The sequence below is a fragment of the Furipterus horrens genome, unplaced genomic scaffold (genome assembly GCF_987537825.1).
Source record: "Furipterus horrens unplaced genomic scaffold, mFurHor1.1.pri manual_scaffold_3, whole genome shotgun sequence".
NCBI lineage: Eukaryota > Metazoa > Chordata > Mammalia > Chiroptera > Furipteridae > Furipterus > Furipterus horrens.
This window is the reverse complement of record NW_028327173.1, coordinates 2,179,848-2,320,000: the sequence shown is the minus strand read 5'-3', so window position 1 is coordinate 2,320,000 and position 140,153 is coordinate 2,179,848. Positions and strand designations below refer to the sequence as shown.

General features: G+C 60.4%; 1 protein-coding gene across 1 annotated transcript; it reads right to left on the bottom strand.

Moving 5' to 3' along the window:
• Positions 1-18,889: 18,889 nt before the first annotated feature.
• AJAP1 (adherens junctions associated protein 1) lies at positions 18,890-103,476 on the bottom strand. The gene is made up of 6 exons (XM_090271446.1): positions 103,378-103,476; positions 62,074-62,879; positions 30,731-30,818; positions 28,455-28,697; positions 26,751-26,882; positions 18,890-20,050 (listed from the first exon to the last, which is right to left on the bottom strand). Exons 1-5 carry the CDS (start codon positions 103,404-103,406, stop codon positions 26,810-26,812), a joined length of 1,239 nt encoding a protein of 412 aa, XP_090127572.1. The 5' UTR covers positions 103,407-103,476; the 3' UTR covers positions 18,890-20,050; positions 26,751-26,809.
• Positions 103,477-140,153: the final 36,677 nt, after the last annotated feature.

Sequence of the window (140,153 nt, the reverse complement as noted above, 5' to 3'; positions counted from 1 at the left end):
AGGACTGTGCTACACCTCTGCCTCTGATGGCAGCTTTGGCCCACCACCAGCTCTCACCAGACGCAGGAAGTGGACTGCTATGTCTCATGTTCTCTGCCCTTATTCAAACCTGCTTCCTCCCTCATGACCACACAATCAGACCTCAGAGAACGTTTACACTGGTACATTGTAAGACGTTAGACTTGGATGCCAGCAGGAGCCTAGACAAGAAAAACCGTGGGATGAGTGAGAAAGAGTCACCAAAAATAAATGTCAAGCTGTGCTCTTTAAGACCGTGGGCGTGGTGCCCGGAGACCAGCATTTTCAACTGTTAGAGAAAAGGATGTGTTGCAGGGCTGAGCCCTACAAGCGGGAACCAGACGTCAGTACTCTTTGTCACTGAATCACCATTGCTTGTTTATGTTCCTGACAACATGATTCCGTCTCCAGACAGTGTCGCCCACAGCGGATGAATGTGTTTTAGAAACCCCCCGCCCCCCGACTATCGGCACGGATGAGTTGATCAGCATGTTAAAATTCTTCATCTCTTTTCAGCCTTCACTAAATCACATTTGTTTTAATTCATTGATTTAAATTAGAGATGGTTGCCCTTCGACAAGTCCCAATTTTACAGGGAAAGATAATTTGAAAAGTTATTTATCTTAATGTCAATTAAGACCAGCTAATTAGACATCACTTCAGCGGTTTTGACTTACTGAACTCCAGCCACGTGAGTCCAGCAATGCTGTTTATGACTTCGGAAGAGTTCTGAGGAAGAGGGGGAGGAAAAGGATAGGTTTTGTGGGTCCTGAGGACCCTCCCTCCCATCCAGGTCCACCACTTTGTGATGTGGTCATTTTGTCTCCTCTGCTCCCTGCCTGTGGTAATTTTAGCTGCGGTGACCATAAAATAATACCAAATATCAAGGTACAGACTTCTGGCCAAGATGGAGGCCTAGACAGACACGCTGCGTCTCCCCCCACAACTAAGAAGGAACAACTACCTCAAAACCAGAGACAACCAGAAGTTCCAGAAAATCAAAGTGCATGGAAGTCCAACAAACAAAGAAATAAAGAAGAAATGCTCACCCAGACAGGCAGGAGGGGCGGAGTCGGGGCAGAGAGGACTCGGTGTGGTGGTGGGAGCAGTGGTGGCAGTGGCAGGCTGGCAGAAAGTGCAGCCACACATTTTAAAAAGTCAGGAGGGACACCTGGGGAGCACTCCCAGCTCCTCACCAGACCGCACAGCTCACGGTCCCAGCGCCGGGGAAAATCAAGCCTCATTGCTTCTGCCTGTGCAGACCCGTGGGGGTTGGGGCGGAGGCAGAAACTCTGGTCTCTCAGCAGAGTCCGCTTGTTTAAAGGGCCCCCACGGTCATAGAACGTCCGCAGACCCACCCACTCTGGGAACGACGGCCAGGGCAGCAGCTAGAGGGGTGCCAGTCCCATACAGAAGTGAGAGAAGTACCTGGAAAAGGACGAGTGCTGGGCAGGCGGCATCGTTCCCCCTCAGACCCCTCCCCCCCCCCACAGCGCCGCAACGTGGTGAAACAGGTCGCCCTGTACTGACTAATCCCTAAGGCTCTGCCCCTTACAATGTAACAGGTGTGACAGCTCTGCCTGGGACATGGAGGCAAACACACGCAGGAGCCTGTCAGGATGAGGAGACAGAGAAGTGTGGCCCAAAAGGGGGAATGGATCAAGGTTCCAGTGGGAGAACTGCGTGATGAGGGGATAGCCAACCGCACAGACGAGGAGATGCCTTCTGGAAAGCACCCCCCCCCCCCGTGCCCTCCAACCAGGAGCTGGGACCTGAAGGTGCGGGAGTGGGGATTAGACCTTGACATGAGAACGTCTCCGTGCCTGCCCTGGAGTCAGGCTGCGGTGGGGGAGGGACATGGTTTGCCACAACAGAGCCCAGACCAGTGTGCGCTGAGTTCTTCCAAATGCAGGGCACAAAGATGGGGGGACAGGGGGTTCTGCACATCCCCTTGTGAAACAGAAGAGCCCAGGAACACCCCCCAGGGCCGTGCGTGCGGTTACAAACACCCCGACAAGTTGTCTTTGGGAAAACTGCAGAGTGGACTTCCCTAGAATTGCGTTTGTAAGACACAAAGCTGTAGCCCGGCTGCCGTCGGCGCCCCGTGGGGGGGAGGCGACACCCCCAAGAGCCCCGCCTTCCAGGACAACGGATGGCGTCTCGGTGGAGCCTGTGTAAACCCCGCGCAGCGTTCCCAGCCAAGACCACGCGCAGTCAGTCAGGGGGACAAACGAGGAACTAAACATGTCAGTGATAAAACCCATAAATCCGGCGCGTCACACCCGTGTCGCGTGGGATAATTCGATTACCGCGATGGGCTTCAATGTGACAAACAGCAGCGGTCGTAAAACGCCTTGATTTCTGGTTAATTTTTAAAATTCTTTCAGAATTATGGATCCCTCCCAGATGTCAAATCAGGAGAGGAAGCAGGAGCCTACTGGGAGCCGAACGCGCAGACGGGAAGAAAATACACTTGTCAGCCTTTTAAGATTTCAAGTGCATACGGTTTTTCTTTCTTTCACATTGTAAATAAATATTCACTCCAGCATCTAAGTTTGCATACATAGTTGTGTTTTAAATGCAGGAGGGCCCTAAAATTGTGTGTTTCTCGCCCCACATCTGGCTCGGCCTCTGCGGGGGAGGGCTCCCCGAGTTCCCCACCTCGGAAGGGAACCCCGCCTCTGCTCAGCCTCGGCTCTGCTGCCCGGCCGCGGTTGTCCGAGTCCAGGGCCCCAGTGGCGACCTGGGGCTCCCCCCACCCGCGCCCCTGAGGGAGGCGTGGCTGCGTGGTGTCTTTGAGGACGAGCTCTGGGGGGCGGGGTTCCTTTTAGGTTTGAATGGTGGGGGCCCTGGCAGCCAGGCGTCGTATTCTCCTTGGCAAAGCGGGTCTCTCCAGGCCCTGTCGGCCCCCGCCTCCCCCAGGCCCCAGCAGGGACCCTTGCGACAGGCAGGCGGAGCCCCGCGCTTACAGCCCGTTGTCTGTGGTCCCAAGCAGCTGACTCGCTCAAGCTGCCAGGTCCCGGGTCCTGACGCTCCACGCGCGCGCTCCGCGTCCCAGCGGCAGCTCTCCGGGTCAGAACCCCCCGCGCGCGCACACACTGAGCCACGTCCCCGTCCCCGCAGCAGCAAGTGCGCGTGCAGGCATCCCACCCCCGCACACCCTCGGGCGCTCGCGGGGTTCGTACCCCTGCAAACCGCCTTTGCCTTCGTCCCTCAGTGACGCCTCCTCAATCAGCAACTTTGTCACCAGGACGGCGCAGGAGCGATTCCGCCCGGCAGATGTCAGGCCCAGGTCTGCTCCCGACAGCAAGCAGCCCCTTCCTGAGTCCTCAAAGGGGAGACAGGGTGTCGTCTGGAAGACAGAGACGGAAGGCAGGCGCACGTGTCCGGGCGCTGGGCCCCAAGGCGGTGGTGGGCGGAGCCTGTGTTACCTGCACTCTTGCATGACTAAGTGACACACCTGGGGGCAGGGGGGGGGGCGGTTCCTCATGGGGTCGGGAGTGTTCAACCCCTTTCAAGGGACCGTCTGTGCACAGTGTGCGTGATAGGTGGACTCTGGGGGGGGATATCCTTGAAAGTTTGCACAAACCCCATTGGGGGTACCCATGTGCGTAAGGGGGGGTGTAAAGGTGCCACCAAGTCCACTGGGGGACATGCAGACTGTCCAGGGATCACTTCAAGGCGACAGCCAGCCTGCATGTGGAGCTCAGGCCCTCGGTCCTCCTGGGCATCCCTTGGGGTCCCTTGGAGCAGCCCCCTGGTCCCCACTGCGAGTCACTCACAGAGAGGGCTTGCAGCGGGACTTGGCCTGGAACACACGGGGGGCGGGCCTGAGCAGAAGGTCACCTGCCTGTTTCCGAAGGCGCCACTCTGCCGGTCGAGGCCCTCACTTTTCCAAATGATACGTTGTGGCTCTTAACATAGCCCAGACGGTCCTCTCTGCCTGAATGACCACGCTGAGGCTTGGATGACCACTCAGGGCAGCCAGTGTGGCTGTTCTCTGAGGGCGTTTGATTTTTGCTCAGACTTTATAATAAGCCAGGTGGCTTTACCCGTGTGGGCGAGACCCCTGTGGCCAAGGCCCCCCCGACTCAGGACTCAACTTCTGCCGCCACCGTCTGTGCTCTGGGGCCCAAGGGCCCTGGACAGCCCTGGAGGGCCCTTGAGTGTTTCTAGCATGAACCCCTAACTGTGAGTGAGCTGTCCCCTGTGACGTGCTCAGGACAGCGCCTGACCCAGGGTGCGCAGCTGCTTGGTGTTACTCTACATAAATTACAGAGGATTCCTCCCCCCACCCCACCCCCCACCCCAAATGAAGGGGCGCTTTCTCTCGCTCCTGTCCCGCGGTCACCAAGTCATTTGGACTCTTCATTTGAGTAAAAATCTATTCAAATCCAGCGGCATCCATTCCGGCCGACAGAGAGATGCTCTGAGAAGACAGCCAGAGTCACAGGGGCCGGGAGCCAGGGAGTCCCCGGCACGAGCTGCGTCAGTCACGGCAAAGTGACTCCCCAGTGGACTGCTCACAGGTGCTGTTCAGGCCCTTCCCACGTGGCCGGTTGAAGGTCTTTTGCTGGGACAGGTGGAGCTGCCATTAGCTAAGTCTGGGTTTGGTGATGCGGGCCTTAGCCTAAGTGACCCCACCTTGGCCCATCGTCTTATCTCGGACAGACGGAGGCCGGGGAGGATGTGGCTTCCCTGGAGGGTCTATCAGCCTGAGCCTCAGCTGGGTGGGTGGGGCGGTGGAGTCTGGGAAGCCCCTCCAAGTTGTGCATAATTCCGGGCTCTGTCACCTCCCAGGGGGAGGTCAGGGCCCGCTCTTGTCATGTTCACAGAAAGTCCACAGCACCCCGTGGCCACATCCCCATCCTGGCCCCCGAGGGCTTCAGCTTCTCCCGCTAGGCACGGAGTTCTGGTCTCACGCAGACGCAGGTGTGCTAATGGAGTCACACCGCCTCCGCCCGGAGCGTTGGCACAAGGTAATCCAGCAGGTTAGAAAGGAACCCGAGGGCCACCTCCGTCTGGAGCCCTCACTCCTCTTTTCTTCTCTCCCCCTCCCTCTTCTCTCCCTCTCCCCCTTCTCTCCCCCTCCCCCTTCTCTCCCCCTCCAATTCCTTCTCTCTCTCTCTCTATCTTACCCCCTCCCCAATACCCACATCCCTGCCTCATGGGCTCTTAAACCCCCCGTCCCAAAAACTAATAAGTAAATTTTCGTTGTTTAAACAGCCCAAATGGACTAAGATACTAGTCCTAGATGTTTTTCTCCCCTTCCAGGTAAAGTTTAGAATCAGCTGTCAATTTCAAAAACACGTCTGCTTGCATTTTGATTGAGAATGTATTGAATGTTGAGACCAACTTGGGGAGAATTCACATTTTTATAATGAGCCTTTCATTGCAGCCTTTGAACAAGATATTTCTCTCCATGTATGTAAGGTTCAAATTTCTGTTAACAATCTTCGGTAATTTTTCAGTGTTCACGTCTTGCATGTGTATGTGTATACATACACCCCCAAACATTTACAAACTTTATATAGCATGTTAGGTGTGCATAACTATACTGAGTAAATATCCTTAAATATTGTACTGTTCTGACACTCTCAGTGATATTAGTTTTTAATTTTAAATTTCCATTTGTTTATTGCTATCATATAGCGATAGAGTTGATTTTTGTATATTGACTTTGTATTCAGAGAACCTGATAAATTTGGTAATGCTTTGGGAGAGTCCTTACGCTTTTTCACATACATCCTCATGGCAGCTGTAAGTAGGACAGATTTACTGCTTTCCGTCCAATTCCCGTGCTTCTTATTCCGTTCTTTGCATCCCTGTCCTGGCCAGGACCTCAGTAAAACAGCGAAGAGAAGCAGAGGGAACAGATGCTCTTGCCACGTCCCTGTAGCCATTCGGGCGTTCACCTCTGTCGCCTCGGCGGGGTTTGGCAATGAACTTGGTCTCGGTTTTGTGGGTTTTTGGCTCTTGGATGCCCTTCATCAATGAGGACTCTTTCTACTTTGCTAAGAGTTCTTAACGTCATGAGTATTGGATTTTGTCAAATGCTTTCCTTAATCCACTGAGGTGATCATATCTTCTCCCTGTAATATTAAAACTACTTACCCTTCCAGCTGGTGTTAGCCTTTTTAATAAAAAGCTGCCTGTAGTAGCTGGATTTTATTTGGTAAAATTATATTGAGGATTTTAAAATCCTGTGTTAATGGGGGTATTGGTCTGTTGTGTTTTCGCTTGTCTGTGGGATTGTTTGTTTTTATAACATTTTTTGTTTGGGTTCTCGGCTCACGGAGGAGCTGGGAAGATCCCCCTCTTCCGGTCTGTGAGGGAGGCCGTGCAGGACAGGTGTCCCTCGTGCAAGCCTGGCGCTGTCCTCCAGGAGGGACAGTCCCGTGCTGCAGTGTCCATTGCAGAGTGGGTCTGGGTGGGACCCCCGTCGCTTTCACAGGCACGGAGCCGTCACAGTTCCTTCCTCCGTGGGTTTTAGTCATTTGTACCCTTTAAGCAATTGGCTCCCTTTATCCAAATTGCTGGAGTTACTCGCCTCAGGGGGTCCCCACTGTCCCCTTACTGCCCTTTATTATCTGAAGGGTCTGTGTTCCCCTTTCATTTTCATTCTGGTTTGGTGGCTGTTTTTTTGCGTTTTTGTTTGTTTTAGTCTAATGGGAGCTTATGATTTTCAGGGTGTTTTCAAAACCCCCGTTTTTCATTTCACTGACTTTTTCTCGTGTTTATTACTATTCTAGTTCATTGATTCCCACTTTCAGCTTTGTCTCCTCATTCTTACTTTTAGTTTTTCTCTTTTTTTTTCTAGATTCTTAACGTGGGATAAGGACATCCCTGGTCTTACAACGTTTTTTTTCTCATATTCACACTCAAATGCATAAATTCCCTCTCAGCACTGTTTTAGCGCATCACACAGAGTTTCCTGTTACATTTTCATTATCATGCAGTTCCGAATAGTCTAACTTTCTGTGATTCCTTCTTTATAGTTTTATTGTATTCAGCTTCAGTATTTTCTGATGTCTCTTTTAACTTCCTCTTTAAAGAAGAATGTTATTTAAATTCTAATGGTTTGGATGTAATTCAGATTTTTGCTTTGTATTTTTAATACATTTTTTTTTCAGATCAGAGCATATGCTACGTATGATTTCAATGTTTTAAATTTATTGAAACGCGGGGAGGGAGAACAAGGAGCCCCGCGGGAAGTGGGCGCGGAGGAGCTCCGGGCCAGGCCTGGGGTTGGGATGCGTGGCCGAGGCAGCAGCCGCCCTCGGTCCCGGCTCAGGCCGCCGCTGGCCGGCAGTGGCCGCACCTGTGGCTGAGCCTCCGCCCCTCCCCGCCGCCACCTGCCACGTCTGCAGAACTGGAGCCCAACCCGACTCTCCTTTGTATTCGGTTCACCTACTTACATTGCAAATCAATATTTATGTCCAGGAAAGTTAAAAATAAACACGGGAACTGGGTTAGGGCGCTGCCCCCTCAGCCGCCTCTCCGGAGCCCTGAGCCGAAACCACCAGGGGAGGCTGGACACGCAGGGCTGGTGGCCCATGGCGCGGCATCCCCGGGCCGCACGCAGTGTGCACACCAGTGCAGCAGATGAAGGCCAGCCATGGGAGGAGCGCCGTGTCGGGGCGCAGAGGCCCGGCTGCAGCGTCCACATGAGCTCCGAGAGGAGGCCAGAGACAGCGCCATGTTTGACCACCTTCTGGGGAGAAAAAGTGGACGGTGATGATTTGTAAGTGAAGCTGATTTATAAGTGAAGCATCTACCTCCTGGGAGGACAGGCAGGGACAGGAAGGTGGCCTGTGTCCACCCCTGACGTGGTCAGGGGCCAGTGGGACCCGCCTGATTCGGGCTGGGGTCTGATTCGGGCTGGGGTCTCCCACGTTTCCCCGCTGGCTCACCTCTGCGCGCGGCCCCAGGTGCACGCACCCCCTCAGCACGTCTAACGCCTGCTGACACTCAGAGGGAACTCCCAGGCCCCGCGCCTCCCCGGCCCTCTGCACGCCCCTCTGCACGCCCCTCTGCACACCCCTCCAGCCTGCCGTGGGCTGGGGCTTCAGGGGGGAAGACGGCAGAGGTGCTGTCCCCTCGCCCGCTCTCCCAGCATCACATTCCTCCAGGCCCATGTCCTGGGTCATCGATTCCAGAATATGCTCATCTGCTCTTTGAAAAGAACATTCGGAATGAGTCACGCCAGCCTCTTCCGCTCAGAGAAGCCCCCGAGGCTGGGGTGCAGCTCAGAGTCCTTCGGAGGAGCCCCACTCCCCGGGAAGGCCCGCCCCGTCCTCACCGCATTCTGCAGGCCCCTGTGCGCTGCCCCTTGGGTGGAAGTGAAGTGGCCCCACGGTGAGCAGCACCCCTCAGCGCCTCTCGTTACGTTCCTCTCGGCGTTATCCCCGGGCGGGCCTGGCTGCGGGACGCCCACGCCGCGGCCGTGACCCACGCCCTGCCTGCTGCCCAAGCCCAGCGGGGCCTGGCCTGGGTGGCCAGTGTGCGCCTCCTTCTGCAGCGACCGGGCACGACCGCTTTTCTCCCGGGAACATGGGAAGACAAAGCTGAGCCCGACACCCGTGTCAGGGCTTCATTATTACCCACCCCCCCCATGACCCGAGGTGACCTGGGAGGGGGTGGGGGTCCCCTGTGGGCGTGGGGAGGGTACGAGAGGACCCAGGTCGCAGAGTGAACCACCTCAACGCGGGACTCGAACAGATACAGGGAACTCATTCCCGTGGGGTGGGGGGGACACAGACGGGTGCCCTCGTCCTCGGCTGCTTTGGTGATGCCAGCGCCACCAGCCCCCTGGCACCAGTGGGACCAGACCTGTCACCGTCCCCCCGGCCAAGCTGATCCAGCCAAATTGGGACCCACTTTTTCTTTTCCTGCCTTCGGTCCAAAGGCAGGAGCTCCAAAGCCCCGGCCACTGGGTCCGGGAACCCCCAGCCCCGCTCCCTGACGAGCAAACTGAGTTCAGCTGAATGGTACCCAGGCTGGGGATTGTTTAAGTTACCTGAACGGCCGACGTGGCGTTGCCTTCGCTGCGTGTTAAAGACGTGGTGTAGCCCAGGCGCCCCGTGTCTCAGGACACTCAGCCCGTCACTGGTTCTGGTCTCTGGGGACCCAGCGGTCACCTCAGCCTCCGGCCCGCTCCCAGCCGCAGACACAAGTGTGAGAAGGAGCAGCAAAGGCAGCCCTCCAAGCCGAGACAGGACAGGAGCCCGCGCGTGACCGCAGGTCCCACGGGCCGGAACAGGCGGCAGGTGACCTGTCTATAGGTTGTGCGTGGGCGTGCAGAGGGGGGGCAGCTAATTAGGGGGGACAGCGCTCCCTGACGTTTGCGGGGGGCTCTAGCCCGGCCCTCCGGCGTCCACACGTCCGACCCCCGGGGTGCGTTTTCCTTCTCAGCACAGCTGGCTGGGACCTCGCTTCTCCCCTCCGCCCGCTGCGGGCCTTTGCTGGGGTCCCTACAGGCAGGGCGGCGCGGTCGGGCCCGCGGACCCCTGTCCTCCTGTCTTTCTGGTGCTGCCTGCTGGCCTCAGCAATGGCTACACTGAAGAAGGAGGGGCCGGGAAACGCAGCAGCAGGTTAACGGTGCCACAGACGGGTTTCTGAGGGGCGTGAGGTGGTGGTGGGGCTGGGGTGGGGGGACACGGTCGGGTGCCGGGTCCCGCTCGGCCCCACCCGTCCCGGGCTCAGGGCCCTTTACAAGCCAGGGGCCCTGGTGGGGTCTTGGTCTGTCCCGTCCGTTAAGTGGGACACGGGCGAGGTGTATGGCTTTGGGGGTTTGCTCAGGTTAATTCCACACGTGGGGGAGCACACCAGCCACGCTGGAAGGGGCTTTGCAGACAGGTGGCCGTGGTGCGTGGTGCTGGGCAGGCCTTGACCGAGCGAGGGGACAGGCCTGCTGTCCTTGCTGTCTTGGACTAAGCCCCTGAGCCCGCCCATCGAGGGACGGGGAGCCTCAGCCGCTGGGCGAAGGGTTTCTTTCACCCTGAAATCTGCATCCAGGTGAGAAAGCCCCTCCCTCCCACCGGCACCCCTGTCAAGGTAGAGAGCAGGCTTTCTCAGCCTTGGCACTGTTGACATTTGGGGGCCGGGTGATGCTTGGTTTCAGGTGGGCTCCCCGTGCATAGCAGCATCCCCACCTGCCACCCAGCGGAATCCAATAGCACCTGCTCCCCAGTGTGACACCTGAAAATGTCTCCTGACATGGCCAGATGTTGTCTAGGGGGCAAAACCTCCCTGGTTAAGGCTGCTGGGCTGGCAGCATGGCCATGTCACCTAGAATTAGCCTGACCTGAGCCTGCCTTTGCGCTCCGTAAATTCTGGGCCCCCCACCTGTCCCCTTGCTCCCGTGCGGGGCCCTCTGCCCTCTCTTGCTCAGCCCAGACACACAGTCATGAGCTATGGGCGCGTCCCCCCCCCCCCAGGGCCCGGGTTCCTCAGCAGGGTCTCTGCAGACCCTCCGTCTGCTCATAAAAGCATCCCAGGAGCCCCCAGGACTGCTAGGGACAGTGGTGGTCTCAAGTACACGTTGTGGGACCGTCCCAGCTAGCTCCGACTCAGTGACAACCAACCACAGGACCCGCCCACGGAGACGTGGAAATGTTTCCTTAGTTGTGAACCTGGGGAAGCCTTGGCTTGGTCACCACAGAGCCTTAGGGGGGGGGGGGCGTCAGGCTCTGGGACCGTGGCGCAGAGACACCAACACTCTTCCAGGAGTCTCAGGGACCATTGTTCAAAAACTCAGTAAACAAAAAACATTAAAAAAAAAAAAACATCCTCTGGAGGCTGCGGCCTGGACTCATGGTGATTCTTTTCTCTCTTTTTTTTTTTTTTTCATAATATGCTTTTTTTAATAACAATATCAGAGTACTAAAGATACACAGGAAAGTTAATATAGGTGTTGCATTTACAATTTTTCCAAATACATAGTTTTGAAGTACAGAAACAACTGTAAAAAATCTAGAATAAAGGTTCGGCTATACAGAAATTCCACCCCGCCCCACCCCGCCCCAATAGACCACGCCACCTCCCGTTATTACACACGGTCATGGTATGCATGTAAAGAAAAACAGAACAATAAACCACAGCAGGTCGACGCTTTTGAGAAGGCCTATAAATGTAGCGATGAGGACCTTAAGTGTTATCTGTCTAACACTTACAAAGAGAGACTTCCACTTTTCTGTTGAAAAATAACAAGTGCTCTGTGTAAACATAAATAAACAGTCAACAGTTTATTGGGTCAGAAAATAATTTACGGAAATCAGAATAAGCCCCGTTTCACTCCGTGTAAGTCAGGGAGGGAAGCTGAAATCCGCCTTACGACCTGTGAAAAGACGCCACTGCAGCCCTGGCCACGGGATTGCTTGTCCTGTGGGTCAGGTTCGTGGTCCGCAGGGGGGCGGGGGAGGGGGAGGGAGGAGGAGGAGGGGCTCCTGAATGCACAGAAGGGGACCTGGTGCGCTCACCGTGGCCCCGACACACTAGCAACACCGCACAGCCAACCAGGCCTTCCGTCCTGAGGCCCGCGACTCCCAGAGCGAGGCCCCGGGTGGAACATCCAGCCGGTAATTCAGACGCTTCGCTGAGCGTCCCGCTCCTGCTACCCCAGCGCCCAGATGTGCCCAGCGGCCCGTGTTTGATGGCGGCAAAGCAGCCCATTTGGATGACTGGCCGCCTTTTCCACTTCATCAAAGAGACAGTCTAACGGCCCGTGACGAGTTCAGTCAATGACAGACGGAACTGGCAAACAGGCACTCGAGAGCTAATTGGGCTTTAAAAAAAAATAAAGCCTACACTGTAGCCAGATTTATCAACTGTGCTAACCCTGGGGCCGTCTCCGCCTCTTGTCCTCACTGGGTCTGCATTTAACGCGCAGTTTCCACTGAACTAAACAATAATCAAAGGGCTGCTGACGTCTCCTTTCTGTCTGGTTATTGGTGTTTTCTAAATGTTTTCCAGTAAACACTTATTATCTTTAAAAACTGTGAAATTAAAAAGATAGCCAATGCTCGGCCTTACGCTTCCTCCGATGTCCGGCGTCACCCTGCCTGAGCCTAACTCACGTCCAAGGCGCCTCCCGCTCACGTGTCAATCCAAAGTGAAGCAAACCGAACCAACACGGCCATCCAAGTCCACGGGAGGCGCCATGGCTGTTCTGATGTTGATTCAAAGGATTTCAACGGAAGGGGACGCGCGTCCTGGGCTCTGGCCCTGCCATCTTGTTTCTCCAGGGAGGCGGAGAGGAGGAAGCGGTCCCAATGGACTTGCCAGAAAAAGAAGGGGGAAAACTACATTTTAAGAAAACAATTTTCTGGGGCCCCCAACTGGTCTCCTATTTCCCCCAAAGCACACATTTCATTCCCAAACTCAGCAAGTCCCCAGGCCTGCCCGCCCCTAGGACCCGTGCGCGCCTGCCTGGCTCTGTCTTCGCACAGATCAGCACAGCACGGTCGGGAGGGCTCTGGGGCGGCAGCTGGGCCTCACGCCGTTCCGGCTCCTCTGGGAGCGGAAATTCGTCTTTCACGATGAAACGTGCGGTCAGTGGACGGGCAGCCAGCTCTGCTCGGGGCCGTTCATCCTCCGGCTTCAGAGGAAGCAACTTGAATGCAAGTGAAAACCAACACAGACAGGATGTCCGTGCGTCGTGGCCGGTCCATTCCAGGGCCCGGGGCCTGCTGACCGCTCACAGCTGATACGCAAAGGTGGCATGAGGCTGCACGCGCCCTAGAGGGCCCCTCTCTTCAGAACTTCACGTGGGCTCAGGTGTAGTCACGGGACCATCAGGAAGAAAGGCTCTGTCACCTTGACCTTGAGTTGCTGGCAGCCTCATCACTTGGTAGAGGAAATCCATGTGCAGAAGCGAGAGGTGACACCGGCGGCGTGCCCAGCCCCAAGCAGACTGTGAGGCAGGAGGGGACCCGTCCTCCTGCGGCAGCCGCGATTGCACGGAACCTTGTCAAGGGCAGTGGAGTTGGCTTGCGGCGACCCCCACGTGGATGTCGGCAGCCTAAGGCGTCAGCAGGCCCCTTCCCTCCCGCTCCACTTTGTCCCCTGATGGTTGGAAATTGGGTGTGGCTGTCACAATGGCTTTGGAATTGTCCCCTTTGGCTTAGGATGATTGAAGAGGAGAGAGGGATGGGACAGTTCCCTTGGGAAATGGGATGGTGGCCTGGGAGGTCGGCACCGTAGCGTTCGCCTGTACGGTTGGCTGAGTAACGACTTGAATGATTACTGAGGGTCCTTGAAGGGTCCTCATCCTCAACTTCCTGCGGCTACAAGTCTTAATGACACCTGAGCACAAAGGAGGACTCAGGACCGCATCGTGTTCTTGCTCCTTCTCCTGCGGCCAGCGCTCTCCCCAGCTCTCCGGAAGCAGTAACTTGCCGAATTCAGTAAGGCCAGGCTTTACGGACAGTCTGCCAGACGCCAGCCAGCACTGACCACTCTGCTGCAGAACCTCAGGAACCCTCCCAACGACAACGCGGGTGCTCAGCTGGGTTTCTATCCACGGAAGAATGACACTTCTAGGAGCTATTTGGTGTTGCAAATACTCGGGTGTGGATTTATGCCCAAAAACCCAGGTCTCTAGAGGATTCTCTGTTAAGAGGGAGACCACCTGGGACGAAACTAATTAACTTCCACCAAAGACAGTTTCCTAGAGTCTGAACCTCCCTGCATCCACTCCTGCCAAACGCCACTCAGCAGGAGTTTTACTGTGAGATTCAAGACGCTGGCGAGAGGTAAGCCAGCCCCAGGGGATGTCTTAGCAACTCCCTTGGCTTACGATAGGGCCCAGTTCATTGATAGTATTCATGCTACATGTGGGCTCTGATCCCAGCGCACACGGAGGAGATAACAGGCCGTTGATACAGTCACGGATCCGTCCCCCCAGGACCCACGAGCTGTCTAAACTGCCCCAAGCCTCAGTGCCTTCCACCCTGCGAGTCCCGGATGGGCCAGGCCAGGTGACACCAAGCCTCACAGGCTGAGGCCGGTCCATAGACAACGCAGAGTCATGGATTCCAAAGCTGCTCTAGACTCTCCACACCGTGTTTGCTCCGGGAACACTGAGCAGGGCGCCCGCCACGCGGGGGGTGCAGTGGAGTCCTTGGGGTGGGGGAGTTTCAGTGTCTCAGCTCCAGCAGACGCCTGCGATGACTGAGCTGACCAGCCCCTCACTTGCCCTACAGTTGGGCATGGGCAGCGCACTGGCCAGGGTGGGGCGCAGCCCTGTGGCCGGCGTGGGGTCTGGGAATCTGTGTGGCAAGCCCCTCGCTGCCACCCCTGCTGCCCAGCGGCACTGCTGCCCTGAAGAGAGGGGGCACGCCCTCACCCCCCGCTCCTGCATCGCCTGTATCTCTGTGCCATCACGCGCACAGCCTCCCCACCGGCTGCAGTCCCCATCTGACCTCCCCCAGAGCAAAGCCGGGTGTGGGGGGCACATGGGAGCAGGTCAGAGCTGGCTGCCCGCATCTGGTGGGGCAAAGGCTGTGACGGGCCCTTTAGCGTAAAGGGGGACTGTGCACAGAGTTAAATCCGCCCCCACCCCCCGCCGGGGACTGCCTGATCCCGGGGTGACCCATCGGAACTCTGGAGATTGGCCGGGGGGGCTTGCTGGCTAGGATCTTTCTAGAATCACTTGAGGTCAATGTTTCTCTTTGGTTGGTGGTTGGGGACATCTGAGACATGACACTCCTCTGCCTGTACCTCAGTTTACCCAATCCTCACATGCCAGTCAGGACTCAGAACCACGCTCTGCCCCGTGTGGAAGGAAGGGCCAGTGGCGCGTCTCACGGCGTCAGTCATCTAAGACCCGGTTAGAAACCCCACGAGGGACGCGGCGAGCTGCTGCCACCCACCTCGTGGCTCAGAGACGGGAACGGAGGGGGAGAAGCTCGTTCCCACAGCAGGAAGCCCGACAACGGCCAACCAGGCGACAAGAGTCATCGGAGATCCTCAGATGGCGAGTTTGGCTCACGGAGGTGGGCTGTGCTATTTACATCGGAAAACAAACAGACGACCCAAAAACAACATGGCAGCAAACAGACAGACCGCAGCAACGGCTCCAGCATTACGTGAGTCACAGCGTGCCTGGGGACAACTTCGTACTGGAAGGCAGATGCTGTTTCAGAAGCACATGAACAGTGTGAGGGTTAGAACTGAAAAGGCGGCCGCCTTTCTTACGAGGAGGGGGACTCTCCCTGGGCCCCGGGCCCCGAGGGCTGCATCTCTGTCCTTGAGTTCCTTTGTTGTCCTGGTGCCCCGGTTGGCCTCAGGGTGACGGGACAGTGTGGCACGTGCGGGGCCGGGTCCCAGGGAGAGGCCTGGGAGCACTCCTCGCTAGACGGACGGACGGACTTTGGTGGAAAACCAGGTGGGAGTGTGCAGTGACTGGGACATCTTATCTTTGGCACCGGATGGCACTCTGCCCAGGAGGCCGGCGCAAGGCCTTCTCGCCCCCTCCAACCCCCGGGCAACCCTTGGCAAACAAGCACTGTCCCAACAGGAGGTGACGGGAGACCGAGAACCACACACATCCGCCTCTCTCTCCTGCCACCTGCTCCGCTGCCTTCCTGCCGCCGAGCCCTCTGGAAATTATTCTGTTTGCTTCTGTGTTGAATCTGCCTCCGCCCGGAGCAAGGGGTAAAACCCGCGAGGGCGGGGCTGTCCATCTTGCCCCTCACCGACAGTATCGCCCCCGTGCAGAAGCTCAGCAAGTCTGTTGACCAAGCGGCGGGTGAGGAAGGCCCAGCCAGTGACGGCGAGCCAGAGCTGTCTCCTGACGGCACATCCGAGTGATGTCTTCTTGGGGAACCCACACGGTGAAACAAGAACGGCCCCAGAAGGGCCCCAGAACTTGGGGTCTCTGTATCTTTTCCCATCATGACTTGCAGGCCAACGGCGGAAGACGGAGGAGGATGGTCCCGTGGATGCTGAGACTCACTAATGAAAGACAGTGACAGTGACAAAATGCAGAGGGCGTGAAGGTGTGTCCTGATGCCATGGTGACGTGAAGGTCCTGGGAAGGCCCAGCCTGACTGAGAAAGGGCGCAGGCCCCAGCCCCCGAACCTCAGCCCTGGTCCTCGTCTCATCTTCTGAGAGACGGGGCTCAGGCCAGCATCCTGAGTGACAGATGGAACCGGACCCCATGGGACAAAAAGCAGAAATGATGGGCTGTCTCCTTGGGCAACAGAGTCAAACAGAAACTGGACAGGACGAGGGCTCGGATCTCTAATGGGCTCATTTCGTCGTTCGGCCACGTGGCGGTGGGCGTCCAGGCCCCACGTTCCTGCGGACCAGCCTGGGAGGGAGGCTCTGCCGGCTGCTGGCCGTGGCCGAGGGGCAGTGTGGCGGTGACATGGAACGGCGCCCAGAGACGGCGGTCACGGCTGCGCTCCCGGCGGTCGGACACAGACAGCGGCTGGGATTGGCTGAGGCCTGGTTTTCTAGGCTGAAAATGCTCCCGGAAGGACCAAGAAGATGATCTGGGAGCCCCCCAAACTCAGGCTTGGGAAGGACCTGGAGCAGGTGGTGACAGTACTGCGTCCTGCGAGGCCTCTCCTTCCCACGCAAGGACAGTCACTGTGAACAGTAACAGCCCTGGACATCTCGCAGGGGCCCCTTCCCTCCCCGCCGGGCTGTGAGTGGGGGACGCGGCGGGAGAGAGGCTGCCGGGCCTGCCTCGTCCTGGACGCCCTGCAATGGAGCCGCGTGGGAGGCGGCCAGGAAGCCGGCCTGCCTGCCCGGGCCCCAGGCCTCGTCCTCTGAGCTCTCAGAATCTGTAAACTGAAGTCGCTATACCCATTCCTTCCGCCGGATAAAAACGACAGCAAGGTCATGAAGACTACAGGGACTGAGCCTAGAAATGGACTTGACCCTATAGCAGAGAGTTCCCCAAAGCCACACCCTGGCGATCTGAAAGCCCTAAGAGTTCACGGGTGGGCAGTGAACAGTGCCGCTGCCCGGGGACCCGAGGCGGTGGGTCTTCAGAGTCACTGCTGGGGCAAAATGGAGGTGCGTGAAGATTGGGGGATTTACCAAACCACGTCGCCTGGCCTTCGAGTACCTTTCTTGAGGGGGAAGAAAAGAAAAGCTAAAGGGAACGGCAGGGCTGGCCCAGGACGCCGAGACGGGACACTGAGTGGGCACACGGGCTGCTGTTGGACTCTCAAACCCAGAGAGCCGGGCAGAGACCACCTGACAGCCCAGGGCACTGCCCCGGAGCTGGGGAAGGGCTCCTGGCCACGCTCCTCGGACCCTGACGGGGACAGATGTGGGCATCGTCACAGGGCCGGGTTCAGACTTCCTGCGCTTTCGTTTTATGGACTTCCCTGCGCGTGGGGCCAAAGCGTGTGAGCCGCTCCCTGCGCTCCTCTCTCCTTGTACAGAGACGATGTTTCCAGGACACCATCAAAAAAATAAAGCATCCCTAGGCATAGGCCCCGTCACCGGGAAACGGTGGCCTTCCCCCAGCTGACCCGTTCTGACAGACAACAGTACTGAGCTAACTTCCTAGCGGGGCGTGCAGTGGCGCGTCTGGTCCGCTGGTTGTCCGTGCGACTCGGGCCCAGGGGGCTGTCGGGGGCGGGGCATAATCTCAGGCTTCCTCCCTAGGCTCCGTGCCCGAGGGCACTTCCGAAGGAGTTCAGTCATCCGGAGAGCGGCCCGAGGTCTGGGGTCGGAGGTGACGTGCTGGGCACTGAGTGGTGGCCCCGTTGGAATCCTGGGTCCCCGCTGTCAGTGGACAAGGGTCCCCGAGCCGCCGCCTCCTTCCCGGCGGGGTCCCTGCAGCTCAGTGCCGAAGAGCAGAGCAGCGGTGTCCACGGTCCTGGGACGCTGCAGCCCTGGCCTTGCATCAGGCCAAGCCGGGCTCACCCCAGTCAGGACGGCCCAGCACCGATGTCCAAAAGCAGGCGCAGGAGGAAGTGCCCTCCACGGGTCCCAGGAGTGCGCGGATCGCCGGGGGCGGGGGCGGGTGTTTGTGCTGAAGCTTCAGGGAGAACGACAAAGCCAAAAGCAGAAAAACCAAACCAAACCAAACCAAAGACAGAGCGACTTCCCAGCTTCGTGGGCGATGCGGCCAGTACAGAGCCGGGCGCTGCGGCGTTTCCCCGGCCATTCCTCTCCCCTCCGCTGGCATCGCTCACTCCCCGTTTCCAGAGGTGCCGAGGCCGACTTTTCTCCTACGTGCGAACGTGTTTCAGAGGGAGACTGAGCGTCGGGGAAGGACCAGGACGCTGCCAGCCCAGCTAGTCAGCGGGTGCGAGGTCAGCTGTCTGCCTGACCTTTAACCTTTGAACCAGATTGGTTTGCGCACCCTTCTGGAGAGACCTAAGTTGCCCGAGGGCCATTTATAGGAGACCAACCATGCACGCGGGATCTGGTGTCCTGTAAGGAGGGTGTGTTCTCTAACAGGGCGAGGCCCTCAGGTGACCCCATCTCTTACAGCAGGGCAGCAGGATGGGCACCAGGCACCTTCATAAGGCAGGGCTGGTGGGGGTGTCGTCCGCCTGGGACCAGGCAGTGTGTTAAATGGACTGTGTGTGATTGGGATTTTTGGTAACAAGGCTCCAGCATGCGGTGCCATTTCCACGGGGACGCTCCCCAGGGGAACTGTGGATGGCAAAACCCGAATGCTGGCCAGCGGGACCCCACAAGAGACAGCATTTTGCTATAGTCTCCCCAAGATTCAAAGCAACCATCAGGCTCAATAAGAGCAGGCGACCTCTGCCCACGAACGTGCGGGAAAGAAACGCCGGGCCCGCCAGGGCTCAGCCCACGCGGGAGCAGCCCGGGCCCCGGCACAGACGTCCCGTCTGCGCTCACATACACACACGCACGGCAAGGACGCATTCCTTTCATTTTTGGAACTGGAAAATTTCTTTAATTTGATCTACGCTTATATAACACAAAGATGGCCAAGAATCCACCACCCACCCGCTCTGACGCTCAGGCCCACGTGTGAGCAGCCGGCTACATAGGAATGCACGTGGCTCCCAGGAAGCATCTTCAAACAATCGACCAAAATAAAAGAGATAGTAGTTATGTGTGTGTGTGTATATATATATATATATGTACGTATATATATATGTATGTATGTATATAAAACCATGACATTCTTCATTATGGGCCCCAGGTAATAAGTCAGACATCTGGTGCCACTCCCCAAGTGTCTAGCAAACGCAGGACATGTCATCTGCAGGTCCGTCCATCTGCGCAGGTCGAGGCTGTCCCCGGGACAGACGGCGCTGAGACACCAGGTCACCAGAAGGAGTGTGCTCGCTGGTGGGTCTGCATTTCCAGTATATGCATATACATGTGTGCGTGGGTGTCTGGGTGTGTGCGTGGGTGTGAGTTTGCACAGTAGAAAACACCAGTGTATTCCGTTCATACTAAGCATGTGAAATAAATCAGGTTGGTAACCGATAACACTTTTTTTTTTAAAAAGGAACATTGAAGATATTCAAAAATTGCTACAGTACAAAAAAGGGTGTGTGTGTGTGTGTGTGTGTGTGCGTGTGTCTGGGTGTCTGGGTGTCTTTAATATATTTATATACAGAGAGATTAACCAGAAATAGCAACTCTACCGGAAGAGACGCCCGCCCGTTTGCAGGGAGATGTCCACGCGTGGTTCTCGCGGCTCCGGTGCGTCACCCAGTCTCCGGGTCCATACATGGCACATGTGGTATTATTGGCACAGGTTCAGAATCGTGGTACAAATCCCAGGCTCCCCTCAGGCGCGTCCTGTCCCCGTCATCCCTGTCATGGTGTCCGCCTTGCCCGCTGTCTCCAGGCCCTCGATCGTGTCCCGCGTGGCCACTCCCCGGAGCGCACGGGAGAAGGCAGGCCCCATAGGCGTGAGCATCTTTATAAAAATATATTTGGCCTATAGCGTCCTGCTCCGAGTCCCCCGCCGGCAACCAGGAGTGGTAGGGGCGGGGACCCTCCCCCTTAGATAGTTCAGTTTTAGGTTTTGTAAATTTAATTTAATTTTTTTACAGGTTCACCAGCGGAATTCTGTGTGGAAAGAAAAGAGGAAGAGGTTACGTGGCAGTGGGCCAGGGGCAGGTGGGACTGCGCAGCAGCCCTGAGCCTTGGCAACCAAACCCAGGTCACTGTGGCCCCGGCTAACTGACACCAACGTGGCCTCGTGAGAGGACAGGTGTCCCGCGGTGCCTGGACACGCCCCCTGGGGATCCCAGGGCAGGCAGTGGGCCCGGAACCTCGTGTCAATCACAGCCATAGATGGAGAAGCTCTTTCAGCTCCTGCACCAGCAGTGGGGGGCTGGGCTTCCCGAGAGGGGTCAGCAAGTCCGCAGGTGACTGAAGGCGCCCAGCGCCACCAGCTCACACCTTTTCCAGCCCCTCCCCTCCAAGGCCAAGGTGCCACGGGCTCCAGACCTCGGCCGCGGGAAGCAGTGGAGTCCCTTTCTGTCCCCTGCTCAGCCAGAGGCCCACCGAGGCCTGGGCTCAGGAGAGATGGACAGACCGCACCCGAACGACAGCCACCCAGCCTCCCCAGGCAGTGCTCTTGCGGGGGAGGGGACGAGCGTGACTCACCCGTGTGTGCCAGCCAGCTCAGCGGGCGGCCGAGAGGCAGTGGTTCCTACCCAGCAGGGGTGAGTGCCTCAGAAAACAGGAACCCCTAAGTCTCCCTGCCTCGGACAAACCACAGAGCCCAGTGCCCCCCAGAGAGCCAGATAGCAACAGTCGCCCTGGGCCTGGCCGAGGAGTTGGGACCCTCCCAGCTCAGCCTGGAGCCGCCTGCGCTCACAGCGGTGGCTCCCTCCAGGATGCGGCGTGATCCCTCTCTGTGCTCACTCGGGCCCCCCAGCCCCCCACAACTACAGGGACCCAGGGCCCTCCAGTGGGACACAGGGCAGCAACCTTCCCCCCGTGTCACGGTCTGGTCCTCCTGGGATGCGAGCAAGGGTGCCCTTTCCTCCCTGGGGCCCCTCTGGTCCGGTGGGTGGGGGGGGGAGGGGCATCGGCGCACCTTGTCTTCTACCTCAAATGTCATTTCTCTGCTGGGACCAGGGGTGTCACCTGGTGTGAGAAAAGGGGACACCCTGTCGGATGGGTATTGGTCCCCACCGGGTAACTATGCCCTAACTGTGCCCGGCCCCCAGCCACCTCCTCCAGTTTCCAGGATTTGGGGGGGGAGGGGCTAAAAAAGTGAAGTCATTCAAACGGAGAGAAATGTCCATTTTGCATGTCGACCGTCACGCCAGTTTTCTGAACGCTAAGATGTGTGGAGGCCAACACTGTGACTCCCACTCGGCGGGGTTCCTGGAGGGGTCAGACCCGCAGACACAGAAAGTAGGCGGCGGCGCCAGGGGCTGGGGGCGGGGACGGGGGATTAGTGTTCAGCGGGGACCGAGGTGCAGTTTGGGAAGATGGAACATTCTGGAGAGGACGGTGGTGACAGCTGCCCAACAGTGGGAATGTGCCGAATGCCACCAAACTGGGTGCTGACCAATGGTTATGATGTCAGTTTTATGTTATGTTTATTTTACCACAACTTGTAAAACATTAAAATAATTTAAAAGTTGGTCCTGATGACCAGCTGGTTCCAGTGACCGGGGACCCCCTCCAGTTTAAGCTGCTGTCTGTGGCCTCCGCATGGTGACCAGCAGCGCCCCCTCCTCACTCCCCACGGCCCAGGGCGGGGCCGGGAGTCACACGGCTGCTGCCCTAAGAGGGAAGCTTCCTGCGGGAGCCCCTGTGCAGGTGATTCCCAACCTTAGCCAGGTGACAGGAGCCGCGCCCATACCTCCCCTCAGCCAGCCGTCCCCCAGACAAATGTCACTGTGCACTTTCCTGCTAAGAACTGTTCACTACTTCAGATGCCAGCTCCTGGATCCTTCCCGATGTGACCCTGCCCCCTCCCCTCACCCTCCGTCTTGCGTTTGCTCCCCACATTCTGGACGGCATCCAGACCTCTGACCTCACGTATCTGTGGAAGGTCCTGCGTGGACTCACTCTTCTTCCCTGAACATACACTATTTCATTTCGGTCTCTCAGTGTGTCCGGTTCCATGACTTCTCACCTACAGGACGAGCTGCAGTGCTTTTTATCTGGGTGTGTGTCCCATGTCACCCCCAGCATCACAGGGTGCCTGCTGGGTCCACCTTTGGTCCGCCCAGTTCCAGCTCTGTGCCTGGCCAGGAGAGGAGCTCCGTGCTGGGGACAATAGCCTTATCCTCAGGCCCTGCCTGCAGATGGGTGCTGGGGGGCGGGGCAGGTATCCTCCTACTTTGGGGGACCCATCTGTGTTTCCTTGGACCACTAATGCCAGCTTAAGAGACTTCCAGCCAAGATGGAGTTGTCAGTAAACATGCTTCATCTCCACGCACAACCACAGCAAAAACCACAACTAGACTACAAGACAAACGTCACCCAGACTCGTCAGAAAAATGAGCTGCATGGAAGTCCAAGAACTAAGGATTTAAAGAAGCCACATTCCTCCAGAAGGGCCATGCTACTAAGTCAGGGAGTCCATGTGGTTCCACCTAATACACAGAAACACACACAGGGGGACTGCTAAACTGAAGAGACAAAGAAACATGGCCCAAATGAAAGAACAGATCAAAACTCCAGGAAAAGAACTAAATAAAATGGAGATAAGCAACCCATCAGATGCTAAGCTCAAAACACTGGTGATCAGGATGCTCAAAGAAATTATTGGGTATTACAACAGTATAAACAAGACCCAGGCAGAAAGGAAGTTTACATTAAGTGAAATAAAGAAAAATCCACAGAGGGGCCAACAGTGGAGGGGATGAGGCCAAGAATCAAATCAATGATTTGGAACATATGGAAGAAAAAAGCATTCAATTAGAAACGCAAGAAGAAAAAAGAATTCAAAAGACTGAGAATAGAATAAGGAGCCTCTGTGACACCTCTAAACATATGAACATCTGAATCACGGGGGTACCAGAAGGAGAAGAGGAAGAGCAAGAAATTGAAAGCTTATGTGAGAAAATAATGAAGGAAAACTTCCCAAATTTGGCAAAGGAAATAGACATACAAGTCCAGGAAGCACAGAGAGTCCGAAACAAGCTAGACCCAAAGAGGACCACACCAGGACACATCATCATTAAAATGCCAAAGGTGAAAGATAAAGAGAGGATCTTAAAAGCAGCAAGAGAAAAGCAGAGAGTTTCCTACAAAGGGGTGCCTATAAGACTCTCAGCTGATTTCTCAAAAGAAGCTTTGCAGGCAAGAAGGGACTGGCAAGAAGTATTCAATGTGATGAAAAACAAGGACCTACAACCAAGATTACTCTATCCAGCAAAGCCATCATTTAGAATGGTGAGGCTACACCCCCCTTCCAGGCCCACCCTACATTCCTGCCCAAACCCCGCTGCTTGCATGCGGCTCACTCGGGAGGACTCCAGGTTTTTTGCTCTGAAGCTGCTCAGCTGGGCACAAACACCGAGGGGCCCCAGAGGGGGGAGCGCAGCCCAGACTGGTGGGAGAGGGACCAGCGGTGAGACCCGGAGGCCTGGCCGGAGAAGGACACGCAGGAGGGCGTCCACTCAAGGTTCCTGGTCAGAAAAGGAAGCTGTGCATTGGGGTCCGAGACGGGGGTCCGGGATCAATTCTCACTTTGGAGAAACTAGTGCCCTGTGCTGCCTGGGAAGGGGGGGTCTCGGCTTGCCCAGCCCCACTGGCTACAAGCCACAGGGTGGATCACCAGCATCTGTTTTTGCAAAACCTAGAAACCGAAGTCACCCCGGGGTGCCAAGTTTCTCCACACTGGGGGACAGCTGCTCTCCTGCTGTGTCCCCCTCGTTCCGCGGCTGTTGCCTTCGTTCCCAGCTCAGACGGTTTCCAGAAGGCCGGCCTGCTGCTCTGGGAAAAGTGGCCCTTCAAGTGACAAAAGCTGGCTATTCCATTCATGTGGGATTTTTTAGAACGAAGCGGCGAGGCTCAGGTGCTTTTCTTGTTTTCTTATTATTATGTCTTCAGCGTGTGGTTGAAAGTAGTAATTCCACATGACGGACGCCTCCATTCCATCTCCAGCTCCCTTGGGGCTGACGCGGCCTTGGCCAGCGGGAGGGTCTGAGCCTGGGGAGCTTTTCGGAAGTCTGCTGGTTGTACCAAACATGGCAGGCCGTTCGCCCACAAGCCAACGGCAGGAGTGTCTGAGGTCGCTTTGCTTGGAGCAGGACAGGCCGGTCCATTTTGTCCGGGCATTCAGTCAGGCTGCAGGGAGGAGGCGGCCCGCGGGCAGGCCTGGCCAGAACCCACCCAGGGACCCAGGGAACGCTGTCCAGGCTCGGGTGCCCGTGCCCACCCGCCTACCTGCCAGGGAAGCAAACTGGGCCATGCCTGGGTCCCAAACGCCCGTGGGTCCGCGAGGACAGCCCAGACAGTGTGGGAGCAAACGGCTGCATCGTCATTAAAAATGCATTTGGAGAGGCTTAGCGGCGACGCCAGAGATAAATGTCACCGCTGGCTCTTAGGCCTTAATTAAATGGTTTAGTATTAATTGCTATTTATTTAAGGGGTAATAAGGGCCCTCGTGAATGGGAGCGAGCTTCCTGGTTGTCCTCTGCTCAGCGCTCATGTCCGGGCATTAATTACAAGACGCCGGGACACGGAGCCTCCGCGTGTTTTCCTCCCGGCGAGTGATAAACGGCCTGCCCCGCACGGCCGCAGAATCCCGAAGCATCTATCAAGGGCTAACGAGGCGGTGTGCGGGGTCCTCCCAGTCCTCACCCCCTGCTGTGCCCGCAGGCATGGCAGCCGAGCATGGCTGGCACCCAGCAAGTTCCGCCGGCTCTTCGCAGCTCCCCAGCCACCCACCTGCGACCCCCAGTGAGCCAGTGAAGGACTTCAGACAGGGAGGCGTCCCTCCTTCCTGTAAGCACGGTCCCCAGGCAGCTCCTCGGGCACAGAGCAGGGGCTCCACCTCTGACACCCTGACCGGCCCCGGGCCAGTCCCCGAACCCCTCAGGGCCTCCCTTTCCCATCTGCAAGCGGGGCTGCTGGGAGGCCTGAACTTGAATGTGTTCTGGGTCGTGGAGAGGCTCTGCTGTGTTGCCATTTGAACATCTGCCTTAGGGAAGTGTGCCACCCCCCCCACGCCGCCCCGACTCCCCACGGGGACTGCATGAAGCCAACCGTTGTGTGCCACCAGGCCTGCGGCCCACAGGGCTCGGAGGAGGAAGGGAGCGGAGGTCTTAGGTGCACAGGCCAGAGGCTCCCGGGTCGGATGCTCTTATTGAACTTGAGGAATCTTCACAGACACGTGGCCACCACCGGGCCGCCTGTGCAGGCTTCAGGCAGGGACAGGCGCGACTTCCTCTGTTAACAAGTAAGGTCCCCTTCGCTAGCCTGGCTGAAGCAAAGGGAGCTCCCTGTGGCCTTAATGAGGGGTCCCCTGGGGGCGGCCAAAGGCACAGGCTCCTGATGGCTGGGCCTGCCCGACACACCTGGCGCTTCGATGTGGGGACAACACACCCTCCCAGCTCCCGGCCCGGTCTCTGCAGAGGCCTTTGAGGGGGAGGCTCGCTTTCCATCTGACCTAATTATATTCTTTGCCCGTTGGCTGAACATGACGCTAAGCAGGTCATTTTGGCTTTGGGACAGGAAGGGAGGGCCGGAGATTTAATTTGGAGCAAACACGCGATTCATTAGGACCTGGAGCAGGAACTGACCGATCCGTTCCTACTTCTGCAGGCAGCTGGCTGCTCTGGCCCCGGCTAAGGGCCGGGAGCCGCGTCCTCGGGGTCCCATGATGGCCCGAGAAAGCCCCTCCCCACCTCTGGCCCTTCCCCTGCCTCTGAAAACGGCTCTGTCCCTTCAGTCCCCCGCGCAAGAAGGGGAGCAGAGGAAGAAAAGACATTCTTACATATCGAAACTGGGTTCCCCACTCAAGGGAGGACTCTGAGGCTGCGTTCAGAAGGAATTGCAGGGAGGGAAAGACGCTTTCTCTGGATGAGCAAAGCGGGGATTCTGTGGAAGCCGAGCACCCAAAAGGAAAGCAAATTAAATAGGCACCGGGCCCGGGGTTGCATCTACTGGTCATGCTGGTGGCGTGGGCAGCCACGGGGCCGAGATCCTGGACCCCCGCGGCCGCGGGTCGGGGCGTTCGGCACAGAGGAAGCAATCTGACGTTGGCATTCAGGCTGATACCCTTGGAAGGAAATCAAATGTCCCTGAGCAGCAGCACGTGGAAAGCGCATCCTGCTCTGGTACCCGCCCGCCTCACGTTGGCGCAGGTCTTCCTTCCCCATCACTTCCCTTCTTGGCTCCTATTTTTATATCCCTGCGCCCCCTTCCCACGTCAGGACACTGACGCTGGGAGCCGGCCCACCTGGCGGCCGCCTGCACGGCCTCCTGGTCAGGGCGGGACAGCCGTCCTTGGGGCTCGCTTCCGGGACTGGCGTTCCCTGCCCGCAGGCCTGCCCGCGGTGGCCTTCCTTGGGGACACACTGGCAGAAACAGCCGCGGGGCTGAGCCAGGGTGCCCGAGTGTTGGTCCCTGCCCGCCCTGGGACGTGGGGGCATTCCGACCGGTGCAGCAGGGAGGGCACGAACTGCCCCCCCCGCCCCCCCCCCCCCGTTTGCTCAGCAGGTGGTGACGCTGGAATCACACCCCCGGGGTCGCCATGTGGGGAAGGGCCCCCAGGTCTCCCAGAGGAAGGACGGGGTAGGCCAGGCAAGGCAACGGGAGGAAAGCCAAGGTCCAGACGAGGGGTACGTACCATGAAACAGACTCGTGGCATCTGGCCTGCCCCCGGGAGGTGAAAAAGACTGCGGCCAGTCAGCAGGAGATTTCAAACCATTTCTCAGACACGAAGGCCACGGGGATGAGGTGCCGGTCGGAAGAGGAGGGTCTGCGGCAACAGGAGAACGGGGGGCTCGCAGGGCTGGTCCAGAGCCGACACGCAGGCAGACTGGGCCTGATGCTGAGAACGGGCTTCGCACCGGGAAGTGCCCCACCCCCACACACCCAGGAAGGGGATGCTCAGCTGGGACCCACTGGCCTGGGGGCAGGAAAGGACCCTCCCGCTCCCTGTGGCTGGCTGACACCCCTGGCCACCCTGGGCGGCCTTGGAGGACACAGAGCCTGAGGCACCTGTCACAGAGGCCAGGAGCCGGAGTTCCAGCGCATTTTAAAATTTCAATCACAGGACAAACACAAAGCCTGAGAGGACAGGGACGCTACCTGAACTGTCACACACTATAAGAGGGCAAGACCTGACCTCTAAAATGGCATCCCCATATTTTGTCACCTTTGAGACTAAGCGACCAATTCCCAGGGCCAGGGAGGGCCGGCAGAGCACTGCCTGAGGCCGAGAGCAAGCGCCTCCTCCTGCCTGCTGTCCCCACGCTGCCCGTGCACGGGGCTGGCACGGGACCCAGGGGCAGAGCATGGGACAAATCCGCAGCCACCGCTGCCCCTGAGGCTGAAGCGCTGCTTGGCCAGGATTCACGTATATCCAGACCGCACTGGGCGACACGGTGAGAAAACCCTGCCAGTCCTTCTGGAAGGCCGGGGTGACACCTGCAGCACACCCGGGGGGCCTCGAGGAAGAGCCAAGGGTTTGCAAGGACAGTCCTGAGCGTCCCTCTGTCCTCCCCTGGGAAAGGGGCGTCTCGTACATGCAGGGGAGGCAGTCCCGCGTGGCGACGGGAGGTGCTCCGGGTCAGCGCTGTTCTCACGGACAGCACCAGGCTGCGGTCACCGGCACTGCCGCTGGTAGTCACCCCGAGTCTCCCTCACTCGGTTCTGGGAGCCCGCTCTTGGCCCCTTGGGCAGTGTCCCCAGCTGGCCATCCCGAGAGGGGCCCCCGCAGAGCAGCCCGCTGCTCTTCTAGCCATTTCCTCGGAAGATTGAGTCATCGCAGATTTTTTTAATTCATAAAACGAGGCATGAGTGTGTGCCCGTTTTTTTAAAAAAAAAAAAAAAGCTTATTGATGTTTTAATCTAATTCCGGATAAACCTTCAGAAGCTGACTCAGGGTTTCTGGAGTATTCCCAGGCATGGTCTCAGGGCCACGTCTTCTTAAAGGATTACAAGTGATTAATAAAAGGGGGGAGGGAGCACTTAATAGCCAGGAGTCTGGCTGGTATTTGATAGTTTTGCTTGATTTGCTGCGGACATCTTATCGATGGGGTTCAGAGACACTGACCGGGGCGGGCCGATCAGGACGGTGGGCACTTAGGAGCAGGGACTACAGAGTCAGCTTTGAACTCCGGGCGAGGACACCGCCACGGGGCCCCCAGGCGGGAAGGCGTCCCACCGCACCCCCAAACCCCCAATGCAGGGCTGCTGCTGCGGCCTCTGTCCGGGTGGCAGCAGCGGCTGGACCTGCCGGTCCCCAGCCCCGCGAGCGCACGGGGCCCCCAGGTGCGTGCTTGCCGCCCAGGCACAGCCGGCGCCCCGCGCCCCGCGCCCGGCTCACCGGTTCCCGTTGAACGTGGACTTGAACTCCCCCACCGAGCGCAGCGTCTCGTCGGCGTAGGTGGGCGCGGACGCCCGCACGCACTCGTGGGAGCACTGCAGGCTCTCGTTGTAGGCCGTGAAGATGTCGAGGCTGCTGGGCACGCGGGCCGAGGGGAAGTCCGTCAGGTTCTGGCAGCTCTCCTCCTGCTGGTTGATCTTCCGCTGGTGACTGTTCCTCCGGGGGTTCCCGCTTTGGGCGCAGCTGGAAGAGAGAGACGAGGCCTGGCATGGGGGGGGGGGGGGGCATCAGGGGGCGGGGGGCGGGGCCAGGCTGGACCGGCAAACGCGCTCTGGGCTGAAGCCCTGCACCTCGGACTCCAGGCGCTCAGGGCGCACCGGGAGATGTTAAGTGCGAAGTCCCGGCCTCTGCAGAAAGATCGACCACAATAAAGCAGTCGGCACCGTCTTTTAAATAAAATTTGAATCGTAAACGTGTCCGTTGCTGCAGGAGGGTTACGAGGGGAGTGGCTGAGCTCTCCAATCCCAGAGCCAAGGCCGGGTTTGGCTGAAGAACGTCAGGGGCCGCTTGGTGTTGACTTGGTTTCCCCGGGAACGCCTCGACAGGGTGAACATGGATGGGTCCTCAAGGGGGGACCTTTGTGCACAGCCTGGGGTGGCCCGGTCATTTGCTTTGGAAGGGACCACATAATTATTTGGGGGGACCAGACTGACCTCAGAACCCTTCACCTGCCAGACCCACGAGGAGGAAATCAGGTCTGTGGAGAAAACTTCCCCGTGCCCCGAGGGGACCTGCCTCGTCTCCCCATCCCTCTGGGCCACAGAGGCTTCCGGGTGCCCCCTACAACAGACATGGGGCTCTAACCCCTGTGGGTCAAGGGGTCTGACCAGGTAACCACCAGAGACCCCTCCTGTTCCTGGAAGTCGGTCATCCCCGCAAGTTCCGAAGCAGCATGGGGTGGGGAGGTGCCCTCCCCATAAAGAAGGGCGGCTATGAGGAGATCTGCGGAAGCCCCACTTTGGGGGACCAGGTCCCCTTCTCCACTCCCCCACTCTGTGCTCAGGGCTGACGACAAATGAGGGGCTGCAAGGGGGTCTCCGTGAGCCCACCACCCTGGAAGCTGTGGTGTCCCCTGCGTTGCCCTTCCTCCCAGCGAGGACCCCTGACTGCTGTTCCGGAAGCCCCCCCGCCCCCGGGGCATGGAACCCCCTCACCCGGCCTGCTGGGTCGTCCTCCCTGAAGGGCTATCGGAAGGTTTGCTGCAAACCCAAACGTGCGCGGAAACCAGGAGGAAGCTGGCCGGCCTGTCGCCTAGCAGGTCACAAGGCCGCCATCACCTTGGGCGCGGGGTTTTCCTTCCTCAGGTCGGCCAGCGGACCTGTGGCCCACGCATGCACGTGGGCCGGCCCCGCCCAGGACGCCGGCTGTAAGCTGGCTGTCTGTCCTTGCATCTGTCTAGAAAACGCCCTGGGTCCCCCTGCTCGCTGGCCGTCAGAGGCGGCTCCAGGCCTGGCGGGCTTGTGTGAGGTCTGCTCTGGCCCTGGGTGCCCCTGTCCGGCTCGGCTGATCCTGGGGACCAGCTTTCATCCCCCCGTTCCGCTTCCCGAACCCAGGCAGCCCCCCGCCGTCAGCCCGTCAGATTTGCTCCCGGAGTCCGCAGGCAGCAGGGGGTCGCTGGGGCGAACTCCTCTGCTAGGGAGCTTGCGCTTTGGTGCCACAAGGAGCCACATTTGCCGGAGGAGTGGCTGCAGGCAGGCGGGGGTCACCCAGCTGCTCCCCGCTTTTCCCAGGGGCGCAGCAGGTGGGTATACCTCAAAATAGGCCAGTTTCCAGGAGGAAGTAGACAAAGAGAGGCCGCCTGAGGCAAAGCAGTAACCTAACTCAGCAGACGCGGGCCGCCCGCTCATGGAGGAAGGCAGGGTGAGCGGAGGCGGGGCCCGCACCCAGCGCAGGGCCAGCCCGGGACAGCCAGGGCAGCGAGAGGCATGTGCCCCCCTCCCCGCCCCCGCCTGCTGCTAGGAAGAAAAGCAGTTGGGCCCTGGGTGGGCGACATCCAGGGGCACTTGGGCCTAAGCTGTGATGCAGGCCTCAGTGGTCTTCTGCGGAGAGCCCCTCAGTGAGCGGCCACTCTGGGGCCCCCGTGGCCGGAGGCCAGAAGAACATTCCCCTGGACTGTGTCCAGGGGCCAGGCTGGAAAAGCAGGATCTTCCTGCGTGCTCCTCCCCAGGGACCCCCATAGCTCCCCACGTCCAGACCAGAAGGGCCGAGATCCTTACCAGTTTTTTAAGACAAGAGTTGTAATCAGAGCAGCGATGACCATGATGAGGGAGACAGTGATGGTGACGATCTGATGAACAGCCAAACCTGCAACAGAGAGGGCGTCACGGGGGGAAGGGGTCCGGGACGGGGCCATGGTAACCCGTCCTGTCGGCCTGGCCGCGAGTGCCGGTCCTGTCTGTGAGCGGCCTGCGTGTGCCCTGGCCGGGGGCCGCTGTGGGGACAGCACCGGCCCGAAGGCCCTGCCTTGGCCACACCAGGTGCTGCGGCCACCAGGGCTGCCCACACCTGGAGTCCAGGGAGCGACGTCCCAGCCCTGGCATCTCTCCCTCCCAGAGCATTTTCTGTCCCCAAGCTGTGACCTGGCTGTGGGCAGCTGTGTCCTTTCTTGCACCTGCAGAGCTCCTCAGCGGGCGCAGATGAGCGCTTGGCTGCCCTCTCCCCTCCCATCCTGGGTGAGTTCTGCTCCTCAATTCTGAGCACCCCAGAGGCTGGCCTGCACATGGGAGCAGGGCTTGGCCTGACCCAGGAGGAGCCGGGACGGCCCAGGACGTATTGGGAAGTGGGGAGACAGCCTCGCAGGCTCGGGGGCACCCAGATCATCGGGAAATGCCTCCCGCTTTCCAGAGCTCTCCAACAAGTTCACTGCCAGTTGAGGTTCCAGGGAACAGGAGACCTAGGCCCAGCGGAGGCTCTGTGGTCCGGCTCTGCTCTGCATATGTGTGCACAGTGACGGGGGGACAGCAGGATGGGACAGAGGGACTGGCCACTCCAGAAGCAGGGCAGCCAGAGCCCAGCCAAGAGCTCTCTGATTCCCCCACATCCGGAGGATGGGCATTCTCTCCCGCCCCCCTCTCGGTCCCCACCCCACCGCACCCCCTGCCCCATCTCCAGCTTCCACTCCGGCCCTCTACCCTGGCTTCACTCCCCTGGGAGGCACACCTGTCCCATCCCTCCCAGGACACCTCTGGTGGTGTCCCCTGGTCAGTTAGGGCCACCCGGAAGGTCCAGAGCTCTGGCCGCGTGATTTGCTTAACTGGGAGCCAGGTGATAAAGGCATGAGGGCCCTGCAGAGGTGCCTGCAGGCATGGGCACGCTCCCCGACGGCACGGCTCCCGCCCGGCGCTCTCCCGCTTGGGACGTTAGAGCTCCTGCCGCTCTCCACTCCCGGCACCCAATCCTGACATCCATTAGCAAAGCCCCCCCCGCCCCCCCACACTGCACCTGAGGTCCCCAGCAGGTCCTGGGGTGAGATGACAGTGTGGCAGGTTTCAGAGGGTAAGATTTCTCAAAGGCACGGCCTGCACACGGCTGTTAGCTCTCTACTGAATACGATCCTCATGGCGGGGGGTCGGGGGGGGCGCTAATCAGTGGTTCAGAGTTGGTGTGACCGGGAAACAAGCCTCCTCTTGCTGTCGCCCCCCTGCGTGTGTCGGGAGGGGGTCCCGTCCTGAGCACACAGCACAGCGCCGCTAGGACAACTGGGGAAGAGACGTGGATGCCCTGGACCTCCCTCCTCCTTTTATCCCTTAACCCAAGAACCAGGTGTTGAGCACCTACTATGTTCCGGGCGGTGCCAGGTGTGACTGCCCTCGGGAACAGCCACTCTGGTGCCCTGTGTTTACAGTGGCCACAGCCGGTTCACGCCAGTTCTGGCCAACAGCTTCCTGAACACCAGTGCCCGATCTATGGCGTCTGGGCAAACCTCTGAGACAGCCCGGCTCCTGCTCTAGGACTGGCCAGGCTGCTCGCCCATCGGGTGAGGCTCTACGCCGTGTGGAGCACCCTCCTCCTCCCCCAGCCTCAGCAACCCCTGTCTGCTCACCGGCTTCCCTGAGACTCAAATGAGCGTGTTGGCCAAGGGGGCGGGAAAGGGCGCCCAGGTCCCTGGACGACCAGGGAGAAGGGCCGCTCGGCCTCCCTGTACCCTCCATCCACACACAGCCTCTTGCCCGGTCAGAGGCCACCATGTCGTCGTGAAAACTATGAGCTCATGCTGCGTCTGTGCCTCCTGTGATGAGAAGTGAGCTGGTGATGGTGGTGATGATGGTGATGGTGATGGTCATGAAGGTGGTGATGGTGGTGATGGTGAAAGTGGTGATGGTAGTGAAGGTGGTGATAATAGTGGTAATGATAGTGGTGATGGTGATGATGATGGTGATGGTAATGGTGGTGATGGTGGTAATGATATGATGGTAATGATGATATGATGATGATGATGGTGATGACGGTGATGATGTTGATGGCAATGGTGATGGTGATGGTGGTGATGATGGTGATGGTGGTGATGATGGTGATGATGGTGATGACGGTGATGATGTTGATGGAAATGGTGATGGTGATGGTGGTGATGGTGGTGATGATGTTGATGGTGATGATGGTGATGATGGTAATGATGGTGATGATGGTGATGATGGTGATGATGGTGATGGTGATGGTGGTGATGGTGATGGTGGTGATGATGGTGATGGTGAAAGTGGTGATGGTAGTGAAGGTGGTGATAATAGTGGTAATGATAGTGGTGATGGTGATGATGATGGTGATGGTAATGGTGGTGATGGTGGTAATGATATGATGGTAATGATGATATGATGATGATGATGGTGATGACGGTGATGATGTTGATGGCAATGGTGATGGTGATGGTGGTGATGATGGTGATGATGGTGATGATGTTGATGGCAATAGTGATGGTGATGGTGGTGATGGTGGTGATGATATTGATGGTGGTGATGGTGATGATGGTAATGATGGTGATGATGGTGATGATGGTGATGGTGATGGTGGTGACGATGATCTGGCTCGCGGGCTCTAACTTTGCAGAGCCCTGATTTCGAGGAAGGGGGTGCGGCTTATACACGGATACAGGTATACATCTATTTTGAATGCTTTGTCACAGCTGGGGCCCCAGTACAGTCCTTCGGTTCGGAAGACTAGAACCTTCACTTCCCATCACCAAAGGTTGGCTGTCTTCTGAGGTTTCCATGCCCATTGTCAAGGTCATTTCAAAGACAGCCATGGCCTGTCTTATCAAGCAGGGCTATAACTAGCAGCAGGCAGCTTTGCCCAGCTGGGCTTGTCCCCGTGAAGCGGGCTTGAGGATCTGTCGCTCTGTGTGACGCTTTCCCAGGCTACCTCAATTAGGAAGGACTCTTGATGTTTGTAAACAAACTCAGGGGGAATTTTGCTCATTTCAGTCCATCCAATGACCCTCAGGCATATTTCAGCCACACGGCTCTCAGTTTTCCTCCATTAAGGTTGAAGAAAAATGCATCTTTCAAAAGATAAGAGTGTTCAGATCTCGCGATCACTCCAGAGGTACCTTACCTTTCAGGTCTATGAGCAGGGTTTTCCCAGCCCCCACACATGTCGCTGCTCTCGGGAGGCCAGCCTCCCTGCTTCTCTCTTTCCTCGTCCATTTCTCTCAACACTCACACCTTCCAGAATGTTCCCTCAGGTCAGGTCTCTGAGGGTCATTAAATGACGCAGGTGGGGACATCTGTCCCTTAAACCCTACTGGCCCTGGGCAGGGCAATCCTTGAACAGACCTGCGCCACCTGCCAGGAGGGCTGCGTTTGGTTTGCCGATGTCGCCACCTTAAGAGCGTGCCAACGCTGTGCCCCCAGGAAGGAAAAACACAGCAACCTTGTCCTCTCCACTTCCAAGGTCAACACGGAATCCATCTACAAACTGCTTGCCATGCAAGCCTGGTCCCAAGCATGGAGCATGCTGTGTGGGGCTCCTGGCTCCCCTTTCCTGACAGGTGTTATTGTTCTTGCTAATTTAGGGGCTCTTTGTGCTCCCGGTAATTGCCACTGTATACTAATGTGCTGGGATCAGCTGCCACCAGATAATAAAAAATTAGGCCCGGAATAATGGATGGGGACAGATGGATTACCCAGCTCTGCATCAATCAATGGGGCTTTTATGGTTATATTTGCGGAGGTTTGCGGTAAGATGGGGCCCGAGGATGGGCGGGGAGGTCGGCGGTCCACCTCTGCGTCCGGACGCACGTCCTACGAAACGAGGAGGGACTACCTGTGGCCACCGTCCGCTGCTAAAGCAAACCCACCGCGCGCCTGCTTTTCCAGCGTTGGGGGCTGGGCGACACTTTGGCTGCCATGCTTGGGGAAGGCAGGGACAGCGGCCCCAGGCAAAGGGATGACACTTCTGTGTGCGTCAAGCGGGTCATGTTCCAAGGCAGGGGTGTCACATGCCTGCGTTATGGGAGCCAAGACTCAGCGGCCAGTGGGTCACAGATGTCCTCACGGGTTTGACAGTTGGGAGGTGACACTGGAGGTCCGAAGTGCCAATCCCACTGCAAAGAAACCACTCTCTTCCCACAAAGACTGTAACGTGTTGACTCCACAGCACGTCCTTGACCAGCAGTCCCTGGGGACCCGGTGACGCTCACAGCAGCCTCTGCAAGGCAGCAAGAGGCCGGCCCTGCTTCCGGAGGACAAGGCTCTCTGAGGTTGACATTCCTGAGGGCACTTGGCCACCTCTCAGGGTACAGGGTGAGGCTTCTAAAATCAGGGCATTCACAGAAAAACAAGACTACCAGCTTTTAGGGTGAGGGCCCAAAGGAGGGTGCTGTTTTCTGAGTGACCCTGCAGAGCCATCCACGGGGGGAGTGAGGGAGGAGCTTTGAGCCAGGAGAGTCAGGACGAAGTCCCCTGCCACCAGCAGACCCTGCAGCTTACGGCAGAGACAGCAGGGCCCAGCTGACCACACAGGATGTGGGCAGCCCTCCAGAAATCACCCCAAAGGGGCTGCAGAGCCAGGGTGTGGCAGTGGCCTCAGTGGGGGACATCTGGCCATGTCTGGGGATAGTCTTGGTTGTCACACCGGTGGGGGTGCTGGCAGATGTCCCACGGTGCCCGGGATGCCCCCATGAGAAAGACGGGCCCCCGTCGTCCACAGCGCTACGGCTGTGTGCCAGCAGGAGTAACACATGAATGACATAAGAAACGGTGTCCCCTCCTGACCCCAGCCACGCCACAGAAGCTGGTCACGGGGATTCCATCAGTGGGGCACCACGGGGAGTGGCCACAAAGGGCGAACTGCAGCCCCTTCCCCATCGCGCCCCCTCTTCTCTGTCCCGCCTCTGTTGACTAATAACAAGGGCAGGGCCGGGAGGGGCAGTGGGTCGGACCCCCGACAGCGGCTGGACAAGGAAGCCACGCAGTGAAGCCCCCGTGTTTAATCGGTACTGGGTGACATGCACGGGGCCCGCGGAACCAGGTCACCCCTCGGCCATGCCCAGCTCACTGCCACCCGCGAGGCGGACACACACAATCCCCACTAACAGGTTAAGGCGTTTCTGCAAGGTTGCACAGTGTGACCAGGAGTCCCCAAGGCCACCCTCAGGCCCCGTCAGGCACTGCAAGGAGCCCCAGAGCCGAGCACAGCTGCCACCCTCCAGCCCTGGCACGCGGGGCGGAGCCCAGGAGGCACCCGGCACAGGCTGGTAGCTGTCCTCGCCCCGTGGAGGGGTGTCCCAGCGCTAACTTCTCCCCGGGGCGAGGGCGGCACAGTACTGATCCCCAGGGCGGGGCCACGGAGTCAGCCCCGACTTGCCTGCAGCTGGTCCAGCCTCCAGCGCAAGCCCCCAGGTTAACAAACACTCTGACCAGGCAGGACCCTCCCAGGGCTGAGAGCGACCCCCAGGAGCGGGGGTCAGGGACATGTCCTTAGCCAGGGTAAGCCTTGCCGCACACACGGCCACGGCCCAGCAGACACGGGACTCGCACCCGGCACGTGCTCCGAAGCGCCTGCCTTTAGCGGGTCTCCTGCACGGCCCGCGGAGAGCACTGTCCCCAGGGCAGGGCTGGTGCCGTGGTCCCGAGAGCCCTGGGACCCTCATCGCACATGCTGGGCCGGTTGGGGGCTCCAAAAGGGACTTGGCGTTGGACGTGTGTCCCTGACATTAGGCTCAGCTGAAGCTGTGCCATCCCTGTTTGGCCACATTGAAGAGAAAGGAGAACTTTTATTAAAGACTCTCCGAGCTTCAGAGCTCCGCGTGCACCCAGACCCCACCCAACACCTCGGTGTCCGTCCTCTCAGCGCTGTCCCCTCGGCCACGTCTCCGCTCGTGCCGCTGCTCAGCCGCGGGGCAGGCGCGGTCCCTTCAGGCTGGGGACCCCCGGGGTCCAGGGGCAGGTGGACGGCACTGGGGGAGCTGGAAGATGCCCTTCGCAGGCAGCGCCGTTTCCCAGCAGAAAAGCCGCCCGAGGGAAACGGAAAACTGCTCAGACGAGGGAACTTCAGAGCAGGGGTGTCGATGGCTTCTGCACGTCACGGTCCCCACCTCCCTGTGTCGTTTGCCGCCTGCTCCCGGCACGCTCAGGCACACGCGCGCACACGTGCAACCCCACCTGCGTGCACACACGTGCACACACACACGCTGAATTTATTGCTCATCTCGTTTGAGAACAGAAGGCGCTGACACCAGGCTGCTTTTGTTCAATATGGAAATGACCCATTTCCTTCCCGAAGCTCCCAACGGCGCTGGAATATTTCAGCGAAGGGTGACAGGCTGGAGGGAGGGTGCTGGGTGCTCACCGGAGCGAGGGGCCCCGGGGAGGGACGCCCGCCCGGCACCCATCAGCCAGCGCTTCAGGGCACAGACGGGGGCTTCTGCTGTGAAGGCAGCCTGGCCGGGCTGGCGGCCGGCACATCACTCACCGCCGAGGAGGCTGCGGCGAGCCCAGAAAACGGTGAATGAATCAAACCTGTGAGCTGACGCTGCGACTCCCCCGCAGAGCCTGGCTGCCCCCCTCCATGCGGGCGGGGAGCCCGTCCTGCAGATGCCGACAAGCCTGGAGCCAGCTCAGCGCCCCGGATCGAGGCGCGCACGGCAGGTGTGTGGGGGGGCAGCGGCCCTCCCCTGGGTATCAGTGCAGGGGAGTCCGGGCCGGGGCTCGGGCCCCTCCTGGGACAGGGCTGGGCGCGCAGGCTCAGAGGGCGGCCCAGAGCAGACTCTGCGTAAACACCTTTGGCAGGGACAGAAGGACCAGGGCCGTGTCGCTCCCGCAAAGTCCCAGGACGCTCAAGCGCCCGGCGGCCCGTTCCCTCCCGTGTCCAGGCCACGAGCCTCATTACCCCCCGCCTTTGTGTCTGGGGCTCCCTTTAAAGTCCCATTCCCTGTGCCCCCAGCAGACAACGCACGTTCCCCTCCCTGTGGTCTGTGCCCTCGGCCGCTACTTGTTTCCGCGTCATTTCAGCGTGCTGACCGTGGCCCTGGACAGACTTGACCGTGGCCCCAGACGGACTCGCCGTCTAGCGGCTCCACCGGAGGGAGCAGATCCGACCACGGGCTCCGGTCCACAGACACGGACAGATGCCAGCCGGGTGCCGACCAGCGGGGGCTCAGCCGTCCCAGCGAGAAGACCCCTTGCCTGTAGGTGTGCTGCAGACAAAGTCAGAATCATGGGACAGAGACAGATATGGGAATGAACTTGACCATGTCTGGAGTCTGTCCAACTTGCATTCTGACCTCAGCTCAGCCGCTTTGGGCCACCTGCCTGTGCAACTGCTCTGCACCTTGGGGGTGACGCTCTAGCCCAGCTGCCCCTGTCCTGGGGTCCTGGGTTCAGGGAGGAGCAGCGTCTGGGACTCAGCCTCGAGAACCTGCCCTCAGATGGAAGCTGCCCACAAGGATCCCTTGTGGGAACGCCTTCTGCGCTCCGGCCGCCCTGGAGGAGCTGGGCCATCATTGAGTGGTGACATATGCTGGACACCATTTGTGTGACGTGGACTGGGGACTGGTCTCCGTGCTGTGCCTGCAGGGCCTGAGAGCCCCCCAACAAGGCACAATTGAAGAGTGACATACCTTGTTCCAGCAGGTTCCTGTTACTTAGAAAAGTGCTGTGTGTCCACTTAGCAGTTGCTTACTGAGGACCTACTGTGAGCTGGAACTGGGCAAGACACTAAGCGACATTTGGGGACAAAAGTCAGGGGGCTGAGGGAACAGGAACCAGCCAAACACACTCAGAACTCAGGTGCATTGTATCTGTGGGAAGCCTTCTGTGATAAGAGGTACTGTGAGAGCCTGTAACAGAGACAACCCAGGAAGTCGGGGAGAGCGTCCCCGAGAGACTGCGACTGGCACCCAGGAGTGATACGTCACCACGGTGGCCCCAAGTCTTTACCCCTTCCTCTGGGCATGCTCTTTGCTGTGTCATATTGTGGTGACCCCTCTCCCCCCATAAGAGGTGACCTCCCCAAGCTCTGACCATTGGGCTGGGCCAGCGATGGAAGCAGAGCCCAGACATGGCCATGTGCGTGGGGCTGGCTCTTCAGCACTTTGCTGTCACCAAGAGAATATGCCCTGGGGGGTCAGGGACACGCAGGGCTGAGCTGACAGCTTCAATCACCAGGACTGAGTGGGCAAACTGAGGCATCCACCCACACAATGCACACCTGAGGTTTGGTGCTGTTTGTTACACAGCAGCTCCAGGGCCATAGCTGACTGATACACCAGGGCTGGTAGACAGTCTTCCAGGCAAAGAAAGGAAGGTCAGAGTGGAACAGCCTGGAACTACGGGAATGGAGGGGTGTTACTGCTCCCCCGGGGACCTGAGGCTTCCAGGCCAGGGCTCAGAGCATCAGATGTCACCAGGCACCACAGGTAACCTGTGCAGCCTCGTCACTGCCATCATGGCCCTGCACAGCTGCTCCCAGCAGAGCCTTTCTCAGGGAGCCCAGGCTCTGACAGGCGGGCCGGGGCGAGGGCTCTGAGCACAGGGGTGGCCTTGAGGCAGATAGCGCTCAGGGAGGTGGCTGTGGCTGGAGGCCCCTGTGTCCCCTGAAGACCCTCCTCTGTGTGGCGGAAACAGAGTCCTGTGCTCAAATCAGAAGAGGCCTTAGCTCCCTCCTAGGGACTCGGGATGCATGGGTTTGAGAGTCTTCCAGAAAAGACACTTACTCAGAAAACTGGTTTAACCCTGCACTCCCCAGACAGCGTGACATCTGCTCTCTCCTTCCATGGAACAGGCTCGGCTGCCCCCCGGCTGAGCCAAGTCCCCGTGGAACTCCGTAGAAGTCAGGAGGGGGGCAAGCTGCATCCTGGGGTCCTGCCGCTCCTGCTGCTCCAAACCCAGCCCCTGACTGTCAGAGCCGGACCCTCAGTGCCCATTTGTGAGACGACAGAGGCCTCCACTCGGGAACCTCTGAGCCGGGAAGGATACTCCTTGGGTGCCTCGTTATGGCTTCCTGGCTGGGACTGGCCCCTGCCTCGGAGCAGGAAGAGTCAGAGCAAGGCTGTCCTCTGTGATGTCCACTACCAACGTGACCCAGAGCTCCCTGAGCAGCGCTGGTCCTAGGCTGCAGCCCGGCGACCCGCCATGCAGGGACAGGCGCCCGCGACCCCGCTGAGCAGCTCCCCGCTGCTCCGAGTCCCTGCCGGGGCTGGCTCCTCGGGTTGGGGGCCTGCGGTGGCCGCCGCTGTTTCCACCCAGAGGGATGCTTCCTTGGGGACGTGGTTACAGAACTCAGCACCACGCCTTCCGGTGAGTTCTGAGCCACGCCTTCAGGGGTCAGCAGAGTCCGAGAGGCAGGTGAGGGGTCCGGCCTCAGCTCCTGGGACCCCAGGGCACAGCTTTCAAACAGGGCCCCGAGTGCAGCCGGCTGTCAGGTCTGCCTCCCACGCCGAGCGCCAGCATCGGCCTGGCAGCAGGACCGGGCTACCCACCCCCTCCGCCCCGTTCCCCTGAAATCATGGGGCAGCCCGAAGGAGGGGGCAGAAGTGCTGTGTTGAAGGGCGAGGGAGGGGAAGGGGTGCGAGTGCTCCCGCAGGGGTTCTCGGCACCCTCTCAAGGCCTCCTGCTGGTGAGCGCCGTCAACCCTAACGGGGCCGCTGCTTTCACGCCGCTCGCTGCCACTGTATTAAACACAACCCGCAGGAAAATAAACGCACTTAAAAGGCCCCAATCCCCGCAGCCCCAGCAGCCCTGCCTGGCCCTCCGCTTGCCCTCGGGGATCCCCCATCACCCACCAGGATGGGGATGTGGTGGGAATTCCTGCTGCCCCCGCCCACCACAGCAGGAGGCAGAGCCGCCTGGTGGGCCACCTGGGGGTGGGGGGGCAAGCAGGACTGGGCCTCTCTCTGCACCTCACCCCGGCTGCAAGGTCAGGACCAGAAAGGCCCGGCAGCGGTGGCCTTGGGCACTGTCCCCGTGTCACCCGAGAGAAGGGAGGAGCGTCCGAGGGCAGGAGGCCGGGCCGGGGTGGGTCCCAGCGGGAGATGCCAGCACCGGGAAACCGGCTGCTGAGCTTTGCTGCGGGGCCCCTGAAACACCCAGACCCACGTCTGCAAGACAGCCTTTCAGCGCGCCGGACTGGGGCCTCCTCAGAGGGAACCAGAAGGAAGGGACAGAAGAACGTTCAAGTTCGTTCTGGGCAATCAGAAGGCAGGAACCCGCTGCGAGTTTGGGGAACAGAAAGGCATTGTTCTCCCGCCCCCAGGATGACGGCTGTTCGGAGGCGTCTGCGGGCCGCGGAGGCAGGAGCCGGGGCGGAAAGCCTCGCAGAAACACGGGAGCCCAGCCCCGTCTGCCGGTCCCAGCGAGCTGCCTGCAGAACAGCCTGGGGGGGCGTCCATAGGCGCCTCTGGTAAAGGGCCAGACAGGTCAAGCTCAGGCCCCGTCCCGTGGTCTCTGTGGCAACCGCGAGCACCTGCTGCCGCTGGTGAAGCAGGTGGGTGTGGCTGCATCCCAGCGAGACTCCGCCCATGAACAGGGACCGCGGAGTTAGATAGCTTCCACGTGTCACCGAACATTATCCTTCTGCTTTCTTTCAACCGTTTAAGTGTCAACAAGCCGTTGTTAGCTCCCGGAATGAACAAAACCCAGCAGCAGACTGGATGTGGCTCACGGGCCAGGTTGCCCGCTGTGGCCCAGAGCCTGAAGTTCTCCCTAGAGCTTTCCCAGGACAATGCCCTGCAGGGGCCACCAGATTACCAGGCACCCCAGGGGCAGAGATCAAGTGCACAAAAACCAAGAAAAATCACCCACAAACGGAACAGTCTTGTACAATATCCAGGGAGGAGTGTTAGCAGGCAACCACCTTAAAATAATGCTGATTTTGATAGAGGAAAGGAAACAGATTATGAGATAAAGAATTTCAAGAGCGAACTGGGACGGTCTATAAATACTGCCATCTTATAGATAAATCATGCATATGAATAACATATATATTTATATACAAATAACACACATGCATATTTTCGGAAGAAAACAAACTATTTCTGCTGAGGCCTGTGTGGTTAGCCTTGGGCAGTCCTTGCTCCCTTTTTGGGTCCCAGTCTTCCCATGAATGAGATGGGGAGCTGGGCCCACACTGGTGGCCCTCAAATGGTCCCTCTGAGGCTTAACATCAGAGCTTCCAGGGGCTGGAAGAGAACCCGAGACGAGGCTCTGCACTGCCCCCCCTCACTGTGTGGCCCCTCTTCCACCTGTTGCCCTCCCGGAGATACGACATGTCACTAAGTAACTTAGGGAGGCGTGGGGCCCATTAGTGCCGGCAGCCCTTGGCAGCAGCAATGACAGGCGATTCTGGGAAGGGTCGTCTTGTCCTTGGGGAGCCTGCCCATCAGAGGGGCCGAAGCAGACGCAGACGTGCCCGTGGTCCCTGTGCAGAGCTCCGCATTGGGGGTTCATGTTTCCTGCCTTTACCTTTGCAGAGGCCCGTGGGTGGTGACGTCCCCTCGGGGTGCACAGGAGAAGACCGAGGATCCAGGGACAAGGTGACTTCTCCAAGGTGACATGGCAGCAGGAGGCAGAGAGCAACCCAAAGACGGAGCCCACAGGAGGCCCACACAAGACCCTGCAGGGGTGCGTCCTGAGAGGCTCTGTTGATCCTATAAGACCTGAAGGGGCCCCATCAGCCTTTGAAGACCCCTAGGGCACTTGCCAATCAAGCAGGAAGTGCAGACTTCATGGGGTTGAAATAAAAGAGGCCCTAAGGCCAATCTGCGGGGGGCGGGGGGGGGGCACAGGGAGCACCTAGGAGGACAGCCCCCACTCCAACATCACAGGCAAGGAGGCTGGGCAGGTGGCCAGGGCCTGGCATGCGGCAGAGCCACGGCCACACAGCGCAGCTGACTCAGCCCGCACTCTCTCCTTGCGTCCACCAGGCCCAGCCAAACACCGAGGCAGCCTGCTCACCCCGCCACGGAGGGACCCGGATGAGGACATCCTCCAGGAGGACGTGTTTCCCAAGGCCCAGAGGCCACCGGAGATCCCCAAATGATCCGCCTCCTGTGGACTCAAAGCCAACTGCAAAGGGGATGCCTCCCACCTTGCGGAGTTGGCCTTTCGTCTCCCACCCTCTGCTGCACCCAGGGCTAGAGCTCCAGGCCCTGCATAGTTCCTTCTGGAGTCAGCTTCCTGCAAGGGCGCGCTGGCAGCAGGACGGGGTGGGCCTCAGGAGGAGGCGGAACCCCCGGAAAGGACCCCTCAGGCCCCTTCGGGGATGGCGTTCCTCCCAGAGGCCAGGAGAGAAGCCAGAGGCCTGAAACGGAAAAGCACCCGCCGCTCAGAAGGGGTCCTGGAATCCGTCGTGCCCGCGGCCGCTGCCGAGCGGGGGCACCGAACGATCAATTTAGGAAATTGCCCTCCCAGGCTCTCCGACAGCCTGCCGGCCTCGGCGCGAGCCGCCCACAACCATTTGTTACGGTTACACGTTGTTATTGAGCGTGATTGCGTGTGATTATTTTATTTCAGTTCCGGCCCCGGAGGGAAGCGCAGCTGCCAGTTCTGCCGGGTCCCCCCGCTTCCTCTCGTCCTCCCAGGCACAGTGACCTTGCCCCAGTGTGGAGGTGCAGGAGGGGCCTGGAGCCCCGGGGGCCCCGTCACTCCGCCTCTGTCCTGGCGTCCCTGTCACACAGGTGGTCCTACTTTCTCTGCTCTCCCTTCCCACCGCACGGCGCTGCCACCGCCCTTGGGCGAACGGTGCTGCCCGGCCTGAAACTGGAATTCGTCTTTGTATGAGCAAGGGGTGTGTGCCTGTGTGTGCCGCATGCATGTGGCTGGGAATGCTGGGATGTGTGCATCCATGTGCACATGTGTGCAGAGGGACATGTGTGGCTGTGTGCAGGCATGTGGCTGGGGGGTGCATGCGGGTATATGTGCCTGAGTGCACTGCATGCATGCAACTCAGTGTGCAGGGACTCATGTGTGTCTGTGCACTTGTGCATGCTTAGGTTTTGTGGGTGCGTGGGGGCCCGCGTGCCTGTGTGTTGCATGCGTGAGGCTGGGTTTGCGGCGCACATGGGTGAGCGAGCCCACACGTGCCCCGCCTGCACGCAGACCAGCTTTCTCTCCGGCCCGGCCCAGCCTGGCCTCTCCTTCCGCGGAGCCTCCCAGTGGCTCCCAGAGCCATGCTCTCTGATAGAGCTCAAAACGGTTCTGTTGATTGATTCATTGACCTTGGACAAATCACTCAGAGTCTCTGCCTACTCATCTGCCAGAGGAAAAGCCACGTGAGAGCCCTTTGCAAGCCACGTCACGGTGTACAGACGCGGGGACGAAGGCTAAGGCCGGGAACGTAGGCACGCCTCCGCCAGCGCCCGGGGCCGAGCCCGCTCCTGGCTCTGACCCCACATGCCCGTGCTGCCGCTTATGCTGGGACACTGGCCGCCTTCGCTGCCCCTGACAAAATGACTCAGGCCCTCCAAGGGCCAATTTGGTGTATACACTCACGTCCCCGAAGGTCACGGTGACATTGGCCGGAAGCCTGTGTGCCTCTGCATGTCCTCTCTCCACTGTCTCTCCCCCTATAAAGCTTTGACTATCCCCAGCTTGTCCATACAAATCCCGGTGCCCCTCCAAACAGAAACACCCCATCGCACCATCCCCTGCCGTCCCGAGCAGCTGCTGTGGTGGTCCTGGGAGCTCCGGCTGTGTGGGATCACCCCGGCACTCCTTCCCCCACAATTACATCACCAAGGCTGAATCAGCAGGAGAGCCCTAGTGAAGTCAGGAGGCTGACTGTCCGCTAGCCAATTCTGAGTCGGTACGTCAGGAATCGTTCTTGGCAAGACCTCCCACAGTCGGGGCTGAGCCAGCCTGACCTTCACTTTGCAAATCTGCTCCAGCGGCACAGAGCACTTAAGGGCTCATGTCAGGATGTAAGGGACAGACCCGCTGGAGGGGCAGGGAGGGAGACCAATCAGAAAACCATTCAGGCCAATCTGGTAGAACCTCAATATTTGTTTGATGGCTTATTGTTGAATAAATGAATGAGTGAAAGAATGAGTGAGCAAGTGAATGAATGAATAAATGAGGGAGTGAATGGATGGATGAATGAATGAGTGACTAAGGGAATGAATGAATGAGTGAATGAATGAGCAAATGAGTCAACAAATGAGGGAATGAATGAGTGAATGAGTGAGCGAGTGAATGAATGAATAAATGAGGAAGTGAATGAATGCGTGAGTGTGTGAATGAGTGAATGAATGAATGCATGTATGAATGAGTGAAAGAATGAATGAATGAATGAGTTAATGAGTGAATGGATGGATGAATGGATGAATGAATGAGTGACTAAGGGAATGAATGAATGAGTGAATGAATAAATGTATAAATGAATGACTGATAGAATGAGTGAATGAATGAGTAAATGTATAGATGGATGAATGAATGAGTGGATGAATAAATGAATGAGTAAATGCATAAATGGATGAATGAGTGATTGAATGAATGAATGAGTAAATGAATGTGTGAATGAGTAAATGAATGTGTGAATGATTAAATGAATGTGTGAATGAGTGGCCGTGTGAATGAGCAAATGAGTGAGCGAATGAGTGAGTTAATGAATGGATGGACGGATGGATGAATGAATCCACATTCCCCTGGACATATGGGTGTGGGAAGAGCAGGCACAGGTGCATCTACAGCTGCCATCAAGTTCATTTCTGGTGCTTCTCTGCCCGTGCTGAGCCCTTTCCCCTTTAATTCCCTACAACCTCTCTGGCGGCCCCGTACCTGCCCACCTTCCTCAGCCGTGCCTCCCCCCACCATCCAGGTGTTCAAATCTCTGCTTTCACAACTTCTGCCCCGAGTCCTCTTCCCTCTGGGGCTCCGATGAAGTTCTGATCACCGGTTGACAAGAAGGAGCCAAAATGACCTCATGGGTCCCCCTCCGACCCCGAAGAGAACAGATTTCCACTTTAGAGAGAACTGTTCACCCCTCCCCCAAAGGTAGGTGTTGGCAGAGAGGGCACTGCAGCCGTCGTGGGCAAATGCATGGACTCGGGCCACGCGTCAGTATCCCCAGGTCATGTCCCGGGGGTTCTGTGGGCACAGGGGACCTGAGAGCACCGCCCAGAGCAGGCTGGACACTTGCATCTACCTTTCCAGGCCCCCGGGAATTGGAATTCAGTCACGTGGGTCAGTCATCCCCTGGTTTCCAGGAGAGGACCTACAGCCCATTCATGGTGACAATGACCTGTGAGTACAGGGCAGTGGGAAGGAAGTACAACTATCGTCTCCGAGCTCCTCTAACTGGGAGCTGGGGGCGATGCTCCTGTTGGGACCGGCTGTGACGATACCTGAGGCAGCGACGCTTTTCCCGTGTGTGCGCGTGAGCGCGCCGGTGAGCGCAGGCAGAGGCTTGGGGAGAAACTGACGGAGGTGCCAGGCTGTCAGATTGAGTCCTTTCATTTATTTTCCTTTGATCTTAAAACCACTTCCAACTTAAGAGGAGCAGGAGGAACACCCACGTATCGATCCCTAGAGTCCCCGCCCGGGTTTCACCCATGGCCCCAGCATTTTCCGATTCTGGCCACGTGCAACATTTGGTTTAAGCCTGTCGCTAATCTCCTGAAATCTGGATTAACTTCCCAAGCTCCCCTAGACTCTCAGGACCGTGACCGTTTCAAAGGTCACAGAATGACCAGTCTTTCTGTAGAATGTCCCTCAGCTTTGGAGCATCTGGTGTTTGCTCACCGGCTCGGAGTCAGGGAGGAGAGGCGCCAGCTGTCGGTGTTGTGCTTTGTCAGAGGAGCAGGGGGCTGGCCCGTCCCCTCCCTGCTGGGGCAGCTCCGAGCCTGGGCCCCGACGGTGGCTGCCAAGTGTCTTCACGGCACTGCCCCTGAGCCCCCTTTGTGGGAGTCAGCGCTTCTTGGGAGGCGATGAGAGGCTGGGGGGTCCCATTCCTCGCACGGCTCTCAGCCCCTCGTTTTAGCGTCTGCCGACGTCCCGGGCCTGTACTGCTACGCGGTGGCTGTGACAGCGCTGATCCATCGTTTCCTGCGTCTGTTAGTTGTCATCCTGCCACCGGGAAGAGTCCTCCTTTTTCCTTTATTCACTCAGGGACCCCCTACTTCATCCAGCCCATTGTACCAGCAATTTCCACCGCGTGCGCCGCAAGGATTTTTAAAGCACACGACATCGGACTATGTCATCAGGGGCGCTGGCCTCTTCTCCCTGAGACTGTCACGTGAAAAAGTGACAACAGCCAACACAATAGCCACCCAGTGCAAGTGACTCAAAGTGATACCTAGTTTGGGCCAGATGGGCAGAACTGTAGTTTTGGTTTGCCCCAGAATGTTAGTCCCTCATTCATGAGCACGTGGGGTGAAAAAGGGTGACGGTCGCTGTCCGTGCCGTTGTTCATTTTGTACCCGACACGGTCTCAGACGCGGCCGGCGGGAGCCCCTTCACGCTGGCTTCTCCGTTTTCTGACGTTGTCCCCAGAGTTTTCTGGCCCCTTCCTCTCCTTCTAGGATGACAAGGTGCTCCAGGACCGACTTGCCTCCTCCCTGGCTCAGCCCTGGCATCGGCCATCCCTTGAAGGAGCGCTGCTCTGTTCATGGAGAATGCTGGAAACCGAGGCCGCCGCGCCGGGCACGCGCGCTCTCTCCCGGGGCCTCCGAGCTGGGCAGCCAGGAAGTGTCTTTATGAGCCCTCACGTGGAAAACCACGCGTCTGCGTCAGTTCCTCAGCAGTGGGCTAAATCGCCTCTCCCCTAAATTCCTATCTGCTAAAACCTCAGAAACAGGGTCTTGGAAGCTGTGAAGAAGGTGAGGTCATCCCGGGCTGGGGTGGGCCCTAAATGCGACGGCGGTGTCCTCAGGCAGAGAGGAGAGGCCACGCAGACACACACAGAGGCAGGGCTGGGACCATGCGGCCACAAGCCAAGGGCTGCCAGCGGCCACCAGGAGCTGGGAGAGGCAGGGAAGGTCCCCACCCCCAGGGCCTCCAGGGGGAGCTCGGCTCTGTCAGCGCCGCACCTTCATTTGGGACTTCTGGCCTCCAGAGCTGAGAGAGAACATATTTGTGTTTTTTTTTGGGGGGGGGGTGTTTGTTTTTTAGAGAGAGAGCATGCATGCTATCGATCTGTCGTTCCACTGAGTTATGCATCATTGGTTGCTTTCTGCATGTGCCCTGACCGGGGGTCGAACCTGCACCCTTGGGTGTCACCAGCTGGGCTATGTGGCCGGGGTCCTTGCTGTTGCTTTCACACACGTCTCCCCCGTTTGTGACACATCTTTGCCCCCTGGAGACGGATACAACCTCCAAAGCCAGCGTGACCCCGTCCGATGGTCCTGGCCTCTGCCGCCCCCGCCGGTGCCTCCTCCTCCCTGAGAGACTGGCTCTCACGTGGGGCTGCTTGTCTGCTCTCTCAGCCCCTCCCTGCACAAGCCCACCAGCCACCGACCGCTCCGATGCCCGAACCCCTGAATGGCCGCCGGCCACCCTGCTTTCAGCGGGACGACCCTGTCTTTGCAGCTGCGAGGTCTGCCAGCCCCTCTGCAGTCAGAACCTCCAGAAAGTGTCCCTGCCTCCGATGCTCCCCAAGGACGGCAGCCGGAGCCGCCGGCAGGACACCCGGGACTCATCCCGTCTGAAGTTCGCTCAGATCCTTGGCTCTTCGACATTTTAAAAGACTTTAATAAACACACACACGCAGCACAGAACTTCACCCCTTTAAGTAGACAGGTCAGTGGTGTGAAGACTGTTCACGTGGCCGTGCAGGCCTCTCCGAAACTTCGCCTGGCCTCACGGAAACTCTCCACTCCCCTCGCCACTCCCAGCCCCCGACGGCCCTTGACTCTGGGTCCCGCATCAGCGCAGCGTCTGTCCTCTGTGACGGGCTCATCTCACTGAGCACACTGGTCAGTGCTCAGCCACGATGTCGCCTGTGGCCGAACGTCCTTCCTCTTTCAGGCTGAACAATATTCCGTTGTGTAGATGGACCACATTCCATTTATCCAGCGACAGACACTTGGGCGGCTTCCCCCTTCTGGTGGAATGAGGCTGGAGTGAACGTGAGTGTGCGGGTGTCTCTCTGAGCATCTCTCTGAGCCCCTGCTTCCACGCTTTTGGGGACAACCCCCATCATGTTCTCCCGCCTTCCAAGATGAGAGCCTTTCTGAGTTCCATGAGGGTGCCCAGCAGGAGAGGGGTGGTCCTGAGCACCCTCTTAGGAGACAAGGGGTGAGGGTCTGGGACGCTGTGTGCACAGGGGGTCCCTACCTCCTGGCAGACACTCAGAGGCCAAGGACACTCGACGGGACTCTGGGAGGGAGGTGCACTTGGCCCAAAGCCAGAGGTCAGGGCGCCGTGGCCCCTCCGTGCCCTGAGGAACGGAGACCCACGTGCCAGGGAGAAGAGAAACAGCCAGAAGCTGCTGCCTCCTCTCCTTGTTCAGACGGCTCCCTTTAAAAAAAGAAAAAAGGCTCTGAGGGTGACTTCTGTGCTGCGAGGGAGCACGAAAAACTCCAGCAGCCGTGTGAAGGCCAGCCAAGATGACTAAGGAGGGAGAGCGGGGTGCAGATTGATCCCTGCCTCTCAGGAGCCGACTGAAGAGCCTGTGCAAAATCAAATCACCTTTCTGACTGTTTCCCCCGAAAGCCTGGCAGGCGGCCACGAGAGCTTGGGGTGACTCTCACCGGGACAAGATGGGGCTGGGGGGCCATGTCGCCCGTAACACGTCCCCAGCGCCTGTACCTAAGCGTCCGGGTTGACAGAGAGGCACTGTCTGCACTGGGACGGGCCGGTCCCCCCACAGTGGGCGGACCCCGAAGCCTGCGGCCAAGCCAAGAGGCCCAGGCTCTCTCCCCAGGCCAGTCAGCTCCCAGTCAGTACCAAGGGCCTCACCCCAGAGATGATGGACAACCCAGGCTCCTGGGGGAGCAGAAGGGACAGCTCTGCCCAGCGTGGCCCACCTCTCCACCTGCAGCCGTCCAAACACCTCTCGGTGGTGACCTCACCGGCTTCCACCCTGCCTGCCAGCCTCCTCCTCCCTGGCCAGTGAGAAAGGCCCCCGCTGTGGTCCCCGCGGCATTGCTGGGGGCGGTGCATGCTCAGGGGCCGGGGCACTGGGAGCTGCAGGCCTTGGTGGCCAGGCTGCCCTGGGGCCACCCTCTGGTTCTCTCCTGCCACCGCGTGCAACCACACAGAGCCCCCTGGTGCCTTTTAGTCTCCATGGCCCAAACTGTAAATAATTTTTTAAAAAATACCAACTACCCTCAAGGGTTGCTGAGAGGATTGGAGGAGATAAGGCCCGGGGTCGTGCAGGGCACCGCCATAGGAACCCTGAAGCTGGGTTCAACTCCCAGCCCCGCCCCTTGTGTGCTGTGTGACTTTGGGCACGTCCCTTAGCCTCTCTGTGCTTCTGTGTCTGCCTCTGCTGCATGAGATCAGAGAAGCATCCATCTCCCAGAACTGCTGAGCCCCTCATAGGATTTAATTTAAGTCAAACACTCTGAACCTGGCTCATGGGCGTGCGAAACACGTGCAGTTGTTACTATGAAGGCCGGAGTTCGGAATCGCATGCCCCGCCCCCACCCCCCGTTTGCGGGGGCTCAGCTGATGTCCCGCGTTCCTCCAAGAGGCGGCATCGGAGCTGGCGCCCTTCATCCTCACCCAGAACGGGCACTCGGGGTTCAGCAGATTTGCAGGCCGGTATCTGGATTTTAATTGTCATGATTGAAGGGCCTGCTGGCAAATCGCTCCCGTTTCTTTCCTGGCTGAGCCGAGCTGACACTCGGGGCGTGACGGCTTATGAAGGCAGCTAACTGGGGCTCCGGCAGGGCCCGCGGCGGACACGCAGCCCTCTCGTGCACCGCTCCGTGCCGCGCGCTCCCTCTCGCCGCCTCTCCTTTGATCCACATCTCGTGAGGGCGTCTTGCCCTAGAATTGTGAGCACGGAAATCAGAGCAAGCACCTTGTGCGTTCTATTTCTGGCCTGACACGGACGCCGCGTGCAGGCCAATCAAGCTCCAGAAGTTTCTCTGGTCGCAGCGGCCTTCTCCTGCCCCTGCCTGGACAGGGGCTCATCCCGGCCACACCGGCCCTTCCCCAGGTCGTGTCCGTCGGGATTCCCCATGCTGGGCGGGGGCCAGGGTCCGTTCTCCACGCCCCCTTCTTCCAGAACAGTGACCCGGTCGTGGAGGGACAGGGCAGGCAGCTGTCCTGCATGCTCCCTGAGGACAGGCCCAGGCTGCCCTGTCTCTCCTCGCACAGAGACGGGCCCTGAATACATTACGGTGGAGGGAACAAACCAACGAGGGAACAGGCAAATGACACCCTCCTGGGCAGCTCCCCTACTGCCCCGGGGCCCTGGGCAAGGCCGGATCTGCACGTCCCTCCTGGGTCTCAGGGTGACAGGCGTTCAGGAAGGAATGTTGCATTTCCATAAAAATAAATCAAGTGAAACCCTGAGCCAAGCCCAGGGGGTCCCCGCAGTCTGCCCAGGCTCAATGCTGCAGGACAGAAGGGAAAGGTCCCCTGGCCTATGGCCCCGGGGCCAGGAAATCCCATGACGCTTCCAAGGTGAAAATAAGTGTTTCAACAGCGTTTTAATTACTCTCCATGCTAACACGCTCCGAGAGACCCCTGGGCCGAGAAGAGTCCAGAATCCTATTTTAGCTCATCTGCGGGGAATTTGGGCCGGAAGGGGCCCCGGGCAGGCGATCGTCCTGGCCGACATGTCGATTTGGGGCTGGAAGGTCTCCTGGGACCAGCAGGGAAAGAGGGAAGCTGACAGCCACCAGGGGTTGCCGCGCGCTATCGTGTGCGAGGAGATGCCCGGACGGAGGGTCAACCCGCTGCCCGCACGTGCTCACTGGGGTCTCCGGTGGGGGCACCCCAGCCCACTCCTGCGGTCCTGCTGAGCTGCCCGCACCTGTGACACCGGGCAGCCTCGGGCACCAGGACACGGTGACGCTCCCGTGGGCAGTGAGCACCAGCACCGACAAGGCTGTGTCTGCAGGGGGCGCAGTCCGAGGGCCCCGAGGAGCCCAAGCCTTGCCACTGGCCCCGGTTGGCCCGTGTGATGCCCCAGTAATTAAAGGTCCCCGGAAAAGAAGGCATTGGGGTCACATGGGCCTACAGGGCCCCCTCAGTACACCCAGAGCCCAAGGGTCCTCCTGCCGCCCAGCTTCCTTCCCAGGCTGCCTGGGGAAATGAGGGGGACACAGTTAGGGGCTCTCTACGGGGGGTCTGGCTGAAAGGCTTGTCCCTGTACCCTTGGAGGCCTGGGGAAGTGTGTGGCATTGGTCTCCAGGGGAAAGGCACCCTTTCATCTGTCCCCCTAGGAACTGCTCTGCCCAGTGGGCACCTCCCACTGCCATCCAGAGGGCACTGGGGGCTTGCAGACACCGGGGCAGTGACAGGTGCCCCTTCTCCCCCTTGCTGTCACAGTGCAGAGGAGGAGGGGCACCCTGGCCTCCAGGAGGGGTTTCGGGGGTACGGGCAGCATGGACGGGAGCAGGCTGGTGTCAGTCCCTGAGGCCCCCCAGAGGGCTGATGGGGGAGAGCCCCAGCCTCCCAGGACAGAGTGTGGGGGAGGGCAGCCTCCCGGGAGCCTCGTGCAGCTGCAGCTTTTCTCTAGAAACTACCAGGTGAAGAGGGGCCTCTGAGCGTCTCAGCCTCTGCCCCGGGTGGGCTGAGAGCTGCCGGCCGGGCCCTCTGAGTGCCACCACCCAGGTCCGTCCCAGCACGCTTGTTCTGCGCGGCCTCCACGTGCCACTCCCTGGCAGGCCACAGACCCTTGAAGCACCTGCTTCCTCCTCCTTCTAAGCTGTCCCTGTGCCCTGGACGTGAGCCGATGGCAGGATGGGCACCTCCCCTGCGGCCGACCATGCCCCACGGCCCCTCGGCCTACCTGTCTTGTCCCGACCTTCCCTCCCCCTCAGCTTTATTGAGTCTAATCAACAGATTAAAACGTCCATATTTAGAGTGTATAACTGTATGCTTTGATATCCCAACATTTTCTTAGCTCTTTGGGGGCACTTAGAGATGCAAAGAGGAGGCTGCCATCTGCCCAGAGATGACAATGTCGTGAAGGCATCTGAGTGAATGGCACTTGACAAGAACAGCAACAATTAAGTGTTTTTGTGGTAAAAACACTTGCGAGCTCCTGTTGATTTTGGGAGCTGAATCTAAGAGGAGATACCTGGGGGAGAAGAGACTTACTTTCTGCTTTGAGGAAAAAGTGGGAGTGCAGGTGAGGTTCGATCCAGCAGGCAGCGATGAGAACTGCTCAAGCACCGAGCCTGGAGGGCGCTGTGGGAGCGCCCAGGGTCACCCGGAGTGTCTGCTCCTTCTTGTGTCCCTTTGAGTTGCCCAACTCCAAGCTGCACCTGACAGGTGTCTCTACAGGGGAAGGGCCGTCCCCCCCCCAGCAGGTGTGGGCCCAGCGCCAGGGGCCAGAAGCGTTGCGTTTTCCTGCTTGGGGACGTGTGTCCTCCCCGCAGCCTCCAGCCTGAAGGAGGCCTTGGGTCCTGCGGTGCTGTCTCCTGCCGCAGATCAGGAGACCCCGCGCGGTTTCTGTCATCTGTGGCAGTGGGAGACGCCACACGCCTTCCAAGACTCGATCCGCGTGAACGACAAATCCAGCAGGAGATGTTTTTACTTTTCTTTAAACTTTGAAAAATGAGGCGAGGCCAAGAGGAAGGTCAGGGTTCTCCCAGCACCCCCGTCTCTGCAGTCTCGCAGCGGGGAGCCACACACACGTCCAGCTTCACGGGGGAGTCACGTCCTCCCCCGAAGCTAAGGTAACAATGAAGTCAGGTGTTACAACGATGCCTCTTCCACACGCAGCAGCGGCTGCCTGTCACCCTGCCTCCTCCTGATTGGACGTAAAAATCCACGTGTGGTCGAGGGAAAGTTCCAGAAACATCTGTGCTTGTGGGTAAAGAGCCCCTTCCCTCCTCGAGGCCGTGCTCTTGCGGGGCCACGCAGGCCCCCTGTGGACACCGCACGTCCCCCGGAGGAAAGAGAGAAGAGCTGCTTTTGGTTGGCGAGAGGGTGAGGAAACAAGGGGGTGCTTTTATGGGCTGAACTTTGTTGTCCCCCAAAAGATGCTGAGGTCCTAACCCCCGCCCCCATACCTATGAAGGGGATCTTTTAGAAAGTGTCTTTATGGAGGTAATCAAGTTAAAATGGGGTCCTGCGGAGGACCCTAATCCAATATGACCGCTGTCCTTATCAAAAGGGGGCCTTGCACACACAGAGCGGCACCCAGCGGGGAGGCGACCACCCGCAGGCACGGAGAGAGGCCAGGCAGAGAGGCCCGCCCTGCAGCCCTCCCGGCGCGTCTGGACCTTGGCTTCCAGCCCCAGTGCCAGGACCATAAACGTTGGCCGCGTGAGCCGCGCGGTCTACGGCGACTTGGGGAAACTAAAGGAGGCCCCAGGGGACAGAGACCGCCCCCTGCTCCTCGTCCTGCGTGGGACTGGTATTTGACTCCAGCCGACAGGGCGCAGGGGTGCACCAGTGCTGGCTGGAACGCGGCACGCAGGTCAGTGGACAGGGCAGGCAGGGCACCGTGGCCTCCAAACCCAGGGGCCCAAACCACGGCTCTCCGGGAGGCACCTGAGCTCCGAGTGTGTGGGCGAGGGCTTTCCTGCCCTGGGGGCCAGCCCCTCGCCCTGCAGCTGGGCCCCCGAGCGCCGGGCTTGGTGCAGCAACACACGGGGACGGCCACGCTGACCTGCCCCCCCGCCACGGGTGAAGGGAGGACGTGTTGGCACCTTGGCCAGAAGCCGGGCCACTTATTCATTCGCTGGAGCTGCTATTTACGGTCAGGAAGTCGAGTTGGCCAAGTTTATTAATTAATGACCCATCTCCTGGTGTCGATGGATAATTCATTTCACCGGTTTTTCCCCGGACGCAGAAGAACAATGAGCTCGGTGCTGGCCAGGCTGGGAGGGAGGGAGCGGGGGCAGCGCCCTCGGGGTCCGCAGGCCCCGTGAGCAGCAAGAGCCAATGGGAAGGCAGATGGGGGGGGGCGGTCTGTAGCGGGGCTGGGGCTGCCGGACACCCCTGAGGTCCCACGTGTCTAGGGCCACAGGCCCGGCGTGGCAGGGTCCCACAGGGAGCCGGGGATGAAGCGCCCACCAGGACAGGGGTCTTGGCCCTGAGCAAAAGACAAAAATTCAACAAGGAGATGAGGCCTGGTCATCTGCAGCCCAAGGCGGGCGTTTCCAGGGCTGTCCAGACCTGGGAGGCAGGGGCCGCCTGGGCCCCTCCGTCCCCCATGGCCACCACGCAGCCACTCAGTCCGACAGTCCTCGGGACTCCCTGCACATCGGTCCCCTGTTCTCTCCACCCGTCCAGCCACCGTCCCGGGCTCTCTGACCAGGTGTGCCTCCGTCCCAGGTCCGTCCAGCCTGTGCGTCACGCTGGTTTGTGCTCACTTGGGATGACCTGCCTCTGCTCCAGCGCAGAAGCTTCCCGAAGGTGGGCGGGTTCTCCATGACACTCCCAAGTGATGCCCACGGTTGCCTCGGGACAAGCTTTGGAGCAGGTGGAGGAAGGGGGTGAGCGGGGAACCCCCTGCCTCCCCTCGCCCCAGTCCTGGCCCTGTCCCCATGCTGCCCACCCCGCAGAGGTTCGGCCGGGGCAGCGTGGCGGAGCCCGTCTGTTCTCCATTGAGAAGCAGCCATCGTGGCTGAGCTGGAAGCTTCACCTTTCCTGACAAGGGCCTGCTGCCCCGGCGGGTCCTCGACCGCCTGCTGTGACACCAAGGCAGCCGGGCTGCTGCTGGCCTTGCTCCGCCAGCCCGTGGCCTCCTGAGCCTCTGTAAACGGGCGCCGGCCTCATCGCCACGGCGTGCGGGCCGCCGCTGATCAGAGGCTCCAGGTCCCGCTGAGACGGGCGGCGGACAACGGACCCGGACTCGGACGCAGCGTCTGGGGTCCGCACGCCCGGAGCGTCTGCTCGTAAGGCTGGTTCTACCTCGTCGCAGAGGATGCGGGAGAGAACACAGTCACACGGTCCCGACCCCTGCTGGCCCGTCGCCCCGGCGCCGCCGCAGGTGAGGTGTGTCCACGCTGCCCGGCACGCCGCAAGCTCCGCTCTCCACCGGGGCCAGCAGTCCAGCCTCAGAATGACCTTTCAAGGTGGAAAACACGACCCCGGTCTGCAGGCAAAGGAGCCGGGGCCCCGGGGGCGGCCTCAAGGGGCAGCGTGGCTGGGCCTGGCCCGGGTCTGGGTCAAGGCAGGCGCTTTCCTCGCAGACGTCAGCTCCAGGCCCACGTGTCCTATCCCTGCGTCACCACAGTGGGGAGATTCGGAGCCCCGCTGCTGGAAGAAACTTCTGGAAAGGGAAACGCACTCCTCTGTAACTGCTGATCAGTGGCATCCGGTAACAGACTTGAAGGCGGAGATCCACTGAACCACATCGAAGGCAAAGCCTGGAGGCCCGTCTGACCATATGGCAGCCGAGTCACGCGTCTGCCATGATCTTGGCCGAGTCTCCGGGACGGGACGGGGACCGCCGGGTGGCGCTGGAGCCCCGCGTGGAATCCCCCAGCTGCACAGGTGAGGCTGGTGCTGCTTCTCTACCAGGTGTGTTCGCCTGGGCTGGTGGGCGAGGGGCTTGCCCTGCTCAGGGAACGGGCCACTTCTCCCCCCAAATGGCAGCTCCGGGGTCCCGTCTGCAGCTGCCGGCCCCACGTGCCCCCAGGTCTCGGGTCCCTTCTCACTCAGCCTCTGTCCCAAAGGCTGGGAGACTGAGTCTGGGGAGGTGGTCTGACAGCTCCCTCTCCCTCCTGGCATCAGGGCTTTCAGAGCTCCGGCCTCCGCCCCCACTCCCGTCCTGTCCTCTGTCCCTCTGGGCCCCTGAACACCCACGCCCTCCTCAGGCCTTGGCCACGTCCACTCTTCAAGAAAACCTGGCTGCCCTTCCTGCTGGGCTGGCTGCCCCCCTCGGATCCATGTTTCCAGAATAACAATGACACACTTCCCTAAGTGGTGGCTTTGTGACATTTCTCTCCAGGCCTTCGCTGCCATCTTCTCCTTGTGTAAGTGTGTGTCCTTCCCTGTCTCACTTCCCTGAACAGATTCCTCATGCAGCGGTGCAGGATTTAACGTCAGCGAAGTAGAGCTGATGATTCGCTGCACAAGGGATTCGGGAGCCAGGAGTCCTCAAACCAGCCCTCCTCACAGAGTCAAACACAAATTCTAGAAACGGCGGTCTAGTATCTGATCTCAGCGCTTGGAGTCATTCCCCTGGGAGGAGATGAAAGCCATAAATTCAACACGCCGCACGTCCTAAGTGAAGTTCGGGGTGTGGGGCAGACACTCTGCAGAGGGGTGTCTCCTGCAACCCCTGCCATCCCCCTGGGAGGGGACCCATTTCCAGGTAGCTGGAGTGTCATTCCATGCCTCTTCCTGCGGCTCTGGAGGGCCTGGGGGAGCACAGGGACCCAGGACCAGGATTGTCGAGCCAGGCAGCTCCCCGGTAGAAAGCACCTTAGGATAAGCACCAGGGATCTGTCGGAATTAAAGAACCTCCAGGTCCCTAACTGCTCTTAGATGAGAATGAGGCCCTGGGGGAACTAAGAAGCTTAAGAAGCACTAAATGCAATAAGTCGGAGCGGCAGCCGGGGAAGGGAAATGAAAGGGAGCCAGGACGGAGCCATCAGCAGAAGGGCCCGGCTGCTTTAATGAGTCGGAGCTCATTTACCCCCTTGCTGTGAATGCAGCTTTGCTCAGCAGAAGCAGAGGGGCGCTCCGGGAGGCCAGATGGGGCCAGAGGGCCGTGGGCTGACCCGGACCACACCTGTACTAAGACAAGTCCCCTTCGAAACCACGGCCGGCAGGAGGTGCCATGCAGTGTCCACTTGGAAAGTCCCGGCGAAGACCCTGGGGACCTGCCTCATGACTGACGGCGGTCAGGCTGTTCTGCAGAATTCCGCCTGCTCATCTATGCGTGGATACTTCCATCCTAATTAAGCCGCTTTAAACTTTGGAAGTTCATGAGTCATTTGCTTCAAATATCTTTAAATCGGGGATGGATTCCCTTCCCCGGTAGCAAACACCCACCAAGTTAATTAAAAGGGGCTCAGCATTGGAACCGCCGCCTTGGCTTGAAACAGAAGGGAGCGTCTCTCCCTCCCAACCTCCCTCCCCGGTGCCTGAAAAAGTGTTTCGTCATCATGAGGCTGGCTCCAGACGTTGTTCCATTGTCCAGGTCAGGTGACCACCGGGGCGAGAGAAGATGACACCAGCTGGGCCCTTGTGCTCACAAAGGAAGCCAACTCAAGGACACTGAGGGCCTCCTGGTGACAAGGACAAAGCAACTTGGAAATCATCCTTGGAAACGCATGAGTGAATCCCAGTGTAAAAATTGCCGGGCAAGACGGAGCTCACATCTGAGCCACAGCAGCCTCACGCTGCTCCGCGTCACAAGTACGTGACGGGCCCTTCACGGAGCCAACCCTGAATGACGACAGAGACCTGCAGGGCTTTGTGGGCCCCGCTGCGTGTGCGCTTCCTACGGCGGTTAGCAGGGACAGCTGCGCTAAGTGCCGGATGTGTCTGAGCAGGTGGGGGAGTCTCGGGGCCCAGGTGCCAGCAGGCGGGCCCAGGACACGAGGGCCGGGGAGGCTTTCCTGAGTACTCTCTGTACGCCCGACACCCACGGCCCGGGAGACCCCGCAGTGCGCAGAGGCAGGGACGGAAACCAGCCGGCTTGAATTTCCCACAGCTCCCTTCATGAGTTTTAAGATTAAAGCCCTGGAAATGACTTTCTAGTTTCCTCCCAGGAGACTTTGTGATTCCAGATTCAGAACGTGACCAATGTCACCACTATGGCCACCACCATCATCTCCATTACCATCCTAACCATCATCATCATCACCATCATCACCACCATCATCACCATCATCACCATCACCAGCATCACCATCACCACCATCATCTTCATCATCATCATCACCAGCATTGCCATCACCACTACCAGCACCACCGTTATCCCCACTATCGTGTTGACAGCAGCAAACATGTGCTAAGCAGCTGTGACCGGTCCAGCACCGAGCACCAGACACGAACGCCTCGCTCAGCCTGCACAGCATCCTGAGATGGCTGACGCTGTGATACCCACAGAGGCGCAGAGATGACAATGAGGGGCCCGGGTTTGCACAGCTAATGCGAGGGGATGCCGGGGATGTGAAGGCAGGCGGTGGCACTTTAAGCCCTACGCTGAAACCCGGAGAGAGTCCCGGTCACTTCACGGGCAGGGGGAGTCAGCACGGGGGACCCTTGGACAAGTCCAGCCGGAGTTCCACGTGACGCTAGCTCTTGGGGGATTGCAGAGGGCCCCAAATTGCCAGCCCCTGCCCTCTCTATGCCCACCGACGCCTGTGCTATGGACACATGGGGAAACGAGACATGCCCCCCCGAACACTTCTCTGCAGAGGCAACGATGAAATGTCCGGCTCCCAAACTCTGGTTCCAAAGAGGACTCTTTGGAAGCAGAACTGACTTCACAAATTCGTCATTTAAATAATCACCATCCTGGTTTGGAACACAGTGGAAGGGGACCTTTTCCTCCCCCTCCCATCACTTCCTGAAACCTGAATTCCAGGCTTTGGGGTGCTTCTGGCAGTGGGGGAGCACAGACGGGGGTGCTGCGTGACAAGACTCCCTTGCCCCCGGCAGCGCATTTGCCCTTGACACTGGCAACTCTCCTCTCTGAGACCCTCGTGCTGAGTGTAAGAACAACGGGCAGGCATGGAGGGTTCTTAGGGGCCAGGCCCATCTTATGTTCCATTTGTTCACGGACTCCTCACAGGGACCATTTAGGAGAGGTGCTTATTTAATTTCGCCAATGAAGAAAGTGAAGCCAAGAGAGCCGAGCACTTTCCCAGGGTCACACGGCTGCAGGCAGGGGAGCCCCGAGTTACAGGTGCTGTGAACCACACAGGCCCAGCTGCGGGGTCCCCAAGCCTCCCCTGCCCCCGCCACCGTAAATTCTGCCCGAGAGGTGTGAACAGCAGTCACGCGCCTCAGAGAGGGGCCCAGGTCTGCACCTGAGGACTGCCAAGGCCGTGGGGATCCCCGGAACGCCCGCTTGGGCTCTCAGTGCCTTGGGCGCTTGTGTCCCTCAGAGCAGACAGCCGGCCTTCGGGGGCTGCCGGGGTGGAGGACCCTTGTCAGCATTTCCTGTCTTCCCTGCCCTTGGCCTAGAAGCCGGCTGTTCCCTCTCAGCATCCAGCGTCATTTCCCAGAATTAACATTTCCCTACATTAGAACACACATATTTCCCCCCTTTAAATATACTGTGCTACACACATTAATCTAGCACCAGATTATATTGTGAAGAACCATAAATCTTTTCCAAGACGAGCATCTGTCACGTTGGATTAGAGACATCACTGTATTGCGAATTACTCTGCGAAGCCTTATGATCTGTCCCCGGCGTTTGCCCTCAGTAATAACAAGTGTAAGTGGCAATAACTGGGGACTTGGTTTCTCACCCACATCTGCAGAGCAGTGACGCATGCAGAGGAGAGGACGGCAACTGGGTGCAGCCCCCGAGCTCATTATCGTGACGGCTTAGGAGTTTACTGAGGTGACAACAAAGCTTTGTAAACTGCTCTCAGGCCCCTGGCACCGAGATGATGAATTGCAGGCTCCATGGCCCCAGATTCCAGAAGGAGGCTCCGTGGGGGTCAGCCTGTGCTCGGCGCTGCAGACCTGCGCTGCTCCCGCGGTGCACCCACGCTCCCGGCCCCGGCCCCGGCCTGTCATGGAGCCAGGGTTCACGGCCATTGATATGCTGCTCTCCAGGGAAGAGGACTGCGGAGGGAAACCACACTTCTCTTGTCCTAGTGAAGGGAGAAAGTAGGCCACGGGACAAAGCCACCCACGCCACGGAAACCTGTCCAACCGTCGGCCACGGCCTGCCTGCCAGCCAGGATGTCGAGACTAGGCCAGGGTCAAGTGCAGAGGGAACTGGGGCATGTGTGCCACACACAGTCCCTGAGGAGCCAGCCTCTCCTCCTCCCCTGGGGCTCTGAAGAGGACCACCCGGGGCCGCAGCGCCCAGGCCCTAGAAGGACAGAAGCCAGCGGGGTTGGGGGAGGCTGCCCGGTGCCCCAGCCCTCGGCGCTCACACCCAGGAAACTGAGTCCACCCCTCATCCTAAATTAGCAAGCGCCGCGGCTTCCCCAGATGTGCCCGCACAGACAAACTCGAACGTCAGCCCGTTCAGAGACGAAGGAAGCGGAGGCAGGGTAGGACGCAGAGGTCCCTGCTCTGTGCGCTCCTCAGCCACTCCTGACGTGGGGTACAGGCAGGCGCTATGGTGAAGGCAGGCTTTGGCCTGGGGGTGGCTAAGGTCCCCTCCTCTGGAAGCCGGGGGAGGACGCGGGGCAGGAGGGGAGCAGACACAAAACCACGCTGCAGGAGATGCTTCAAAGCCAGGGCTGGCCGCGGCCCACAGCACCCGGAGGAACCGGGGCCACGTGCGCTGGCCTCCCTCCTCCAAGCTGCCCCGAGGAAACGGCACTCCCACCCCTGAGCCCCGCCGTGAAGCCCCCACAAACACGCCAGGAGGCGCTTCCCTCTCTCTGGCCTCCGTCTCCCCCCCCGTCTGCAGGGATTGCTGACTCTGGCCCTGCCGGCAGTCGCCATCCGCAGAGACACGCCCCGGACGGCACCTGAAGACGCCGCACGCTCCTGACTCCTTCAGCTGCGCCCGCCCCTGCCCCCGAGCTGGCCCAGGACACGGAGCGCCACCGTTCTGGAAGACGCAGCTCTGTGTCCAGCAGCGCTCAGCAGCCCCCACACGGCACGGTGGGCACAGCGCCCACCTCTAGGCCTTTGCCACCCGCCGGCCGCAGCGGCCCGGCTCCTCCTGGACCACAGCCCACACCGGCCAGGACGCACGCGTGTGCGAGCTGCCCGACCCACGGCGCCCGCCTCTGCCGGAGGTCCTGCGCTCAACTCCCGGCCCCTTGCCAGCTTTAGGTCCTGCGGCAGGGAAACCAGGGCCACCAGGACGCATCGCCCGGGGATAGCTCGGCATCCCTTCTGAGCCAGGCCCCCAGGAGATGCCGCACCCCAGACGAAGCCCAAGCAGAAAAGAGGGGGCGTACCTGAGGTCTCCCCCAGAATCCGCGGGGGCTTGATGTCTTTGCCACTGTCTTTGCCGGGACGGGTGGAAGGCTCCGTCGTGCTAACACCAACCGGGGTCCCATGCCCGGGGGCCAGGGGCGTGGTGACCCCCTTAGTCTGCAGCGTCACAGAGGTGCCCACGGTGGCCGTGGTGGTGGCGGTGGCGGTGGCCACGGTTGTCTTCCGTGTCTGGAAGCTGGAGACCGTGGTGGGGCCGTGGCGAAAGGTGCTGGCCTCCAGGAACTCTTCCTCCCCCGTGGGCCCCCACGCGATGAACTCGGTCTCCGTGGTGGGTCTGCTGCCTCGGAAGTCGAAGCCGTTGAAACCGGCCACCTGCAGCTGCCTCTTCCCCCTCCTCAGGAGGGCCTGCTGGTCCGTGCTGGGCCCGCCGCCCACCACGGGGGACGAGGCGGCAGGGGCCGTGCCCAAGGAAGGGCTGGACTTGGCAGCAGCTGGGGGCTTGGCGAGCCCCCCTTTGGGCACCAGGGCGGCCACCTGGTCCCGGGGTCTGTGCGCCCGCTTGGCACGGGGACTCTGCATCTGCCCGTGACTGCGCTCCACGCGGGCCGGGCGGGGACCCCACACGGGCGCCGGGATCCGGGCCGGCTGTCCACTCTTAAAACTCCACAGGCGGGGCGGGCGGGGGGCGGGCCGAGGCAGCAGCCGGAACTCGGGGCCGGGGCCCAGGGCCTCGCAGGCGGGCAGGTCGACGGCGAGCTGAAACATGGCTATCAGAATCCAAGCGCGGCTTCCCAGGGAGCGGCCCGGCCAGTGGATGGACATGGAACTGCGTGGGAGAGAGAGCGGAAGGTCAGCATGCGGCCCTGGGGGAGCCTCTCCCCCCGCCCCCGGCCCCCACGGCAAGGACTGCTCTTCTCAGTGATGAGCCTAATCCTGACTTCAAAAGGGGAACCGAAACCCTTCATTAGTTTGCTTCAAAGGCCCGTCCCGCGTGATCTATTCATCAGCTTTTAAGAGGAGAGTCCCGACCGACCGCACATGTTCCTGAGCTGGGCACGTCTCATCTCTCCCAGGAGCCGGCGGCGCGCAGGACGCCGATAACCGCCGTCCACTGCGTGGGTGCAAACCGTGTCCCCAGCCCCCCAGCGGCCTGCCCACATGCCGACCTCCGAGATCACCCTCCGCCAAAAACACCCAGAATAGAACAGAGGCAGCAAGGACGTGGGGAGAGGGCCGGGTAGGCCATCGGGGCCAACAGGTTCCTCTAGGTCGTGGCGGTCAGCGGTCACCCACCCCAGGCCGGTGACCCTCAGCCTGCAGCTGCCTCTGCTGAGGTCTGAAGGGATAGGTGTCCCCTCTCAGGGCAGATGGGCCCGCCGACCTTCACACGGGGCTCAGGGACCTGCCACCGCCCTGTGCTGTGTGCTTTGCAAGCCCCCACCTCCGCCTCCTTGCAGCTCAGTCGAATACGTTCGTGTTTGAGTAGCTGTGACCTCAAATGTCTTCCCGGGGAAGGCTTCTCAGTTTGGGCCTCCTCGCGATTTCACTCTGCTGGGGGTCCGCGGAGGGTGACGGGTGCCTGCTCTGCCAGGCGCACCTTCTGCTGGCCTTTGCCTTCCTGCGGGCGGCCTGGGGACCCGCCGACCCGCCCCTCAGCGCCGGGGTGCTGGAGAAAGGCGGGGGGCGGGCCACCTTGCACAGGGACGTGAGCTTCCAGGCACGCTCACGGAGTGTCACGTGAGTTCCAGAGCTCAGGGACAGCCACGCGGAAGGGAGTGGGGACCCGGCCCACGCGCCTCCCCCACCCGCTTAGATAACTGAGACTGGTTCCAGGCGCCATTCAAAGTCAGCGCTCGTCAGCAGTGACACCTTGGAGGAGTGACAGGGACCCAGGACTTTGGGGACTGAGGCGGGTGGGGGTGGGCGAGGGTGCCCCACGTGGGAGGCGCAGCCGGAAGAGGCGCCCCGCGCCGGCCTGAGCAGCGGCCTGGAGCTGCTTCCCCTAAGGCTGGGGCGGGGGTGCGCACGGGAGTGTGTCTCGGGGCGGCGCGTCGGTGTGAGTGTGCGAGGCCGTGCAGACGCGTGTCAGCGCGCGGACTGAGTGAGCACGTGTGCCCGCGTGTCGGTGCGGTGATGGAGACGGCGTGGGTCTGGGAGGGCGTCAGGGAGTGTGTGGGTGGGTGTCGGTATAAGAATGTGTGTGTGTGTAGCCGTGTGTGTTGGCATGAGGGTGCGTGTGTGTGTGGCCGTGTGTGTTGGCATGAGGGTGCGTGTGTGTTGGCCATGTTTGTTGGTATGAGAGTGAATGTATGTGTGTCGGTGTAGCCGTGTGTGTTGGTATGAATGTGTGCATGTGTGAGTGGCCGTGTGTGCTGGTATGAGAGCGTGCGTGCGTATGTGAGCGTGGCCCTGCATGTGTCCCCTCCTCATGCCACACTGACCCCTCGGCTGACCCGTCCTCCGCACGTCTCCGGACGTTCAAAGGGGGACACTGTATTCATGAGCGCCAATTGCCACAGAGGACCGACCCCCAATAAAGAAGCCCCAGTGCCCTGGGTGTGGGCACTTGCCGACGCACACACCCAGGGCAGCTCCGTGGGGCCGCGGGGGACCCCTGGCTCTCCCGGCGCCCGCGCATCTGGACCAAGTGTGGTCCCTGGGGGAGTGAGTTGCTGCTTCAGGCGGGCCCAGGCCTCAGCCGTCCTCCCCGGGAACCACCGGGGGCAGCGAGGCCCAGCCGGGCGGGCTGAGTAAGAGCAGCCACCGCAAACCTGCGACCGTCTGTGCTCGGGGACACGTCGCCCCAGGGAAGGAAGCGGCAGCACCGGAGCCTGTGCCCGCCCGCCCGCCCACCCTGCACAACTTCACACACAGGATATTTCTGCCCATTTTCAGCAATCACGAGCTGTCATTGGTTGCCATAGAAACCCCCTTGTTTCCACGCCGCCCGGCCGGTATGCAGAAAGCCGATCCATGGCCAGGGCTGGCGAGCTGGGCTTGTTTCCCTCCTCGGGCCCCGGGTCGTCCTTGTAAAAGTTGGTGGGCTTGTTCAGGCAGGGCGAGGAAGAGGGGCAGGCGAGCAAGTCGGGACAGAGGCTGCACCCCACCCCCAGCAGCCAGGCCACCAGGCCGGGAAGGGGCAGAGGGAGCCCCTCCCCTGGGAGGTCGGGGTCGGTGCTGTGACCTGCAGGGCCAGCACTGCAGGGGGTGTCGAGGCCCCAAACCCTCTGCTCTGTGTTGGAGATCTGGACCTTCCTGGTCCTGAGACTCAGGCAGGGGACTTCCAGGGCTGGGGCTGCCTCGTGGCACTGGGCATTCGACCGCACCTGCCAGGACCACATGCTTGGCAGGGACAAGTGACCTCTGCCCTCAGAACTCCGGCAAGGCCCCCAGGCAGGCTCCTCCCTCTGAGCCCGCTCAGCGCAGGGCTGGGAGGCCGCAGGTCCACGTGATGACGAGAGGGCGACTCGTGGCCTGGCACCCAGGAAGGCTCCCGGGGGCAGCCAGCCAGCCCGAGAGAGGGCAGAGGACCTGGCAGCCCCGGGGGCGCCCTGCAGTGCGACAGCACCGCTGCCACTAACCGTCAGAGGCGGGCCACGGTGCAGAGACAGCGCCAGCCCCCCACACCCTGGGCACCCACAGACCCCTTGAGAACACGCCCCCCTGCACACCCAGAGGACGGCCGCAGGTTCCAGCGCGGGCCCTTCCACACGGCAGGGGCGGCGGGGACACGCGTACTCTCGCGCGTGGCAGGTGGGGCACACAGTGTCAGCTGCAACCAAAGGCGGCCGGCAGCTCCTCAGAGGCTCAGCGACCAGTCGGCCCAACAACGCCACGCCTGGGTCCCGACACACACCCACACAGCAGCGCGTCTCCCAGAGCTCACAGTACACGCCGCCTCACAGGAGCAAGGGGAGAGAACCCAGCACCCATCAGCTGCTGAGCGGCTAGAGAGGGGGTCCGTCCCGCCCGTGGCACACCTGGGAAACAGAAGGCGAGGGGACCGGGGCCGGTCACAGAGGCCACGTGCCCTGTGAATCCACATACACGGGAAGTCCAGGGTCAGTAACAGGCAGTGGGTTAGAGGTTGCCAGGGACGGGGCGGGGGTGGGAACCAGGGGTGTCTTTAGGGGTCATAGGTTGTTCTGGAATGAATAGTGGGGATCGCTGCACAACCTGAGAACACAGAAAACCACTGGCTGGTACACGTTTAAGAAGCGAACTTCGGGGTAAGTTACGTCTCAAGACGTGGACGCTTGCGAAGGTCGCGAGGAGGACGACTCAGGGGTGTGGGAAGGACGCCAGGCCCATGCCGGGCCTCCGAGCGGCGGTGCTTTGCGACGGCCACGCAGCTGGGACTGCAGATGCACCTCCGCGCGACCTGCTCCCGGCAGCCCAGGGCCCCCCGCCCCCCAGAAGAAGGACGAGCCTGTGTGGCCCCCACTCAGAGGGGTCCCAGCCCCAGCGCCCCCACCGACTGCTTCCAAGTGGAGACCTGCGGCCCCGTCTCACCTCCCTTTCTCATGTGCAGCTTCTGCCAGCTCTCCCTTCAAACTTTTGCTGAAATCTCATTTTTCCCCCAACAACAGTTTAATAAGATTCAGTGAACTGGGATTCAGTTCGCTACCTGCTATATCTTTTCTTCACAAAAACATCACTGTCAATGAGGGGCGAGACCTCCAGCCAAGATGGAGGCCCAGGCAGACACGCTGCGTCTCCCGCCACAGCTAAGAAGGAACACAACTACCTCAACACTAGAGACAACCAGAAGTTCCAGAAAACCGAGCTGCATGGAAGTCCAGCAAACAAAGAAATAAAGAAGAAACACTCACCCAGGCAGGTGGGAGGGGCGGTGAGGACACAGTGTGGTGGTGGCGGTGGGCTGCCCGTAAATACAGTCACATGTTTTAAAAAGTCAGGAGGGACACCTGGGGAGCACTCCCAGCTCCTCACCAGACCGCACAGCTCACGGTCCCAGCGCCGGGGAAAATCAAGCCTCATTGCTTCTGACTGTGCAGACCCGTGGGGGTTGGGGCGGAGGCAGAAACTGCAGGTCTCTCAGCAGAGTCCGCTTGTTTAAAGGGCCCCCACTGTCCTAGAATGTCTGCAGACCCACCCACTCTGGGAACGACGGCCAGGGCAGCAGCTAGAGGGGTGACAGTCCCATACAAAGTGGGAGAGGTGCCTGGAAATGGGGTGAGTGCTGGGCGGGTGGTATTGTTCCCTCTCAGACCCTCCCCCACATACAGCGCCACAGCGTGGTGAAATAGGTTGCCCTGCACTGATGAATCCCTAAGGCTCCGCCCCTTACAATGTAACAGGTGTGACAGCTCTGCCTAAGACTCAGAGGCAAACACACACAGAAGCCTGTCAAGATGAGGAGACAGAAAAGTGTGGCCCAAAAGGGGGAACGGATCAAGGCCCCAGTGGGAGAACTAAGCGACGAGGAGAAGCAGTAGGGGCGGGGGGGGGGGGTGGCCCAGGGGCTAAGGGACGGCTGCCTGCCTTCCAGTCTTGGCGCCGTGTGAGCTCGGGCCATCCATGCAACCTCCCTGTGACTCTCTGTCCCCACCTGCCAAGAGGGGTGAACACAGGTACCCTCGCCACGGGGTGTCATGGGGCTTCAGGCGCAGCCCCTCGTAGTGCTCACAAGCATCCCTGTGCCCCTCCGTGTCCCTCGTGGCCCTCGATGACGCGGCCGAGGGGCTGTCTCCTCCCCCGGGAGCGCGGAGCCCCGTGCGGCACGCGGGTGCTGCTCCCCGGGCCTCTCAGGTGCTGGGAGGAAACTAAGGAGAGTGACGCGCTGGCGTTGGCATCTGGTTGCCTGGGCAACAGGCCCGAGAACACATTTCGGAGGAGTGCGGTGCTGACAAGTGGCGGGTGGGCAGCCCCATGGGCGGGCATGTTCTCCCCCTCGGGGTGGGGCTCCGGCCAAGATCCTGCGTGTCTGGCGGCCAGGTCTCTGTGCTCCCTGCGGCCATTCTGCAGCGGGACAGCGGGCAGGTACCCAGGACCCGGTGACATGCCCTCAGCCGAGCTACTGTCCCTGCTACGTCAGGTCGGTACCCCGTCTGGGCCGTGCCTGAGATGTCACCGCAGCTGCCCTGCCAGGTACCCCAGGCCACACCTCCCTGCCTCTTCTGCCCATGGGGACAAAAGTCTGAGACGGGCCCCCAGCACATGCCGGCCCACCCTGGGGGCATGCCCTGTCTCTTCTCCACGTCCCTCTGGGACAAAGAGCAGACCTGCCATCCGGTGACCTCCTCCGACCAGACTCAGCCCGGTGCAGAGACACTGAGAGGGGCTGGGACGGCAGCGTTGACCCTGCAGCCCCGCGGAGATCTCAGCCCGGGCCTCGCATGAGACTCGCCCGGCGGGGGAGAGGGTGGTGACAGGGGCCCAGGCACCGGCCCCACTGCAGAGCCACTACCTGGCACGGCGGGGCACCAGGCCCGGTGGCAGGAACTATTTCAGAAGCTCCCGCAGGGCTGAGAGCCAAGGAGCAGCGCCGGTTGCTCACGGAAGCCTGGTTTAATCTGACTCAACGTCCACTATTAAGCAGAGATGGAGGATGGGGAGCGGAGGGGCGCCGGCAGAGCACAGCACACGTCCCCCGGGCACCACTGTGGCGGCTCCTTGCGGGCCTCGGCCGCGCTCCGCCGGGGCTGCTGGGCCAGGGAAGATGCTCACAAGGAACTGCTTGTGCCATCACTGGAGTCGCCCAGAGCCGCTGCGGAGACGCTGGTGTGTGGGCAAGCGGGCTGGAGAGAATCAGGCACGTGCGCGCTGCCCACACGGGGGGGAGCGCCGAGCACGGCCCCGCGCGGGCAGAGCGCCAGGCACGCGGCCCCGTGTTTCCCACGCGCTGTCCCATGCTGTTCGCACGGCCACCCTCCGAGAGGAGCGGCTGTTACTCTCCTCGCGCAGAAGAAAGAGAAGCACAAAAATAGTAGCTGTGCTTTTCCTCTGGAAAAAGGTCTCTCAAAAGTACAACCGAGCCGGCGAGGCTGGCGGGGGCGTCTCGCAGCCACAGGCGGGGGCCGGCTCCGGGCGGCAGCGCTCCGCCAGGTTCCGGGTAGGCACACTGTCCCGCCGCCTCTCCGACGCTGAGAAACTCGGGACCCTCCGAGGGCAGGTTCTCAGCACCTCGGACCCCGGCCCTCCCCGGTCAGATATAGCTCCTCGTGGACTGTCTCGTCCCTGAAAAGCAGACTCAGAAGAATGAATGTCACTGGCTTCCAAAGTCCCCATATCTTCACAGGAAACGTCTATCTTGGTGTCGTTGCTACTGTTGCATCAGTGTTTAGGAAGCTGGGTCCGCGTGCCAGGCAGTTGAGAGCCCACCAAGAAGGACAGAGAGAGAGTGGGGCCCGCCTCTCGGGGTGACAAGCAGGGCTCCGTGGGCGCTAGGACCTGCAGTGACGGCAAGGAGGGACAGGCGTGGAGGCGAAGGGCCAGGCACCCAGAACCCCGGGGCTACGCCTCAGGAAAAGCTGGGGGGACGTGTTCCTTCCCAGGGGCGACTTCGCAGCGGGTCTCAGTGTGGCTGAGGCATCGTGGGTCCTCCCTCATCAGAAGGTAAACAGAGGCAGGCAAGTCAGCAGCTGAAGAGCTCAGAGTGCGCATGACAAAGGAGGAGAAGTGGCCGGAGGCCATGGTGGAGACTCCGGTGAGGGGCCAGGAGCATCAGCAGATGAAGGACCTCAGGCCGTGATCTTGAGGGTCCTTCTGAGCCTACAATGGGCAGATCTCAGGTAGCACAAGGTGGGGGGCCCCGCCAAACAGTCAGGACCCAGCCACCTCGGGGCACTTGGGGAACCCGGAGGTCCTCAAGCAGCCTCCCCACTCCCTGCCCAAAGCATGTCACTGTCCTCAGTCCTTTGCACGTGAGTGTAACCGAGGCTGGGATGGCAGGGGGCCTTCGCAGGGGGCCCAGTGATTCACTTGGTGGCCCACACGGGGAGCAGGGAGGGCAGGGCCGGCGGAGGCTCCTCTGGGGCCCCCTGAACATCCCCACATGCACAGAGAGGGAAAAAGAAAACGGTAAGTCAGGGACAAGCTGGGACTGCCCGCGGTCCACGAAATCATCCTCACAAACCCTACAGGGTCGGTCAAGCTGTGTCATCTCCAGGGACAGGAAGGTCCCGTGTTCCCAACAGCAGAGAACGGGCAGGAAGACAGGCTCTGTGGCCTCACCAAGCCCTCCCCCACCCGTGCCCAGCCCCCACCCGTAGAGGAAGCGAACCAGATGCACGGCCCAGGGGGTTGGGGGCAGGCCCCGGAGACGCTGCCCAGGGAGGGGCTCGCCCCAGCATCCCAGCGGCCACTGGTCCGTCCTGGGGTGAGTGCTCACTGCGCCAGCTCCCCAGGCAGCCCCACTCTCCAGTTACCAACAGGGCCTTGGGCGCCTCTCACACGCACACTTGCCCGAGGTCACCAGCTGGTGGGCAGCATGTGAGGGCCAGGCACCTCCCCAGGGAATGTGGGCGCAGTGAGGTGGGGCGAGTCTCCAGCCGGCTCTGCGGCGGCACAGGGGCCGAGGGCTTTCTGCCTGGTGCCGACATTTCCCCTCTGACCAGCCTCTGTCTGCACTCCCGCGGCAGCGGGGAACTCACTACCACCACCGGGTGCTGAGCGAGCCCGGGGCAGTGGCTCGTTAGCTAAGGCTCCGGTGAGAGACACATGGCTTCCTGTGGCTCCTCCAGTCGGGGGGGCTCGGGACCAGCGTACCTCCTGTGCACCGCCACCTCCCACACACAGGCTCACAGGGACACACACAGACACAGACGTGCACGGGCACACATGCGCACACAGACACACAGACATGCATGGGAACACTTGGACACACAGAGACATGCAGGGCTTACATGGCCTCACATAGACATGCACGGGCACACATGCACACGCAGCTATGCACAGGCACACGTGCACACAGAGACACTCAAGGAAATAGATGCACATGCGCATGCATATGCACACAAGGCACACATAGACACAGGCATGCACAGGCACACATGGGCACAGAGACGTGCATGGGCACACGCAGACATGCACAGACATGCACAGGGACATGCAAGGGAACATGCATGTGCAGGTGCAGACATGCAAGACACACAGATGCATGGATGCACAGGTACACGTGGACACACAAACATGTGTGGGCACACATGGGCACAGAAACATGCACGGGCACACACAGAATGCACAGACATGCACAGGCCCACATGCACAAGGGCACTAACATGCACTAGCACACATGCATGCACACACATAGGCACACACTAACACACACATATACATGCTTGTGCACACCTTTCACACGCTTGCATGTTTGCACACTCATGTGCACACACAGCTTCCCAGCCATTCCTTTCTGCTTCTCCCAACCTCTCCTCTGGCAGCACAGGGCGAAGCCCCGCCCCCCGGGCCCCTCCATCAGCCACAGGACCTCTCACCTGAGTCTCCGCGTGGTGTCCAGAGCTGGGCCACCCACACGGCGTAGCACAAAGCTGACTTAGCGGCACTGGCATGGGGACAAAAACTAGTTGGGGAACCTCCTTCCCAAAGGACCCAGTGGAGCCAGGCCAGGCAGGGACTTCCCAGGGCTGGAGCCTGAGCTCTTCCCAGCAAGATCTGGGGGTCCTGACCATGTCTGGGCAGGCAGGGGTCACAGGCTCCTGGACGCAGTGTTTGGGGTGCGTGGCAGCACCTCCAGAAAGCCCCAGTGCGGCTGCGACCTGGGGAGGGAGAACCCTTTGTTTTCTGGGAAACCCAAGCCCCCAGACATCAGGCTCTAGGCAGGCCAGGGGCAAGGAGGCCCCCACCTCCACCACCCCCCAAACACTGGCGTCCCGCTGGGTGGGTTCTGCGCACAGGTCCCTGAGCAGTGCTGGGTATCACCGAGACGGGCTGGGTTGTAGACGTGCTTTCATGCCTTAAGAGAGGGATCCTCTGGGGACTTCCCACCTCCTGTCCCCCACAAACAACCTTCCCAACCAAGCCCCAGAGGTCAGGCCTCGCTGTCACCAGGCCTGACAGCTCTGCAGGACCCCGGACATACTCGCTGCGAAAATAAGGGAGCAAGTCAATAGTTAGGTCACTTGACTTCTCTAAGCCTCAGTTTCCTCCCTCTGTCAGAGAGAGGATGCGGCGGGTCTGTGGGGGACACCAGCTCTGGGACAGTCATACCGCCACCACTGGGGGGGATGCTGATCATCATGGGCTCTGATGCGTTAGGACCATTGCTGCCCCCACCGGCGGAGGACACTGAAGCCCCGCGTGGGGGAGCCCAGGCTGCCCGGCCTAGGAGGACTGTGAGGGGGCACGTGTCCCCAGCTTTAGGGCAGAGCGTCACCTGGAAACAGAGGAGCAGCTCCAGGGAGGAGCATCTGAGGCCCGCATGGGGGATCCTTTCCAACAATTGTCCCACTGCCCTCTACCTCCTCCCCCACCCCCACGTGGGGAATGACACTTATGCACCTCTGCTGACGTGACCTGGCAACTCCTGCTCCCTCCCTCTGAGTCTCTGGATGCCCAGCACAGTGTGGTCACTCTCACTTGAGGAAGGAAGAGCCACTGCAGCTATTGGGACTTGGGGCTCCTATTCCCACCTTCACCACCTCCAGGAAGCCCTCCATGACTACCTGTCCCCATCTTCCTCTCTCCCGTATAGAGTTTCCTCTGAAGCTCAGAATCCACCTCCACCAGCTCCCACCTCTGACAGCCTGTGACCACTGGCTGGCACCCTGCCCCCGTCATTAGGCAGGAGTCTTCGAATCCTGCCAGCAACACAGGTTTCCTGGGAAGTTTTTTCCATGGAAAATGGGGGAGAAACCCAGCCCACTGACCTCCAGGGCCGGGGTAGGGGAGGGATGGTGCACAGAAAACTGAACCGAAGCTTGGTGGGCACTTACGAACCTTAATCTTTCTTTAATATTAATTATGCTTTAATACTAATGTTAACTTTGCATCTTGATTTTTATTTTTATCCAGTTATTCCACAACCACTAGCAGCTACAGTGAGGGGGGCTGGAGATCAAGCAGTGAGGAGACAGTGCCCCCACCTTCTCCACTCCAGCCCCCCACTCAGGGCCTGGCTCGAACATGCACTCCACCGTCACTGACGGAGCTGGAGGGCCACCTCGGGAAGCGGGAGCTCCTGGTTCTGGACACAATCAGGACCACACTCACATGAGCCTCCGGTGCAGGGAGGGCTGGCTGTCACTCACAGGCAGGTGGGACAGCCCAATGGCTCTAGGTTATCATCACCTGGTCTGGAGAAGCCCTGTGGAGAGGGGACACGCCCCCAGCAGGAGGTCGGCTTTGCCTTTGGTCTTTGTCCCTCCTGCCACCATGACTTAGAATGACAAGAGGCAGAGGAGGGTGGCGTGAGACCAGGTCTGACTCCGCGCTGTGCGGGCACAGGGGCTCTGCAGTCCGCAGGGAGAACGTGGCCGGCTCAGGGAGGCCAGGGCAGTGAGCCCACCAGGCCCTCGGGTCCTGCCTCCTTTCCGCCCCTGAACCCGTCCACGGGCCCGCGCACCTGCATTCCTGTCTGTGAAAAAGAGATGCGCCCACTGTCTCTGACGGTTCACACCCGGCTGTGCTTGGAAGCAAGTGGATGAGCCGGAGAGGCCTGCACACTGCCTCAGCCCAGGATTCTGCCCAGGAGGGCGATGAATCCGAGTGTCACAGTGTCTAAGGAGCACAGGGGTCCTTGGATCAGGAGCTCCCCTCCCTCTCCACCCAGGGGCCCCCCACCGTGAGCCAGGCAGGCCCCTGAGCCCCCTTGGCTCCTGCTCCCTGGAACCCCCACCCCAGTTAAGCTGCTGGCTAAGGAAGCAGAGGCTCAGATCACAAAGGTGGTCGGTAGCTCCCTCGCCTACCCAGGCTCCTCCTTCCCGTCTGCTCCTTGACCTCAAACCTGCGAGATGGGCTGAGCCCAGGGCAAATGAACAGAGAGCGCTTTCTGCAGAGGAAAATTATCAGCTAGTTAGCAGCTCCCCCCACCCCCCAAACAGCTGGGATGCACTCCGCCCACACACAGGCAGAGCAGCCGGCCTGACTGCTGAACCCTGGGGCTTTTGCTCAGCAAGAACCGAAATCTGCTGGGGGAGCCCTGGCGCCTGCTCTTCCTGGCCTGCTGTGGGCTGCCCCCCTGGTCCTGCCCCACCCCGCCCAGCTCCTCTTCCTCTTCCTCCTGGCCCCGCTGCCACACGGCCCTCCAGCTCCTGTGGCTGGAGCCCTTTGACCCTTCCCCCCCACACCTGTCCAGGCTCCGGCCCGGGCTCCCGCGTACCCACTCCGGCGGGGGCACACCGGCAGCGAGCGGTCTCAGACAGCTACGGAGCGGACGACAGCAGGGTCACCAACAACCGCACCGTGGTCGGGTGCGGCTCCCGGGACTGTCCAAGCTCCAAGGCCAGAGTGGGAACCGGCGTCCCCAAGAGGAGCCAAGACGGCGGGCACCCAGCGCAGGAAGCTGCGTTCCCCACGCCCGAGAGGGCACGTCCCGCACCTCTCTGCCCTCCGAGGTCTGCGATGCCTCGTCAAGGTCACAGAAGGCCCTCTGAGAGAGGATGGACGGCCAGCATCACCTGGGATCTGACGAAGGAGGAAAACTCGGGCCCCACCCCTGACCCGATGACTCAGAGACAGCGGGTCCAGGAACCTGCACTTTCACAAGCCCTCCAAGGGCAAGGGCAGTGAATCCGAGCTCTGCAGGCAGGGGGGCGAGCGGGGGGCTGGCTGGCCTTCACCAGACAGAGCTACAGACAGGCGCCACTGTGCTGCATTTACCAGCTTAACCCTCCCTCGCCCCCCAGGTACACTGTCATTCTGCAGACAGTAAGAATGAGGCTCAGAGAGGGTGAATGAAGCACCCAAGGTCACACAGCAAGTGAGAGCCCAGGCTGAACCCCAGCCACCTGACTCTTACCACTGGTTCAGAGCTGGGACTCTGGCAGGTGGTGCCGTTGAAGCCTGCATACTGCCGGCCGGGCTCCGAGGGGCATAGGGACCCCTGGGGGCCTGGGCGTCACAGGGGCTCCACAGATGCAGCCTTCCTCCTCACCAGCTCCTCACCATCAACAACCTCATAATCATCACGCCCACGTGCAAAGCCCCGTGAAGGCTTGGCAGGGCCCTGCATGCCGCAGGCCTGAGGCACAGGGACGCCCCCGGCAGTCCTAGGTTTGAGGTCACACAAACCCAGCCTGACTCTTCGCAGGTGCCACGGAGCCACCCAACAGAGAGCTCAGAGGGGCCTCGGAAACCCGGGCCATTGGGACGCAGCTGGTTCTGATGGGCTGACGTGGCCTCAGGGATGGGCAGTGGAGAAGGGGTGACCCGGATGGAGGCTCGGGTGCAGGGGGCCTGGCTGGGTTTGCAGGAAGGAGCCACATGGAGGAAGGGAGCAGCTAGACAGGTGGCCTGACTGGACTGGGGGTAGATGGAGCGCCCCAGCGCACAGAGAAGCCACCTTAGCGACGCCAGCCATGCAGGGCTGACGGTCACCACTCACAGAGCACTGCGACCCGGGGCTGCCGGCACACCCGCACTGCGTGGGCCCCACGGCGCTCAGCGTGCGCACATTTAGCATCCCCGACGCTGGGAGAGTGGATGTGTTGCTGAGCGCTGGCATCTCAGCGCCAACGGACTACAGTGTCACCGATGGGCCCCGGCCCCGGTCCCTCCTGGCTGTGTGGCCTTGGGAACAGGCGTGCCCTCTCTGAGCCTCCGCTGCCTCCTCTGTGAAATGGGAAGCAGCGTGGGTTTGCTGAGGATGCGCCGCGGCGCTGTGTCCAATGTGCAGAGCAGCGCCTGAACCTAGTGGCCGAGGGCAGCTGTCACCCAGCTGCAGTCTCCCCCTCTGTTTGCAGACGGGGAAACTGAGGCAGGGAACCTGACTCACCCGCCCCAGGTCACAGGGCTGCCCGGCAGTCCCCACTCGGGGCTTTAGGAGCCTGAACCTGAGACCTTCTTACACGAGGCCTGCATCTCCTCTGTGGGAGCCGCAAATCAGGACCCCCCCATTCAGACTCTCTGCCCCAACACGGGGCTCAGGGCTTTGTCGGAACAGGAGGGAGAGCTCTTCTGCCCCAGCCTCTGCCCTCGCGGGACAGACGAAGCTGGCCCTGCGTCAGGCCCAACCCCCAGACCCTGAGCAGCGGCCACTTCCCTGCGCCCTGGCCCCTCGTGGGTCTCCCCGACTCCCGCCGCAGGGCAGGGTGCGGCAGGCGGCCTGGCCCGTGGCTGGCAGACGGGGACGCTGACAGCGAGGCCCAGGGGACAGGCCTCTCCGTGGCAGTCTGTGGCGGCTCTGCACACGGTCGGTGCGGGTGGCAGCGCGCGCTCCCAGAGGGCCTCGTCACACAGTGCGGGCATTTAGCGGGCGGCGGGCAAACAGTGGGGCGCTTCATCAGCCCGTCCAAAGCAACACTTGCTGTTTGTCCAGTGCAGACAAAGGGATTCTGTGTGCGTCTGGCTGTTTAATAGAGAAACTGCACCTGTCTCTTTGATTTATTTATCTCTTCCCTTCGGGGTCTTACGCCAATAACGGGCACTAGAAAACGCACCATTTGAAACAGAACTTGCTCAGAAGTTTATCTTTGCGATATTTCCAAATCCACCCCGATTCTGAAGTCAGAGACCTATTATTTAGTTCATGTACCGCACAGGTTACAAGACACTAAACGGAGATCCCGCAGAGAAATGGCCCATTTCTCCTCCCTTTCAGCCCGAAGCCCGTGTAAAAACCCCTCCGGAAAGATGCTGGTGCTGCAGTCCCCGCTCCTCCGTGGCGACGTGGCTTTGACCTTCACGTCCCTCCTGTGCTGGGGACCGCTTTCTGTGTCTCCACAGAAAAACTCCCGCGCGCCCGGGGCCTGCAGCTGCCTCCTCCCGGCATGCGCACCAGACTCCGCGGTGGCTGTGCAAGGCGGCAAACGGCAGCCGTGGCCTGGACGGGGGCCAGGGACGGGCCAGCGAGACGGAGCTCCGAGCGCCTGTGATCCGTTCATTCACAAGCGACTACTGAGGGGAGTGGCATGGGGACTGGGGGGGGGACAAAGGCCGCTGACCCACGACCTAGCCCTTCCCAGCCTCCGACTCCCAGAGGAGGATACAGTGGGGTGAAGAGTGTCCCCCCAAATTCATGTCCAGAGTGCGACCATATTGGAAATAGTGTCTCTGTTGGTGGGAGCAGGGCGTGGGGGTCGGAGTCCTTGACCTCCGGGAGCCCGCCACACTGGGACGTGCACACAGACGGCAAGGGGGGCCCCCTCCTCCGCAACATCCTGCCACCTGTCACTCAGCGGGCGGACGCACCGCCTCTGGTGGGACGCTCACTGACCACAGGTGGCTCAGGTCATCACTGCGCACGTCCACCTGAAGCTCAACCCAGCCACCCAGCGCCTCCTGCCCGAGGCTCCGCGCACGTGTCTGTGAGCCGGCTGTCACGCCTCGGTCCCCTCCTGCCTCTCCCGAGGCCGCTCCCCCCTGGGTGATGCAGAGCTCCATCGCGTCTGTACCCCCGGTCCTGCTCACCCCGGGCCTGTGCCAGGAGCTGGGGCCCAGCAGCACTGGTCCCCATGAAAGCAGCCAGAGGGTCAGCAAGGCCACGTGCCTTCCATGCAAAGAGGGGTGGGACGGAGTCTCAGGGGGACCCCTCGAGACAGGACGGCCAGGGACACTCCCGGGAACAGAGACTGTGGGGTGAGAAAACATGAGCCAAGGTAACGGCCGGGCACTGGGGCGCTTGGGGCAGTGGTTCTTGCTTCTGGAATGTTCTCTCCGTGGCTCCTGGCGGGCCCGGTGGGGGTGGCCATCTCTGCCAGGGAACAGAAGGAACGTTGTGGCATGGGTCAGGATCTCCACAGCCACTTTGACCTTGTCCTGGGGTCTTCTGCAAGCTCAGCAGGGCTCCTGCCCTGTGCACGAGGAGCCGGGCGTGGGCCAGGGTCCCACGGGCCAGTCTCAGGAAGCCAGGAGGACTTCCAAGTGCCAGTGCGAGCCTCTGTTTCTGCCCGTGGGGGGCATCTTCTTCTCCTGACGCCCTTCCACCCCGGGCTTGGGGAATGCCGGAGCCTCCGCCCACACCCAATGGACAGCGGCTTCTCCGAGTCATTACGGTCCTTTCTTTCTTTTTTTTTTTTTTTTTACTCCAGAGCCACTGCCTTTGTGGCTCCTGCTCTTCGCAAATTCAGTGACACCACGCCTCTTGGCCTCTAGAGGCCGAAACCTTCAGGTCACCCATTTCTGTTGCCTGCCCACTTTGGTGCCAGGTCAACCCCAAAGCCTGAAGGACAGGTGGGTAGGGGGCCCAACGATCCTCAGTCCCATCTGCTCTGGCCCCCAGATGCGTGTCTGGAGTGTCACGGGCTGGAATTCCCAAGGACCCGCCTTCCTTCCCTGGGGCCTGCGCATCATCTGGAAGCTGACTGGACAGTGTCCCTCAGACAGCGCTGGCTTCACGGTCTCTGAGAAGGGGTGGCACAGACGTTGGGGACCCGGGGCACAGGCGCGAAGGGCAGGCTCTAAACTGGCCAGCTGGACTGGAACTTCCCCGAAGACGATGCAACCAGACGCCTCTCTGAAGCCAGCGGCCCCTTTTAGAATTCTTTGCCAAAGTTTGGATTTGTCGTAAATAAACTCCATGTTCACTCCCGTCACACAAATTGTCTTTTTTGGGAACTGGTTAAAAAAAAAAGAGAGAAGGAACGAAAACGAGCAATGGCACAGAAGATGAGGAAGTCGGAGGAGCGTGACTAATACGCAGGCTCCGAAATTGAAATGAGGAAGCCAGTGCATGGGGCCCGGAGCTCAGCGCCAATGAGGACCTTCCGAAACACGCCGCGTGCCACGAGGCGGAGGAGCAGCAAGTGACCGACAGAACCGGCTGTCCCCGCACAAGGACACGGAGTCCAGCGCAGGCGTCTGAGTCCCCGCAGGAAACGCGGTGGCTTTGACCTGGCTGCTGGCAGCCGCTTCCCCGTGTGCCCCCGGGTGTCCCGCCGACGGATGGAGAAGCTGCTGTCCCCCTTCCACTGCTCCTCTGCCCAGCACGCCTTCAGGGCACACTCAGTGGCTTCGGCTGCACCACAGGGACAGCGTGTGAGAGCCCCAGGCCCTGGTGCCAAGCATGCTGGGTCGTAAGGGATTGAACCTGCAACAGCGGTCTGGCCTTTGCCCTTGGCTCCTGGGAAGTGTCTCCAGGACCCGGGAATGTCCTGCATGACAAGCGTGTCTGTGGTTCCCTAGGGGTCTTGGCCACCAAACAGCGTAATTGAAGGAGGGGGCTGTGGGTCATGAGCTTGACCTCCCGTGGGGCTGGAGGCTGAGGTCAGCCACGTGAGCAGCCCGCCAGGTCCCACGGTGCCAAACACTGTTGCTGAGAGAGAAAGGTGTCCTGCCCCCAGGGGGGAGGGCGGCTGAGGTCTGTGCCGGCTGCCCCCTCCCCGCCCCCACCCCGCATGCCGCTTTCTTGGCTGATTTTCATCTGCATCCGTTCATGTGACGGCCCTTAACTCTGAGTACAAGGGCTTTTCTGAGCACTGTGAGCCCTTCTAGCAAAGTATCGACCCCCAAGGGGGTCCTGGGCCTCCAAATGCTGCAGCTGGTCTCAGAAGTGGGAGTGGCCCTGGGGACCCCCAAATGCTGCGGTGTCAGGAGTGAGGGTGGGCCTGGGGACAGCGCCCTCCAGATTCCCATAAGCATGCTCTCATTGCTGGCCCTTGGGGGGCACAGGAGGGATGTGGGTCCTGCCTCCTCCCTCTAGGCCTGATGCTCTGACCCCGGGCCTCATGGTGAAGGGACAGCGTTCTCTGGCCTGCAGGAGGACGCTGGAGACGGTGGCCAAGACCCCTCCACGGCCGCGTGGCAATGTGAGTCACGCCCCGAGAGGGATCGCGTTTGAAAACGCTGAATGCAGAGAAGGAAGCACAGAAGCAGACACGGAGACAGAAATAGGCCCATGCAGACGGAATGAGGCCTCTGTACACACAGAGCTTTCTGCCAGAGACCCCAAAACACGGAGGTGGGGCAGCAGAGCGGGGAGCAGCCTTCCTCTGTCACCCTGCCCCCTCCCCCCCGCTGGCGATCAGAGCAGGAGCCCGGAAAGCTGTCACTGAACCGATGGCCTGAGACCAGCGGCCGAGAGCCCCGCCCCCAGAGGCCAGGCCCCGCCCCCCGGCCAGGAAGCCCCACCCACACGTGGCTGACTTCAGTCCCGGCCCCTGAGCCAGAGCAGGGCTCAGCACACGTTCTGGAAAGGCCCAGAGAGCAGTGCTTTAGGCTTTGCAGGCGGGGCGGCGGTCTGTGTCCCCGCCAGTCAATGCTGTCCTTGTAGCACAGAAGCGGTCACAGGTGACATGCAAGTGAGTGGGTGTGGCCACGTGCCAATAAAACTTTACAACATCAGGCCGCTGCGGGATTCGGCCCTGAGGTGCTAGTTTGCAGGCCCCTGGCCTAGAGAACAGCTGTGTAGCCGGAAGCGTCACTCAACCTGCCCCCCAGGGCCCCCGCCCGCCCCTGCCCCTGATCTCATGGCCTCCCGGTCTGCTTGCGGTCTGGGACAGGGCCAGCCAGACTTAGCAATTAAAGGACTGGGTACCTGGTTCCATTATCATTTCAGGGAAACAACGGAATTTTTTAAGTATAAGTATATCCCATGCCAAACATGGGACCTACTTACTCCTCAAAGTATCTGTTGTTTGTCTGAAATTAAAACATAGCTGGGCAGCCTGTATTTTTTCTGCAGTGCTGTCTGGGGGCAGTGAAGTTCAATGCCTTCCACGGAGACCTGAGTTCTCTGCTCCTGGCTCCTCCTCTGAACCAGTAATGGTGATAAAGCCTCGGGAGGGGGAAGGAGGGCAAAGGGGCCGGGATAAGGCAGGGAAGAGAGGAAGGAGAAGAGAGGGCAGAAGAGAGGCAGGGAGGGAGAAAAGAGACAGATAGAGAGAGAGGAAGGGAAAACACCGGGCCACCGGGGACACCTCGTAGACCAGTGCACTCGTATCAGTTACCCATGGCCGCGTAACAAGCGCCCACAAATGCTACAGCTTAAAACTGCACCCACAACTAAGCTCAGAGTTCTGGGGGTCCCTGCTCAGGGTCACACAACCTCACAGCAAGACGCCACCAGGCTGCACCCCGTTCTGGAGACCCCGGGGCAGGGTCCGCTCCTGAGCTCACGAAGGCGGTCGGCGGAATGCAGCCCCTCACGCCTGCAGGACTGAGGTCCCCGTCTCCTCGGCGCCTGGCCCTCTCCACCTTCAGGCCATGTCGCATCTGACTTAGGTTTCAAGTCTCTCTGCCCCCAGCCCATCTCTCCACCCCTCTGCCTGTGCTTAAAGGCACCTGTGGTGACTGGACCTGCCTGGATAATCGAGGCTAATGTCCCTATTTTAGGGTCAGCGCATTAGTGACCCTAATGACCTCTGCACTGCCCCCCGCTGTGTGTCAGGTACTGTAATCACAGCGCAGTATCACGTCATAGGGGTGGGACCTGCTCAGAGGCCCTGGGTCTCCCCCCACATCACCCACACAACAGGGACACACACCACTGGGGACCCAGCAGTGCCCTGGAAGTGACTTGGGAGAGAGCTGGCTTTTGCACTGGAAAGGCTTCCAGCATGGGTTCTGGTGCCCAGTGAAGGCCGCTTCGTGGGGTGCACATCAGACCTTCAGTTCCCAGACCCCTGGGCCTAGCAGGCTGTCACCTCCCCACCTGAAAGCACGGCGCAGGGTCCTGAACGGAGACAGCAGAGGGCAAAGCCCATGCGGAAGTCAGCCTCCATCGCTGTGGGTCCCAGGACTGAGCCCCGGCTGCAGGTACCCCCCCCCCCCCAGGCTCCCGCTGGCTGGCCGCTTGGTTTGCGTAGGATAGGCCTGGACCTCTTTTATGCCGCAGTGATTTGGGTTCCAATAACCTGAGTGACACCGGCAGCCATGACGTCCAGCCGGGGAATGCCTGCGTGACCCCAATGGCTCCTTGCCCCCAGTGTGGCCATCACATGCTCCCCAACAACCTCCCGTGATACTCCACGCACTGTAACATGCCCCGGCTCCTCTGCCTCAACAAACACGCTCCGGGGCTCTCAAACCAGCTGCGCGAACCAGGGACGGCAGCTGAGGGTCCCGTGAGGACTCTGCCTGACGGGATGAATGGCGCTGGGGACAGGTCTCTCCCCATGGGGCGCGCGGAGGCAGGGTCCCATCCCCGGGAAGCTCCACGCCCACCAACCCCATTTTCCAGTTTCCCAGGGATTCAGCCGTGTTCGCTCCTCAGATGTACAGGAGCAGGAAGAACGACGGGCCGCTGCCTTTCAGGTGAGAAGCATGGCTAACGAGGTTTCCACATCATCGTTCCCTGTCCCTTGATGATCGAGGGTCAGCGGGGGGACAGGCAGGGAGGGGTGTCTGCAGAAGGACGGAGGCTGAGAGGGCTGGAGAGGCCCGTCTCCTCCACCTCCCAGGGGCGCCCGGGAGAGCCGCAGCCGGGCCCGGCTGCCACCCACTCCTGCTGTCTGGGAGGACCCAGATTCCCAGGCTCAGGGGTGGGGGCGGGGGGGGAGGGCGGGGGGGAGGGCAGGGGGGCACAAGGAGGAAGATGCGGCCCCGCCCCCCGCCCCGCGACACGGCTAAGTTCTCCCCAACGGTGACGTGCCGTGGGTGGCGGCATTATTATACTCTGGTCCCAGCGTTTTCTATAAAATGAGCCAAGTCCCCCATGTCTGCTCACTGCTGGGAAGCGCGGTGGAACCAGTGCCGGGGACAGAGTGGGACAGAGTGGGACAGGGTGTGACGCTCTGCAGAGACGTAACCAGGGATACAGTCCAGGATATCTTCTCAAACGACCTGCACGCCAGGATGTCCCTTAAAAGATGTTTCCCCAAAACTTAAACCCCAGCATCGATTGGGTTTGTCACTTGGTTTGTCCTCTTCTCCAGAAAAAGAGGACAAAAGAACGTTCCAGAAAACCATGCCAGCTCACTCGAGTGTGCGTCCGTTCTCCCACGTTCTCCCACCACGTTGCCCTGCGGGTTCGGGGGTCGGGAAGCGCAGCTGGAGGAGGCTGGGCCATGCGGCCTCTGCCTGGTGGCCGCTTGGGGACTCGTGCGGGGACAGCAGCTCCAGGGAGCTGGCAGGCATTGTGCTTCTCCGCCAGCAAGACGCTGCTCTCAGCGAACAGGGACGGGCCCAACAAGCAGGTCATCGCCAGGGAGGCTCCAGGGTCATGGCACGTGGCCGCGTCACCGTGGGGTCCAGGCTGGCATCTCGCTAAAAGGATACGTGTCCGCAGAGGCTCCGCTCTGAGGTCCAGGGAGAGGGGAGGCGGGCGTCTCTGAGAGTAAGACTCCTCCCGGGGCGAGGGCGTTAATCCACAGCCCAAATGGCTCTAATCCCTCTTTAGTGCAGAGCTTATAAAGAGAGCTGCTGCTCCCCGGAGCCTCCTCCCTGGGGACACGCTGGAAGCAGAGACGGAACAGCTGTCTGCGCCCCGCGCCCCAGCCCCGGGGCCACGGGCACCATGGGCCCATCCGCTGGGACAGGCCGGGGTGCGGTGGCTGTCACCGCCCAGCCTGGAGCTTCTCATTGCAGTCACCCTCCTCCTGGCCGAAGGCAGGGTGACACCCCCGCCCTCAGCTGAGGAAACTGAGGCTCAGAGGGACCATGGGAACCGCTGGAGGTCACACAGGTGGGGCGTGCATCCCAAAGAACCGGAAGTAGGCGCTGAAAGAGACGCCGTGGGGCTGCTCACAGAGCCAAAAGCTCAGGCGCCTCCACGTCCCTCCCGAGCCGGGGCAGGATATCACCCGGCCGAGAAAAGGGACAGGGCTCCAGCCTGCCGGCATGTGGGGGAGCCTCAGACTGGGGTGCCCCGTGACAGGGGCCACGCACTGTGGGCTGCCGTTCGTGGGAGCTCCTTGGTGGGACGGGGGCGGGGGCGTGATGGCCTCAGGGACCAGGTTCCTACTGAACGACGCTGGTGACAGCGGCACCGCACGCAGGTACTGAATGCCACAGAAGTGTGCACTCGGCCAAGGTTAACTCATTATGTACATTGGACCACAATGAAATCACCCTAAAAGTATTTGCTGAAACTGGGCCCCTCTTATGAAATCCAAACGTGCCCTGTGGCCACTAACATCAGTTCTACCGGCTGGTGACGCAGTGGGACTCCAGAATTCTTATACAGGAGAGGGTGTCAGAGTGACGGGAGGGGCTGAGGGGGTGGCGGAGGGGGCGCTGTGAAGTCCACCAACCCAGCGTGTCTCGGGGCGGCCATGAACTTCAGTCTCTCCCTGCAGGTGCGTGAGGGGCAATGAAGGCAGGCGGAGCCCAGAAAGGCCCAGCCACTGCAGGCTCTGCCCATGGACGTCAGCCTGGGACACCTCCCCGGGCAGGGCGCCTGGCGCGGGCCTCATATAGCTTGAGAGCAGGAAAGCCCACCCCCCACATCGCTCTCTGGGCCGGGGCTGGGGGGAGGAGCTGCCCGAGTCTCGGCAGGTCCCTCTGGGAGTCTGTGGGCAGGCCCCGCTTTGCTGACTTTGCATCACCTTAGACAAATTGCTTAAATTGCTCTGCCTCAGTTTACCCATCTGTGAAATAAGGCTAATGATATTTCCTGACCTTGAAGGGCTGCTGAGAGAGCTTGTTAATTAAAGTTTTTGAACTGCTCGACAGATGATGGATGAACGGGCCAAACTGATTAGTCGGTGATTTTCAAGCCCACTGATGTCTCATGGCCACTCCCCCCACAACACGTGCGCGCACACACGCACACACACACAGAGACATACGTACACACACTCCACATGCACAGACACATGTGCATGTGCACACACACACACATCTCCAGTATACACCTACATGCACATGGTCCACACACATATCTACACACACACCCACAGACACACATACACAGACATGCATACACACACACTCCACGTGCACAGACACATGTGCACATGCACACACACACCTCCAGTATACACCTACATGCACATGGCCCCCACACACACCTACACACACACACAAACATACGCACATTACACACACAGAGACACATGTGCACACACCCCTCCAGTATACACCTACATGCACATGGCCCACACACACCCCTACGGACACACATACACAGACATACACAACATCAACATGTACCTCCATACACACACAGACACATATCCACATGCTGACATGCAGACATGTGCCCACACGCGGGACAGTTCTCTTTCTAAGCTACTCTAACAGGGGTCTCCAGCTTAATTGCCACGCAGGTTTGGACCCACATGCGGACAAGAGACAGTGACCCTGATGACGTTATCTGGAGAGAGAACCAATTCCCCGAGGTCCCCCCTTTCCTATCAAACTCCCACGATGACTCAGAGCTGTGGGTGCATCACTGCACATCTCGGGGTGGGGAGCCCCTCCCAAAGTGTACATGGTCACATGGGCTGGTAACGAGACTCTCAGGAGTGGGGGTGGGTTCCTCTAACGGTGAGGGGCGGGCTCAGTGACCTGGGGGAGGGGTGGGAAGAGGCAGAAAGGGGGCGGAAGGAAAGGGGGTGGCGGAACAGGGTGGGCACTGTCCCCACGTGGTCCTGGGCCAGCTGTCCCCAAGAGCAGCGGTGTGTAAAAGCAGAGCAGTCCCCTGCAGCCCGCCCCTGAGCTCCTCCCCACCCGGGGCTTCCTGGGGGGCGGGGCTCCGCCCACAGCTCCTGGCCCAGGTTTTCTGATCACCCTCCTGCAGGCCCAGCACCTGACTGCCGGATGTGCCAGGCCACAGGCTCTGCCCCGGGTGGCCCCTCCGGGTCTGCCAACTGCCCTGACTCTGGGCGGCCCCTCTGCTCCCCACCTCACTCCCCAGCGTCTGTCTTTCCTGTTCCAGCTGCACACACACAGGCGGGGGGCTTCCCAGGACCTTGGGGGCTCCCCAGGCCACACAAAACAGCCAGAGTCTGGGCTGGCATTGCAGGCCCCCCCACTCTGGCCCCACTCACCTTTCCCGCCCCCCTCCCACTGCCCCACACACACCTTCCTCCCAGCTATGGAGAGATGGACCCCAATGTGCCTGCTCTGCCCACTCCTTGAACCTGGCTCTCCCTGGGGAAGGGGACCTAGAGGAGAGTCCTCAGCAAGTCACTTAAGCGCCAGGTGCCTCCACGTCCCCATCTGTGAAGCGCGCTCACCTGAAGTGCTGGGTAAAGGGCAGCCACCCTGCCACCTCAGCCTGGCCGCACCCTCCTTCTTGGGCACAGCCGCCTTCCTTCCCTTGGTCCTACCAGATGGGGCGGTCACCGCCACTTCCTCCAGGAAGCCTTCCCAGCGGCACCAGCTAGAGCTACCCGCTCCTTCCTCTTGGTTCCTGCAATTCCACCTTCACCGCTGCTCCTGCTCCACTTAAAGGTCCCTGCAGCGCCAGGGAGGGCCCCTCCGTCCCCTCACCCAGCTCAGCAGCCGCACCCAGCGGGCACTCTGCCCACACCTGCTAATGAGACCATCAGTGGGGACCCTTCCTTGGCTCGAAGGCCCAGAGCCAGCCTGGACCGGCTGACCCTTGGGGGACCGCCTGGGAGGCATGTGCTACAAAACCACAGCCCTGACCTGGCCGGGGACCCCAGGCGGGAGACGCTGGACCGCAGTCGGCCACAGGTCGAGCTGGGGCTCCGGTTTCCCAGAATATCAGGCCTCTGAGAGGTAATCAGATTAGCCTGAAAACACTGAGAACGACGCAGAGCGCGAGAGCTGACACCGCTGGGTAGAAACGGGCCGTACACGAGCCCGGCGCCAGGCTCCGGTCCGGGGACTGCAGGGCCCGCAAACCCACGAGGGCACCTGATGGGGCCCCTCCGTCAAAACCCTCCGGGACAGTAAGATGTGGTGTCACAGAAACGAGTGTGCTTCCTCACGACGGGTCGTTGACTCCCTGAAACACCCGCGCCTCCCTCGAGAAGCCGCCATGTGCCAGGCAGGAAGCACGCTGTCCTTCGGACCGTGGGTCCCAAGGTGGGTCCTCGCCTCGCGATGGTAGGGAGCTCCCTCCCCGGTGTCAAAGTGCCGGCTGGGCCGGGGCCTTGGTCACGGCTGGCCCCGCAGTTCTGGGCAGTTCGTCACAATACACAGGACAGAACGCCCCTGCCCGGCGGCTCCCTCTTTCGTAGGAAACTCCCGTTAGCCAACAGTGGGTGCATGTTACTGACGGCCACGGCACCCGGGCAGTTCCCTGCCCCCCTCTTAGTCAACCTTTTGCGACAACCCGGGAGCCCCGCGCCACGATGGAACATTTACTCTGGGTCCCGGAGGGTGAGCGAGGGGCTCAGGGCCGAGCAGAGCTGCGTTTTTCAGGTGCCGAGCAGACGCACATCAGAGCCACGTGGAGCATCACCCAAAGGCCCGCCTAAGGAAACGGAAACGGGCGTGGACCTGACCCTGCCCGTCTCCCAAACCGCCGCCTCTCTCCGGCCCCTCCTGGCTCGTCTGGGGTTGACAACCCAGACCCCTGGCAGCAGGAGGCCGTGGCGGCCACCCTTGGGTGCATCCCTTCCCCTGGGGCTGCCCAGCCAGTCCCCAGGCAGGCCCCCCACCCACACACTCAGGCTTCTGTTGTCCCGTGGGAGCTCCACAGACATGGCCTGTCCTGCGAGGCTGGGAACACCCGAAGGTCAGGAACACCCCTTGCACCCTTGTGTCCTGGGCGCCGGTGTGTGTTCTACATGGAGCCGCGCAGGCAGGAGGCCGGCCCCGGGTGCCAGGCTGCCGTCCCGAGTTGTGCTGCCTTCCTGGGCTGGTGGGCATGGTACCCCTTAAGTACACCCAACCCCCATCTGTCTCTAGACTGGGAAGAGCAGGATGAGCAGATCAGAGGACAGACACTGGAGCTGGACTGCCTGGCTCTGAGTCCCAGCGCCGCCACCGACTTGCCGTGTGAGTCACTCCACCCCTCCGTGCCCCTTCTGGAGAACGGAGTTCATTAAGTGCCTGGATCAGAGAGACGTTGTAAGGGTGAGTGAGGATGAGTCAAGTGCTCAGAACAGAGCACCAATGTTACACACGGGCCTCCCCAGAGGCGCACCACCCATGATGCCTGGCAGGGCCGACCTTCAGTCCTCCTCGGGGGAAGGGGGAAGGGGCGCCTGGGACAGGCAGGTGGCCCCTCTCCCAGCCCCTGCCCAGAGCAGAGAGGACCAGCCAGCTCTGGGCTCTTTTCCTTCTCTAACGCTCAAGGGCAGTTCAGAATCCTTCCCAACACAGAGCTCAGGCAGCAACCACCAAGGAAGCAGCCTTGGGCCCAGAGCTGAGACCTGCCCCCACCCCTGCTCTGGGGAGGGCAGCCCCTGCTCCCACACCAGCGGAAGGGTCAGCGTCTGAGAGCCAAGGCCCTCCAGGGCGGGGGCCATGACTCAAAGTCCACACACATGGGGCTTGCCCCCCGGGAAGGATGATCAGCTTCCTGAAAGTCCCCGGCTCCCTGTGGAACGGTCCCCACCTTGGAACGGCTCTGCAGGCAGAAAAATCAGCGCCCCCCTGAGCTGTGGCCTCTACGACCCAGTGAAACCCCTTCCCGGAAGAGCTTCCTGTGAGCGTTGCCACCCTGGGCTCCTGGCCGGTCCTGAAGCTCGGCTATAACTCACTCCCTGAAGTGGCCCCACTGTCCCATGGAAGGAAACCCCCCGCGACCTGAGACCTGAGACCAGCACAGCAACCACAAGCCCCTCCTCGCCACCTCAGGCCACACGAGCCCTCCTTCCAGACGGGAACCACGCCCAGGCCAGCCGGGGGCCCATCCTCTGTCCTCTCCTGAGTCTGAGGTTCCCCGCCGGGACCTCCGGGCGGCCGAGGCGGAACGGGGCCACCATGATTGTTCACCTCCCAAGAGGAGCGCCGCGCAAGGCCCAGCTGACACGCCGTGACTGTTTATCACATGATACGTGAACATGTAAACAAGGGCCCATCCAAAACCGGAGGGGGGGCCCTGGGCCCCCTGCCAGCTCACTTCCACCAACTAACAACACACGGGGCCTCTCGGGACCCCGATGCGACATCTTTGGTCCCTAGGCACACAGGCTGGGGACAGAAATGTGGATAATGTGCCCAAAAGACTCACACACGAATGTTCACAGCCCCTGGCCTTCACCAGGGAAGCGCACACACCGGCTGTGGCACACCCAGAAAAGGGGTGCCACTCAGGGAAAACGGAACTGGGGTGGCATCGGCAGTCCTCAAGAACGGGGTGCCCCGTGAGGCCACCAGGGCAAAAAGATGGCGTGTGTGCACGACGCACAGGAAACACCCAAAGACACACGTCGGCGAGACGGAAGCCAGACCGGGAGCTGCTGGAGGCCGGGGGCGGGCACAGGGACTGATGGTCGGTGGCTCAAGGGATCTCAGTGGGGTGATGGAGATGTCCCAAGTCTGGACCACGGGACAGTCACTGAGCGTCACTGCATGGCTCCCTGGATGTGGGGGAGTGTCCTGGTGGGTAACCTGTATCTCAATAAACACACACGCACGCACAGTGGGCTAGCGCTTCACCCAGGTGTCTAACCCTGACCCTGACCCTGACCCTAACCAGACGCGCTCACTGGGACCAACATTCCTCCCCACAGTGTGCCTTCATGAGCTCCCAAGAGGCTTCCTTGGAATTAGTGACATATTTCCTCTTAATTATTAACTAGATTGAATCACAGTGTCCGGTCACAGGGATGTTTTCATCCCTTTGTGACAGGTCGTTTATTCCCGGCTGCAAGGTAATCTCTCATTGAGACCATCCACCTTGTACGGAAAACCACAGGTGCCCGACTCACGCAGTGCTGCCGTGCCAGTGGCTGGGCCCTCCGAGTTCCGTTGGGTTGGGTTGGGTTTGCTTTTGCTCCGTTTTGTCCCAAGGGGCAGTGTGTAACTTAAGGGAGCAAGAAGCAAATTTTACAGAGAAGAGGGGAGCCACAGAGGACAGTGACAATGGTATGAATGGACCTCACAAGTCCATAAAACCTGGGTTCAAATCCCAGATCTCCCACTAGCTAGCTGTGTGAGTTTGGACAAAGCCCCTAACCTCTCTGAGCTTCAGCAGACTGCTTTGTAAAACGAACGCGACAACACCTGCCTTGCAGGGTTGCCATGAGGACGGACGGGGACAGTGGATATTGGCTGGGTCACTCAGCGTGAAGCCTGGGTTCCGGGGAGGTCTAGCAGCCCCCAGCGCCTCCCAGCTAGACGGGACAGGGAGGGGAAGGGGAAGTCATGGGTCTTGCAGCTGGGGTCTCAGGCGCTCAGAGCCGGCGTCAGCGCAGAGCTCCCCAGGCCTCGCCCAGCGTCCTTCCGCAAGCATGCACCGGCGTGTGTGCCTGGGGGCGGTCCCATGCACCACACACACGTGCACACACGCACACGCATATGCATGCACACACGTGTGCGCACACGCACGCATGCACCGCACGCACACACGAGCGCTCAGTCTCCACAAGGACTGAAATGAAAACAGCAAAGCCACCAGCCGACATCCCGCTTCCCGCCCGCGAGTCCCCGGCCCCCCTGACCGGGGACCGAGAAGCCCGCCGTTTCTGTGTTTGATGCAGCAGCCCGGGAGCGTGGTCCCGAAGGCGCCCTCCGTGCCGGGGCCGCAGCGTGGGGCCGGCCCCGTGAAGGCCGCTCTATATTCGGAGCTGACCTGATTTATGTGAGGATCTGGACAGCCTTCTCATCCCGTAATTATGCACCGGGTCGTTTATTACTGTCAGCGATGACGCTCTGACAACAGCAGCCACCCCGCACGTGCCTCCGCTGCTGTCCTTTGCCTTCTAAAAACTGGGGCAATGGTTTCACCCGTCCCCCAAGTCCACGTCACTCGTAACCGCTGTTAAGTCCAAGTGCAGGGTCCCGAAAGAGGTTACACACACGTGCCCCCAAAAGACAACCGGGTGCTAATCTGCGACAGAGAACTAGAAAGTTGTTTGTTTTTTTTTAATTAAACATTTTATTAGTAGTTCATTGCAGATTCACAGCCAGATCCCGGGGGCGCTTACCCAGGCCCCCAGCGGTGACCTCCTACGACCACACACACAGTGACACCCGCAGGAGAGAGTGGCTGGGCTGGATGGTGTGAACGCACCCCAGGGTCCCGCCATGCAGCCCGGAGGGCAGCGGGGCACTTCCGATCTGTGACAACTACAGACGGGGCTGCCACGGACATGCCTGTGCAGGTCTGTGTGGCGTGACACAGGTCTCGTCTCTGGCGTGACCGCCCGCGAGTGGAAGGCTCAGCTGCAGGGCAGCTTCCCCTCACACGTCATAAGAAAATGCCACCCTGCTCTCCACCTCAGCTGTCGCGTCGTCCCCGCCACCGGCCCCGCGTGGGCCCGTGTCTGCACGCCCTCCCTGCCGGCGCTGGGAGTTGTCATCGTCTGCTGTTTCAGCCGTTCTGACGGGTGGCTGGCGGCGGCCCGTCGGGGTTTGAGTTTGCTTTTCTCAAATAGTTAATGAGGCTGAACACCTGTTCACGTGGGTTTTTTTCCATCTAAATGCCCTCTTTGGTGGAATGGTCCTTCTAAGCTTTAACTGTTTCTAACTAGATTGTTCAATTTTTAAAGCTAACATGGACACTTATTTCCTAGTTTTTGCTATTGAGTTTTAAGAGACCTTTTTGTATTTTGAATACTAGGCCTCTGTCAAATAGGTGGCTTCTGAGCATTCTCTGCCACCCTGTCACTTGTCCTCTGTCTTCTTAAAAAAAGTCTCTCACTTCCAGCCAAGATGGAGGCGTAGACAGACACGCTGCGTCTCCCTCCACAGCTAAAAAGGAAGAAAACTACCTCAAAACTAGAGACAACCAGAAGTTCCAGAAAATTGAGCTGCACAGAAGTCCAACAAAGATATAAAGAAGAAATACGCACCCAGACGGGTAGGAGGGGTGGAGCCAGGGCAGAGAGGATGCAGTGTGCTGGTGGCAGCAGTGGTGGCAGTGGCAGGCCAATGGCGAGCACAGTCACACGGTTTAAAAAGTCAGGAGGGACACCTGGGGAGCGTTCCCAGCACCAGACCAGACCACGTAGCTCACGGTCCCAGCGCCGGGGAAAATCAAGCCTCATTGCTTCTGACTGTGCAGACCCGTGGGGGTTGGGGCGGAGGCAGAAACTGCCGGTCTCTCAGCAGAGTCCGCTTGTTTAAAGGGCCCCCACGGACCTAGAACGTCCGCAGACCCACCCACTCTGGGAACGACGGCCAGGACAGCAGCTAGAGGGGTGACAGTCCCGTGCAGAAGTGGGAGAGGTGCCTGGAAAAGGGGTGAGTTCTGGGCAGGCGGCATTGTTCCCTCTCTGACCCCTCCCCACACACAGCGCCACAACGTGGTGAAACAGGTCGCCCTGTACTGAGGAATTCCTAAGGCTCCGCCCCTTACAACGTAACAGGTGTGACAGCTCTACCTAAGACACAGAGGCAAACACACACAGGGGCCTGTCAGAATGAGGAGACAGAGAACTGTGGCCCAAAAGGGGTAAACCGAACAAGGTTCCAGTGGGAGACCTAAGAGACGAGCAGATAGCCAACCTAACAGACGCAGAGTTCAAGACACCAGTGATAAAGATACTCACAGGCTTGACAGATACGCTTGAGTATGGCACACACATAAGGGAAGAGGTGAAGGCTATGCTAAGTGAAACAAAGGAAAATCCACACAAAACCAATGGTGAAGGGAAGGAAACCAGGGTTCGAGTCAATGATTTGGAACAGAAGGAAGAAAAAAACAGTCACCCAGTGCAGAATGAGAAAGTAAGAATTGAAAAAAACAAGGAGAGGCTTAGGAACCTCTGGGACAACTTTAAACATGCCAACAACCATATCATGGGGGTGCCAGAAGGAGAAGAGGAAGAGCAAGAAATTGAAAGCTTATGTGAGAAAATAATGAAGGAAAACTTCCCAAACTTGATGAAGGAAATAAACATACAAGTCCAGGAAGCACGGAGAGTCCCAAACAAGCTAGACCCAAAGAGGACCACACCAAAACACATCATCATTAAAATGCCAAAGGTTCAGGATAAAGAGAGAATCTTAAAAGCAACAAGAGAAAAGAGTTACCTACAAAGGGGTGCCTGTAAGATTCTCAGCTGATTTCTCAAAAGAAACCTTGCAGGCAAGAAGGGACTGGCAAGAAGTATTCAAGGTGATGAAAAGCAAGGACCTACAACCAAGATCACTCTACCCAGCAAAGTTATCATTTAGAATGGAAGGGCAGATGAAGTGCTTCCCAGACAAGGTGAAGCTGAAGGAGCTCATCATCACCAAGCCATTATTATATGAAATGTCAAAGGGACTTACTTAAGAAAAAGAAGATCAAAACTATGAATACTAAAATGACAACAAACTCACAACTATCAACAACTGAATCTAAAAAATAAAAACAAAATCCAACTAAGCAAACCAGAATAGGAACGGAATCACAGGGGATCATTGGGAGGGTTATCAGCAGGGAGGGGGAGAGGGAGGAATGGGGAAATGGTGCAGGGACTAAAAAGCATAATCGGTTGGTACAAAACAGATGGGGGGATTAAGAATAATATAGGACCCTGGCTTGCTGTGGCTCAGTGGATTGAGCGTCGGCCTGTGAGCCAAATGTCACTGGTTCAATTCCCAGTCAGGGCACATTACTAGGTTGCACGTCAGGTCCCCCGTTGGGGGCACGAGTGAGAGACAACCACACAGTGATTTAAAAAAATAATAATAATAATATAGGAAAGGGTAAAACCAAAGAACTTATATGCACGACCCGTGGACATGAACTAAGGGGGTGGGATTGCTGGAGGGAAGGGTTAGGGTTAGGGTTAGGTGGCAGGGAGCAAAGGGGAAAAAATTGGGACTACTGTAGAAACAATCAATAAAATATACTTTAAAAAAATGAAATAAAATAAAAAAAGTAAAAGTCTCTCAAAGGGGAAATTTTAATTTTTTGGCGAGGTTATCAGTGTTTTCTTGTATGGATGTGTGATTTTACTGCCGCGTGTAAGACCTCCGCTTAGCCCCCTATCTTGCACGTGCTCTCCTTATTTTTTTCTAGAAGGTTATAGTTTTGCACTTTACATTTAATTCTGTAATGCATTTTGAGTTAATTTTGTAGAAGGGCAAGACTTGGGTGGAGATTCTTCTTTTATCGGCTGGAAGAGCCCCGTTGTCCCTGTGCCGTTTGCTGACAGGCTGTCTTTCTTCCGCTGACTTTGAACCTCCGTCAGAAATTGGTCGGGCCTGTTTGTGGGAGACTGTTTCTGGACCCCTGTTCCGCTTCATGGGTCTAGGCATCTGTCCCTCATTGACCTCTGCCCTCTTAAGCACTGTAGCTATGTCATGAGTCTGGCACGCAGGCTGAGTCCCCTCGCTTCATTATTCTTTTTTTCGGGCTATTTTAGCCGTTCTAGTTTCTTTTCATATGAATTTTAGAATCATCTTACCCACACGTACAAATATTTGGCTGAGGTCTTAGGCACGGAGTCAAAGCTCTCTGTCGCCTCGAGGAGACTGGCGCCCTCCCTACGTTGAAGCTTTTCGTCCGTGAACGTGGCATGGCTGCCCGTGGATTCAGACCTACATTTCTTTCAGCAGCACACACCTCGTCAGCACCAAGGTGCCACCGAAGCAGTCTGTTACATTTACGCCAGAAGCCTTCACTCTTCATTAATTGTAAGCGGGACTGTGTTTTTAGCGTCAGCGTCCGTATGTTCATGGCACGAAGATAAAAAAAACGAAATGCCCATCATCGCAGTGCGTGTACCTTGGGCCCGGCAGCCCCGCTGAACTCACTCATTACTTCCAGCGCTTTGTCCAGAGCCCGGGAGCTCGCCGTGGCGGGGATGCGTGTCATCCGTCTGCCCCAGCAAGCGCAGCGCTCTGTCTTCCTTTCCGCACGTCTTTGGCTTCCTCTGCTTCCTGGCCGCCCTGGCTAGCGCGCGCAGCCCTGCCTGGCAGTGAGGGGGACATCCCTGACGTGCCCCTGGGCTCAGGGGAAAGCTCCCGGGCTCTCACAGTAGGCACAAAGTCAGCGGAGGGCTTGGGCAGGTGCCTTACCAAGCTGGGTGAGGGCCCCGCTAGCCGGTATTTCTGAGAGTTCCCGTCGTGCACAGGTGCTGGATTTGTCGAGTGCCTACAATGGTACGGGTTTCCTTCTTCAGCCTGTTCCTGCGACAGGTGGCGCTGATTGATTTTCCGATATTGAGCCATCCTTGCATCCGTGGAGTGAGCCCGCGCGGCCGTGGTACATTTTTTTCCCACACAGCTGAACGGATTTGCTCACATTTGGGTACGGATTTTTTTTTTTTTTTTTTTTTTTTGCAGGAACCCGTTTCCCACACAACACTGATGCCCGGTTTTCTTTTTGGGGACTCCCTTTGTCTGGCTTTCACAGCAGGGTGATATCAGCTTCATGAAATGGCTGGAGGATGTTTTTAAAAGCGCTTTCTAAACACCAGAACCTCCTCCTGGGATCTCCCCATCCTCCAACCTAAACCAGGGACTCCAGGGAACGGCTGGAATGTGCCCAGCGGGGCCCCTCGGCCGCCACCCCCACCCCTGGCCCCTGTGCGGCCCAGCAAGGCGGCCCATCAGCCCCCAGAGCCAGGGGCTTCCCTGCGCACCTGCCAGCAGCCCGGTGTGACGGGCGCGGCGCATTCCACACGCTCAATCCCGTGAGCACCACCCGTTTCCTCTGTGGGAGAGGTCTGTTCTCAAAGCTGGCCTCTGCGCCTGCGGTTGGAGCCCCTGATCCCCACCAGCCTCCGGACTCCCCCGCACACAGTCATGTGCACCCCCGCACACACCATGCTCACACCACACACCTACGCACACGCCCTCCACCACATCTGCACATGCCCCACGCCACACTCTCCACACACACACACGCACAGACACACACACATGCACAGACACACACACACAGACACACACACACGCACAGAGACACACAGAGACACACACACATGCAGACACACACACACACCCTCCACATCTGCACATGCCCCACGCCACACTCTACACACACACACACACACACACACATGCAGAGACACACACACACGCCCTCCCCCACATCTGCACACGCCCCACTCCACACTCCCCACACACACACAGACACACGCACAGAGACACACACGTCCTCCCCCACATCTGCACACGCCCCACTCCACACTCCCCACATACACACACAGACACACAGACACACACACAGAGACACACACAGACACACACACGCACACGCACACACGCACACATGCACACACGCACACATGCACACACCCCACTCCCCACACACACACAGACACACAGAGACACACACAGACGCACACATGCACACACACACGCACACACACACACACATCTGCACATGTCCCACTACACACTCCCCCCCCACAGACACACACACAGACACACACACACGCACACACACACGCACACACACACACATCTGCACACGCCCCACTCCACACTCCCCACACACACACAGACACACAGACACACACACAGAGACACACACAGACACGCACACGCACACACGCACACATGCACACACGCACACACATCTGCATACACCCCACTCCCCACTCCCCACACACACACAGACACACACACAGACACACACAGACGCACACATGCACACACACACGCACACACACACACATCTGCACATGTCCCACTACACACTCCCCCCCCACAGACACACACACAGACACACACAGACGCACACATGCACACACACACGCACACACACACACATCTGCACACGCCCCACTACACACTCCCCCCCCAACACACACGCACCTACTTCTGGAACAATGTTCACGCAAACCGGGCCCTGGTGAGTCACGGGCTCTCATGCCCCATGGGGCCCCAGGCGGCCGCGCTGTCAGCTCGGGGGATAGGCGCTGGCGTGTGGGGGAGCGCAGGCAGGCCCTGCCCCCAGGTTGGTCCCACGAACGCGCTCAGGAGGAGCCACCGCGGTGCCTGCCAGCCCAGCCGCGCTCACACGGGAGCTAAGGGCCGCGCCGGACACATTCCCCCAGCTCCGCCCTCCCTGCCCTGTCCTGCTCCTGCCCTTGCGGGTCTTCCCTCCCCCTCACCTGACCCTGCCTCTGACGCCTGCGTCACAGGTAAGAAGGCTCTGCCGCTCTGCCTCGGGTCCCTGTGCCCGGCAGTGGCTGGACCCTGGGCGGACGCCCGCTATCGAGTTAGGGGCGCCGGGGCCCGGCCCGCCCGCCTGGGAGCCCATGCCAGCGGAGCTGCTGGGGGTGCGGGCCCCACTGACGGTACCCACGGCCAGGCACCCACAGGGCAGGGTCCGGCATGGCAGCCGCGAGCCCCGTGGGCTCCGAGCACCCCAAGGTGGCAAGCCCACAGTCGGGGTATTGAGAGAACATGGCTCTCCTGATTTCAAGAACCTAGCAGAGAGTAAGAACATCCATCTAAGACTCATCGATACTGTCTTCTATTGATTACACGCTGAAATGAGAACCCTTTGTCTGTAGTGGGTTACATTCACGATCTCATTAAAGTTGTCCTCACCTTGGTTTTTGTCTGCTAATGTGGCTACTGGAAATTTTCAAAATACAAACGCGGCCCATATCGATTTCCCTCGGACGGGGCCAGTCTCTGCCCAGGTGAGTGGCGTTAGACCCCCCTCAGCTGAACCCCACCCGTTTCAGGGTCTGCGTGGCGCCCGCTCATGTCCAACGGCCCCCGGGCCCTCGAGAACTGAAATGAACGAAAGGCCACAGGAAATGGGTGAAAGCGGGGATCGGGGTGTCTGCTCTGCTGCCTGTCACCAGCCCTCCTCGACACCCGCCCGCCCGTGGCCTCAGGCCCCAGCCAGAAGCCCCCCTTTCGGGTAAACGGGCTCCGTCCCCAGGTAAGCACTGCCTGGCCCGCACCAGATGCCCAAGAAAGCCGAGGGCCAGGGACAGCCTCAGCCCCACGGGGAGGCTAGGAGGTCTGCCCTCTGCCCTAGGGCCCCTCCCCACGTCTCCCGGTTCTCCCTGGGCGGTCCCTTTGCCCCGCCCCCATCCCACCGCCAGACCTGGGCCACCTGCCTTCCTGTTCTCTCCCCACTTACACCCACCCTTCCCCCAAGATGCTTCAGAATTGGACGTTCCAGCTCCTACGGAACTGACGATGATTGAAAGGGTTCAGTGGCATGATGTCTCCTGAACACGTCTGCCTTCCAATCATAACTCAACTCCAGCCAAAGAAGGAATCTCTAACGGTGGAAGCGTGGGTCCCGGGACGTCAGGCTGAGGAAGTGCTCTCTCTGTTTGAGTCAGAACAGGGCCTAACCTGAAGGCTGGCCTGGGCTGGGCATTCCTGCCGCAGGTCTCAGTGTGGCGTCGGGGAGGAGTGACCATGAGGACGAGGCCTGGCACAGCAAGGGCGCTGTGCCACGCAGACACACGCTCTCGTCCACAGACACCCCTGAGTGGCCACTAGGGTCCAGGCTCTCTTCCCAGGAGACAAGGAAGAGAGGGACGCAGTCCCCGCCCAGAGGCCAGCGCGCCAGTCCACTGCAAAATGGACACACTGCCAGCTACGCGGTCCCGGGCCCGCTGCCACGCTGTCCCCTCCAGAAGCCCCTGAGGTCACACACAGCCAAGCGTGGCTCTCCGCAGCAGCCACACTGCCCAGGCAACTGCCCACGTGGGGCTGGAAACGATGGGAAGGCAGAGAGGCAGCGGCCTTGCCAGGACAGCCCTCCTTGGCCGGCCACCGGGAGAAAGTGCCACAACTGGCAGGCGTCCCAGCGAGCAGACTGAGCAGACAGAGAGCACGGCAGGCTGGGGAGGCCGCAGCGCGCACGGATCCACAAGGCTGCCCTCGACCTTTCTCTGGGCGGGAGGGGATCGGGGCCCAAAGGGACACATTGCACGCACTTAGTGCCGATACAAACACCAGCACTCCCCCTCCCCCCGGTCCCCAGGCGGCCCAGGGGCAGGAGCCTGTCCTTGGCCAAGACATCAGCCCTCCACTCCCGGCTCTCTCTGGGTCACAGCGGAGACATGTACCAACCATGAAGACCCCACAGGTGAATGGTGGGCTTCTGGCCTCTCCGTGTCCCAGGGGCGCTTTCCAAAGGGAGAGGACCTGGGGCCCCACACAGCTCAGGGAGCCACATCCCTGCGCCTCGGCGGCCTGATTAACTCGGCCGGCCCAGAGGCTGCTGGGAGGCAGCCCCGCAGCTGCCCCAGCCCCAGGGCCCGTCGGCGGCAGCAGGGGACTGAGTCCTCGTCGCTCTCCTCGGGAAGGGGCTTCGGGGCTGGCATTGGCAAGCCCCACTGTTCCCGGCTGGGCACACAGAGTGGCCCCCGGTGGCAGATCCCATCCAGGCCAGATGTGGATGGATGTCGGGGGACCCAGGGCCCCCCACCTGAGCGCCCCCGGAGCTCTGACGGGCAAGCTGCGGCCTCTGACTTTCTATGAACAGAGAGCTGGTCTGAGTTACGTAACTGCCACTCCCCACTCCCGCCTCCCCCCTCGCCGGCTCTGTGACTCCTAGAAGGGGTCTCAGAGAACGCAGGGCCCCCGGCCGCACGTCTGTGGGCTCCGGCGAGGCTCTGCCTCTGTCCCCCTCGTGTCTGACTGGTGTCGGGCAGGAGAAACCCTCTCGAGCCAGACTTCAAACACAGGAATCTAGATCAAGGATATATTTGGCTTTCCAAGCTAATCTGTACATCAGTCTGGTCTCCACTGACTTGTAACCCTTTGAAGAAAACTGGGCAACTACGTTCGGAAGGCAGGTGACTCTTACGTAACCCCAGACGGGAGCCCCGGGGTTCTGGAAGGCTCCCCGGTGCCGTGCCGGTCGGCTGGGTCGGGGCCTGGCAGTCACCCGCCCCGTCGTGACCCAGGGTGCCACGTCATCCACACACTTGGGAGCCCTGGGGTCTGCCCCCCAAGAGTCCGAGGACTCAGCCCCAACCCACTCCTCCAAACGCCTGGACGGTGCCCAGGTCAGGGCTTGGGGACGAGGCCGGGATGGGGTGCAGCCATTCCCACATCATCCGGGTGACCCCGGCCAGGAGGAGGCAGCAGAAGCAGCCGCCGAGCAAGCTGGTCTCTCCCCAGGGACCAGAAGACGGACAGAGGCCTCGGGGAGGCCCGGAGCGGCCTCAGCTTCTGAGCCGCCGACCCTGCTCCCCACTCATGGTCTTCCCGATGCGGAGAGGAAAGCCAGCAGCTGATTGAAATAAACCAGCAGAAGGGACAGACGGGGAGGAGCCTGCCACCCCCTCCTCCACTTGGCGGGGCTGGGGGCTGCTTAAGGGTGAGGGGCGCGCCCACGGGGTGGAAGATCTGAGCTGCCTCCTAAAACGGCGACTCTCCCCAGCACGTTGTCCCTGATAAGAATCACAGCTCCGTGGATCCCAGTTGCCATCCATCTGGAAGCAGCAGCTGGACACGGGCGTGAGCAGGACTCCCCAGGAGGGCCGTGTCTGTGGACAGAGCCTCTGACTGTCCTCTAAAGCTGCTGGAGGACGCTGCAGGCGGGGCTACTGACAGCCAGCCCACTGGGGGTCCCTGCGGCGAGGCTCGAATGTGGCACAGCGCGCTGGGGGCACTGTGAAGCGCCCCATGAAAGGAAAGTGCGTGCCATCACGTTGTTACACGCCCCACCCCCACTGCAGCCACATCCTGGGGCCCCCAAGGCAGGAGGGGTCACAGAACCTCCGGGGAGAACAGACAGAGCGGTTCCAAGGGACAGGAGGATGCCGCAACTTTGACGAGGCATCGAACTCCGGAGGCAGACTCCCCAAAGCCTCACACACGTGGAGTCCCCGACAAAGCAACCACTTGGAGGTCTGCAGCCTCAGACGGGGCTCCCTGAGAGCCTAACTCGGAGCCGGGCTGCGTGCTGAGTAAGCACCCCCTCCCCAGCTGCTGCCGGTGCGCACTGAGGCCAGGCTCCTTCCAGGGCAGCTGGGCGCGCTGCTGGCCACCTCCAGGAGCTCCCTGGACCCGTGCCGTGGAACGATCTTCAGAGCTCTGCTACAACCACCCCCCTAAAGGGCATAAGAACAGCTCAAAGAGCCTCAGTCCGTCTCCCCTCCTAGGAAGGAAAGGCTCCCTGTGTAGCTCCGCTCACAAACAGAAGCAAAACACAAAGCCCAGACTTCGTCTTGGAAACAGCAGCTGCAGCCCGTCACTCAGCTAACAGCAGAATCATCTTCTGGTACCTGGGCTCTGGGTTCCATGGTCGCCTGTCACAGTCAGGCACAGAGCCAGGCAGCAGGAGGCCTGCTGCTCACCTGGGAGCCAGGGACCACGTGAAGGTGACGGGCTGACTTCAAGGAAAAAGTGCATCTCAGGCCTCGTGCGAGCCACCCCTGGCTCTCAGGGACAGGGACCGGCGCCTGCTGTGAGGCCAGGCACGCAGACCCTCTGCATGGCCCTCCCCCGGCCCGGCCCGGCCTGGCCTGGGGACGGCTCTCACACATGACAGACGTCTCTCTTGTCAGCCTCCCAAATAGGTGACAGCTGGTCCTCAGAGACCCACTTACAGAAAATCTCTTGTGCTAACAGTGAAGGGAAAAAAACAAAAGGTCAAACTTCAAAATCAGCAACAGAACTATTTCCTAAAGCAAAACCCCAAGAAAAGCTCGCTTGGGGACGTTTCACGGAGCCGTGCCAGGGAGCTCCGAAGCCCCAGAGAGCTTTCTTCGGTGGTGTTCCCTCTCCTCTCCCCTTACAAAATGTACCAATCTCTCAATCCAGCAACTTCGTAATAAAGAAAATGTCGGTTCAGATAACTTGCGGGCAGTCAAAGTACTCATGTGCCAGACAGAGGCTCAGGGGGTGCTCAGAGGCCTGGTGGGGACCCACCAGAGCTTCCCAAGGCCTTGGGATCCCGCTGAGACCCGAAGGCAGAGGGCAGGGTGCCGGGCTGGGTCACCATCGAAGCCTCCTGCTCCATCTTATCTGAGTCCAGCCCCGAATCTGGTCCAAGCAGGAGAACAGACTCAGACCCGGCCAGTAGCCACCACGGGCCGCCTCACCCTTAACCCTTTGAAGCCCAGCCAGCAAGCCAGAGCCGGCCTCGCGGGGAAGGAATGCCGCTTTCCAGAAACAGGCGGAGAATAAATAACATTGGCCCACGTTCACTGGATGTTGTCAGCCGAGTTTACCCCGGAGTGGGGAACCGGCTCACATATCAGGAGAGCTCGCGAGCTGCGTCCTCTCTCGATTTCTTAAAATCAGGACGCGCACTTGATTGTCCCCGGGGCTCACTCCCCCCGCTCTGACCGGGTGGTGGCGGCGGGGGCGGCTCGGGCGGTCGGTCGGCCCTGAGTCCTCCCCAACGCGGGAGCGCAGTGCATCCCAGTGGACGAACTCGGAACCGCACGCTGGTTCTCTCTGCCTCCGCCTACGTCCTCCCTGCTCTCGCTGGTAACCTGGGACCCAAACGCACCAGCTCCCCAGAGCCCCCCAGCAGGAGTGTGGCTCGGAGACAGCCTGCCCCGCAAGGGGACAGCTGTGCCACACTGAGCTCCAAGCAGCCCGAGGCAGGGGTTGGAGCCCTAGCGCCAATGCAGGCGGGCAAAGTTTTCCGAAAGGGGGCTTCCTGGGTACCCCCCACCGCGGGCCCCAGGCTCGACTCCAAGCCCCATTCCAGCTCGCCCTGGAGTCCGAGACACAGACAAGACCCCCGGTGCTCCCATAGGTGTTTCAGTATGTTGGGGGGAGGGGGTGGCCGCTCGTGCTCCACCAGAACCCCAGAGTCTCCCGCCCCAGCTGCCTGCCAGCTGTGCGCTCCCATCCGGCCCAGAGGTCACCGACAAACAGCTGGGTAGGCAGCTGGAAGCCCAGGAGGCCCCTGCCCAGCCCTGGAGCCCAGAGAAGGAGGAAAAACGAGCTTAGAGGCTGTTGGGTTTTGCTTTCCTCCAACTCCGCCTGCCGAGCTCTCGCCCGGAGCCCGGAGCTCTGGCGTTCCCCAGCAGCCCCGGCCCCCGCCCTGGGTCCACGGCCCGCCGCTCCCAGCAGCCGGCGTCTCGCTCCGGGCCCTGGGGAGGAGGCGCGCTGGGGCGACCGGCCAGGGCACTGCGCCGCTGAAGCCGAGAGCCGCCGGCGCCCCTGCCCGGACCCCGGACGCGCAGAGCCCGGAAGAGCGGGCCGCTCCCTGCGGAGCCGCTGGGCTTGGAGCTCCAGACTGGCGCCCCGACCCGGCTCCCGGCGCACCCCGCTGGCCGCTCGCGGGGCGCTGGGAAGGAGTCGCTTGATTTGCAACACCGAGGAAAGCGCCCCTCCGCGCAGCCCGGCACCCACGCGCCCACCCGCACCAGGGCGCTGGCCGGGTCGCTCACCTGAGTCCTAAAAGCTGTTGAATCCACATGGTCACGTTTCGGGGAGCGGAGCCTCAGACCTTGCTCGCCCCGGCCATCTGCGCGGCGCCTGATCCCGCTCGCTTCCGTCCCGCGGCGCCGGTCTCTGGCTCTCGGTCCGCCGCCGCCCGCCGCCCGCCGGCCGCGGGGCGCAGAGCGAGTCAGAGCGCGGCCGCGCGGGGCTCCATGCCGGCCGGCGCGCCGCCGCTGTTGGGGCGCATGGCTCAGGCGGGGCGGCCCGCGGGGGCGCACATCCTCCGGCAGAGGCGTGGGGCTCGCCGCCCCCTCTGGGGGAGACCCAGCGAAGGCAGCAGCGAGACCCACGGGGAAGGGGGAGGCCGGCCCAAGAGGGGCGCTGCGGCCGTTCGGCGAGGGTCGGAGGAGCGGCGGCTTCGCCCTCCGGGGCGGCGAGGAGGGAGGCCGGGCAGCGCCGCCGCGAACGGTGCGTGTCCCTAGCCTCCCCGCGCCGAGGGGGCGGCGCGGTTCGGGGATGGGGTGGCGGTGATTCGAGAGGACACGGGTCTTCTCCGCGCACCGCCGGGTCAGGGGGCTCTGCTGGGGCTCCGTCGCCGGTCGGTACCGCTCAAGTTGGCCGGGGGCTCCGTCTGAGCGCTCGCTCTGCAGACGGCCGCGGCGCCGGAGGCGGGCAGAAGGCGGGCACGGGAGGCGCGCGGGGCGAGGGCGCCGTGGAGCGCGGGGCGTGGGGACGCGCGGCGGCGGCGCGGCGCCGAGGTGGCGCGCGGGGATCCCGGGGCCCCGCTGCCCGCGCCCACTGCGCCCGCCGCAGAGCCGCCTCCCTCGGCGCGTCTGTCTCTCCGCGCACTTGCCCCCGCCTCCCGGAGCAGGTCCCAACTCCGCCCGCCTGGCCCGGCTCACGTCACCCGCTTCCCCGCCCCTCGAACTGGAGCCCGAGCCCCCTGGCCGGCCCCTGCTGCCGTTCTCCGCCCCGCCTCGCGGGGGCCCGATTCCGCGCGCAAGGCTATGCCTGGCCCGGGCGACAGCACGCGGGCACCGGCCGTCCCTTCCTTATCCCAGGCTGATACGGGTCCCCACCTTGAGAAAGGCCCGAGAGAGGCCGTGGGCTCCGATTGGACAGCCAGGCGCCTCCGGATGGTGTTGCCACGGTAACCGGATGGCATGCGAAGCAGTTCGAAGTTCCGAGTCGGTTAGTGGTGCGTACAGTGGACCCGGAGAGCCGATTTGGGGAAGGGGCGTTTCCGAGGGAGCGCTTCGGCGGGGGGAGCGGGTGAGGGGCGCATGGAGAAGGGCTGAGCGAAAAGTTTCCTCCCAATGGAGCTGAGCGAGGGGCCACGCGGCAGTGTGTGGGCGGCGGGAGGATCGCTCCTAGGATTCCTTCTCTTCCCGCTGCCTGGGCCGCTGCCCGGGTCCCCGCCTGGGGTTCTGACGGAAGAAGTCACTGCGTTCCTGGTCAGAGGGAAGGACCTTCTGCCCCAGCGCAGCCCGGCCCTGGGTCCCGAAGCCTCAACAGCCCCGGGCTGACTGTGGGACAGCCGCTGCTCACCCACCTGCTTCTGGGCCGGGCCCTGAGTCCGGAGGGGATGGCTGGAGAGTTCCAGGACGTGGCCTCCCAGACCTCAGACCACCCACCGCTCGCCAGGCCGGCTTCTTCCCCATCCCAAGAACCCCCGTGGGCTTGGGCCGACCTGGTCAGGCTGCGATTGCAAGGCAGTGACCAGCAGAGGGAAGACACCCCATGGGGGACCCGGGTCACTGAGAGAAGGGGCAGGACTCCTCAGAAACCCTCAGATGGAGCGCTGCTCTCCACCCTCGGTGCCCGGCCCTTGAGGGGCGTTCAAATGGGCCCCGAGAAATCACCTGGCACAGTTCTGACACGCAAACGTGGAGGTGGGGCCACAGAGGGGAAGGTGAGCTGAACTCCCAGGGTGTGTGGCCCACTCAGTGCCTCCCCGTCCAGCTCTGGAAGGGGCGCCTGGTGCCTGGGTGCAGGCAGCCCAGCATGGCTGGGACAAGGTGGCAGCCCAGGCAGGTCCTCCCTCCTTCCCTGGGCCCCGGACTCTGAGGCCCAGAGCAGTGGACTCTGCCCGGCCAGGGGGACTGACTGGCAACCTGCCTCCCAGGAAGACCCCAGAGGAGGGTGGTGGGAGGCAGGGAACTGTGGGGGAAGGGACCCAGCCTTCACTCTGGCAGACCAGACGCCCCTGTTTGCTAAGCGCGGGGTCCCGGGCGCATTATGGAACCTCTCTGACCCTCAGTTTCACCCTCAATAAAGCGTTCTTTATATTCCCTCCCACACAGAGGTTTTCGTGGGGATTAAGTGAGGTGGCCCCAGCACCAGACTGAGTCAGCGCTTCGCCTGGTCTTCCCCTGGAGGACAGATCCCCGTAAAGGGAGGTCCTGGAACCGCACGCTGGGCCCAGGAGCGCCCGGAGAGTGGGGTGGCCGCGCAGCTGCCACCTAGCGGGACCGAGTGGGAGTGCTGCTCCAGGGAGACCCTCCCACAGCCAGAATGACCCGGGAGGAGGCTGCAGGCCAGGAGGGCGGGGGGGGGGGGGGGGGGGGGCGGGGGTCGGGGGGGCAGGGGGGGGCTCCCCGCTCTGCTCCGTGGACCCCTGGGGCGGCCTTGTGCAAACCTGTGGACCCCGCCCCAGAACGTTTTTTTAGTGCATGCACTAAAATGCACAGGAGCAGGAGGAAGCCAATATATTGAAATGCATCGTTAAAACTTTAATAAAACACATTTTTGATATAGCAATGTATGCTCTTTTTATCACTACATTAATTACTCAGCTAAACCAAAAAGTGCCAGGACGCCGGCACTGGTGGGGCAGCGGCAGGGGTCTGGGCTGCTCACCGTCGCGGCCACGTGGCACGCAGACGGCCCACAGACGCAGGCATGGCCACTGCAGCCGCTGGCTGCCTCCATTTGTAGCAGAAGGCACTGTTAGACTTCGGTTAGAGCTCACAGAGATAGAGATGCCACTCCCCACCCCCATCCACGTCTAAAGACCCTGTGAATTCTACCCACACACCCTGGGGTGGGGGGGTCCCCCATCTCAGGTGTGAAGCCAGGGCTGACCAGACAGTCAAGAAGAGCTTCTTCTGAGAACAGGCCCGGGGATCAGCTGTGACAGAGTCAGGAGGGGACCTCGGAGACGGAAGAATGCCGCAGGTACTCCCCACGTGTGTGGGGAGCGGGGAGGCCCCTCCCGCCCCAGGCTGAAACGTGTGGCCTCAGGTCAGCCGCACGCGTGCGCGTCCCTCTGTCCCCGAGCGCGACGGCCCCAGTCCAGCCCTGCGCAGAGAGCATCTCCTGTGATCTTGTTCTCATTTCAGTCTTGATGAAAACAGGGCCATTTGTTACGTGCTGAAAATGATGAAAGCCTGACTTATAGATCACGGTTGCGGTGACTGCCGCCCTGGACTCTGACGGCATCTCAGATCTGGGGCAGGTTCATTTTTCTTCTCTCTTGGGAGTTAGGAGGGTGAACATGTCATCGCGAACCCAGCATGCACAGTGTCTCACACACACACACACACACACACTCACAAACACACATGCACATGTGGGCACGCACACACAGCTGCAGCAGGTGCCAAAGGGAAGTTTTCAGGTGACCCCACTGTGGGAAGATCTCTGGGTCCCCAGCCTGTTGTCGCCACCGGGAGAAATCTGTGCCCTGGGATGGGGGTACACCAGGCCTCTCTGAGCTCCCTCCCCTCACCCCGCCCTGTGTTCCCAATCACGCAGTCTTCTGACTCCTGCAGGAGGTCCTTCCTCTTTGAAGCCACTGACCTGATGGCCTTCACAGTCCCACCCAAAACCAAACTGACCTGCCACTGTCCGTTCTCCTCCCAGGGGGTGAGTGTATCTTAGGCATGACATGTGGTTAAGTAACTATGTTTGTGATTTAAGCGAATGGGAAAATGCTGATTAAAATTAGTATGGGTCTCCTTAAAGCAGTCACAGTAGGCTCTTCCCTGCCTCCCCACCTTACTTACCAGCAGCCCCCCCCCACCGGTCCCCCCCACCTGTAAAACTTGCCTGTGGTGATGGGGGGAGGGGCCGGGGCAGGATCTCAGGTCACTTTTCCTTCCTTCTTCCAGAAGGTTAAGCGCCCCGACCTCAGAGTTTCTCCCCTGCACCTGAGCTGTTCCCAGGTGTGGTTGCCCCGGGGCTGCAAACTGCACCCCCCCCCGGATGCCTTCCCCCCACCCCACCCCGGGCTGAGAGCAAGGGCCAGGCTCTGGGTCAGAGGCTGAGAGAGACGCTGAGAAGCCCCCCAAACACACACAGGCAAAGTGACTCACAGAACAACAATGGCGCTCCGCCCAGGGCCAGCAGGAGGAAGCACCGGGTCTCCCCTGCCGCTCAAGTGCGCGTGAGCATCAGAAAGAGAAAAAGGGGCCCTAGGCAAGTGACGTTCTCTCAGGGCAGATGGCAGATGGCTGCCCAAGAATCCGGTCTGGCCCGCGATGGAGGAAAACCCTCATTTCAAAGCTTCTCAGCAGTCTCTGCGCTGACAGGTTTTCCTCTTCCATTTAGATGGGAGAAGGCCCATTTGCATTGCAAAATAGTGACACCTTTTGAACAGTCCCTTGGCATGGAGAGGTCAGGAGGTTTGCGTGTGAAGCTGGAGAGAAGCTGGGAGGGTGGACAGACAGACAGCAGAGAAGCAGGTCAGGGGCCAGTGGCCCTGGGGGGTGGGGCCGCGGGCCCTGGGGGTTGGGGCCCCGGGCCCAGGTGAGTCCCTACATTTTGTCCTCAGTGTGGCTGGGCCAGTCTGAGGCTATGCCATGTGGTTCCACTCCCAGGCAGGGGTGCTGGTGTTAAAGGTGAGCTGGGGTTAAAGGTGAGCTGGGGTTAAAGGTGAGCTGGGGAGCCATGGGGCGATGGACAGGTTGGCCTGCTGTGGGGCAGGTGGGGGGAGGGAGGGTAGCCAGGGCAAAGAACAGGGACAGGTGACTAAGTGGGAAAGGATGTGAGAACATCGCTTCCTCCCTTAGATTCCAGAAGACTCTGCCTTGGGGGAGGGGAGGGCGTGGGAAGGGGTGCCAGTCTTCACAGAGGTCTCCTCATGGGGCTCCAGCTGAGAACACTTGGCACCCCGAGGGAGCTGCTCTACCTGGACATCGCCATCACAGAGCACAGGGCAAGGGGTCCTGGCGGAACCCCATCGTGGCCCTAGGAATTTTTCTGAGAGGGAGCACATGTCACATCCAAAGCAAGTGACACGGCCAGGCTGACATCAGTGGGGTGAAAAGTATAAAGCTCACACAGGAGGAGCAGGGGAGACCTTGGACACTCATATCACCTTCTAGGCTACTAGCAGGTGTCGACAATGAGAGGAGATACTTCCTCTCTTGTTCTCACCGAGCCCGAGAACTGATCCACAGGAAGGAAAGACGTTTTCTGCCAAGCGTGCTGAGTTTGCACGACTCTGAACTCTAGCTAGATCCTTGAATCCCAAGTGGGATGACTCTGAACAAGCCTTCATCACGTGTCAACAATGATTAGGGGGTGGGGCTAACTGGCTCAACACCAGCTAAAAAGGTGGTCAGATGATGTTTCTTTGGGGGCTGTGCTTTTATCTAGAGGGGAGAGCTGTGCTTAGTCAAAGAAATGTACCATCACCATCATCACCATCATCATCATCACCATCAACACCATCATCACCATCGTATCATCACCATCATCACCACCATCATCACCATCACCAACATCCTCAGCATCATCACCATCATCATCATCATCATTACCATCATCATCACCATCAACACCATCAACATCATCATCATCATCACCATCACCAACATCCTCACCATCATCACCATCACCATCACCATCATCATCATCATCATCACCATCACCAACATCCTCACCATCATCACCATCATCATCATCATCATCACCATCATCACCATCATCACCATCACTATCAACACTACCATCATCATCATCATCATCATCATTTTTAAGAATTTTGCTGGAGCTCAGGATCTACTGAGAAATTCATTCTTAACACACCAAAAAGCAGCTGAGTGTCGCCTCCTTTCTCAGCCAGGAATCGTCAGACCCCCTCTTCCTTGAGCAGCAGCTGAGGTGGCATCTTGACTGCTCACAGCCAATAGAGAGAGTAATTGAGCAGAAAAGCCACTTCCTCTAACAACGTCTTCTTCAAGCTGTTATCCCTGGGCTTGAAGAGCTTCTGGAACATACCAAGGGGGAGGACGACCTGTCACTTATTGAGTGCCCTGATGCAGGGCGCATATCCAGCTGGTCACCAGTGTGGCCTGAGATTCACCCCAGCCTATAACAGTCAGGCACCAGGATGAATTTTATATGTGATTGCACTTACACTCTGCAGCGACGCAGAGAGGCAAGTAGCATCATCCTACCTGGACCTAATGGCCCTAATGTTTAAAATATTACCCCTGCAGCTTGGGCACTGCAATGGAGCCTGGCACGGTCACAGGGCCGGGCGGGGCTCTGGGCGAGGACCTGAGCCAGCTGGGGAGGTGCTGGGACTCCCTCCAGCTGCTGTGAGGGCATTTCAATACAGTCGTGCCCAGCGTGGCTGCTCCAGGGCCGGCTGCCGGCTAGCAGGCCCAGTCTCACACGTGTATACAGAGTCCAAGGTCACCCAGTGCGGAAGGGGACCCAGTGACCCAGCCCACGCCTGTCCAACGCCAAGGCTTTGTTCAGCACCACACAGGGAGGACGCGGGAGAAAGCTGCTTCTCACCCCACTTTCTGAGCGTGTTAAAAGCAGGACCCCTGGAAGGCAGCATGTGTTCCCAGCAGCGGTATCCGAACCCCGCCAGTTCCCGTCCTGGATTGTTACGGTGACGTACGGTCTAACGGGTCCTGGTCTCATCAAGGCTGGGCCTTCGTTTTCCCTTTGAACGTGTGCTTTTGTGGAATGTTCGCCTTCATCTGGTCCCCTAGGGAGCGCGGCTGTCATTACACACGGCCGGCTGGCCGCCCGCTCTCCGGTCTCCCTTTCCCCCTGACCCGCAGCGCGTTGGAGGTGGAGGGGCAACACCTTCCCTGGCCCCAAGTTTACGTGGTCCAGCCTCCGCTGCACCCAGGGTGGCCCATGACCCAGTCCCGGCCAGCTAGACGTGAGCCGGGTGGGACTTCTAGCAGGTTCTTCGGGCAGGGTTGACCCTTCAGCACACACCTGGGGCTTTCTTTCACGTCCCTGTCACTTGCCTGGGATGCAGGTGGGACGCAGGAGGTGCAGCAGCCGTGTTGTGACCGTGAGGTGCTGGGTCGGGGGGCGGAAGTTGGGTGCCCGGCGGGCCAGGGCCAAGCGTGGGAGTGGAGGCGGCCGGGGCCCCTCAGGCGTCACGGACGTCCCCCGGAACCACAAGGTACCCGCCTACCCGCGGACTCTCATTAGGCCACAGAAACACGTCTTCCGTCAGCACCAGCTGCAGTCCCTCCGGTTTTCTCGGACATCTCAGCACAGTGGGAGCCTGACTTGATGGGGACGTCAGCCGCTTACCGGCGAGGCTGGTGAGACCCCCGTGCACGCGGGCCTCGGTCTCCTGGGGTGGAATTCCCTCCCTCCACGAAACGTTACAATCAAACGGGAGACTGAGATAGATCTGAAACCAGGACGCTACACGGAAACAGCACGTGGCGATAAGCAGAGTCCTCCCCCACGCCCTGCGCCCCTGGACCCGTGGCTGTCCGCTGACAGGCGATGCCATGTCCCTGGCTGCGTGCCGCCTCGGGAGGGGCGGGGAAGCTGAGGCACTGTGGTCCCTCTGTGGTCCCAGTGTTTCCGGACGTTTTCCTGAGCAGGAGGCGATGCCCACTGTCCCAGAGACGGTGACCGCTGGCTTAGGGTTTGACGTCTGATGCTCCGAGTTCCCTTTGCTGCCGGAGCCAACAGGAGGCTCTGGAGAGGGCGGCGGGGTCTGGGGTCTGCAGCGGGTGTGCGGAAGCCGCGTTGTCTAGGCCATGGCTCCCCGGAGGAGCCATATACAGCTTCCCACGTTCTGTGCCACAGCGGTCCCCAACCAGGGTACTTTCCGGGGGGCAACAGCAGGAGACCTCCCTCCCTGCCCCTGCATGCACCCAGGAAGCGAGCCCCCTAGTCAGCGTGGGCTTTTGCAGCCAACAACAGGAGGCCGATGGTAGCCAGAGGCACATGGCTTTTGCTCGCTCTTTCTGGGAACTAAACAGTTGTCAGCCCACCCACCACTTCCCAGCAGGCGGCAGGGTCTCAGCTCTCCTGCCTCCCTGACTGTGGTCTCGCGGCTTGAAAATGGGGCCCTTTTGAACAATGGGACCCCAATATATTCAATATAATTTTTAAACATGTTTAGAAATAAAGGAGCATGGGAGGGGCCGGGGCACGCCTCGGGGTGGGGGGCCACCTCCTGCCGGTGAGACGCTCACAAACAGTCGCTGTGAGGACAGCTGACGCAAGGCGCGGAGAGAAGCCAGCGCTTAACCCGCTCCTGGCGCGACAGGCAAGCCCTGCGCGCGGCCCTAGGTGCCCGGCGCACGTGGGTGCGTCCCGCCCGCGCGGCCACTGCCTCCGCGGGCTTGCAGGGCGGAGCGGGGCGGCGACAATGGACAGGTGCACGAGATACAAACGTGCAACTGTCCGTCAAGACCCTCCTGATGGCCCCCTGCAGAGCCGGAGATCTGGACACGCTGTGAGGTGGCAGTGTCCCCAACCAGGAGACAGGGGAGCTAAAGCCATGTCCACACATGTTCCCGACAGGAACTCCGTGTTCAGCAGGAATGGAGGGTGAGTACCTGCTTAGTCCCACGAGGGACGGGAAGCTACCCGTGCCCCTGAGCCGCTCGGAGGGAAGTTAGGATGGACATGCCTGGGCTAATGTCCCTTCCACAGGGCCGTCTGGTGTTGGTCACTCCGGTAATTCACTCACTCGGTGACCAGTGAGGTCGGCCCTGGCTCCGGAAAACACAGACTAGACAACGTGACGGCAGGAGGTGGCAACGTCCCCAGTGGTGCAGGGACACACAACCGGAGGGCGGGGTCCTGGGGGAAGGGCATGAGGCCAGAGCGAGTGAGGCACGGGGCAGCGCGGGGCCGAGCCCAGGTCTGCTGGGGAAGCATCTGGACGTCACTGTCTGCATCAGAATCGCAGCAGCCCTGGCCATTAGCTCATTCATTCACTCATTCATTCATTCACCTTGTGACGGGCAGCAGGTGCCCGCTGTGCTGGGGAGGAAGGCATGGCCCCAGAGTGTGCTGCCTGGGCAGAGGGCGGGGACGCCTTCGTCCCAGCTCCTCCGCAGCAGCCCAGGCCCAGGTGTGGACCCTGAAAGGCCCCCAGACCACCTTCAGCCGCGATGGTCCAGCCTCGGGCGTCAGGAGGTGGGAGAAGGAAGCAGAGTGGGCAGGACCACGTCCCAGGGACCACGGTGGCCTTGGCCCTGACTGCAGGGTGGCCTCCTTCTCCTGTTTCACTCTGGGCTGACCGAGGCCCGTCCGGGTGGCTCCAGGACGTGTCCATTTAGGAAGAAGCTACACCCAGGTGCTCCTGGTCCCTGTACATGTTCTCTTCCCGTGCCCAAGAGTGGGGGGTCATTGTGGACTAGACCCAGTGGGAGGCGTCGGGGCTCGGCCCCACCCCTGCCCGGCTGGCTGGAGGCCACGGATTCCAGGCACCCCCTTGGGCGGATCACGGCACCCTCCTGTTTCCCAGAAAGAGAGCCGATGGAAGCACACTTTGGAAAAGAGACACAATTCAGAAAATCAGTATCACCTGTCAACTCTGGCTGGTCGTGCGGAACCCGTGTATGGTGTATGGCCACAGGGACGGCGGCCAGAGGAGCCTGAAGGGGGCGGGCCCTGGTCAGCTGGGCCTCCGGAGGAACGTTTGATTAATGCTTTCACGTGTACTGACTTCCATTCGGGGGGCAAGACAGACAGAAAACACGGGGGCCCAGTGTGCCAGGCACCGAGGACGGGAGAGGTGGGTACCCACGGACTGAAGCTGGGGTGGCTGGGGCCCAGCCGGGGTAGGGCAGCCGGATCCCTGCCTCACACTGTACAGCAGCCCATCCTGAGCTGCTAACGCACGAACACCAGCAGCAAACTTGGTAACACCTGAAAGACTGCCGTCCTGGCGTGGGGAAGGGCCAGGCGCCGCGGACGGGACGCACGGCGCGCTTGCGGAAAGAACAGACTGAAGCGAGTGCCTTCATTAAAACGAAGACCTTCTCTTTATCAGAAGTTCCTCCCGGGAGCTGGGAGAAGCCTCCAACGCGCGCAGGTGAACAGGCTTTAGCATCGGGAACGCACGTGTGCGGGACGCTGCCCAGCAGTAACGCAGAGAGGAGGGGCGCGTGGCAAACGAAGAAAAGCGCAAGAAAGGGCTCTTTACAGAACAGGGCATGCCTGGGGCTGACCAACAGTTGGAGAAATAACCAACCTCATTCGGAATCAGGGTGGCTGGACAGAGGCAGGCGTCCAGAGGACATGCAGTGTGATGTTCGCCCTAGACTGAGCACCGCGCATCCGGGCACACACACGCTGCCGTCTTCAGCACACACGGACACGTGCCATGGCTGTTTATAGAGGGGGAATGGCACGCTAAGTAATTGTCCTCGTTCTGGTTCTTGGGTTGGGTGGTGGACTCATGGCAGTGCCTCATCTTAGCGAAAATAAAGAAATAATAAAAATGACCAAGGACAACGGCCACAGTAATAACGAAAGGAGGCCGTGTGTGGGTGGCGGGCCCCGGGGGAGCTGTGGGGTGCGTCCAGCTCCGGGCAGTCAGTAGGGGCACCGCCGGCAAGGGCCTCCCCTGCAGATACGTACGGTCCCTGGTCCCTCGTTTGCCCTGAGCTTTCCGCTGGAGCCCGGTCGGTGGACAGGGGGTTTCAGGAGGGTTTTCTGCAGAGTTTGGGACCCAGATGGGATCTTTGCCTCGTCGTCTGTTGGCCAGAAGGTTCCCGAAGCCCAGCCCCCCTGCAGCCTCCGGCCACCCGCTCAGCCCGAGTGACCGCCTGGGCGCTCACTTGCGTCTTCAGAGGGCAGGCACACCCTGTATGGTCACCCCTGCCAGGGTCAAGAAAGTCAGTGGCCCCAGCTCCCCGTGTGGCCGGGCAGCGCCCCCTCGCAGAATCCGCCCGACTGCCCTGGAGAATCCCACCTCTTCTTGCCGTGTTTCAGCAGCTCCGACCTGTGAGCATGCAGAACCCCCCTGGGATCACCTGTTTTGGGGCCATGGGACAGGCCTAGCCTCCCCCGGCACAGACGTGCAGGGGGGGCCATCTGGGGGACTTAGCATTGAAGGCCCCTTTGTCCCAGGCCTTCCCATGATGACTGTCCCTGAACTGAGCGTGTTTCCTGGCTGGAGGTCACAGCGCATTCCAGAGGCTCTGTGACCTCTCTTTTCACCAAAACCACCCTTGTTTTTCTGCAGCCGACAAGGCGAGTCACCAACGTGCATCTCGTGACTTCTCTCACGGGCACCGCCTGCCCGCAGCGTCCTGTGCTCCCGAGAGCTGCGGAGGAAGAGCCACCAAGAGGCGGAGGACAGACGAGTGGGCAAGGACGTCCTACTGAGGGGGACAGTGATTGACAGCCCCCTTTTCTCCGCCTGGGTATTGCCGACACCATTGTCTGAGGCGCTGACTGACCTGGCCTGCGGTGACGGATTTCCCCGTATTTGGGGCAGAACAGACGTTGCTGCCTCCCGGGTGCAGAGCAGGACAGACACGTGACCCTGAGCTGCCGCAGCAAGCGTCCTGGACTCTAAGGCACTGCCGTCCCTGGCGGTCTCAGGGGCTCCTGAGTGTCACTGAAGCCCCTTTTCTGGATCTTCCACAGGCCCAGGGCAGGAGGAGAGAGCCCAACGAGCAAGGGAGCCCCAGCAGAGGCCGACATCCCCGAGAGCCACCCCCCCCTCCCGGTGTCACTCCCACTCGTGGAAGGGCGTGGGTCCGGGTTTGAGCAAGAGCCGGAGAGAACTCATTAGCCTCCCCCCAACTTCAAAACTAAAATCAGTGCGCAGAGTGAGATTCCCGGCATGGTTACCATTGTTACCGTCCTCCGGTCCTCGGCGCCGCAGCCTTTCATCCGGGATTTCAAAGCAGAACACTTTATGCAGAGACGGTTCTTCATCTGCACGGGCAGAGGCGGCCTTTGAAAATGCAGCTTTCAGACTCTTGATGGAAAAGCGCTGATTGCTACCTGGCACGATCAATAGGACCAGGAAGTCCCTGAGAACGGACGTGTCTGCTGAGGGGGTCCAGACACTGGTATCAGAGGCAAAAGGTCATCATGTGCTGCGGGAAGTGGGACCCTGGGCGCCTAAGCTCCTGACATTCTCTGCAGCCCCCTCTCTCCTCCTTGTGCCTGCGTCCTTGAGAGGACAAGGGCAAAGCAGGTCTGTGTGCAGCAGAGAAGCAGGGCCAGGGTGAGGCTCTGGCCAGACTGCTTGGGTTCAAACCCTGGCTCTGCATTAGAAATTTCAGCTGTGTGTCCTTGGGCAAGTTACTTACCCTCTCTGAGCTTCGGTCAAGTGATGCTAATAATCGTTTCTACTAAGTATCATGATAGTCATCACATGTCCAGCGCTTGGAAGAGTGTCTGGCGCATAGTGAGTACTCAGTAAATTACAGTAAAGTGAGTGATGGCCATGGTGATGCCCCCTCCTGGCTTAAAACGCAACAGCAGCCCCCAATACAATACAGACCCTGAGCACCGCTCACTAGGCTGGTTAGGGCCTGCTCCTTCTCCCCCCTCGGGGCACGTCCCTCAGCACTTGCTACCACACTGCCCTGCACATCCTGAGTCTCCGCGCCGTCTCCCTCACCCTCGGGCCTCTGCACTGCCCAGGGGTCCCTACTGGAAAGATCCCCCTCCCAGCTTCCCTGCTCCTTGGCCAGCTGGCCCTGGGCCTTTAGGACATAGTTCAGTGTTAGCTCCTCTGTCGCGTTCCTGTGGGTTTGGTGTCCCACAGCACCCATGAGTCTCTTCCCTGCCACACCCCAAAGCCAGGTGTCGCCTTCCCTATCATCCTCTTCTGTCTCCTTCCTTCATCTTCACCTTCATCGACACCAGCACCATCTTCTGCTCCTTCTACTGGGCCATCATGTCCTACGGGGAGGACCTTGAATGGGCCTCTTAGGATCTGGTCCTTGCCAGCCTCCAGATGTCACCTTGGGAAGCCCGTCCTGGCTCTGCCGGCAGCACGTGAGCCCCACGAGCCGTTTGTGCGCACAGGTGACGTCCAGGGGACGCTTCTCCCCTTTCATTGGGAGTTTCAGGGCCACACAGACGCAGCTGCTTCCCGCCCGGCTCGCTGAGGCCCCTGAGCGGGTGGACAGGTCAGGACATGTATGCGCGGATACGTGGGCAGGCGGGCAGCGTGGTCGCCACAGGAAAGACTGGCGCTGGAGCAGGGGTCTCACAGCCTCTCTATCCTAAGGGAAAGTGCCCCATCACCTGGCAGACGCGCTCCCCGGTGTCACCCTACAAGCCTGACAAATCAAAGAACGTCCTTCCCAGGGAGGCCCCGGTGAGCACGTCCCTCCGCTAGTTGTGACGTACCGTGACACATTCGTTGGCAAGCATGGTACACCCGTGAACGTTGCTAAACGCCAGGCTCTCAACCGCACGTCGGGATTAACGGACGGAGAACTAGAAGCCGCTTTCAGCACGCGGAGGTGCTGCACAAGGGTCACGGGCGCGCGGGACCTTCCTGTCGCCCTGCCTTCCAGACTGCGGAGACAGGCCTTCTCCTAAACCGCCTCCCGTGCCGAGGACGAGCAGCCCATGTGGGGCTTTGGAGACTTTTAAAAATGAATGAAAAGCAAAGCCCCAAAACTCAGAGTGTCTGACTCACTCAGAGGCAAAGCAGGCCCACCTCCCAGGAGAGGGGGGACCCAGGCTGCACAGAGACGGGGGTCCTGGTGGCCGGGGAGGCCTTGTGGACGGGGCCACGGGAAGTGGGTGGAGACGCTTGTTCATCCTGAACCAACGCTCATCCGCTGCTGTCCCACCTCCCCCCAGCACAGGCCACATGGGTGGCCGGTGATCAGTGAGCCAGTGTTTCCTGGAACCTGAGAGGCAGCCGAGGGGATGCAACAAGGTGGCAACCCCCACCCCCCAATACTGACTGCTGAGGAGTCCTGTCCTGCTTTGCTCTCTCCCTGCAAGGAGGCTTTGGGAGGGGACAGGCGCCCCAACGCCAGAACCCTCTGAGGAGTCCAGTCCCCCCATCTTTGTGTCGTGTGGCTCACAGATTCCTGGCTAGGGTAGTGTCTGGACAGGGGGCGTGGCTCTGGGCTCCAAGTGGGGGGGACAAGGGCGAGGGAACCGGTCCTCACAGTGATGGGCGACCTGCAGTCTCCCTCCGGGGAGCACCTGCCCACAGTTCTCAGGAGCAGCCTCCAGGGTGTGTGACCTGCCTGGCCCCATGGCAGATGTCCCAGCGGACTCCCTGAAGCTCCCTGCTGTGTCCAGCAAGGCCTCGGCCATCCCCTGGGTGCCAAGTCCACCTGCCTCTGACCCTTCTCAAGAAGCTCAGGGTCAGGCACGCACAGCACCCCACGAACTCACACGCTGGATCCACGGCTCCACCCCTTCGTGCACCTGGACGGACCCCGACTCTGCGCCAGGTGCTTAGAGCAAGTCTCTGCCTTCAGGAGGCATGTAGTCTGAGGTGGGGGTGGGGGCCGACCCCCCCATGTAGGCTGAAAGTATGGCCCCCAAAGATGCCCATGTTCTAATCCCCGTATGTCACGTTACGTAGCAAAGGGACTTTGCCAGTGGGGTTCACTGAAGGGTCTGGAGATACGCGTTTGCCCTGGGTCATCTGGGGTGACCTAGTGTTCCCCAAGACCCTCAGAGGCAGGCAGGGCACCACGGTCGGAGACAGGGGCTGGCTCTGAGGATGAGGAGGGGCCGCAGGCCAAGGGACGGAGAGGCCAGAGGATTCTCTCCTGGGCCCCTGGAAGGAGCCCGCCCTGCCCACACCCTCAGTCAGGACCTCTGACCTCTGACACAGTGCTGTTTAAGTCTTCAAGCTTTTGGAGTTGTGCTAGAGCAGCGATAGGAAATTAAGGTCCACCCCCCCCCCGCCCCCCAAACTGATCAAACCAGAGTAATGAATTCAAGAGTGGCCGGGGAGGAGGAGCGGCCTCAGAGAAGACGACGTGACCTAGGACTGGCCACCGGGTTGGCGAGGAGGGGCCGGCCCTGTGCTGCCCATGTCGCAGGGCACAGTGTCCTGCCCGTGGAGGTGGCAGGAGCTGCAGCAGGTGGGCAGATGGTGGCACCGCGCAGGCCACAGTGTGGGTGCCGCCTCCACCCCACTGTCCTGGCCCCTCCCACAGCCAGGCCACCAGAGTGCGCTCTCTGTCCTGCCCCCTCCTAGCCCTCAGGTCCTTGAGAGGGAGTTGTGGGATGTGGGATGGCCCTGGGGGGCTGTCCAGGGGGGTCTTCGGTGAAATAAAGGATTAGCCTTCCCCCAAGATCAGCCTGGCCTTTGCCCTCAGCTCCCCAGCGGTCAACTACAGCACCCTGATGAGAGGATAAGAGGGCCGGTGTGCAGGGTGTGGCTGGTCACACCGGGAAGGCCAACCATGTGACTTCGGGTCGAGCACTCTCAACCAACCTGGTGAGTGAGATCAACTTCATGGGCAATCCATCAATCAATAATCAATCAAGCATCAATCAATAGCGCCTACCTAATGGAGCCCTGGTGATGTTCTGCACTCCAGGCCCAGGTGAGCTCGCCTGGCTGACGACGGGTGACGTGTGTCTCACGCCTCAGTGCTGCAGGGGGCGCATCCTGACCCCAGGGAGACAGGCCAGCAGAGGGTTCCCTCGGGAGCCCACCCGGGCCACGCCCCAGCGCCTCCGCCCTCGCTGCTTCTGACCCACGTCCCTGCGTGTAACGCCCTGTACCTGGGAGTAAGCTGCCTTCACAGGCTCTGTGAGTTTTTCTAGAAAACGATCAAGCCTGAGTGTGGTTTGAGTTCCCCACCTCCCAGTGGGGTCCATGGCAGAAGTGCGGATGGTCCTGTGTGGAGATGGGGACTGCTCGCTCTGGTTACCGCTCCCAAATGCAGGAAGCCGCGCGCCTCCTGGAGGGGCGTCCAGCATGTCCCTGAACCCCAGTGCTGGCCTCCTGGCCCTGGGCCACCACCCCCAGATCCCTCAGCACTCCCCTGAGCCCCGACAGCAGGGCCCGCTCTCCATCCAGCTGTCAGGTCTATGGCTCTGCCTTTCTTGCCAAGAAACGTGAACTCGAAAAACAGCTCCTGTGGCTGACCACCTTGAAAATGCAAATCAGTGTAATTTCAATCAATACATGCAGCAGGGAGCGTTAAAAATGCAAATTTCCTGCTGTGCAGAGAGCGCAGAGAGCGAGGAAGAACAGCACCTTGTTTAGAAAGAAAACGGTGGCAGGGACCTTTCTGGAGCCCCCACGTGAGCTCGGTTCTCGCTGGGGCAGAGGAAGGAGGGGTGGGGCAGAGGGTGGCCTCAGCGCCGCCTCTCCGTCCCCGCTCAGTACTGGACGCACGAAAACGGACTGCACTGGCAGGCAGGCAGCCAGGGCGTGCCTCCGGCCCCCCGGAATTAGAGGAAAGTGCCCGTCTCCGATGCCCTCACCTGTCCTTCTTCCTGTCCTCATCATCTTCCCCTGTCCTGTCCTTCCTCCCACTTCTCCCTGAGCCGAAAGGGAGGGTTGGTGCCTGGAGGATCCCCAACTCCCCTGTGGATGCAGAAAGGAGAGGGGACACCTGAGCGAAGCCCTGGGAGGCCACACCCCCAGGGGATGGCACCGGAAGGAGCGGCCTTTAGGAGGTGCTGCGGGTGGGCCCTCACAACGGGATTAGTGCCTTTACAGGAGGCTACAGGAGAGACCGTCTCTCTCTGACGCTTGAGGACCGCGAGGCGACAACCATCTGCAGCAGGAAGGGGGCCTCCCTAGACACCAAACCTGCCGCCACCTTGATCTTGACCGTCCAGTCTGCAGAACAGTACCGTCTGCCGCCTGAGTCGCGGCCTGCGGTAGTTGTTACTTAGGGTGCCGAGGTGACTGGGACCAGAGCCCCCACTGGCCCCCGGAGAGCCCACCAGTCCCCTCCCGGTGGCCCGCCCCTGGCCCTGGCCCCGCCCCTGCTTCAGGCCCCGCCTCTTCCTAAGGTTTTGTCCGTGGGGGCGTCCTGTTCTGTTACACCTGTGAACGGAAGGTTACGGGGTGGGGGGGGTCGTTTCCAGGATCTGTCTCCCTTGAAAGTGGGGCCCTTTTCCTCCTCCCATGTCACCGCCCATCCCCAAATGTCACATTTAAACGGTGAAGCGATGACCTGTTTTACCTCCTCCAGCAGCTGACAGTTCCACCAAACGACGAGATTTCAATTTAAAGTGGCCCCATGAACAGCCTTCCCTGTTGCTTCAAAGCGCAGTGAGGAGGCTCTGCAGGGGCCCCGGGAGCTGGTTGCTCCATAGACAGGGAGGCTCCCTGCTCGGGGTCAGGGTGCAGGTCCGGCCCGCCCCGGACCCGTTTCTGCAGAGCAGGAGACGGCCCCTGACCTGTGACCCTTGGCCGGGCTCCCCACACCCCGCACCCCGCGCCCCAGCTGCTTCTCACACGGGAACAGTTCAGACTCCACAACACCTGTCCGGGGTTGCAGAGCTGCTGTGGGGGAGGTCTCCACGTCCGCCCGGGGGGGGGGGGGGGGAGGTCCCCGGCTTCTGAGCTGGCCTGTGCCCTAGCACCGCCGTGGGGACCCCGACTCCTCTGCGGACTCGCTCTCCCGCGGCCCCACAGAGGAGGCCCCAGCTGGGTCTGCTCCCAGGTACATCCTGCTCACCTGCAGGGAACCCGAGCATGGCTGCCCCGGGCCTGAAAGCTGAGGCTGAAGACGCTGCGGCCAGGCCGGCCTCCCCGTGCCGGCCCTCCCAGCAGAGACCGCTGGCTGCACGGCTTGGACCATCGCCAGGGAGGAGCGGAACCGCTGCGTCCGTGTGTCTGCCTCTGCCTTGGGCGGGGACAGGGGGCATGCAGGTCCCATGTCTCCTCCACATCCTTTGTGCCCACGGTGCCAGGTTCTCTGCACGGAAATGCACGCTTGCCGTCCCCAGACCCCTGTCCCCTGCCCCTGCCACTTCCCACCTTGGCCGCGGCCGCCCGCAGCACCGGGCGTCTGTCCCCCTGCCTGGCCCCTCCGCCGGCCCCCACCAGCACAGGTGCGTCTCATTCCGGGAGCCGCCCTGGCCAGATCGGCCAGACTGAGGCCGCCCAGCCCTGCGCAGACCGAGCACGCTCTCTGCCCTCCGTTTTGTCCTGTTTCCTCTGCACGGGGCTAGAGGCGTAGGTCCCACTCACATCTCTAAACTCGCGCCTGGATTCAGCGTCCAGGAACGTACGTACGTGTTCAGTAACCCTCCACCCACTGAAAGGTTGGCGCCTGCCCGGGCCGCAGACACCACTTTGGGGAAACGGGAGCCCACTGGGCTGATCTCCTCCCCATCGGGGTTGGGCCGTGGCTCCTCCCAGGCCCCCTGAGCTGGGGCCGCACATCAAAGGTGCTCCAGAAAAGCATAACCAGGGGAGGAGTGAGGGCAGGTCCCAGAAGACACCTGGGGCGTCAGCCCCGCACAGACCCAGGGCTACAGAGGAAGGGCTGCCGCCTCACCTGCCTGAGCCGCTTTCTGCCACGCACGTGCCTGGGGTTAACGCATCCTCGTTAACTGCAATAGATCTGTCTGGAAAGGCTTCCTGTTGATAATTTGGACAAATTGTCCTGAATGCTCTCAACGCCTGTCTGCGTGCACGGCTCAGGGAAATACTGATCGTGGTCCCGGCTGAGTGAGGGCAGCCCCCGTGGGTGGTGCTCTGGGGACAGGCCAGGATGGGGACGCAGCCTTCCCTGGGGCAGCAGAGGGGTCCCAAACGCAGTCCGGCTCCAGACGGGGCTGCAGCCTCCACCAGCTTCCTGCGCTCCTGCTGGGCAGCAAGGGCAGGAGGGAGCCCGGCCCGGAACCCCCAGCTTCCTGTCGTCCCCGGTTCTGCCCCAGAGGCGACCAGAGCTGCGTCTCAGGGGGCAGGATGAGAGGAACAAACAGAGATGCCGGTCACAGGGGGGTCTGAGGGCCACGTGAAAAGGGTTGATGCTGCCCAGTCCTGGGCAACCTCTGAGTTAATCGAAGGCAGGGAGAGCGGGTGGGTGTCTGGTGGGGACCCTCGTCCTCGTTCACAGAGGGTGCCTTCTCACTGTGTCCTCTCCTGGCGGAAGGGGTGGGGGAGCTCTCCGGGGTCTCTTCCATAAGGACACTAATCCGGTTCCTGAGGGCTCCACCTCATGACCTCATGACCTCCCAAAGGCCCCACCTCCCAGCACCGGCCCATTGGGGGTCAGGGTTTCAGTGTGAGAATTTGGAGGATACAGACATTCCAGCCATAACAGTGACCTCAGTCCCAGTCAACACCTGTCGCCCTGGCACCTGGTCAAACATTCATGCCTGATTTTTCATTTCCACGCCAAGCTTTATGGTGGCGTCCACGCTGAGAGGCCCCTGGCTTTGGTGACCACTGTGTCTGCCAGCGCGGGAGAATCATGTAGGCAGCGGTCTTCATTCAGCGAGTGGTTTGGGCGGAAGGACCAGAGGCGATGACCAGACAGCCTGGCTTTCAGCGCTCCCAGGTGCAGCCTCCGTCTCTCCTTCATCCCGCCAAGGGCAAGCCTCAGACACCTGCCCCCGCCGGCCTTGGTGGACGGCCAGCCATGCTGGGGCCCACGCCACCACCCCCAGAAGACCTCAAAGCCACCAAAGGCAGTCAGTGGGACCAGCAGGATGTAATAAGCCAAACACGTGTGAGACCCGACGCGGGCACGGGTGAGTGGCTGCCTGGGACCTACAGGTGGGGGCAGCTGGCATCTCCGGCTGCAGAAGGTCCCGTCTGTGCTGTAGGCGCAAACATACACCCACGTATTTATTCCGCTGCTTGTTAAGGCTTCTTTAAACTTTGTAATAAACCCTTTCGGAAGCAATGAGCTAGAATAATCAAAGCACACATTTAATAAAAAAGCAATTACTGAGCTTCCCTTGGTCACTGTGATTCCACTGGAGCTGGAGCTGCCCCAGCGCTCGTCCACGTCGTCCACCCACACGAGGACCCCGGCGAGGACGGGGCGGCACACCCACGTCCGCCATTAGGCAGCGCTGGGAGGGGACTCTGCCCGAAGACGAGGATTTACCACTCGTGGCTGCAGGAGGGCTCCTGCCTGTCCCTGCAAAAGGCATGGTTTTCATTTGGATGCCGTGTTTGCTCAGCTCCGATCCTGCGTTTCCTTGTGCGCGCGTGACGTGGAAAGCAGTGAGCTGCTCGTATGTTAGGGCCACGAGCAGGGGCAGGACCTTGCAAACCGGTCAAGGAAGCCGGCTTGACCTGACACCGTCAGATACTTCAGGTAGGAAACCAGGGGGTTGCAAGAACAGCCCCATGTTTCTAAATCCCATTTCTGAGCGGAAAATACAGCTTTAGAGTTTCATGCTGTTTTGCGGGGGGAACACGTGAGGCTATGACGAGCACCAACGCAGATTCAGTTAAAAGTTCCACATGGAAGAAGATAAAATATCCGTCTTCCTGTGGTAATAGCGCGGGTACGTCTTTGCTGGAAGATCCAGGTTAAGAGCGATGTTCTTGCTGTAGGAAGCCAACAGAGCAGACGCACACGGAAACGGGCTGTGGGACCCACTCCAACCCGTGTCCAACTATTGAGACAACTTAACAAATAAAACAAATTACAGTCCAAATTTACCAGTATTTATATGTATACAATTAGAGGAACTGAACTGCAGCATTTTGTCACAGCAGATACTGAGTTAGAAAACCTTCTGCACGTGGCCACATGCACTTTCTCTTTGCTGTTCGCCGTGAATAAGATGCTAGAGTTTGAGCCTTTGAGAAGCGTCTTTGTAAACCAGAGCGTCCTGCAATGGCATTGAACCCTTCTGTAAACAAGTCTTCTGATATTTGATTGCATCAAATTATTCAAAGACCAGAGCAACAATAACAGAACTTTCCCGCTTTGGGGGCTGTTAAAAAAGGGTAATTATCGACAACACCACTTGCAAACAAGGAGATGAGAACTCTGTCCCAGGACAAGCCGGGGGGCGGGGTGGGGGGCAGATGGAACAACGGAAGTGCCGGTGGCACACGGGATTTCACTGAGAAATCGTACCAGCCTCACCAGGCGGGAAGCGTCTTCTATCGAAGCCCTGTTTTTAATTAAACAAACATAGGTCCTACACTGGAATGGAAGAAAATTAAAAGATCTACAGTGTGTCCAAGAAAGGTCTCAGAATGGAGGCAACTCAGCCTCTGTGAATGCACTTGGGCGAAATAGTGACACATTTCAACGTCGGGGGACAATAACTGGACACGCCCTCTGTGGAGCAGAATTTGCTCGGAGCGGACCAGGCAGCCCTGCTCCGGCGGAGAGAAGATCGCCTCCGTAAAGAACACCGTGGTCTCACAGGTCAGGTGTCAACAATTTCAAACACATTAACAAAAAACACATCTTTGCAGAAGAACCTGAACAATTTTATGGAACATATTTAAATGTTAAGATTCTATTGAAAAAATTTTATTCTTTAGAAAAATTTCAGGGACTATACCAACGTATTAAAACCCACTTATCACTAAAAATGCTTGGAAAACTATAACTTTATTTTTAGCGCCCCCGTTTCGCTGCGAAAGGTGTCCCAGTTTGGATGACAGATCGGCGATCAGCCTGCACTCCACCCGAGCTCGTTGGGCGCAGAGGTCTGCAGACCTGCCATCTCCCAGCAGCGTCTTTCCTTCCGGGGCCCACGCTTGGAAACCAGCGCTGCTGTTCCTTGTAATCAAGGCGTAATTTCAACACGGTGAAATGCGAAGAGCTTACGGTGCATACACCTGTGCGACCCACACCCAGCCAAGATGTGGAATGTGTCTGTCACTCTAGAAAGTGCTCCGCGCCCTTGGCAGTTAACGCCTTCTCTCCGTAGGCGACCATTCTTCTCGGTGTCTGAACTCAGAAGGGCCGTGTCTGGGCCCCGGCTCACTCACGGGCCAGCTGCTTGTGATGGCGAGGAAAGTCAGTGTTCAGACTTCCCCAGGGTCGGCCGCCCATCCGTGGAAGGGAGCCCAGCTGGCGCTCAGTCCATGAGAGCACAGTTGGGCGATGGGGGGCGGGGAGAACAGGCTCCCACCGGCGTGGGACTCCCTCTCCACGGAAGATCTGAACGGACTCAATTCCACAGTCCATGCCATCAGGGAGTTCCGCTCTGCCCTACCTGCCAACCAGGTGTCCTGTCTGCTGGGTGTCCTATCATCTGCCAGACATCCTACCTGTCTACCGGTGTGCTACCCATCAGCCATATGTCATATTTGTCTGCCGGGTGTCCTGTATGTCTGCCGGGTGTCCTGTATGTCTGCTGGGTGGCCTATGTGCTGACCAGGTGTCCTACATGTCTGACCAGGTGTCCCCCCTGTCTTCTCCCTGTGCTTAAACTCCCTGTAATCTCCCTTCTTCAAAGGCTTGTGACCATCTCACCGCCTAGAGTTCTGTCTTCTCTCTTGACACTCCAAGAGGGATCCATGTCCCTGTCCCCATCCACATGGGCCCCCACCCCAGCCCCACCCGTGGCCTTTGCACTGAGGCCCCAGCCGCTCTCAGTGTTTCAGGCACTCGGCTCTGCGCTGGGCACAGATGGAAACATGCAGGAGAGACAAGCCTCGGGGAGACGGGCCACCCCTCGTGTCACACCGCAGGCAGTGACGAGAGTCGGCACACTCTCCTGGCTGTAACCACAGTGACCCTGAGCGCCTGCGAAGGGCTGTTCCATACAAACAGCATGGGAAACGATCCTACATGGTAAGCCCTGCTATGCCCGTTCTACAGGCAATAAAAGAGAGGCTCAGAAAAGCGAGGTCGCCCGTGGCCCCCCGGCCAGGACATGTCCGTCTCTGAGGCGGGCTCTTCCGGCCCTGCCTCCCCGGCACCTCCTGCCCAGGCCTCACGCTTCCCTGGGCCTCAAAACCAGCCAGGCGCGTTTCCCGGCCCCACTCCCAGCAGCCCAGATCCAGCAGGTCGGCTGGGAGGGTGGGGAAGTCCCGGAGATGCTAACGTGGTCCCGAGCTGTTGGCCACATCAGAACCCCATCCCATCACAGTGGCTGGGCTCTGCTGACCTGCATGAACCTCTGTGACCACAAAGGGGACCAGGGCTCCCACGTCCTGGCTTTCTGAGCCCCTGTGCCCTGACCCCCGGGACCATGCAGCTCCATGCTGCACCCCCACCCCGCGGGGAGCAACCGTGAGGAGCCGTGAGCATCTCCCCAAGTCAGTCCACATCTGGGCCCCGCAATGCAAATGCAGGAGAGTATTTTTACCTGAAAGCGTGCTTGAACGTGTCTGATAATGTATGTATAACGGCCCGAGAAGCTCAGCTCGTAGCAACCGCCCTGAGTGACAAGGGAAATTGTTAGAGATTGTTCCCTGTAAAAATAACGAGCCCGCTAAAGTGAGCCAATCAAAACAGCCGCCTGATGGCTTCCTGGGCGGCCAGGTGTGGCGGGAGGAGGGGGTGGGGGTGCTCCTCGGGGGGAGCTCGACCCCCGCCCGGCCCCCTCTCGGCCTGGTTTCTGACGCGGATTCTGGGCGGGCAGGGTTGGGGCTGCTCCATTTATTGACAGACAGGCCCCTCAGCCGGCAGCCCTGTCCCCTGGGTGAGCAGGGGTCCCAGAGGGAGGCGCAGGGGCCTTGCAGCGTCCTCTGGAGGGCATGCCAAGTCCAAGTCCACACGCCAGGGCAGCCCGCTGGGAGGCCCCGCCCCCAGAGGGTGCTCAGCCTGCCCCCGCCCCACCCACAGCCCGCTTATCCTGCCCCATCCATCCTTCCCTGTGCCGTCACCACGCCCGCACTTGTCACCTGGCTCCCTGGTCCGGCTCAGATGGCGGCACCGCCAGGCTAGCGGCTTCCCTGCCCAGTGCCTGGGACCGTGTGAGGTCAAGGACAGGCTCCCGGGACCTGAGTGCGGGGTGATGGAGGGGACGCTTCAGGGCTGGGCTCCCGCAGCGACACTCTGTGCTGTGTGCACACGGCCACCCCGGCCACGTGGTCTACGGAGATATTGTCGGTGTCTCGTCCCCTCCCTCCCGGCCCCCCGAGGTTCTCGGGCCCCTTCTGCAGGTCTTGCCCTCGTCCCCATTCCTAAGTTGGCCTGGGTCAGGCTCATCCGCTCTGCCCGTCCACTGCTCAGCCCCCTGCCTCCCGGGGGCCCCTCCATACTCCCCTCCTCAGGGTCCGGTCTGAGCACAGCCCTGCTCTCTCTCTAGCTCCGCTCTGGCTCCCCAGTGCCCGGACAGCAGAGGTCCAGCTGCTCCTCAGCGTGCAGCGCCTTCCACGGCCAAGTCCACGCTTCCCTCCTCGTGACGCTCCTCACTCCCCGCGTCAGACCTGCCCCTCTACCATGGTGCCTTTCTCTGTGTGGCCACAGGTCACGTGACCTCTTACATTCCAGCCTCTTGAGTCCTGGCTCCAGGGCTGATTCCTCCAGGCTCCAGAGAGCGCGCAGCCCTGTGACACCGTCATTTCAGACAAGTCCAGACTCCTGCGGCCAGAACCCGTGCGTGTTCCCAGAGAGACCCACCCTCCGACCACACCCCAAACACAGAGCCAGGCACCCTCCCCTGCGGGCCCTCCTGGCCCCAACGATGACCGAGCGAGACCCTTTCCCAAGGGGCTCACTGCTTCAGGAGAAGGAGGGGACACAGCCGCAGAGCTGGGACGCAGTCGCTGCGGAAACGCCGCTGCGGGAATTCAGGGATGGCTTGACCCCCTCGGGCCAGCCGGATCGCCAAAGGCTGGATTTAGAAAGCAATGATTAAAATGAAACATTCCAACGCTTCGCCTCCCCTGATTGGGGGAGGATACACTGTTTCCGAGGAAGACTTGAACGTACCACCCCTTCCTTCAAAGCGGGTGCCCAAAGTTCATCGACAGGCGTTCGTGCTGATGGAGAAGAAGGTATTTCCCTCGTTGCTGCTGAGCACACAGGCCCGTCCCCAGGGGCTGGGGCCGGAGGCAGCTGCTCAGGTCCCGGTTTTACTCAGGAAAGCAGGAAAGACCACGGTGTTTCGAGCGCTTCTCAGCAAGAGCTTGGACGGTGCCCTTTCAGATTCAACTTCTGTAACGTGATGGGGAACTTATTACCTGTTTGTTTCAGCTCAGAAAAGAATCGGTGCCGAGAAGTTAAATAACCTTCCCAAGGTGACCGAGCACAGGTGTCGGGCCTGCAGCTCACGCTTATCCTTTTATTTAGTTTGCAGCAGTCCGTGCCTCGTTTCTGGAGGGGACAGGAGGAAAGGGGCCCCGCAGCTGGCACCCTGGGGCGCGGCTGAAGCACACGGAGGACTTGCCCGGCTGCTCCCAGCTCACCGTCCAGGCCTCTCTCGCCTTCCCCGCGTTTTCTAAAACATCACATAGGAATCCTACTACGGGGAAGGATTTTCAGAAGGCTCATTTGCATCCTGCTTTTCTCACAGGAAAACCACAGCGGGTGTTCGCTTCTCCCTCCTTGGGAGGAGCGTGGCTTCAGGGAGGGGACCGCAAATGCACTGGGGCGGCCGAGGCTCTGGCTCTTCTCGCTCCTGGGCAGGGACCACAGACTCTTATGTTTCTGTGGCTTTTTCCCCAGCGGCCATCTGGACCTGGGGGGGCAGAAACTAAGAAAGGGGGCCCCTGGGAGCCGGGAGGGCCGTCACTGAGCTGTACACTGACACCGTGTCAGGGAGCCAACCTGAAGGACTCTTTCCCCTGCCACCCACACATGGGGACAAGAGGAATCTGTCATTGGTGGTGGGGGTGACAATTAGGTGAGTGCACCCCACTCTAGACACATGGGAAAGAGGACCCCTGCTGTGTCTCCTTGCCAGGGAAACGCCACGTGGTTTCTGTTGGGTGCTGTAGGCAGCCCCCCGAGTCTCTTCCTCAAATCCGCCTTCATAGCTCCCCAGCCAGCGGGTCTGGGAAAGGTCACCCCATCCAGGAGCTGCACCTCCACAGGGCACCTGCCCCCCACTCCTCCTGACCCTGAAGACAGAATGTCAGTTTCTAGGCAAACACCGAGGACTTATCTTTTCACATTGATAGTCTTCCTGCAACTGGCAGAGAGCCCCCCTCAAGGTCATGCTGCAGAGAAGTGGGGTTCAGCCAGTCTCTGTGACATGCTCGGGCCCTTCTCTCATCCACCCAGCAAGGCGGCTTCGCTCTGTGACACTCATAAAGCAGAGGAGGGCGCTGAGCAGTGGCCCCGAGGACAGGCATGCAGCCTGACTTCCCAGCCTGCACACATGACCTTCGTGCAGAGGGAGTTTGGATCAGACACAGAGAGAAGCCACGAGAGAGGGAGGCAGCCACGGCAGGGGCGGAGGACCCTCCCTCCCGGCCTCCGGGGAGCTGCCTGCCACCACCTGCAATGTGGACATCTGGGCCCCTGTGGTTCAAGCCTCCCGGTCTGTCCAGGCAAAGGGACCCTCGACACAGCAGCCAAAGCCAGCCTCGGGGCGAGAGATGTCGCCAAGCTGGGTGGAGGGACACAGCTGTGCAGTGGGTGGGAGAGCCACACTGGAGAGGGCATGTTGATGGTGAAGACAGCTCCCTGCACACAGAGCCTGTGACACGGAGGCCGGGGGCTGGCATGCGGATGTAGGAGCAGAGACCAGTCCTCCGGGGTGGGTCGCGGGGGCCCCGCCCTGGAGTTTAGGTCCCGCGGCAGCGCTCAGGACGTCAGTGAGAGCTTTAAGGAAGCCATGCATCTGATGGACAGTCCAAACAGACAAGTTAAGCAAGGGAGCAGATCCTGGGGCACGTGGAGGACCCAAGGAGGGACAATTCCAGGGGTGGGCAGACAACAGGGCCTCTCTGGGCAGGTGGAGCTTGAGGCGTTGGGGGTGCGTGCCACGTGGAGAAAGCCCCAGAGATGAGAAACAGAGGGTGCCGGAGGCAGAGACCAGAGGCCCAAGATGGAAGCCCGGGGTGGCCTGAGCTTTAATGACTGGGCCAGGCAGTAGGAGGCAGCAGAGGAGATGGGGAGCGGGGTGGGCAGTGAGGGCGGAGGAGCCCGCCCGGGGAGGGAGGAGGGGGGCAGGCAGCTGGAGACCGGAGCTTCAGGAGGAGGGGTCCCTCCGCACTCAAGGCTGCTGGGGGCTCTGATGTGATGGGAGACACACGCACTCCTGTCCGCAGCCCATGGGAGCCCCCGACAACCTGGAGGAGGTCAGTGCTTCGTGGTGAGGACGGAATTGACCAAGTGCCAGGCAGGTTGGTGCTGCTGAGAAGCAGGAAGAATTCCTGGAACCCACTGAGCCCAAAGCTTGGCAAGGCCCCCGCGTGTCGGCCCTCCCGAGGGTGAGTCACAAAAGCACCTCGGCGGAGCGCTTCCGGCCCCGGGGTCTGTGGGGAAGCACCAGCACGTGCTCGGAGACCGTCCTCCAGGCCGGGACGGGCCTCGCTGTGGGAAGACGCCCTGAGCAACACGGCTGATACAGGGCTGCGATCCAGCACATGCAAGAATCCGTTACAGCTCGACAGTAAGAAAACAAACACCCCATTGAAACGAGGACCAAGGACCTGAACCGGCGCCGCCCTGGAGACGGGAAGAGGGCGGTCACATCCCACGTCATAAGGGAAACACAAACGCCAACCGCGAGGAGGGAGCGCTGGCCCCTGCCACGGCCGCCAGGCACTGCACCGAAGGCTGGCGAGGGGGACACAGCGCAGCGCAGCGCAGCGCAGCCGCCTTGGAGCCAGCCCGGCGGACTCGTACAAAACCAAATGCCCTTCGCCGTCTGACCGGCGAGCACGCTCCTTGGCAATGACACGGCTGAGTCGGAAGCCACATCCACACACACCCCTGCTCACGATGTTCGTAGCAGCTTGGTTCCTAATGGCTGGAAGTTAGAAGGAGCCACCGAGAGGTCGCTCCGCAGGTGATGGATGAGGAAACCGTGGTCCATTCACGCGATGAAATATTACTCAGCCCCGAGAGGAAATGGGCCGTCTGGGGAATCTTCAATGCGTGTTGCTGAGGGAAAGACGCCCATCTGCAAGGGTCGTACGCTTTACAGTTCCAGCCACGTGACGTTCTGGAAAAAGCAAAATGCAGACACAGTGAAAAGACCAGTGGTTGCTGGGTGAGTGGGGGAGGGAGAGCAGGAGGGGCCCGGGGAGCTTTAGGGCGTGACGCTGCTCCATGTGACAGGTGGACACATGTCATTACACAGTTGTCCAGACCCACTGACTGTCCACCACCCAGAGTGACCCTCCTGTCCCCTAGGACTCTGGGTGATGAGGACGGGTCAATGCAAGTTCACAGACTGTGACAAATGTACCAGCTGCAGGGGGATTTGCTAGCGGGGGGCTGTGCATCTGGGGGCCCCGGGGCATGTGGGAAATTTCTGTGCCTTCCCCTCAATTTTCCTGTGACCCTAAAACTGCTTGAGAAAGTAAACTCTATGTATTAATAAAAAGATGCCCTAAATGCGTCAGGATGGCTGAGTGGACCCCGCACCCACGTTAGCTGCTTTGGAGACGTCGGACGCCAGGTACCCAGCACGGCCTGGAAGCCGGAGCCCAGCGTTCCAGCGCTTCTTTGAAGACACACCTGAGGCCGCCGCCCTGAGGTCAAAGGCAGAGCGCGGGCTCAGCCCCTTCCCGCCCGCTGCCTCCCTGTGTGTCAGACGTTGTACGAGCAGGCCCGAGGCTGACATAATAGCATACGGACCGATCTGCAGGTCCCTGACTAACTTCCAAACCAGGGCTGCCTCCCGTTCCCCCACGTGACTCCCCTAAGCAGGAACATCTTCTCACTCACACTGAGGGGACACCCCCACATGCAGCGGACTTGGACGGTACGCCCTGACGTTTTCCTGCTGATGGCACCGAAAGCAACCCCCACAGGGGGCGGTGCCAGTGTGGCCTCTAGTGGGCACCGGACTGTCCCTGCTGAAAGCCTGGTACCCCTCCCTGCAGCCACGTGCCCTGCCCGCGGGGACGCTCCAGGGTCTCTCGGATACATTGATGTCAAGTAAGACGGGGACCATTCTGCAACAAGGACCCTCTGTGCACCTGTTCACACTTCTGACCCCCACCCAGAGAACACACAGGCTCCTCCCAAGCAGGGCCTGAACCCCCGGCGGCCCGGTCTTCGCTGGAGTGGAGAACAGGGACATCTTACACGAACCCCTTGAGTGGCTGGGGGTCCACCCTTGACCCAGCATGGCCCTCCCTGACCTCATGCTCACTGACACCGGCCCCCACAGCCTGGGAGGAGCGAAGAATAAGGCAGGAAGTGGGAGTCAGAGACTCTGCGCAAACCTGCCTCTGGAGACCAGTCTGACTGAGGCCGGAGGCAGCCCTGGCCATCCCCCCCTTCTGCCCGGAGTGGGTGCAGCTGCGCTCCCCGGGGCCCCCGCCGTCACCTGGGCCCCCCGCTCCTGCCTACAAACTTGTTATGTGGCCCGATCATTTAAGATAAAATTTACCAAGTGAACCCATGTGGCCTGCTCTGACCTCAGCTGGTCGTCACAGCACAGGTGCCATTAAAATCGAAACGTCCTTCTCTGAGGTCTCACGGGAAAGGTGTTCTCTTCCCCTGCGCTTCGGTCCCCACCCCCGCGGCCCAGCCACACCGCGTTCCCCGAGTCCACACTCGCGTTCTCAGTCTGCCAACCTCTCTCCCGCCCCCTGGTCTGGGGGTTCTGCCGTGAGCCACCCAAAAAAACCTGAAGGCTCGGGCTTTAAGTGGTTTGCCAGCTGAGGCGCGGGTGTTCGTGACATTGCTGGGTGGGTCCCCTGGCTGGCAAGGAGAAGGTTGCCAAAAACAGGTAGGAACCTGCCAGGCAGGCAAGTATGGGGAGAAAATGAAAAATAAAAACAGACACAAGGGCTGCAGGAGAATAAAGGGTCTGGGTGATGCCAAGTTCAAGGCCCCACGCCTGTCCTGGCCTTCTGTGCCCTGTGTCCCAGCCCCCGTCCAGGGCCCCGGCTCAGGTGTCTGCCCGGGGAAGGAAGAGCACTCTCCGGGGAGCTGTCTCCCCAGCCTGTGCTCATCCAGGGCACGGCCTGGTTTCGCACAAAGGCTGGCGGGAGAGGTGTAGGTGGGGGCACCCAGGGGGGCCGGGCGCTGCCGGCTCCTTGGTTTGCTTTTGGGGGCCGGGTGGGAGGGTGTGGGAGTTGGCCGCGAAGGCCACCCCTTTGTGACCGATCTTTACAGCCTCTCCGTCCCATAGGAATTGTGCTATTTGGGGGCATTAATATTAACATGGAAATGCATGCCTGCTGCGGGGGTTACTGCCAAGGTCACCTGGGAGCCCTTGTTTTCAGAGTGTGGGTAAGGCAACTCTGGGGGGCTCTATACTTCCCGGGGGGCGTCACATGTGCTCCTGAGGGGCTGGCTCCTGCCTCAAGGTCAGCCTGCACGTGGGGCCCCTCTCACTGAGTTGTCAGGACCAGGCAGCCCTCGGGGCCAGTGTCCCGACAGCAGAGGCCCGGGGGGGCCCACAGCCTGCACACCCACCCTGAGCTTGTCCTGAGCACCCTGGGTTGCCAGGGTAATGAGGGTGCCCCGTCCCCCCAGCCTGGCCTTCCCTGTCTGACCAGAGCACCTGTCCCAGGGCACGTTCCCATCAGCAGCCACCTGCCTGACAGCAGGTGCGTGAACAGGACAGACGAGCAATCAGCCCAGTAGCTGTGGGGGGTCAGGGGGACCGGCGGCGGCCTGTGTGATGTGGTCCACTTGTTCCGAACAGAAAGGGAGGCGTGGGGAGAGGCGGGCGGGCTGGCCGGGGGGCTGGGACGGCGCTGACTTACCCTGGCGCCTGCGCCCACGCCAGCCCCTTCCAGACCACGCTCGGTGCCCCTTTCTGGGTGCCAGGTTGCAGGTGGGGAAACCAGGGCTCAGAGGGGTGGAGCCTCCAGCCCGGGCACGCAGCTCGCTGCAGACAGTGTGCAGGGTGGGATGCGCTCTGCCGACCCCCGGAGCCTGCTGTCCCAGGCCTTTCTGAAGGAGCGCCCCAGAAGGACCGGACAGGAGGATCTGGACAGAAGGGTCTCCGGGGCTGAGCGCGAGGACAGCGGGATGAGCCGGCTAAGGGACCGAACTCGGCTTCCCAGGCACCGGGCTCTGCCCGCCCCGTCCCTGTCCCTTCCCTGCAGCCCCTCCCTGGAAGCCCCCGCCCTCCGCTGGAACTCACGCTCATGCCTCAGGTCCCACTGCCATCCTGGGACAGCCCCGGCTAAGCGACCGCCGCTCCTCCGTGCTCAGGACAGCAAGACACAGGGAGACAACGTGGTGGCTGAAGGTGATGACAAGCACTGGGACGTTGCTGGGATTGGCATCGAAGTTCTGCACAGCGAGGGGGGCGCAGGCCTGCGTGTCCCTGAGCTGGGAGGGAGCCTCGCAGGTGGCCACGCCCCCGCCGGGGCCCGCGTGCCCGGGCTGCCCGGGGGCACTCCTGGCTGGGCAGCGGAGCTCCCTGGGGGCGGGGGGTGGACACCTGCGGGCGCAGCTGACATGCTCCGAGTCACACGTTACATGTTCACATGCTAGGTATTTCCGCACTGGCTGCACCTCATATCCACATCGCGGGTGTTTGATACGTACTACTCTGTAAGTCGGTAGATGCCTCGTTTACTAGGGGTCGCCTGGGGCATCCAATGGCATCATCACATGTCACCTTCTTGGTGGAAAATGACTCTGGTGAGTGCCAATGGCTGGTGTGGGGGTGTTGATTGACGAGGGGGCAGTGATTGTCTCCCAGACTCCAGCCCCTGGGTGTCACAGGAAAGGCCCTCGGCGGCTCCTCCAGGCTGGTGGGCTTCCTGGAGGTGGAGACCCTGCCTTGCTCACCTGCACAGCCAGCACTGTGGACGTCCACGAAACGTGTGCCCACGAGCAGACGCTGCCGTGACCTGAAGTCCTGCCCCTTAGCACCCACGGTCTGTCACACGTGGGCCGCACCTGGGCACATGCCAACGTACTCTTGGGCAGAGCTGCACTTTGCACAGGAAAGACCTGAGGCCCAGAGAAGCTGTTACAGGACCGATGGATGCCGGCGCCTCCCAGGGTCAGACCCAGGGTGTCCTTAACCTTGGCCCTGGCGGCGCTGCGGGCCGCTCCGGAGCTCACAGTGTTCTTTTGAATAATATTTATCCTGAGGGCTACTATGTGCCAGGCCCTCTCCTGGGGCTGGGGACAGGGACAGAGCAGTGAGCAGGCTTACGGGCTCCAAGCCCCGCCCGGGGCTCACGTGGGTGTGGCTGCCGCTCCTCTCGTGGGAGGCTTGGGGTTACCTTGGAGATAAAGTGGGACCCATTTCTTAAAATCTGATGCCAGAGACCTTCGTCTGTTATTCTCTGAACCCCAACTGATGCCACACGTGCACCCGCTCTTGGGTTCCTCTTTTATTTTGTTTTGTTTTGTCTGATTCTGAATGAACATTTTACCAGTCGGTGAGACTGTGTCCTCAGGTGTCCTCAGGCCCTGGTGACCGGGCCAGGACAGGAGAGAGCCGGGAATGCAGGTCACACTGTTCCGGGTGCCCCGCCCTGCTCTGTGCCAGGAGTGTGGCCGTCCGGCGCTCACTTATGGGCAGGTGCCCAGACGGGGTGCTGGGACTGGGAGGGGGTGAGTCTCCGTCTCCTCAGCGCTTGTCTGCCCCGGGCCTGGAAGTGCTGGCCCAGGGGACACCCCCAGGAGCAGGCGAGCAGAGAGACCGGGCGGTCCCGGGCGCAATGGGGACTCTGATGGCCACAGTTCCCACTAGAGGGCTCAGGCTCGTGCGCAGGCGTCCCCAGCCCCACGAGTCGAGGTCACCGCCGGGCATGGCCCCTAAGGGGGGCGGTGGGCCTCCCAGCCAGCCTGCGATACTCCGTCTCCTGGGGGCCTCGAGACACCCGAGAGGCCGCTTCAGTGCTCAGCGGACACAGCCCCACGCACCGTCTCCGGGCTCCTTAGATACCCCTGACCTGTTTTCTTTCCTCCTTCCAGTACCTGGGGGTGCTTGTTACCCCCAGGGCTGTGTCCGGAAGTCTCACTGCGTGGGCGGGAGGGGGAGGGGCGACGGGCAGCCACAGGGGACGGTAAGAGCGGCCGTGGAAAGCCCTGCGGGGTGGCGGGTGGGCAGGACAGGCTCTCACGGTCTAGATCACCTTGGAAAACCCAGAAAGTATGGAAAGCCTCTGACGTGGGGTTTTGCGTCTATGCAAAGTAGTGGACATGCACTTAGGGTCCTGACGTAAGAAAAATGGGGACATTTGGAGAAGAGAGCCTCTCTCCACCCGGGGAAACGGGAGATGCGGGAGTTGGTGGTCTGGTTGGGGCAGCAGGTCCCAGCCCCCCCACCTCCCAACACCAGAGCTTGTGCCCTTCGATGGGGCGGGCCCACGGCCGCCCTACCACTAACCTGCCCCTCCCTCTCAGGCCGGCCGCGTCCACGGGGGTTTCCTCCCTTCGCTGAGCCCAAGCAGTTGCCTTGCTGTAAGGTAAGTAAACGTGGGTCTCACGGGCTCCGCTGTATTGATCGTGAATTAATGCACGCGTGGATGAGTAAGTGACGTCGTGTGGCAGGGAGGTGGCCTCTGGCTCGAGGCTGCTCATAGTCTAGTGCTGGGAGGACAGGGCCCCACACGCGTGCCACGGGACCGTGCCCAGGCCGGGCCTCATCCTCCAGCTCTGCTCCCTCCCTCACGGGGCACCATCGGGCCTGTTCATCCGCCTGGGCTCCGGGGCCCAGCCCCACCTTCTGCCTGCAAACGGTTTTCCGCCTGCACGTCTCATCAGCGCCGCCCCACCCCCCTCTGCGCCTGCCGTGCCTGTCCTCCGGGTGCCCGCCTCCCCGGCCTCCTGCCGCCCTGACCCCCAGCCGTCGTTCCCTTCCTCGGGGAAGCGTGTCGGGCCGCCGGGTAGATGTGCTCCCGCACCTCCGCTTCACCACGGCATGCAGCCTCTCCCCGCTTCCTGTACAGACGGGCCCGTGACGCACCCCCATTCCCTTGGCACAACCACACGCCCCTGGGGAGGCCGGCGCCTGTACTGGGTCTGAGTCACGGTAGGTGCTCGAGACTTGCTGGTTTAGTTGGACAGTTAGGCTTCCTCATTAAAAACACCCCCCAACTGCCCATGGGGAGAAGCAGGGCCTTCCCCTGAGCCCAGGGTCAGGGGGACGGGGTGGGGGCAGGGTGCACATCGGCTGCTGGGTCCTTGTCCAGAGCCGTGTGGCTGTGGATGACTTTGGTCCCAAGGGCAACAATTCTTCTATGTCATTGTTTGTACATTTATTTTTTTTTAAATCTGACCTTGTATTTCTGTGCTAATGGAAAATTTTGTCTCAGTTTTTTTTCTCCCGCAGAAAAAGCATCCTAAGAATCTCACAACGTCCTTAAGCAGCTCACACAAGCAATCCTTGCCTTGGTCCAGTGTCTCCGCCAGGACCAGCCTCAGGCCTGCCCTGGCGCTGCCCACGAGGTGGCCAGAGCTGCCTCTGGAAATGGCCCAGGGGAAGCCCAGCTGCAGAGGAAGGAGAGGATGAGGCCTCTGACCTGGTCGGCGGCGTGCGTTCCTGGGCTGGGCCCCAGGGAGGAGACCAGAGGCCATCCCCCGCCAGGCCACGGGGGGCAGGAGACCGGGCACATCCCGCAGACAGCCTTGAAGCTCAGCGTGGCCTTTGCACGTGGGTGTTCAGGTCCCCGAAATGACACCTGAGATCCCAGCACAGGGTGGGCACAGCCTGCCTGCCCCCCTCCCCGGGGCCCTGTCTGCCCTCCTGACCAGCTCCACGCACCCACCCGGAAAGATGCCATCATCTCCTCCAGGGACACCTCTAAAGATCCGCGAGCACTCCCTTCCTCTCCCGGCAATGAAGGGACGCATTGCCAACCTGTAGTCTTCAAGCTGCCCGGTTCCGGGTTAAATTCCTCTGCCATCTGACCTTCACCGCTGCTTTCTGAAGATGTGTTGGGGGCGGGGGGGGGGGGGACCCTGGGGGGGTTCGGAGGAATCATTTGTCTCCGCCCAGATTGTACAATTAGCGTCAGTGCAATGTTTATGGGTTTTCGTCCCCAGCTTGTTTTTTCCTGGTTTCCTGCGAAACAAGAGGTCATAGCTCCCGTGCGGGAACAGACTGTTGACTTTCATGCCTGAAAACACCCAAAAGATCTCCCGTGAGGCCCCCTGTCCCACTCGCTTTGCTCTGCCCGGGCGGGAGAGGCTGTCTGTGCTCCAGAAGCAGGGTTTCAGGTTCGATCATTTGAATGGAACCAGCAGCTGCTGACGGAGAAGCAAAGGGCCGGCACCATCAAATTCTTGGCCAAGAAGAGGTCTCGGGAGAACACCTGTCCCCCTCGCCCGGGTGCCAGGCTGCACGCAGCAGGACAGATGGCTCCGTGCTCTTACGGAGGGCCCCTGGGGACAGATGCCACATGTCCCCAGGCCGCCTGTTGCTGCCGGCCACTTAAAGAAGCACGTGTTTGTGCGGAGCGCCTGCGTGGGGGAGTCATAGCTTTCGGGGAACGCTATCTGGGTGGAGAGAGTTCTTGCTCATTTTCTGGAAATGGCTCGTGAACCACAGCAAAGCCTTAACACGAGGGGCCCCAAGAGTCAGCAAGGAACCTGCAGGTGCCCGTCCCCTCAAAGGTGTTTGCTCATAGGGTTCCACAGAGAGCCCTGTGACATTAACGTTATGTGTCAACTTGCCTGAGCTCAGCACCCAGATACATGGCTGAACATGACTCTGATGATGGGGGTAGGGCCTCGTGCCCTCCGTGGACGGCCTGCGTGGAGCAAAAGGCCCCCCTCCTCGGAGGAAGGCAATGCTGTCTGCCGGGCTGTCTTTGCTCTGGTGGGCGGCATGCACCCCACTGTGCTTGAGGCTCCTTGGTGACCTTGACCGATGACCCCTGTGAGGAGAGGCCATGCCTGCAGGCACCCTCCCCCCCTCCAGACCTTTTGTCCATGGCAGGGCCAACGATCAACTCAAGTACCCAAACAATTGTTAGACTTTGCTCACTGGCGTCAGAAAAAATGGTGCAACCCTCATGTCGTCCCATGAACCCCAGTCCCACAAACAGGCTTGAAGCACAGCACCAAGGACGCGCTAGGTTAGTGGCGAACAAATATTCAGTATACTGCCGGTGATGGGAGGGCATGGCAGGCACCTAAAGGACAGCAAGTAATCAATAACCACACAATGAGGAACGGGCATTAGTATGTCTGGGGGTGAGGGTCAGGGCACTGGTCCAAGCAAGAAAGCACCCAATACGGAACAGGCAGGTTTTTCTCCTAACACGGGTGCACGGATCGCAGGCCGTGACCGCAGGGGCTAGGTCCGGCCCCTGGAAGTCGCTCTCGCCACCTGCCGAGTGGTCAGGATGCCGCCGGGGCCCTGGTCTGCCTGGTGAGAGCCGCAGCTGTAAGAAGGCCGGGCAGGTGCAAAGCGCCTGCTCACGAGGCCACGCTGCGATCCTCACGCCATGAGTGGGAAACCAAAGGAAAAGGATGTAATGTCGGATCAGGTGACTGATATTGACCATGAAGGGGAAGCAGGTTGTTGGCAAACGGTGGAGAGATGCGGGGTGTGGAACTCAGGGCACCCCCTGGTGGCTCCTGGGACTATCACTTGGGCACAGGAAGTTCCACCAGGGAAGGGCACAGTGCCCTCCGGAGGAAAGGACCGGCACACGGCCCCCAGTGGGCACCTGAGCAGCCAAAGCGCC

Bases quoted from the DNA above. Each gene is read 5' to 3' on its own strand.
- AJAP1 (XM_090271446.1), bottom strand. From the start codon at position 103,406: ATGTGGATTCAACAGCTTTTAGGACTCAG. The intron at 30,819-62,073 runs GTACGCCCCCTC...TCTCTGTTGCAG, and splicing joins GATTCTGGGGGAGACCTCAG to GTTTGGCTGTTCATCAGATC. The intron at 28,698-30,730 runs GTAAGGATCTCG...TCTCTCTTCCAG, and splicing joins ACTCTTGTCTTAAAAAACTG to CTGCGCCCAAAGCGGGAACC.